The 108,439-nt window shown below is 32.9% G+C and overlaps 12 protein-coding genes, 1 non-coding gene and 3 pseudogenes across 17 annotated transcripts; 3 read left to right on the top strand and 13 right to left on the bottom strand.

The window, feature by feature from the left end:
- The first annotated feature begins 5,567 nt into the window (after positions 1-5,567).
- On the top strand, positions 5,568-7,218 carry LOC18595186 (patatin-like protein 6). Its single transcript, XM_007023018.3, has 2 exons — positions 5,568-6,635; positions 6,728-7,218. Exons 1-2 carry the CDS (start codon positions 5,709-5,711, stop codon positions 7,079-7,081), a joined length of 1,281 nt encoding a protein of 426 aa, XP_007023080.2. The 5' UTR covers positions 5,568-5,708; the 3' UTR covers positions 7,082-7,218.
- Positions 7,219-7,879: 661 nt separating this feature from the next.
- LOC18595185 (uncharacterized) lies at positions 7,880-17,283 on the bottom strand. The gene is made up of 14 exons (XM_018122740.2): positions 17,109-17,283; positions 16,891-16,910; positions 15,924-16,572; positions 14,893-15,077; positions 14,381-14,461; positions 14,268-14,309; positions 14,124-14,168; positions 11,847-11,933; positions 11,335-11,461; positions 11,115-11,195; positions 9,736-9,861; positions 9,378-9,442; positions 8,648-8,753; positions 7,880-8,272 (listed from the first exon to the last, which is right to left on the bottom strand). The coding sequence occupies exons 1-14, from the start codon at positions 17,281-17,283 to the stop codon at positions 8,151-8,153; spliced, it is 1,911 nt and encodes a 636-aa protein (XP_017978229.2). The 3' UTR covers positions 7,880-8,150.
- Positions 17,284-18,750: 1,467 nt separating this feature from the next.
- Positions 18,751-19,553, bottom strand: LOC18595184 (uncharacterized). The gene has a single exon (XM_007023016.3). The coding sequence runs from the start codon at positions 19,519-19,521 to the stop codon at positions 18,865-18,867; it is 657 nt and encodes a 218-aa protein (XP_007023078.2). The 5' UTR covers positions 19,522-19,553; the 3' UTR covers positions 18,751-18,864.
- Positions 19,554-22,886: 3,333 nt separating this feature from the next.
- On the bottom strand, positions 22,887-23,549 carry LOC18595183 (uncharacterized). The gene has a single exon (XM_007023015.3). The coding sequence runs from the start codon at positions 23,547-23,549 to the stop codon at positions 22,896-22,898; it is 654 nt and encodes a 217-aa protein (XP_007023077.2). The 3' UTR covers positions 22,887-22,895.
- A 1,351-nt stretch (positions 23,550-24,900) lies between these two features.
- On the top strand, positions 24,901-27,708 carry LOC18595182 (dihydroceramide fatty acyl 2-hydroxylase FAH1-like). Its single transcript, XM_018122562.2, has 7 exons — positions 24,901-25,084; positions 25,736-25,794; positions 26,148-26,240; positions 26,329-26,525; positions 26,688-26,793; positions 27,012-27,158; positions 27,384-27,708. The coding sequence occupies exons 2-7, from the start codon at positions 25,744-25,746 to the stop codon at positions 27,474-27,476; spliced, it is 687 nt and encodes a 228-aa protein (XP_017978051.1). The 5' UTR covers positions 24,901-25,084; positions 25,736-25,743; the 3' UTR covers positions 27,477-27,708.
- An 888-nt stretch (positions 27,709-28,596) lies between these two features.
- Positions 28,597-36,861, top strand: MEE22 (maternal effect embryo arrest 22). The gene is made up of 10 exons (XM_088807252.1): positions 28,597-28,841; positions 29,018-29,082; positions 29,184-29,298; positions 29,589-31,225; positions 31,920-32,749; positions 32,831-33,454; positions 33,619-33,743; positions 33,867-34,687; positions 35,079-35,191; positions 36,265-36,861. Exons 2-10 carry the CDS (start codon positions 29,020-29,022, stop codon positions 36,560-36,562), a joined length of 4,626 nt encoding a protein of 1,541 aa, XP_088663378.1. The 5' UTR covers positions 28,597-28,841; positions 29,018-29,019; the 3' UTR covers positions 36,563-36,861.
- A 1,211-nt stretch (positions 36,862-38,072) lies between these two features.
- On the bottom strand, positions 38,073-39,674 carry LOC18595180 (berberine bridge enzyme-like 22). The gene has a single exon (XM_018123558.2). The coding sequence runs from the start codon at positions 39,672-39,674 to the stop codon at positions 38,073-38,075; it is 1,602 nt and encodes a 533-aa protein (XP_017979047.1).
- Positions 39,675-40,694: 1,020 nt separating this feature from the next.
- On the bottom strand, positions 40,695-41,735 carry LOC108662405 (mitogen-activated protein kinase kinase kinase 20-like). Its single transcript, XM_018122739.1, has one exon. The coding sequence runs from the start codon at positions 41,733-41,735 to the stop codon at positions 40,695-40,697; it is 1,041 nt and encodes a 346-aa protein (XP_017978228.1).
- Positions 41,736-41,934: 199 nt separating this feature from the next.
- LOC18595179 (mitogen-activated protein kinase kinase kinase 20-like) lies at positions 41,935-44,134 on the bottom strand. Its single transcript, XM_018122738.1, has 2 exons — positions 43,134-44,134; positions 41,935-42,136 (listed from the first exon to the last, which is right to left on the bottom strand). The coding sequence occupies exons 1-2, from the start codon at positions 44,132-44,134 to the stop codon at positions 41,935-41,937; spliced, it is 1,203 nt and encodes a 400-aa protein (XP_017978227.1).
- An 8,753-nt stretch (positions 44,135-52,887) lies between these two features.
- Positions 52,888-53,796, bottom strand: LOC148761959 (uncharacterized). The gene is made up of 2 exons (XM_088807297.1): positions 53,456-53,796; positions 52,888-53,188 (listed from the first exon to the last, which is right to left on the bottom strand). Exons 1-2 carry the CDS (start codon positions 53,794-53,796, stop codon positions 52,888-52,890), a joined length of 642 nt encoding a protein of 213 aa, XP_088663423.1.
- Positions 53,797-61,478: 7,682 nt separating this feature from the next.
- LOC18595177 (berberine bridge enzyme-like Cyn d 4) lies at positions 61,479-67,736 on the bottom strand. 4 transcript variants are annotated; one of them, XM_088807053.1, is made up of 3 exons: positions 67,401-67,736; positions 63,235-63,294; positions 61,479-63,112 (listed from the first exon to the last, which is right to left on the bottom strand). In XM_088807053.1, the coding sequence occupies exons 2-3, from the start codon at positions 63,235-63,237 to the stop codon at positions 61,640-61,642; spliced, it is 1,476 nt and encodes a 491-aa protein (XP_088663179.1). In that variant the 5' UTR covers positions 63,238-63,294; positions 67,401-67,736; the 3' UTR covers positions 61,479-61,639. The 4 variants fall into 4 exon arrangements, with proteins under 4 accessions (XP_088663179.1, XP_088663180.1, XP_017978141.1 ...); XM_088807054.1 differs by having other exon boundaries at positions 63,235-63,283; XM_018122652.2 differs by having other exon boundaries at positions 61,479-63,294.
- On the bottom strand, positions 63,536-63,622 carry TRNAY-GUA (transfer RNA tyrosine (anticodon GUA)). Its single transcript is given in 2 exon segments — positions 63,536-63,571; positions 63,586-63,622. It is a non-coding gene; the product is annotated as a tRNA-Tyr (tRNA).
- A 9,209-nt stretch (positions 67,737-76,945) lies between the features above and the next one.
- On the bottom strand, positions 76,946-77,921 carry LOC18595175 (vacuolar iron transporter homolog 4 pseudogene; annotated as a pseudogene).
- Positions 77,922-87,427: 9,506 nt separating this feature from the next.
- On the bottom strand, positions 87,428-89,319 carry LOC18595174 (monolignol oxidoreductase AtBBE-like 13). The gene has a single exon (XM_018123840.2). It carries the CDS (start codon positions 89,192-89,194, stop codon positions 87,602-87,604), a length of 1,593 nt encoding a protein of 530 aa, XP_017979329.1. The 5' UTR covers positions 89,195-89,319; the 3' UTR covers positions 87,428-87,601.
- A 2,221-nt stretch (positions 89,320-91,540) lies between these two features.
- On the bottom strand, positions 91,541-93,766 carry LOC18595173 (monolignol oxidoreductase AtBBE-like 13; annotated as a pseudogene).
- Positions 93,767-95,835: 2,069 nt separating this feature from the next.
- On the bottom strand, positions 95,836-97,732 carry LOC18595172 (monolignol oxidoreductase AtBBE-like 13 pseudogene; annotated as a pseudogene). Its single transcript, XR_016027212.1, has one exon. The product of XR_016027212.1 is annotated as a monolignol oxidoreductase AtBBE-like 13 pseudogene (transcript).
- Between the last annotated feature and the right edge of the window lie 10,707 nt (positions 97,733-108,439).

The following is a 108,439-nucleotide window of genomic DNA, read 5'->3' as shown; positions in this document are numbered from 1 at the left end:
GTTCTGGGTTTCACTTAATTTTTTGCTAACAAGTCATATAATAATTCGCCTTTGATGGTTTTTTTCATGGAAGAAAATAAAATAATATGTGATTAATTGTTAGTGCTTTTTTTTCTGAAAAAATGCATGTGAAACCATTGTACCCCTAATTTTACATTTTTGTTATTACTTTATAATTTTTTATAAAGTTTGAATTTTTTGTTTCATATAAATTTTTTTGTCAGCCGTTAAAACAAAAAAAAAAGAAAAAAGGAGTATAATTCTTTACTTAAAGTTTTGATCTCTTTTTTTTTTTTTTCAAGCAAAGATAATTACTTTATTAAGTATCATGGAAACCAATACAAGACACAATACAATAGCCTACAGGCACACAAAATATAAATGAAAAACACATTATTTTGACCTAAACATAATCATTATTAATTAAATAATTCAGATAAAATGTCATGATTTGTTAGCATTTTTATTATTAAAAAAAAAGGGAAAAAAAAAAACCCCAATTCTCTTGAACGACAACCATACAGAACGTATTGATAATTAAAGATTTGTTTTGGTCTCTTGTTAAACCCAACTAGCAACCCATCCAATTTTGCATAGAGAAAATAATTTATTTAATGTGTAATTAAATAAATTAAGAAGTATTTTATGGTCTTACTTACATGTATACAACACTACTGACAAGATCAAAATCAGACAACTCATCTCGAAAAGGAACAATAATTAGCACAAATTTAGGTTTAAGATTACCATCACTCAACAACAGTTGACTGTCCACACAATGAGACAAAACCGACCTTTGTTTTTAAAATCATAAACCCCATCTTCTAGTACAAACAAAACAATATTATATACTACGGGTAAACTCTGTTTGTATTTTATTTCTCGATTTAAATTTTTTTCAAATGATATTTTGTGATTTTTTTCTCAATTAGTATTTATGAATAACTTCTGTTTTTACAAAGAATTAGACTGTTAATTTTACCCGATGAAATTATCAAAATATTTTTGATTTAAAATTAATTTATTTGCTCACATTGAAAGAAATTTTTGTGATTTCAAATGCAATTGGTGCATGATTTTCTGTTTAAAGAATATAACTTGAATTTTCATTTCTTCAATTATAAAAAAAAAAAATTAATTTCTTATGAGAATAAGTAAAATAGTTTCTTGAGCAAATATCTACGATTTCGAGAGAGAATTAATTTATTTATTTAACTCGATAAAATTATTAAAATCTTTCGATTCAAAATTAGTTTATTTTTCCACGTTAAAAGATATTTTTATAATTTTACTAAGTAAATTTAACATTTTAATTCGAGAATAGAAATTGTTTACAATATGCTAATTGAAAAAACGATATCCATAGAGTACTAATGGAGAAAAAAAAAACATAGTAGACGGAGTTTACCGTATTATTTAATAATGCTAAACCTAAATGATTAAAGACATTAAAAGACAGGATTACAATAAGCAGAACATGTCTTGTAAGTAAATTAATGGGTAAACTGTTTGGTAATGGAAGAGTGGTCCGACAACGGTGCGTGGCAACAATGTTTGCTTCAATATATCTCACCAACCGCTTCATTTGGCGGTGTCCCTACTCGCCCCTACACAAATATAGCCTGCTGATTCCCTTTTAATTTGCGTTTTTTAGTAAATTTACATTGCACCTCCAACTTTCTATTAAATACCATTTCTTCCCTCAAACTTTAGTTTCTATCAAATATATCCTTTTATATTGTCAATAACTTATTAGTTGATGACATGTGTAATGTTTGGATTTCCGTCTATACCGTTACCTCGGAAGTTTGCATTCAACGTAATGCATACTCAAGTTCAACTTATTCATGGTCGAGATAAGTTCAAGCTTGAATTACTTGAGTAATAAGTTGAGTTGAGTGTGAGTTTTATAATGTTCAACTCGAATAATTATAAATTATATTTTTTTATTTAAATTTGAAATTTAAGTTTTAACTTAAATTCAAATCGAATTTCAACTCTTTATTTAAATCAATGATAATTAGACTTAATCGAGTCGAGTTCAAACAGTTTGATTATTTTTGAAAACGAATTTAAACACACATACACAAAGAAAAAAGACTCAATTGAGCTCAACACTACGTTAGCCCGGGTTGACTCGATGACACCCCTATTACCCGACTCAATTAACGAAAAAATTTGATTATTCTTATAGGAAAAAAAAAAAAAAGACACCGCGAGGATAAGAGTGTAATGCTTGAAATCATAGAGACAAAAAAGATTATATAGAGTAAAATATAGGGATGAGAGATAGAATTAAAGCTATTTGCAGATAGAAAATTGTTGAGGAGCATGAACCTAAGCGTCGGTGGAACTGCCAAGAAGCAGCGACGAAAGTGTTCTCGAAATGTTTAGATCGCCGAGTTTTAGATTTTTCCTTTTTCTCGTTTGCTTTTGGGGCCAATGGATTTTGGGACCCTTCGGCGGGAGTGGGAGTGGGAGTGGGAGTGGGAGTGCGTCTGAGAAAATAAATAAATAAAGAAAAGAAATGGGAGAAGAGAAGATGAGGAATAATGCAGGTGCAAGGAGTAAAGAGTAGGAGGAGGACCACTTCTCATCTGTTATTATTGCATGCTTCAATTAAAGATTTTTTTATCAATTTTTTTTTTTTTTTTTGGGTCCAAAAGAGAATGTTGATTGAATTCTTTCAATTTATTTCTTGCATTTGACCCCAAACTTAACCTACTAGTCTTAAATACCCATTCTTTTGTCTATTATCAAGTTAAAGAATGTGTAGGCTTTTTACTAGATGTGGTTGCTTTTGTATCTTTTTGAGTCTCCAAAGTATTGTTTTTACTTTGTTCAAGTTTTATTTAAAAATAGAAATGTAGAGCACAAATTAGAGAGGGATACAGACTTTACCTCTAAAATTACATGAGAGAGATAAGAAAGTAGTCTTATTTGGAAGTACTACTTCCTTTGCATAAAGTCTATGAAAACATGAACTGCTCCTTTTTAGATGTTTAAATCTAGTATAAGGTAAATTAATTCTTTCTAATTTTAGAATGTCATTCAGCCCACCTTCCACATTGAAGAATACCTTAAGGACCTTGATGTGAATGGCCTTGGTCGGCAAGAAAGTCCACAGTTTAGTTGCCTTTACAATGAATACGAGTGATTCGATATGAAAAATGTTGTACGCATTTTCAAATGGAGGCTAAGGTATATTGAATGTCATATGATCCATCACTCCCATAAAAATACTATTTTTGTTTAATTGAGATTTTTATTTGAATTAAACCGTTAAATTTGCTGTTTTTGCCATGTTAATATCAACTTCTAGGTTTACAACAACAGTGGATTTGTTTATTATTGAAAAGAGTCCGTGTAACAAGAGTGTTATACAATTGAGTTAAAGAGAATGTCACATATCTTTTAGTAGTGAGAGATGGAATGGATCTTCAGTTTATAAGTAAGGCTCGTGACCGTAACATCTATTTATTTATATTATTTTATAATTGAAAAGTGAGTCTTGAGGGTCTAGAAAACGCTACATTTTTTATAATTTCAAACTTTTTTTTGAAAAGATAATTTCATATATCAAAGAAGTTAAATGCAATTTTAAATATAATATGAGGGTTTTTCCCCCTAATTTATTTATGTTATGCTTTTATAATATTGTGAAAGTTTTTGTCTCTAATAATCCTTTTAATTATTTTTAACTAAGCTTTTTATTTATTTAATTACTCTTTCTTAATTATACTCAATTTTTTTTACATTAAATTTGACATAAACAATTTGTTCAAAAATAAAATCACAAACACAGCGTCGGAATCTTTATATAGGAAAACATTAAGATATTTATTAACGTACGTGATAATTTTTAAATATTATTATTACTAGAAATGTACATGGAATGTCTACGGATAATGTTTTAATTTGCACATTGACAAAAAAAAAATCATAAATGTATTCACATTTTTTTTTATAAATCAAAAGCTGGGATATGAATATATCCAAAGACAAAGGAAGAGTCAAAACTATGTTCTTGGCTACAGCTATGAGCTATATTTACATTAAATTAATAATCACATATGATATCTCTATCGTATCGATTTATTGACAACTGGAAAATCGACAATACGAGATATTTATATTAATATTTTATTTATATTTTCGATAATAAGAAAGTGTCGGTACAACCGTACATGGCACCCGCATGCACCATCCGATGATCTTTGCTCAACCAAAAGGTAATGTGAAGATGGAAAAGGAAAATGGGAAAAGCCTTAGACTTTGGGTTAGACCACCACATCTTCCATGGCCCTACTCGGATTTTCTCTTGACCACCACTGCCTTAACTTTGTAGGGTGCAATCCTTTAATATCTCACCTATGCCCATGGGGTAGTCCTTGATCACTTGAAACAAATTTATGGAAAAAAAGAGAATTATCGAAATGATTACTGAATTAAATGTTTTGACGTATGAAATAAGATTTAAATAAAATTTATTGCGTACAATTGTAAGGTTGTTAATTAAAATTTAAGTATAATATTTAAAATAATCTTAAATTATTTAAAAAAATTTAAATAATTTTTTATTTATTTATTATATTTAATTAAATCTTTATACTTTTATTTTGAATTAAATAAGTTTTAATAATTAATAAAATAATTAATTAAAAATTAATTAAAATATCGTTTATCATTTTATATTAAATGACGTTGATTTCAGTGGTGAAAAGGAAGAGGTTTAATAAGCTCTTGTCCTTCAAAAGTTTTAAATTTTTTTAAAATTTAATATTTTAAATATTAAAATTTTAATATAACTATTTTATAAATATTATTTTTATCTTTAAACGTAAAATCTCGACTTCATTTATGATTGACATAATAAATTGATATATTATAATAGATGATAACATAATTACGTGATATTTTTTACTTTATACGTTAATATTAAAGTCACTTGAACATAAAATTTTTAAATTCAACCAGACAAATCTTATCCTCAATAAAAAAGGACTCGAGATTCCGAAATTCGAATTATCAATACCAAAAGGAAAAAGTAAGTCACTTAGATAAGACTTTAATAGTACTAATTGAATGTGGGCGGGAGGGGGAATTGAATGAAACAAAGGAAGAAATAACAGTACTAAAACAAAGGGAGGAAAAAGAGAATAAATTGAACAGAAAAGTAAAAGTAATGGCAAGGAATTGCGGATGTGGGCCGCCGAGTTGTGACCACAGACACAGTCCGAATGCAACGCACAAAATTTTCAATTTAAAATCGGACAGGACTGTAGGCAGTACTCAGAAAACAGAGTAGCAGTACTTGTAATAAAGTAATTTATTAATTTATGGCCGCAAAAACTCGTCCCCTGTCTGCCGATTAATCGTCAGCAATGGCATAAAGAATGTTCCAGGACTGTTCATGAAATGTAATTTAATTTAATAATAATTGCATGCACGAATTCCTAACTCTCTCCTTATCGAATTCACATTTTATTTATTAATTTAATTTACTTTTATTCTTCTGTCTCTATATATACCTTGGCTCTCCAGTCACCTTGTCGTCGCCATCCAATTCCAGTTCCAATTCCAATTCTATTCTCCGTTTTCTGTTCACAATCCCAATCCAACGAAACCCTTTGTTCCTTTCTTGGTTCTGTGATTTGTTATAGCAAGCAGGTTTCGTTTTCCAGCAGAGTGATAGTTTGAGAGACTCAATGGCTCTTTTGAAGGAAGTCGACGACAGCCTCACTAACCAAATCTTCTCCATCCTGGAAAACAGGTTTCTGTTTGGGTACGACAATGTCGACGCCGATGAACCAAAACCCCATCAAAGCATTCAACTCCAAGAAATGAAATCTGGGAAACAAGTGACTGGGAAGGTTAGAATCCTTTCCATCGACAGCGGCAGCTTTTCCGATGGGATATTGGCAGCCCAATCCCTCGTTCGTCTCGAGAACTTTCTTCGTCGGAAATCAGGAAATCCAAATGCCAACGTCGCCCATTATTTCGACGTCGTTGCAGGCTCCGGAGCAGGTGGAGTCCTCGCCGCATTGTTGTTTACTCGCGGTAAAAATGGCTCTCCGATTTTTTCTGCTCACGAAGCTCTTGATTTCCTTGTAAAAAATCGTCGGAAACTTTTTCCGACATCGTCTCAAGGAATATTAGGTCGAATTTTTCGTCCATCAAAGGTGGAGAAACTGCTGAGCAAAACATTCGGGGAGCTCACGTTGAAAGACACGTTGAAGCCAGTTCTGATTCCCTGCTACGATCTCTCCACCCACGCGCCATTCTTGTTTTCCCGCGCTGATGCATTGGAAGTGGACGGCTACGATTTCAAGATGAAGGACGTCTGTTTTGCTACGTCGGCTGATCCGACGGTGGCGGGGGCGGTAGAAATGAGATCGGTGGACCAGAGGACGAAGATCGTTGCCGTTGAAGGCGGGGTGGCGATGAACAACCCAACGGCAGCAGCGATGACACACGTGCTGAACAATAAGCAGGAGTTTCCGTTCTGTAATAGCGTGGAGGATCTCTTGGTGTTGTCTTTGGGGAACGGAGAGTCGGATTTCGGTTCCGGCAATCTTACTCCGCAGCGGCCGAGGAGCTTCCTTAGAATAGCCGGCGAAGGAACTTCTGATATGGTAAGTAATTCCTCTCTAATGATCACTTTTTACAGTTTGCCACTTCTAGTTATCAACTGTGAGGCTAATTCATTCCATTGTTAAACTTACAGGTTGATCAAGCAGTCTCCATGGCATTCGGCGAATACCGAAAGAGCAACTATGTGAGGATCCAGGGAAATGGGTTCGTCCCCAAAAGTAGTGCAACTGGGGAGGCATTGAGCAGCATTGCCAAAGAGATGCTGGCACAGAGAAACGTGGAGTCAGTCCTGTTCCAAGGGAAGAAGATGAGTGAGGTGACCAACTTGGAGAGAATAGAGATGGTCGGCGGTGAGTTGATCAAGGAGCAAGAAAGGAGGAAAACAAGCATCCTGCCGACGGTGGTTTTGAAACAACCGCAAGCATCAGCCTCACCAAGAACATCATCGGCCTCCGCCACCACCGTGTCAACACAATCTTCATGCTGACACTCTCAATTCCCTGTCTTATTCGATATCTCTTTCATAATTTTATGGTAACTTTCATAATTTTACTTACCTTAAAGTTATGAAAAGCAACGTCAAATGAAGACAGAAGATTTTTATTTACGGAATTCAGTCGCTGCCGCTCGAGATAAATTATAAAATTGTCGATGTGCTGTCCGAGCTGAGCTGTAAACTCTAATTATTATTATTATTATTATTGGAGTTTTTTTTTTTTTGTTATTTTTGGAGTGGTTGGTGGGTGGGAAGAGCTTGTATTATTTGTATAGTTAGACAAATTTTTAGTTTGTTGGTGACCGTGTGTATACATGGAGTTAAATAGAATCAAATCAGAAAAGCGGTGTCGTTTTCTTGTTTTGTGTTGTTGGTGTTGGACAAAAACCCACTGCTGTTGTGTGTTAGTATTAGTATCATATTCCAGACACAAAATTTATGGAATGAATGATTAATCATTTTATAATATCTCTGCTATTTTTTTTTTCTTTTTATTTTGTAAAGTTTTGTGGATCTCCGCACAACTACTGTTCTAAAGAAAACTTTCTCTCCAATAGCTTTTCTTTGAGTTCTTCCCGTCGTGCTATACCGTACAGTTTCTCTACACGTTCCCTGACTTGTATCCCTCACCTCTTGCCACATAGTAGACTGCTCCTATCTTTTTTTCTGTCGTGTTTAGTGCATTTCGCTTTACTTGTTACAGCACTTCCTCTTCTTTTATCAGAAGAACCTTTTACATTCAATAATAACATTTCAAACCCAATCACTGTTCTTCTTGGATTGCTGACACATTGGAAAGTTGTTTTAGATAGGAATTTCATGATCTAAGAATCTGGGGAAACACTCAAACGAATCTATGAATTTAAGAGAATCTTTAAAACTTAATGTTTGTTCAGTTTCTTGCACAATTTAAACTAAATTTGAAATCAAAACTCCTTGCCTCCAAAATAAGTGTCCAAATGCATCTTTGATCTTTGTTGTTTTGAATTTCATGCCCCTTTTTCTGTTTTCCAGTCAAGGTTTGCCCTTTTTGCACCAATCAATCTCCATAATATTCATGTTATTTTGGTTGTGAAGCTGCATTAACCTTGGCTGTGCCCCCAAACTCTTCCAGGAGGCGCTCTATCGTCTTCCTTGATGTAACCTTGTCAATCTCAAAGGCCCTCATGTCTTCTCCAAGTTCTGCATGGCCATAAGGAAGAAGTTGGGAAAAAGAGAAAAATAAGCATCAATATTCAATAGATGCAGCTTAAGCTTATTGTGCATGCTCTATCAAAGTACAGCATGCTTAAATCGAATTAGTCTGATATAGGAACAATTGTCTGCTCTGTGTCAAGGTCATGTTATTGTATCGTCTAAAACCAATGAAGCATCATCTTAAAGATATTTCAATTGTGTGTTGTCTGCAAGTAGGTTAGGTTGCTGGTCCACAAATTAAAGACTTCTTAAGGAGATAGAACTAAGAATACGCCAATAGTCTTGTTTATATGTGAGTCATTGTGCTAATAGTCTTGTAAAAATTCATTGGAATAGAGCGTTTTTTGCAGCAAAACTGACCTGGTTGATAAAGAACTTTGAGAGGCAGTTGTGAAGCATTCGAATTGAAGAAGAAAAGTGAGTTCTTCATGACCTCCACAGATTCGGTTGAGACTAGTATTTCTCTCTAGATTAATCAGACATAAGATATAGTTAAGTAAAGCCACTTTCCTCATAATTAAGGATAGAGACTTGCACGAATGAACTCTCAAATCAAGACTTAAAGGGCAACAATAGTAGGCATGAAAAGTATCGGACCCAAGATGTTTCTGCATGTTATCGTTATCATAAAGATTATTTGTACCCTCTAATCTGACAAGAATCCCAACCACCATAAGATCTTGATCAAATATCTGATCACAGCTAAATTTGTAAAGCTAACAACTGTATCTGATCAGTCATTGTATTTTGCTAATGGTAGTATTTGCATACCAGTTCAGTCAGACAAATATCAGCAAATTTCTAGCAAAGTCCATAAGGAGTTAAACCATTGCAGTTCTCAACCAGCAGTCGCATTAACTGATCTGTTGGAAATACTACCTGGCCAATCTAATTAATTAAATACATTATTTGTATGAATATCTTTGGAAGTTGAACTTCTCCAGTAGATCATAATACTCAAAAACATAGCTCACAAATTCTTAACTATAGGTTAAAATTTTCCAATTTCAAGTTATATATTGACAGCTTGCCAATAAAATAACTCTCTAGAAAAAGTTCAATAAATAAATGATTTTACGAGAATCCAAACCTTGAAATTCTTCTGTTGATCATAATAGCCTGAAACAATCATGAGCAGACGAAGTTTCTCCATCTCTGAGATTTCATGGCAAGGATTTAAAAAAAGTTAGAGGTCTTTTCCACACTAAAAACAATGAAGGGAAAATGTAGATGCTTAAATGTTTTTGTTGAAAAAAATCTAAGATGGAATCAACAATGACAGGTTGCTCAGAGGTTTAGTTAAAAGCAAGTTATTAAACGTAGAATCTTGAAGTAAAGATCCTCAAGTTCCCCAAGAGGTAGCAGCCAAGCAGTAAAGACTGTATCAAATATAATGTTCTTGCAACCAAAAATGTAAATTAGTATTGATTTCATATTTAATAACTCACGCTGAAAAAGTCTTATTTCCCGAGTTGAGGCATTGCCATGTGCAAGAAGCTGCTGCAGTGAAATGCCAATAGAACTCATCCCAACATGTGCAACCATTAACCTTGAACCAGCATTGTCTAGCTTGCCTGGTTTAATAACTCCAAATTAGCAAAAAGCAATTAAATGGGTAATACAGGACAAAGCTCCATGTATCCACAAGGAATATATTCTCAAAAAATATTATGTATTTCAAGGAAAAGCCAATCAACAGGTAGAACTAAATTTACATGTATAACTCCATGTGCACTGTAAAAACAAATATGCTTGCATCATGTGAGCAATTAGTATCATTTTAGTGATGACGCATCAACAGATTGGATAAAGTTGACCTCTTTAGAAGCCAAAGGCTAAGGTCATGCGTTCTTCATGAACCAAAAAATTCTTTCAATCCAAGGGAAGTGATCTTGGTAGTTATTCTTTTTCTTTTCTTTTTTGACAGGTGGATTTTAGGAGGATTACCCCCAAATTTTGTGGGATTCGGAGTTTGAAAACCTGCCAGAAGCCACTACTTTTGATTCCAGCCCTCTTTTTAGATTAATTCTCAATTGAATCAAACCCTACTTTATTCCTAATTCCTAAACCCTATCCCAATCTCTACCTCAGCCAGAAACACCAAAATCCCAAAATTTCTTGCCCTAACCCACTATAATCCAAAGTAGATATACTTCCTCAAATTTGTCTACATCATATAATACTTCTTGATAACTTGATATAGCTATTTTAGCCTGGTCCAAAAGACAATTAACATTAAACAAAGACAACAGTTCCAGATACTTTTGATCTTTATACATGATTTTCTTAATCTTTTGATTGTCTTTATCATTCTTAATTCCAAATTCATGAGGGTGTTTGTAGGATTATTTCATTTTTATTTTTTGAAAAAGGGCTTAACAGCTTCTGCAAATGCCTGTTTTTCGTGAGTGGGCCTTTTGCAAGCTATATCATTTGCATGCAAGTACATAGGCAAAACTCTTTTTTTTTTTTTTAAAAAAAAAGAACTTGAAAAATTGAAACCCAAACTTTGCTCAACTAGAAATAAAGCTGAACTTACTTATGCTATCAGTCCTACTAAAGTCCGGTAATCAATTCTCTAATTGCTGGCCATTAAATTGACCTAATCTACCTCATAAAATGAACGCCCTAATATATAATATCTTCTTCCTCAGTAAGGTGAAACTGCTCAGAAGCTTAAGCTTTATGATGACTCCATTAGTGTACCTTTAGAACATTTTCTCACTCTGTACTATTGATACTTAAAACTGTAGCTGGATGCCAAGAGTCTGTACGAAAACTTTGTGGAAAAAATTCAAATAAATTTAGTTAAAGGGCAAGTGCATACCTACTCTTGTCCACTTCTTGAAATCTTTTCCCAAAATATCAGCTACTCCCAGCTCAGAGACATCATATAGTTTATATCGCACTGCAAATCATGAATTGTAGATCCAAATATTAGCCTACAAGAGTAAAGAAGACCTGGAATAGGGAATGGAGTGGAGTAACTTTTTTTTTTTTCAGGGGAGAGTGGGAGTACATGGATAAATTGACAAAAAAGAACTTACATATCTGGTACAGGCCATTGCATCCAAAACGACCAGCACCATTAATCAACAATGTAGCCATGTATTTATCCTTGGAAGTACATTGAGGGCTTGATAAATTTCCAGTGTCTAGCAGGATGCCAGCTAACTGCACAAAAAATTGAAAAGGTAATGTAATTGAATTTTCAGCTGCTCATCATTTGACTTTGCTTCATGACATTTTCATTTTCAGCGCTTAATGTTATTTTAACTTTCACATTTTAGTTTTATTAAAAAGAAACTTAGAAATTAAATATTTACCGCTAATTATGTTAACCAGAAATAATAGGCAACATTTTATTTAACTGCTTGCAAAGTGCAAGTGGATGCTTTATTTATACGTGCTAGTTGCTTTCATAGTAAGTATATCACTCTTGAATCATTTGACACATAAATAGGAAAAGATTAGTTAATAGAATATAGCAAACCATAAAGGCAAAGAGAGGAAAAAGAAGCAAGAATTTTGAAAATTCACGAGTAATAGCAGTAACTACCAAAAGTCGGCTGAATCCTTGTCCTGCCAAAATCTCAGGAGAGGTCATTGCAAACTTTTCAGCAATAAGTGTACAAGGTGAGCACTCCTGCATACATGCATGGGTAAAACAACAAGATCCCCGTGACTATTTCATAACCACAGAATAGATTTAAAAGTTAAGAACAAAGAAAGTTTATATGAATACATATATGACAAATTATAAAAACCAACTTCTTAGGTGTTGTTTTGAGAGGTTTATGTTCTTAAGTTCTGTTTGTCACGCATTCTTTAACATCAACAAAATGTGTTTGATAGTGTGTTTTTGTTTTAAGAAGGAAAAGGATATCACTGGAAACAAGAACTTCTACTGTTTTGCTTTCGAAAATGATATTTCCACCCTTGCACAATTCGAAAGAGACCAAATGATGCTCGAATATGAACAGTTTTATTCTTGTGAATACTTTTCTTGTATAATAATAAATACTCACGTTAAACAAAATATACAATTATATAATAAAACATAATTATAAGAGAAGAGAAAATATACATAATAGGTATTTTCAACCATAATAATTATGTAATTTAAATACAGCATAACAATAAAAAGTGGGTATAGATTAACTAATATGATATAAAAGTTATTTAAACATATAAAAAACCAAAAAGGCAACAGCTACTTATAAATTTTTTAAAGTTACAAAATCAAAATCATATTTTATAAGTTATAGTTAATACAATATGAATGCATGAATGAAAAGTACATTATATTTTTTATAGTTCAAATAATATATTTTATTTATCTTTACAATTATTATATTCTTATCCTCTGTTACTTTTTGTTCCATAAAGCCTGATTTCCTAGATGTATTTCTTTAGTTTTCTACTTTAAAATTTATGAAAAAATTCCATAAAAACTTTGTTATTTAATAACAAAATTTGAAAACAAAGCAAACAATGAGGAAAAAAAAAAAGATGAAAGCAGAAACCTAGTAATGCTAAGAAAAGATTCATTTTTTGCCCTCTTTCATATCTAGCTCTTTTTTAGCATTGTACTACACGAGTTTCAGTTGATGCATGGTTAACATTGGAGATTGGAAAGCACATTCTTGACAAGATGGATTTGGATGACAATATTTTGACCAGGACTGTAAACTGCAATTTATTGACAAAATCCTTCCTGAAGAGAGTTAACCAAGCAAACTATTATAAACTTGGGTGAACTAATTGGATCAATAAGCTCCGATTGGGCCATGCTTTCCATAGCATTCAAGTATAGAAGAATCCTTCCTAGCATTAGTTTTCACATGGAAGGGAAAGGAGAAAAGGAAATATAATCCTTATAACACTTAAGGGAACAATGGACTCAAATGTATAACACTATGAACACCAGGTGCAGGTCTCAATAAATAGTGACAACATGGTGAAACTCCAAAAAAACAAGATCATTATAAATAACAGGTAATATTAACAACATCTTGAATTGGATTTATGTGCAAAAGGTATCTTTATGTTACATCTGTGATAAGGCCTCCTATGAATCAAATATAGCTTGAATGCATGCTATCTCAATGATACTAGAGTAACTATACTAGATATCCTATAAACCCAGCTGCACATTGGCGCCCCTAATGCTAGGTGTTAAAATCTCATTCTCATCAGCTTTAAACTTCTAGAATTGTTACTTCCAAAATAAAAATTAAAAAAAAAATCCAACACTCCATTCATGTATAAATTATGCAACACTTTAAGAATTTTAATTAAATTATAATTCAAAAAGCAGGACAACAATCTAAATATGTCCAGCCATGAGCCAATTCCCAATTCAGAGAAATGATTAATGCACCTCAATCTTTATAAGTGAAAGTTAAAATTGTTCCAATTATTATTGTAAGTAATCTTTACGATTGTTCCACATATCTGAGAATATCATTTGTTCTTTTTTTTTCCTTATGCTTTTGATTTTTTATTTTATGTTTATATCCATTTCTTGACTGGATAAGACCTCAAGAGATCACAGGTACAACAAAGATTCCATCCTAATCAACTTGGCTGGTTTAATAACTAGAAAAGAACTTTGTATTCTGAAGTCTAGTAACAGCTTCTAGTAATTCTCCGTATTCAAAGCCACATCCCAGCAACATCATAATATGACATCACAAAACTCAAGAACATGGGTGTAACAAATCAAGAAAATGAACGAGCATCAATACTTATTCCCAGAAAGTGATCCTGATAAAATATGAATAAGTAATAATTACATTAAAAAAATAACACAATGTAAATTCTCAAGGCATACCTGCCCCACAGTAACTTTCTCAACCCAACGGTACACACGTTCACCCTGTAAATAGAAGTGAAAAGTATATCATTCCATTTTTTTTCAAATTTGCAGGAAACAAAGAAGGCATGAAATGTTAACCAAACTGAGTTGTCTATGTACCTTTGGGCAATTAAAGATTTCGATTACTGATTCTTTTAGTGCCTGTACAAGGAAGCTAAATACATCATTTCTGATGGTCAACAGGTAAAAGTTACTTTTGGAAGAAATGTTACCTCTTGTTTAGTCGGGAGCTTGGAACCATTTAATAGAACTAGCTTAAGACTCCCAAACAAGTCATAATATGATAGATCGATCTGCTCAGGATTTCACCATCAAAAGAAAGAAATTCTCAGTTAAAGCTGACAATTAAACTTTAATCCTATTTTAAAATTTTTACAACTCTAGTCTATAATAGTTAAATTAAATTCTAGGTATGCATGACATGATCTGCAGATGAAAGAATAGAACCATTTACTCAGATATTTAAACTTATGTGTCTAATAGCTGTTAGCACTTGTAAGAAACGTTTGATGCACTCATTTTTGGGCCAGTCATAGGAATAATATAAACTAAATGTGAGATATGATATTTTATCCAACTGAGCAGATTAGATATTGAGAATTAATTAAGCTTAATAAGTTTTTCTAGAAGCCATCAAATTGCATACATAGGGAAAGTAGTTCTCATCAAATTTGAAGACGATAAAACGTTAATGTAGGAGTTTCACAAGTCGAATCTAACATACCTCATTAATAAAGATTAAGGATGACTGATCAATTTGACAAGAATCCAGCAACCATTTTAGTTCAGCATGTGAATTCAGCTCTGTCCTCTTCATGTTGATGACAGGCACAGTGCAGAATTGGTGACTTTCAAGCATTCCATTCAAGTAGAAGGCATACATGATCACCGCTGCAACAGATCCAACATCTGAAAATTGAAAAATATGTAATTAGACTAGTGAGTTCATTATAGACCATTTGCAACCTGGTTGCCAATCATACTTAGAACCCAAGCATCTTTATCATAATAATATTCTTACTTTTCAGTTTCTTTACCGTGACAAAGATTTTATTCTTAAACTTGTAAAATAAGAACTTAAATGGGAAATAAAAGAAGTTATGTAAATTATGGATGCTTTACATATTCTGAAAATTTATAAGGTTTAGGATAAATCTATACTAATGGTTGTATAATCTTGAAAAGTTGGCATCATTTATGAATTAAATGCTGCTTGCAAATTGGCACAATGATAAACCAACTTGCATCTTAAGTTGGTGCTATCTGTGAAAAGAATTTCAGGACATTCACGGCAAGAAGCAGATGAATAGGATTGTGGAAGTCAAATTTTCTACTCATTCCAAGATTTTAAATTTCTTGACACTGTAGAATAATGCCTCCTAATGAATTTGCCAAATATTTTTTTAACATTAATAATAATAACAATAATTCATTAATTAATTCTCAGAGAGACTTGGGATTTTCAAATATGGGTGAAGAATGGAAACCACTATAAAAGCAGTCACAAGAACAATGATGCCAAAGAATGTTTGAGGCCTAAGCTTATGTTACATTATCACCTACTGCTTCATGCACATAATCAAGAATTTGGATTAGGCTTAACAAATCAAACAAGCAGTAAAATTACTTCAATCAGAGTCTTTGGTTAGAAGCAAATAACGTGGAAAAAGTAATAGGCATCAAACAAAGAAATGAGACATTAAGACTCAAGAACTTTGTTTAATTATCGTGATAAGAGCAGACCACAGAGATTACCAGAGACATCTTGCCCAATAACAGTATGAAGGAATCTTCCTGGAACACCAGCATCGACCTTAACCCTTTTTGACTTCAGAAACATATTAAGACTCTTAATGCTTTCACATGATTCTACAATTTCCATTCGTGGTGAGTGTCCATTATAAAATGAAGCTGCAGACTGAGGAAGTGGAATTCTTGACAAGCTTGTTTTTGTTTTGTTAACCGTATATGAATTTTCAATTTCAGGTCTCATCAGAGAAAGTGAAGAATGGTAAGAATCAGCCATTTCAGAGGTCCTGCTGCTGGAGTCCTTGATTGAATCACCTGGATCACCGAAATGAAAGCTTGACTCTGGCTGAATGTTTGGGAATGCAGATGCAGTTGGTTTTACAACATTTGACCAACTCTCATATGACGCTTGGCTTGATGGTTGATGAATAACATCTGAGACTGAGTCATCTAATGGTGATTCCATGGACTTTTCAGAGATATCCAAATCAAGGTTTTCGAGCCTTGAGTTACCAATATCTGATGTAGATTGAGAAATCTTCTGGATATCAAAAATTCCTCCAAACTCTAAGTTAGAAGATTTATCCATTAAAGCACCATCTTTTACTAACAGGCCATTGAAGTAAGGGTTCTCTCGGGTACGAATATATGATTCCTGTGAGCCAAAAGCAAATAATTAAAATTTATAACATAGAAAAAAAATCTACCCTGGAAAAAGCAAAGAGCAGTTAAGGAGATGTTTAAATATTTAATTTCATCCCCCACTGAAGGTCTAAGATTCGTAACATGAAGAGTCTAAGATTAACTTAGGCTCTTCACATGGAGATTGACTCTAATAAATCAAAATTGCTCCATCTCTAATCGTTTTAATTAAAAACTCCAAATCATTAGGTGTACAAATCTCTATATCATGCAAGTAAAAGACCCAAAACTTTTTTGCAATCACTAAGCTAAAACATCATATTATTATCACCGCATGGTATGCTTTAACCTCTAGATCAACATAATCAGGATTCAAACATTTCACAAACAAAAGTAATTAATAATACCAATACAGTTAACTTAAAATGAACAAATGAGCAAAATGCTAAGACCAAATTTAACATAATTATCTTACTTTAACAATTAACAAAAGTAGTAAGAAGCAAAGTCAGTGTAGCGAAGTTGAGTCCAAAAGCAGAGAGAAAGTACCTGAGAAAGTCGTTTGGGAGAGCTCATGGTGAAGAAGAGAAGGAGAAAGAAGAGGAAGGTTGGGAAAGGAGAAGAGGAAGGAGTTTTGAGGAAGCACCGAAAGGGCGGCAGATTCGGAGAGGGGAACAGATTGAGAACACCGTGACATTATCAAATTCTTTGTGAAATCCGCCATTACATTACATGTACAGCTAGTTTGTCTTGAAAACCATCGCTGCTGGCCTGCGCCAAACAAAATTAACTCTTCTTTCCTTGTTTCTTTTGAAATAATACTTACTAAACACGTTGGTTTTCAACCTGAGACAGAGACAGAGACAGAGAAAAACAGAGATTTCCTCTGTTTCTTTCTTCGAGGATTTTATAGGGACGGAGTTTCGCATTAAACCAGGTGTACAACAAACAAAGCCTCTCGGTGGAACCCACCGGCATGCTATAAGAGAAAAAACAAATAAAATTATAGGAAAAATAATTTATATTTGATGCATTATCATAAATTTTGCATATTAATATATAATTATTTCATTAATAAATAAATTTAAAAATTAAAAATTTTTTACAAAAGTTATTTTTGAAAGGTTTACATTTTTATATTTATATATTTATGAAAAGTGATATTTCGTAGTTTACATTAAAATATATTACATTAAAAGATAAAAAGAGAGAAATTATGAACAAAAATTATTTATATTTAGTATATTGTCAATGTAAAAAATTTGTAAACTATCATTTAATCACATAATGTCATTTTAAAAATATGTAAAGTTAAAAGTTTTTAAAAAATAAAATACGTCTTTTTAAAATTATGAATATTTATTTTTGAAAATTCTTAATTTTTTTAATTTTATATATTAATAAGACAATAACATTTTATTCATGAATAGTTTATAAAATTCGTACACTAATTTTGTATCAAATATAAACTCATAAAAATATGAGTAATTTTTTAAATAAAAAATATGACTTATAGAAAATAGATAAAAGGACATTGTAAATTTTTTTAATTTTATAGTATTATAATTACTATTTTCTTACTTTTTTGATAATTTTATTACTTGAATTTATTGCACTTAACTCGTGATATCAAATTTAATTAGGAGCATTTAATTTAATATAAAAGATAAACATTAATAAGTTAATTAATTACATTTATTTTGATTAAGTTAATTGCATTTATTCTCTTTTAAATATCCAATATTATTGTCTTTGATAAGTTACAATTCAATTTGTTTTAAATCAAATTAAGTTTAATTTTTAATTTTAAATATGTTTTCCTTATTTCTTTGTAAGTGTTTATTTCAATAAACATATATCAATTTGCTACTATAATTTACTCTGCATAAAAGTTATCTTTTATTTTTCATTAAATCTTTATTAAGAAGTATTAACAATTTCAAAAAATAAAATATAAATAATAAAAAGTACTATCTAGAAAATTTCTAACCAAAGTGTATTAAGAAACTACTTGAAGAGTTTGAGACTCATCATAAAAATCTTCTTTTAAGTTTTATATCTCGAATTCTCCACCAATTAGTATTGGTGCAATTTTATTTACAGACAATATGAAGAATGGGAGATTCGAACTCTACTTTTTAAGCAGGAAAATAATGTACTAATCAATGAATTAAATGTTCGGGTGCTATAATAAGTTTATTTGTTTCTCCATTGTATATAAAAAATATGTATAAATAAAAAGAAAAAAATCTTAATTCAACTAGAAATAAAATATAAATAAAAAAATCCTAATTCAACTAAATAACTAAGAACGACACAATGGGCAAAGCTTTTTCTTGCATAGCCATGGCAGAATGCAGTGATGATGGAAAACATGAGAGCAAGGCATGCTTGTGGCTTCCGAACCCACCAAGAAATCTTCCAGGCAGATTGTGCAACAACTATTTGGCCTGTCAACCACGACTTTCCTCAGCTTCTCCACCATTAATGCCGCCGTTTCTGATTCTTCTGATTCGTCTTCTTCTTCCTCATCATCATCATGATCCGGGAGTTCATCAACGACAGCCTCGATCTCCACACGCATTCTCAAAACCTTTCGAGTCCTGTACCGTTGGGCCATCGCCATACGGTGAGCGCAGGCCAAGATCTTATCCACCATGAAATCGTGAACGGGAACATCCATGGAGACGAGCATGTCTCTGACAGTGGAGACGTTGTCGTTCTCGTTCATCAAAAGGTCCACCCTCACCTCCTCTGTCTTCTCAAAAACAACACTTTCAGGTTCCGTAAAACAGGGTTCGTGGTCTTCTTCTTCTTCTTCGTCGTCGTCGTCGTCGACGGAAGCCGATATGAACCTAGCCTGGATGTTGATGCTAAACGTAGCACAAGGGAATGACTCATCCTCGGGGGCTTCCCAGTCGACATCCCATACATGGCAACAAGTTTCGAAATCATCCGACATGGTTAATTTCAGAGCAAGTAACAAGAACGGAAAACAGGGAGCGAAACTTTGAGTGGAAGAAGGACTCAATTTGGGCAGGGACCCGCAAAATTTATAGAGGTGGAGGTGAGTGGGTTGTTAAGTCGATGCTGATCGCTTTGTGAAGTAAAAAAGAAAGAGCCCATGCTTGGAATTGGGTTGAAACTGTGGGCTTTATGCAATCCAACTGCGCTGGTGGAATTCTGTCAAGTCTCCTACATCCAGGGAGTAATGGCGAATTCAAGAAAGGGCTTGAAAGTTGAACCCTTCTTGGCGGCTCCTTCATTCTTGCGGTAGCTGCTCTTAATTTGGCTTTTTGGCACAATCTCATTTGTTAAAAAAAATTCTAAAATAAAAGTTTTAATCTTTTGAAAAATAATTTTGTTTTTATTTTTTCCTTTTTTATTCTTTCCTTCTTTCTATTTCAAGTAACCATTTTTTTCTCTTCCACCCACATAATGAATGTGCCGAGTGTAATAATAATAAAACAATCATGGCATAATACTTAAATTTTTTTTAAAATTATTAAAAAAATTGTGAATAAATTTTTATTTTTATTTTTTATACATTGAATTAAACTCGTTTATTTTTATTTTAAATCAAATAGACCTTTATAACTAATAAATTGACTAATTATTATTAGTCAATTTGATATATGTCATTTTTATGAATAGTTATTAATTCACTTAAGGTGTTTGAGGCAAATTTGGTTTGTTCACGTCAATGTTTGTTCCTAAACTGACATTGAATTTGACCTTGATCAAAAAAATTAGATCGACAATTGGCTGGAACTATTAAAGGGGTTACGAGAGAAAACCAAAATGAAAGGAGAGAAAAAAATAAAATTTTTGTATTGATCAAATAAAATTAATGCCATGTAAGTGCGTAATCAAGATCACGCCAATACTACGTTAGCACTGAAATTACATTATTGGTAAAATATCATGTTACTACATTCAACGTCGTATTAGTAAAATGCTAAGTCAACTTAATCAAATGTCATATCAGTTGAAGAATTTTAACATTATTTAGCGATTAGATAATATTGTTAATTTAGAAATGTATAAGCTTTGATTTATACAAATTATTATTCAATGACTAAATTCAATACTTTGATAGAGTATATCGAATAATTGCTTAATTCAAGTGTCACGGATCCTACGTCAGTAAAAGATAAGTGGGTTTTAAGTATATAGACTTGAGTTTTCCTTCATTTATCAAGTACGGTTTTGAATTGAAAATATGAGTTTGTGACAAGTAGTATTAAAGCAAATTCAAATATTCACTGATGTAGAGTTCCATGATAGATACAAAGGTCAATGTAGACTCAAACCAGTATAAGGGTTTCTCTTCTTTATAAGGGTTGAGGTAGACTCATATCAGTGTTAGGGTTTCTCTTCTTTATAAGGGTTGAGGTAGACTCAAATTAGTGGCTAAAGCGCTAACACAATGAGGGCATCCCATAATTGGGTGGAATAAAATGTTACGAATCCCATATTAATAAAAGATAAGGTGAATATTAGTAAGTACATAACCAAGAGCCACTGCATTAAAAGTAGGGATGATGATGCGTATCTTGTTACAAGGTACTTGTAGATACCCGACCCGATTATATAGGGTTAAGATACCCTATAATCAAGTTCGAGTAATAATTTCATTACTTGTATCAGGTTTAGGTACCACCCCTTAAGTACCCAAACTCGATTATGTTTTTTTTTTAATTTTATGTAATTAAAGACAAACTTATGTTGTTAATTAAATTAATTCATGAAATTATGATTATTCATTAACTTGTAATATATTTTAATATATATACTCTATATATTGTGTTAATTTATAAAAAAATATAATTACTATTATATATATACTTTTGGTATATATACTTTAAATATATAAACATATTTACTTTTTATTTTGTATTAACGTTACAAAAATTATAACTTATAAAATTATTAATTATAATATATATATATCTTTGTTCGTATAAATTATAAAATATATATTTAGAAAGAAGTTGTGAGATTATAATAATTTTGGAACCTAATTATTTTTTTAATTTTATGCAATTAATAACAAACTTATATAGTTAATTAAACGTGTAATGTTGTTTAAATTATTGTTTGGATATTGAAAAAAAAAAAAAGAATATTGGTGAGATTATGTGGTATTGAAAAAGCAATGAAAAGAAGTCCTCGGCATTTAAGCGAATTAGAATTCTCCCTCCGATTGGAATATGAAATGATTCGGCATCAATAAGAGATTTTCTAGATGTAAAAATCCAAAGCTAAATATTTGAAATTTGCTTATCGAAACACTCGATATTTCTATCTCAAAACGACTCGTAGTGTGACGATCAAGAAGCTTTGAAAGCTCAAACAGTGAACTTCTTTGAGAGGCTTTATACCAAGGATATCAGCCACTTCTTATATATGTAATTCGTGGTCAATTTTCAAATCTTGATCAGGCTACGATTGATTTATTGTAGAGACCTGTTGATATTATTGAAATATATTCTGACACTCTTTGAAATGAAGTAGCTGAAAAATAATTTATTTTGACTTAATTAATCACATTTATTCAGTTTTAAATATCCAACATTATTGTTTTTAATAAAGAAGTTAGAATTCAATTTATTTTAATTTTTAAATCAAATTAAGTTTTATTTTTAATTTTAAATATATTTTCTCTATTTCTTCCTAAGTGTTTATTTCAATAAAAATATATCAAGGAGCAATATCCAAAAGAAAATTCAAATAAATTTTTATACTTTTATTACATTCAATCAAGTTTTTATATTTTTATTTCAAACCAAATAAATCTTTATATTTTTATTTTGAGCAGAATAAACTCTTATAATTAATAATTAACTTAATCAAATTTTTTTGTCATTTTATGTCACGTAATGCTGATATAACATACTAAAATATCTTGATTGATAATGATATAACATATTGATATATCATATTTGATGTTGATATAATATGTTAATTGAATATGATAACATGATCATGTGATATTTTTTATCTTCCACATCAATGTCACGTGAATATGAAATGATAAGTTTTATTTTATTTAATAATAATTAATTAATCATTAATCATAAAGATTTATTTAACTTAATATAAAAAGATAAGGGTTTGATTAAATGTAATTAAAAAATAAAATTTTATTTAAATTTTCTTAAATAATTTAAGAGTTTATTTAAACACTATGCCATATATCAATTTGCTACCCTAATTTACTCTTCATAAAAATTATCTTTCATTTTTTATTAAATCTTTATCAAGAAATATTAACAATTTCAAGAAATAAAATACAAAGAAAAAAGAAAAAAAAATCCTAATTCAACTAAATAACTAAGAACGACACAATGGGCAAAGCTTTTTCTTGCATAGCCATGGCAGAATGCAGTGATGATGGAAAACATGAGAGCAAGGCATGCTTGTGGCTTCCGAACCCACCAAGAAATCTTCCAGGCAGATTGTGCAACAACTATTTGGCCTGTCAACCACGACTTTCCTCAGCTTCTCCACCATTAATGCCGCCGTTTCCGATTCTTCTGATTCGTCTTCTTCATCATCATCATCATCATGATCCGGGAGTTCATCGACGACAGCCTCGATCTCCACAAGCATTCTCAATACCTTTCGAGTCCTGTACCGTTGAGCCATTGCCATACGATGAGCGCAGGCCAAGATCTTATCCACCATGAAATCGTGAACGGGAACATCCATGGAGACGAGCATGTCCCTCACGGTGGAGACGTTGTCGTTCTCGTTCATCAAACGGTCGACCCTCACCTCCTCTGTCATTTCAAAGACAACACTTTCAGGTTCCGTAAAACAGGGTTCGTGGTCTTCTTCTTCTTCTCCTTCTTCGTCATCGACGGAAGCCGATGTGAACCTGGCCTGAATGTTGATGCTAAACGTAGCACAAGGGAATGACTCATCCTCGGGGGCCTCCCAGTCGACATCCCATACATGGCAACAGGTTTCGAAATCGTCTGACATGTTAATTTCAGAGCAAGTAACCAGAACGGAAAGCAGGGAGCAAAACTTTGAGTGCAAGAAGAACTCAATTTGAACAGTGACCTGCAAAATTTATAGACCTGGAGGTTAGTCGGTGGTCATCACTTTGTGAACTACAAATTTTAATTTGTTAAAAAAAATTAATTTTTTTGAAAATTAAAAAAACAAAATTTATAAAAATAAAAGTAAAAAATTTTATGAGTACATTTTAATATTTTGATTTTTTTTCTTTTCTTTTCCTTCGTGCAATTTTAAATATAATTATCATGACAAAATATTTAAAAAATATCTTTAAATTAATTAAAAATTTTTAAATAATTTTTTATTACATTAAATTAAATTATACAATTTTATTTTAAATTAAATAAACATTTATAATTGACAAATTAATTAATTATTATTATTTAAAATAAAATTTGTCATTTTTTATACTAACTTGACATTGATGTATAAATAGTTATTAATCTTGTTCAGGCGCTAGAGGCAAAATCGATTTGTTCAGGCTATTTTTCTCGCTATACTGACATTAAATCCGACCTCAATCGACAAAATAGGATTGGCAATTGCTTGGATTCAACCATAAAGACGGGGATAAGGAGACAGAACAAAAAATGAGAGGAGAGAAAATATAAAATAAAACAAAATTATTATATAGGTCAAATCATGTCGATGTCGTGTATTATATTAATACTTGCAGTACATTATTAGTAAAACGACGTATTATCGTATTCATCATTACATCAAATAAGATGTCGAATCAACTAAATCGAGTGTTACGTTAACATACGTAATAAAAGAATTTTAATTTTGTTAATAATTATATTAATATTATTAATTTTAAAAAATAAAAAATTTTATAAATTATTATGCAATGACTAGATAGAGTATAAGTAGTAATTGCTTAATTCAACCACTAAGCTAAAAAATAAGAGAAAGGAAAGTGGCTAACCACATACTCAACTCTTTGGGCGTTGCCTGGCAGTTGGCCTAAAGTCCAAAGGCCGAAGGCCTATTGGCCTAGGGACAGACAGAGTCCGAATCTTTTCAACACTTCAGCTCAACCAATCTGCTCTCGCCACATCATCCAAAAGCCGCACTCACACTCTTTGGTTTCGTGAGATAAACATGCACCGCAGATTTCCCCGCCCCTCCCCCCACCCATGAGCTTGCCAAGCTGGATAGTGAAAGTGCCAGGCTGGCAACCGTTAGAAATATAGAATCCAACGTGAGGATCTGCTGGCCTTGATTCTTATGATACCTAGAAATTTTTTTTAAATTAACGGCTGAGATCTTCTCCCACGCTTCCCCACGATTTATACCCCCAAATCTCCTCTACCTTTTTTTTTCCCTTTTTATTCCAGTCTCCTCTTTGGTTCACTGCTCCAAAACAAAACCAAAAAAACCACAGCAGAAAGCTCCAAAAAACCACCTTAACACTGTTGCTCTTGTCCCTGTGGTGCTCTTTTTCATTGAGAAGCTTCGTGGGTTTGGCTTAGATCCAACCCACATTGTCTTGGGTTGGTACTTTTTTTCTTTTTTTTTTCTGCTTTTTTCATTAGCTTAATTTTCAGTTTTGGTTTTTGGGTTTTGATGTTCGCATCTCTAGATCTGAGGTAAGTTGTGTTTTTTTTTCCTTCTGAATTATGGGTTTTCATTGATGGTTTGTTAAGTACATTGTGTGTGTTCTGCTGTTTGGGTGCTGAGAAAATCTGGGTACTGGAAAGATAGTTGAATCTAGGATTCATTAATTGTCTGGAAGTGATTGGTTTACTACATTGTGAGTTGCTTTTTTTCTTTTCTGCTGCAATTTTCTGTTTGATGGCTGGGAAAGGATGCAAGGTGGAAAACAGTATTAATTTTTTTTAAATTACTATTTTCTTTGGTTTTTTAAGAATTTGAATATTTACCTTAATTAGTGGGAATCTGATTCCGGCGTTTAATTCACGATTGGCAACACGTGTTTGGAAATTGGAATTCTGGGATTGTGGATTTCAGCTTGACTATAACTAATGGGAAGAATATGTTCCATGGAATGAACTTTTGGAATGATGTAACATTTTTGATAGACTGAGATTGGTAGAATTTTATGTCTATTTTTTTAATCAATTCTTTCTATCACAATTTAATAATTAACTAATCCTTTGCTGAACCGAATTTTCTTTATGCAGTTGCCAAGATGGTTGCACAGGAATTCACTGTTGATTTGAATAAACCACTTGTCTTCCAGGTATATTGTAATTGGTTTTCAATTCTCTTGTTGAGTTTCTTACATAATTATAAGAGTGTGAGATATTGATCTGTTATTGAATTTTTTATTGTTTAGTAGTTCCTGTATTCCTGTTGTTTATTTCCTCAAGTTGATTTCTTGGTAGTGTCAATTACGCTACACTTCTTTGCAACTTCTTGTTCTGTTTCATTCCTTTGACTTTCTTTGGCTACTTGGTTTTGCTTCAAATCTTGTCAAAGCTATTTAAATCCTCTTCAGTAATCTTAGGCAATGGGGAAATCACCTTGAGAAAATTGGGGGTAGCGATTTCTAACTCCAATTACAGATTTTGACTGTTTGAGGGACTATGACAGGTTGGTCACCTTGGAGAAACTTATCAGGAGTGGGTTCACCAGCCTATTGTAAGCAAGGAAGGTCCTCGATTTTTTGAGAGTGACTTTTGGGAGGTATCAACAAAAATTTTGAAATATTTTAATTAAGCTTTACTCTGGCAAGTTTTTGTAAGAACAAATTGACTTGTTTTACTTGAAACAGTTCTTGACCCGCACAGTCTGGTGGGCAATTCCAGCCATATGGCTGCCAGTTGTATGCTGGTGCATCTCAATGTCTATACGTATGGGGCATCCACTTCCCCAAATAGCTTTAATGGTCGGTTTTGGTATTTTTGTGTGGACATTTCTGGAATACACTTTGCACCGTTTCCTTTTCCACATTGAAACAAAGAGTTACTGGTTAGTTCTTTCTTTCCTGGGCCCATGACTTTTGTACACATACAGACACATAATTTATCCATATCTTACTTTTGTATTATGACTTTTAATCAATTTTCTATGTATGTGAGCAGTCAGTTTATGCTAGAATGGTTTACTAATTCATTGAGAACTTTGGTGTAGGGGAAACACTGTTCATTATCTTCTTCATGGCTGCCACCATAAGCACCCTATGGATGGCCTACGGCTTGTTTTCCCTCCTGCTGCAACTGCTGTACTATGCATACCAGTATGTATTTTTTGCTTCAAAACTTGTTCCTTTGTATATTACATGATGCTTGTTAAGTCTCTATTCAAGTAGATGATTTCAGGCACTGTCTTCTAAAATCGTTTGAAACCTCAAAGCTGTGAATTGTAAAAGTTCGGATCATAGGTGTTTTGTTGCATTTATAAGTCATGTATTTTTGAATTATTGTAATGCCTTACTTCTTGCTGTCTCTTTACCAGTTTTGGAACCTGGTTAAGCTTTTAGCCACTCCCTCTACTACTCCTGCTTTATTCGGAGGTGGTTTGCTTGGGTATGTAATGTATGATGTCACCCATTACTACCTGCACCATGGTCAGCCCACCAAACATGTTGCTAAAAGCCTTAAGGTAAGATGCATGTGCTTTAACTAGTTGCAGGTAACATTTCTTGCTAGTTTAACAGTGCAATAACCTAGAGTAGGTATTCACTAAAAATTTTCAGTCCCACTGACTTAAAAGCAGATTTTAAACCTCATGAAAGTAATAGCAGCGGGATATCTACACCTCAAACGTTCCTTGCAAAGCAGACTTGTCCGGGTGTTCTGACTCTTGAGTTAACCATGTTTATTGCAGAAATATCACTTGAACCATCACTTCAGGATTCAAAATAAGGGCTTTGGGATCACTTCAGCGTTTTGGGACAGAGTTTTCCGAACCCTTCCTTAAACGAAAGCAGCTGAGAAGACTAGATAATTTAGTTGCCAACCCATCAGGCCCAGCGTTTAAACATTCTTTCTTGTGCTTCTATTTGTTTTGTAGTATGTGCCGCTAGATGAAGTATTGTGGGGTTAGCATCTAATGGATGGTCTCCTATCTATACCTTGAGTTGTTTGTGTAAATGAATTATGTTCCCATTGTTTATTTGGTTATGGAGCTTCCAAAAAAAGTTCTTCATTTCTATGTCACTTTGAATTGGCATGGTCATTACTTGGGTGAAAGAGAAAAAAAAATAATAATCATATGCATTTTACAGAAAAAATTGGAGAGAAAAAATTGATGATTTTTTCAATCAATTCACCTAATTGAGTTAATTTCACGTAATTTATAACATCAACAAAAGTCAAGCACTTACAGAAGTATAGCTATAGAATTAATTAATTAATGAAATTCTCTTTACCTTACAAGCTAATGCACTGTGTGAACACATCAAAATGGTCCAAAGTCAAGATGGAAGGATTATGAATTATGATCAGATATCTTGTATTACATGACTTTGTTAAGTTGGATTAGAGTATTCTATAATCAAGTTTAAATAGATTTTGAGTAATAAAATTACTACTCATCATGAGTTTGGATAGGTATCAGGTAATAATTTTAGGATATTTACTACTTCAACTTGATTATAGATAATATTCTTTATGTTAAATTTTTACTTGTAATTAATATAATATTTATTAAAATTTAGTAATTATATAAACTACGAGTTTAAATTTTATTTTTTATGATTTAATTTTATTTATTAATATAATTTTTATCAATACTAAATATAAAAGTTGATTTTAAATTTATTCTTATTTTGGATTCAAGTTTGGGTTTTTAGAGAGTATTTAAATATTAGATTTTGATTTTTTATCAGATTCGGATAATATATATGGATAGTTGATTTTAATAGGATTCAAACTTAAGTAACTCAAACCTAATTTTCGTGAAAATAAAAGTTATTCACAATTTATTAATTAAAAAATATTTATTCAATATTAATAAAAAAATGCTAAAAAAAAAATCACAAAAGCAATTTAAATGAAAATGTAGTTCAGCATTTTAAACGCTATCGGGTTAGATCCAACCGACTCCGAGACTTGTTTCTCAGTCGGTTGACCCGCGAACGTATTCTCTTCAGTCTCGCTCTCTTTCCCTGGTTACTAAAGTTTGACGTCTAGGGTTTATTTGCCACTCTTCTCTCTCCCTAATCGAGGTTTAGGGTTTATCTTTTCTTCCCTTTTCTTTTTTTCTTTTAAAGCATTTTTTGTTTTGCACCATTTGGTTTAGAACATGTGAGGCGCCATTCTCAGAATATTAAATTTAACACAGGTAAGTTTTTTTTTAAAATTAATTTCTATTGCTAGTTTCACGCTCCTGTGCTGCTTGTTTCCTGGGAATTTACCCCAGAAAAGAAAAGATTAGTCAGGAAAATTAAGAATGGTTTCGTTTATGAATTCTGATTATTCTAAATGATTCCTTATTTTGAGTTCTGGTTGCGTTTGCAGCAATGGCGGCGGATGTTCCAGACGCTCCAGAGGAGGATGTCCAAGTCTCACCCTGCTGTCAAGTGGTAAGCTTTTCCATTTAGTGAAGGACGTTTTGCTATATTTCCATCCTTTTCCTTTCCTTTACTCTCCTCTCTCTTAATTTTTTTTTTGTTCTCTTTTCCAGTGGAAAAACAAATATTCAAAGGCAGAAAAGGGGCGAATTTGTCTAAAGCAGGCAGTACGTCTATTGGAAAAAGGATGTGATGATATTCAAGCCCAGAATCTGACTCTCAAGAAAGGTACAAATAATGCAACTGTAGCTTCTTTTCGTTCGTTTCTTGTGTTTGGTTAGAGTTTGAAATTTATATCCATCAGTTAATGTATGATTTGTAAGAAGTTGGAAGCGTTTTGTAGAAACATATGTCAGAGGAATAGAATTAAAACTATTGCATGCATTAAAAAAGGTGTGCTTCATACATTTAGAGGGGTCTTTTTTCGTCTATTGTGAATTTGTTTATGTTGTACAGATGTTCGATTTGAGTTGGCCTGCAATTTTTGTTCCCCTAATCTGTAACTTTGCACTTTGCAGCATACGAGGAAGAACAAGCACGAGCAAAAGTGGAGAAAGAGGGCAGAGAAAAAGAATCGGCTTTAAGAGTTTCGTTAGAGAATGAGTTATGTGCTCTAAAGTCTGAGATATCTAACTTAAAGCAAAAAGGAGTTTCTGATGCTGAAGATAAAACTGATGAAATGAAGCTTCTTAAAGCTATAGTTTCTGACAGGGAGAAAGAAATCAACTGGCTCAAGGAGCTTGTTGAGAACGAGAAGAAGAGGGCAGATTTGGAAAAGAAGAATGCTGCAGCAGAGAAGAGGAAAGCTGCTGAAGCATCAAAAGATGCAGAAACTGAGAAGGGTAAGGGTAGTGAAGAACGGAGGCTTGCTGATATTGAACGAAAGAAGGCTGAAGATTATAGGACACAATTAGAGGCATTAAGAAAAGAAGTTAATGAAGCAAAATCTAAGTTGGTTTCTGAGAAGTCAAAGTTTGATAAGGCAACTAAGCAGCTACAAGAAGAGAAAAAGAAGACAGTTGAACAAAGAAAACGTGCTGATTTGTATATGGCTAAAGCAGAGGAGCAAAGGAAGATTGCAGAAGAAACTATGAAGAAAGCGGCTGAAGCAAGAAAACGTGCTGATTTGGAGATGGCTCAAGCAGAGGAGCAAAGGAAGATTGCAGAAGAAACTAAGAAGAAGGCTGTTGAAGCAAGAAAACATGCAGATATGGAGATGGCTAAAGTGGAGGAGAAAAGGAAGCTTGCAGAAGAAACTAAGAAGAAGGCTGTTGAAGAAAGAAAACATGCAGATATGGAGATAGCTAAAGCAGAGGAGCAAAGGAAGCTCGCAGAAGAAACTAAGAAGAAGGCTGTTGAAGAAAGAAAACGTGCTAATTTGGAGGTGGCTAACGTAGGGGAGCAAAAGAAGATTGCAGAAGCCACTAAGGAGGCTGTTGAAGAAAAGTTGCATGCTGACAATTTGTTCAAACAGCTGGAAGAGGCTAGAAGGAGGAACGGAGAACTAGAAAAGAAGCTACATGAACTTTCTGGCTCAAGAAATTTGGTGGATGGTCCTTTTGACCAACCAGATAGAAAAACAAGTGCTGAAGCTGCAACAAAAAAGACAGCAGAATTAGAGGTTTTGATGAAAGATGCAGATAAATCAAAGGCAGTTTCCAAGTTGTTGCATTCTGAGGAGGTTGAGAAAGAGAAGGCTATCTTTGAGGGAAAACGAGCAGATTTAGAGATGAGGAAAGCGGAAAAGAAAAGAAAGCTTGTGGAAGAGAATACTAAGAAGGCTATAGAAGAAAAACTCCGTGCTGATCATCTATTGAAGCAGTTGGAAGATGCTAGGCTGAAGATTGATGAATTGAAGAAGCAGATGAATGAACTCTCGTCCTCTAGAAAAACGGTTGATGCTTTGGTTTTTTCATCTGACAAAGGCATTAGTGCTGAAGTAGCAAAAGTAAAGCTTTTGAAAAAACAACTGAAATTTGAAAAACAACGAGTAAAGCATGCCAAAGATGTGGCTAAGTTGGAAAAGAGTCGTAGCAATCTTTTGCAACAAAAAGTAGGTTGCATGAAGCTTGAGTTAGTTCAGTTTATAAACCGCTTTGATGCACTGGATAAATGTTTCTCAACCCCTACCGAAGGTATAGATGACATGGAAAAGGTTAGTTTCTCACTTTGTATTCATACCTCTTTTTTTTTGGTTTTTCGCTTTTTGTCATTGTTCTTCCTTGAAATTTCAATTGTTTTGCTCATTGATGATTATAGTGATGTAATTCATTTTTGAAAAATAGGATACAGGTTTTGGCGTTTGATACTATACTTTGCTACTGGTTGATTTTTCTCAGACTGAAGGTTACGTGATGGCTCTTTAGTGTTATTGAACTGGTGGGTAGAGGATAAGTTTGCTTTCAATCCTACTTTAATTTGTGGGCAGTTTATAATGTATTTGCACATGATGGATATGGTTTATGATTCTGTGAAATTCCCTTTTAACTGCTTGGTAATTTTCCCAACCAGGCAAAAACAAAAAAAAGAGGAAAAGGAAAAATTCCAAAAGAAAGGATGGGTGAAGAGAGAGGAGGAAGTGAGGGAGAGAGAGAGAGAAGAGGGGTGGGGGCAGAGAGAGAGAGAGCCTTCCTCCTCCTAATGATTATGTGTAAACTTTTCTTATGATAATTTTTTAAAAATAATTTAAATATTCTCTGTGCCTCATCTTAGTTTTAGGAGTTCATTTCATTTGCAATGCATAAGGTTGTTTGCTAAAAATGTACAGCTTTTTGGTCTTTTTCTTTATTATTAATTCTGCTGAGATTCTGATCATGGTTGTATATGGGATTGTTTGATATTCTTTGCAGGCTGGAGACTTCTCAAGTATGCAATGGTTGAAGGTAAAAGAAAATTTACGGAGTTTAAATTTCTGTCAAACATGTCTTCAAACTGAAAATCAACTTCTGAAGACTATGTGCATGGATACAACTCCGTCCAATCCTCTTGGGGAAACATTTCAACATGATGCACATTTGCTTCCTATACAAGGAGGGAACTGTGCTGAATCCATCACAGGTATTAATTCTAAATTGGAGTCTCTGCTTGGAGGCTCTAATCGAAAAATGTTACAGAGTTCTGCAATAAATTCCAGTACAGCATCTTTTTCTGATAGACAGTTGGTGGGCTCACAGGAAAGGGGTGCTTTTTCTGTTACCACATCAGCAAAACTGGGGGAAGAGATCTTAAATGTAGAACAAACTGTTTCGGGTATATCTGGTGAAGTTACAAAAAATAGGTGCAATGAAAATGTTGCTGTGGTTGCTGAAAATAGTGTTAGAAGTCCTCTTCCTGTTGATCCTCTAGGAAGAGTTAATGGCTGTGGTAAGAAGAGAAAGAGGATACTTAATGCTGTCGAGTCTATTGAACTTCTGTGCTTTGAGAGTAAAAAGTTGCATCTGCAGCTGGAGGACAAGCTGTCTGCTTTGCATGGCGTGGTAAGAGGACAAATGGACAAACCCACAGAAGAAGCTAAACTTCTGAGATCTAACCTGCAAGATATTGCATATGCTGTGCATGATAGGTCTCATAAGAAGAGAAAAACATCTCATGAAAAGACAGTGGCTATGCAGCAATCTTGTGATGGTCTGCAGTTGACACAGATGCAAAATAGCCTTGAACCTTTGGAAGATGCAAATGTATTCAGACCAGCTTCTCAACCTGCCAATAACTTGATGAATTCAACCAAGGTTTCTGGAGAGGCCATATGTGATCCTCATACAATTGACCCTAAAATTATGGTTGGTTTTAAGGAAGTAGTGAACGGAAACTATATGAAATTGCTGGACTTGGACGATGCTGTGGAGGAGGAATGCTATAGGATGGCAGCAGATATGCCTGTATCCCCTACTCTTCCTGAGATTGAATTTCCAGGCGTTGAAACATTTGAGGTGGATCAATTTACACATACACATGATGAGAATTGTGAAGGATTTTCTCATGAGGATGAAAATGTTGCATCTTCTGACAGTTTTGATGTTATTAACATGGAGAAAGGTTCTAATAAGTTGCCATGTAATAGGGCGGACACTTCACTTAAAGTATTGCAACATGAAAATGAGTGTTCTCATGGTACCATTGACATTCCAAGGAGTAATGAGAATGGTATTTGCAGTACTATGCCAGCAGGAAGAGCCTGTTTAAGCCATCCCCAGAACTCTGGAGTCTTTGAAAGAATTCCAAAATACTGTGTTGTGTTCTCTGACATCAAGGATGCTAGCAGTATCTCTAGAATTTTTTTCGCCACTAAAAGTTGTATGGCTCAATGCTCTTTGCCTGCTCAGACTGAGTTTGTCGTGCATAGAATTTTACATGCTCTTAAGCTGGAAGAAAATCTTTTAGCCAAGTAAGTGTTCTATTTTCGTCAAGATATGCTATAATGTCTGCTGTTGAGGACTGTCTATGAGTTCTTTACCTCTGATTAGTTCATTCTGATACTCTGCTTCAATTCCAATATCTGTCATTTTAGTTGAGCTTTTCTTTCTAAAATTTCATGAATTCTTGTTTCAGGGAGAAGGTTTGTGTATTTTTCTCGCTGGTTCTTCTCAACTTGTGTACAGCTACTTCAGGGAAGTGCTCTCTGATCAGGGATCTCATCCCCTGCTTACATTTGTTTGCTGAGCACATAAATGCAGGTACTTTCAAACTTTTATTTATGTCTTGGTTTTCATTGCGTTTGTAATATCTGTATCAGCTCTTGTAATTTTATTATATAGTTGTTTCAGCTTTGAGTTTATTTAACTGTTCTTTTGGTGCAGTGATGTCTGATGCTGAGCCAAGAAGTGTAGTGGCTGAATTATGTTTGGATGAACTGCTTAGTGTAATTGAGGATTTTCTTATAGAGGGGAGATTTTTGTTGTATACTGATTTGTCTTCTGAGTCTTCTAGTGAATGTGATTCAAGAATTCATGTCACTGTTGATGGTTCGGATGTAATATTGTTACATGAAGCAGCTTCAGCTGACCTGTTGGTAGCAGGTAGCATTATATTGGGTTCTATATGTGCAGCTGCTGACCGTACTGGCTTTATGTGTGAGGCTGTTTATAACATTTTCCGGATGCATAGATATGACATCTCGGTGGCTCTGCTTGTTCTTCATGTGTTTGCTTATGTGGGTGGTGATAAAATTTTCACCTCAAAAAAGTATAGTTTGACAATGACTGTGTTGAAATCGATAGTCGTGTTCCTTGAAAGAGAACATGCACCGGTGGCTACAGTAACTCTTTCATTGGTGGCTGAGGTTCAAGCTGAGTGCCATGCATGTGTTGGATGCCCATTTTCGAAGGATGTGCTTTCTGTAGATATTGTTGTCTCGTTACTCTTTGAAAAGCTTCAGAATTATGTGCAGTCAGGAATTATGCATCAAGAAGTGACAGCAAATTTGTCAAATTCAAATGTCATGTCCATTCAGGATAAAACTGAACAAAACTTGGGTTGTGTCGTTGATATGAATTGTGATGTATCATGCTGTTTAGACAAATACAGCGTGCCTGGTAAACAGTCAGGATCATTTGTCGCTGGAACTTTGTGTCACATTAGTGATGTCTTATCGTTGATAGAGCTTCTTGCATGCAATATGGTATGTGCTCGAACTATTATGTTTGTTGTGAGTGGTACTCTTTCAGTAGCTTTTGATACAACTAATACTTTTTACCTTTTGTTTTTTGAAAGAAAAAATGCAGAAAAGAAAAAGGAGCAAAAAGTAGTGTTTGGCTTTGACTTTCTCTTTTTAACAGAAGCAAAATTTTTGAATTTTTATACTGAAAAAATTCTTAAAAGTTTTCATCCTTTAGTTCTATTATAAATGATTTTTGTACTGTTTTAAATATATATATATTTTTAAAGTAAAAGCCAAAAGGGAAATGCCAAATATTTGGTTTTGGATTTTAGCTTTATAGTAGTGAAATTGTTTGTTCTTTTGTACTGAGATTTGAAACCTGACTTTTTTTTTAATGTTTTGTTGAATGCAGAGCTGGGTCTGGACATGCGAGAAAATCATTGCCCAGCTGTTGAGTATGTTGGAATCACCTGGTCTTGAGAACCTCACGCTTGCTATTATTATTCTTCTCGGTCAACTTGGGAGGTATTCTTTTGTTTAATTTTGTCTGGTTTTATATGTTTTAACTTTTCTGGTCTTTGATGTAGTCATTATTGTTTTTGCCATGATGAAATCTTAATGTTGTAATTTTGGTTGGGAGCACCATTTATCCTGTTATATTTGGTTGAAACTCAATTTAAGAAAAAGGAAGTTTAAATTACTGATTTGGTCCCTGTAGTTATCAAATTATGGGGATTATTCTCTCTTCTTTTATTTCGAGTATTTTGTTCCTCCTATTTTATTAAATGTGGATTTTGGTTGCTCCTTCAATAGTCACGGTAAAATTAGTGACATAGACTGTTAAATTTATGTCATGACTATTTTTGGACTGGCATGGCAAGTTATGATATTTTTTTGACTATTTCTTTTCAATTCTGTTTTATCAGATTTATTTGTTATTTATTTTTCATAAATATTTTGTTTTAATTTTTTATTCTAAAAAGTAGTCACGTTAGCCAAAAAATGATAAAAGCAACTTCCTGCATTGTTGTTTAGACAATCATTGTTATAATTTTTGACTATTTTTTGTTTTAATTTTTTCCAATGCATTGTTGTCATCCTGCTAAAGCAACTGGCTGCAGGCATAAGATTATCATCTGCTATTTTGTCAAAAACTAATGGGGAAAGAAAGAAAAAAGTCCTTGGGTTTTATACTGTTTTGTGATTTGAAAACGTCAATTGCTGAAATAATTAGCTGACAAACTGGTATGGATATTAAATTTGAGTAACCTGCTACCTTGTGAAGGTGTACATGAGGATTTGCGTTTAGAAGAAATCATAAATTGATTAGTATATCTTAGATTCCACTGAGTCTTACACTTCAGTTAAAGTGGAAAAGGTGTATGGTAGGGATTGGCTTTGCTTGAATTCATCTGTCTAACTTGTAGTACTGGTAGCTACATGACATGGCATGGGTGAATTGTTATGAGATTCTTGTTTCATGCGAGAGCATGTCATAGTTATGAGGGACCTACTAATATTAACATACAGCAAAGAAAATTCATAGTTTTTCAGAAGTCTCACATAGCTTTAACATTAAAATGATGTCTTTTTTTCAGGCTTGGAGTTGATGCTGTTGGATATGAAGATAAAGAGGTTGAAAACTTGAGGGTTAAGCTGTCTGCTTTTCTGTTTCGGGAGACTACTATTAGAGCAGGTCTTCCTATCCAGCTTGCGACTGTTAGTGCTTTGCTTGGGCTTATATCCCTTGATATTGAGAAAGTTATTCAGAAGAATGTTACGCTTCCAGTCATGTCAGGTCAATTTGTTCATGCAGATCTTATAAGAAACTGGTTTCCTTTGTTGACTGAAGAGCAACGAGCAATGTCTATTAGACTCTTCCAGTCTGTTGACTGAGATAGTTGCATCATCAGCTTGCTGTGAAATTCGAGTTGCAATATTTTTAAATTAGGATACATGTAAGGAATTTTGGTAGAGCTTTATCATATGAGCAATTAAAAGTAGTTTCTCCAGACTGGTAGGTTTTGGGACATGAACACCTTTTTGTTTCCGTTTCATGTTACCCCAGTCTGTGACTGCATAGTGTTGGGGCACAACTGTATCCTATTGCTGTTGTCTGTACAAACATTAATTTTTTATATTATTTTGATTTGTTCAAAGAAATTATGGAAATTCAAACTTTCCAACTTGAATTTCGTTTTTGTTGCTTATGGCTTTTCGTCTTTGCAATTTTTTCTTTTGGAAGTTTTTCCATTATAATTGCAGTTCCAGAGCACTGTGAAGTTCAGGTTAGCATTAGATGATCCCTGTCCTCTGCTGAACAGGAGTTGGCCATATCTTCCTAGGGAGAAAGGCCCTTTGGCTATGATTGAAGAATAGGAGTTGGCCCTGTGCCATTTGTTTTTGGTTGATGGGGAAAGATACTTCAGTCTCCCAAACAGATATTGGCGAGTTCACAGTACAGAATGTTTAAAGCTGTAAGTCTTCACTTCCATCTCTTTTTTCTCCTTTTTACTGTTTTCTTAAATATATATATATCAACACCAAACAATTTTTTCATTGCTGGATAATGTTCTGGCATCTATAGAATAATTAGAATGGCTAAACCCATGTGAAGGCCATTATAAGAAACAAGAAAGATTGATAGGACAATTAAGATGATCACATATTGCCTTGAGTAGTCGCCTAGTCAATGGCTTGAGGTCCTATAGTTTGCTTTTGATGCTTTTCCTGCCCCTAACTTTACTGCTATTCTAATTTTAGATAAAAATTGTTAGCAATTTAAGGCTATTTTCTTTGTTAAGGTTTTTTGATAATTGAGCTAACAAGAATAGCTTAAGTGCTATTATTTATGTACATAAGTAAAATGTAACTTACCTGCTTTTTATCATCCATCTAGAGCAAGCTTTTTCTTTGATTTCTCAATTTTTTTCCTTGTTTTAAAATCACAAAAGAAGTGTTTCAATTATGAATGGTAGTAGCAATAAAATAGTAGAAACTTATTAAATGGCATGGGAAAAGTTTATCAGTTAAATGATTGCTTCTCGCCATATTTCATACTTTGGAGGAATGGAGATAATACATAAAAAAAACCCCCCCAACGTTTTTGTATTGGGAAAAATCTCATTGGAAATGGAAGTGATAAGCAGCAAAAACTTATTAACACAATGCGATGACTCTTTATCTGCTCCTTGTATCCTTTTATATTTAGCAGTCCACAGAGACTGGTTCCTGAAATTTTCTCGTTTGAAGCTGTGACATTCTCTTTGGTAACCAAAGAAAACAAGAAACTTGAAATCCTGGGAAATTTTCATCATTGTGTTGAAGAAATCGTGTCTTGGTTAGAACTTAGAAACTCTAATTGATATAGAGGGACAGTACTAGAGAGAGTTTCAGAAACATTTATTTATTTGTACTTCTTTTTCCCAGGTGTGGGAAGAGGTGGAATGCTCTGTTCATTTCTAAAAAAATTGTGTGGATCTGTCATGCTTTTCACCCTTGCCAGTCTCTTGAAGTTACCCTTGAAGTACTTTTTGCCCCATTCACTTGCCTCTGCATAGCTTGTGCTGCCCTGGCTGTTGGTTCCCAAGTCCAGATCCCTGTAGTTAAGATAGGCAGCCCTTGGACCTTTTGAAACATATGGGCTCATGTATTCATATAACATCCTGATCCAGTGTATATGCTTGTGGGAAGCCTTAACATCGTTGACTTGCCATTTCACTATGTACTGTATATTGTACAAATTCTCCTTTCTGTGGGGAAAAGGTACTGAAGATACGGGAATTGTATTCGTCTTTCCACCAAAGGGATCCATTATCATGAAAACCATCTCTTCAGCCAAAAACATCTTCCATATTCCTTCTAGTCCTTCTTCAGGTATTGGTTCCCTAACAAAATCTGATTTCGCCTTAAAACTGCTCTTATATGGTTGAGTTTTGTCTAACAGGACCTCTAGGGGCTGCCCTTGCTGGAATCCTGCAAAATAGAGGGTGGATTCAACCCAACTCATTTGAATGCAGTCCTCAGCCAGCAATCCAAGCTCAGGGAAGCTTTCATTCATAAATGGTATAAGTCTGTCAATTTCTCCAAGAAATAGTGAGTTGAAAGAAGCTTGGATGGTTTTGTTATTTCTGTGGCCACTTCCTTGGACATCTTGAATGATGACCCTGATGAACAGATCTTCAGGTAATTTATCAGCAATGTATTGCCACCTATGCACCAGCTTTGTGGCACCTTGTTCTATTGTTTTTGAAATGGTAAAAGCTGTCACTGTCTGTGGAACTCGAACAAGCCTGATTTTCCAAGAAAGTATGATCCCGAAGCTTGCACCGCCACCTCCTCTAATTGCCCAAAACAGGTTCTCACCCATGGCTTTTCTGTCCAAAATTCGTCCATTGACATCCATCAAGTAAGCATCTAGGACATTATCTGCTGCAAGGCCATACTTCCTCATCAAGTTCCCTAAACCACCTCCACTGAAGTGTCCACCAACCCCCACAGTAGGGCAGAGTCCAGCAGGGAATGCATGGATGCTACTTTTCTTGCCTATGGCATAGTAAAGCTCGCCAAGAGTCGCCCCAGACTGAACCCAAACGGTTTCTTCCTCAACATTGATTTCTATTGCTCGAAGGTTGGTAAGATCAATGATGATAAATGGGGTCTTGCATGAGTATGATAGGCCTTCATAGTCATGGCCACCACTTCGGACCCTGATTTGCAAACCAAGCTTTTTGCTACAAACAAGGGCTGCTTGGATTTCAGACTCATGGAAGGGTGTGATTATGAGAAGAGGTGTTGAGGTTGAGGAATTCAACCATCTCATGTTTTGTAAAGTAGACTGCAAAATAGATGAATATAAAGGGGAATCTGAGGTGAAGATGATTTCGAAGCTTCGAGTGTAGTCTCTAAACTGGGTTGACATACACCGTGTAAAATCACCATGGATTGAATCTGAAATAGCCTGCGAAATGAAGAGGGATAGCAGAGACACTAGAATTCTGTGCTTCATTTCTCTTTATCTCTTGAATCCAGGCTTTCACCTGATGAGTTTTAAGTATATATTTGAACTGCACATTCTTAGATAAAGTGGAGCGTTTCAGCAGCAGTCCTGGCTCTAAGGTCGGCTTGTCGCCTCATGCAGAATTTTATGGTAACATCAAATAGAAGAATGGCGATCATTCCAATCTTGAAGGTGAAGAATATCCATTAAATTAACTCTCTTGTCCTTTTTATCTCAGTCGGCAACCAATGTCATCACTAGCATTTTTTTACGTAATTAATTTAGCAGGCACAATTTCTCATTTGTAGTTCAATCAACATTTTTTTGAATCCATTAACAAAAGGCAGGAGTCCTAACTACTACTGAAGAAATTTTTTTTTTGCTCAGCTACTACTGAAGAATTCTTGATATGATTTATTTTGTTATTATTAACGGTGATATTCGAAATTTATCCTAACTCGAGATGAGTATTAAAACGTGTACTCGAATTTGTTTTAAATTTGAGTATAAAATATCTAAATCTTATGTTATGGGTTGGATAATTGTATTCAAATTTGTCTTAAATTTGAGTATAAAATCTCTAAATCTTATGTTATGGGTAGGATATTGATGAATATAGTCTGTTGACATCTTTGGTTTTTGTTCTAACATGCACTACCGTTAGAATGCTAATGTCAGATGTTTATTTTGTCGCAAAACAAAAGTAATCAGCACAGATTTTTATCCAACAACAAAAAAGCTTAATTAAAGGGATGTGCATGGGGAATATCTATATGAAAATATAAACTTTTAGAAATGTGTACAAATGCCCATTACTCAATTGGATTGAAAAATTAATTAAGCATTTCAAGTACAAAGATTAATGACTATGGATATAGAAAATACCATGTCATGTCAAGAACATTTGATAAGAAAAGTCCAGAGAAGATAAACAAAATAAAACAATGGAAGGATACCAGGATTGCTGTAATAGCAAGTTCTTTACAAATATAAACAAGAAGAAGAAAGAAGGGTAAATCTCTACTGTATTCACAACTTTGAGGTCTCATGTTGATTCCTTTGCATGCACCAGACGCCCAACTTCATATCCGTAACTTGTTTTATTAGCTGCATCCTGAACAAGTCGTCTAGAATTTTTCTTGTTCCACTTGGGAACAACTCGTAACCTCTTGGAGAGTGGAATGCTTCTGCCTCCTGAAAATTTACTGAAGCAAGGGATGGGTTGCATTGCAGGAAACCTGTTACAGGCAGAGAAAAGGTGTGCTCTGGGAGAAGATAAGGGTGGCTTAACAGCATACTAGCTGTCCACCTTTCGTTGGGATCCCTAGCGAAACACTTCATTAAGAAATTCTTGCCCATACTCGACATGTTTTCTGGGATGTTGGGTGATTCTCCCCTCAAAAGCTTGTCCCTCAAATCCTTGAGATCACGAAAAGCCAATGGCAATTTACCAGTAAGCATCTCAACCATTATGCAACCGAGTGACCATATATCCAATGCGCCAGTGATGTATCCGATGATAGATTCAGGAGACATGTAAGGAGCAGTACCTCGAAAACCATATTCCCAATCATTTGTATCTTTTACCCCATACTTTCTAACTAACCCAAAGTCGGCAATCTTTAAAGTATCTAAAGCAGTACCATCTTGAGAAGGGAAAACCAGAATATTCCCTGGTTTGAGATCAGAATGGATGTATCCTTTTCTGTGAATATCGACGAGCCCTTCAAGTATCATCCGTGCATAGTACTTAGCATGTCGTTCTGGTATTTTGCCACCGTACTCCTTCATCAAATCCAACAGACATCCTCCTGAAGCATATTCAAGAAACAGGTTGAAAACCTTTCTTTGACGTTCTACACTCGTGAAACCACCAAAGCATCGAACGATATTGGGGCAACCAATAAACTGTTGAAGGATTTCCTGTTCCTTGTGAAGAGAAGAAGCCATTTCCTCATCAGCAGATTTTACAGCATATAACTGACAAGTTGGAATACTTGTTTTCAGCAAATATACGACACCATACGTTCCCTTTCCAAGAACCCTAATCCTCACTCCTTTCACCTCCATTCTCTCTTAATTAACTTGAAGAACTGATGCTGCTATTAGAACATTCATATTTATATATGTATGATTGGAACTTATTGAGCTAAAAGTTGGTTTTTTAGTTCATAGAGAACAAGGATTTAGTTGCTTTCTCTTCAAGTTATAAATTTGATTCAATTTTTTTTTTTTTAAAAAAAGCTATATATTTGATTCAAGTAGAGGACTATTGATACATGAAAACTACTACTTTGTCAGGGTCAACGTATCCAGGGGTATCGGCAACCACAGTGTAGACATGACTGTCACCTTCAAGAGTGAAAGCCTTGGATAACCGAAAATCAGATAGTTTTGCATGCAAGCTTTCAGTTAACAAGATGTTGCTGCACTTCACATTTCTGTGGATTGTAGGTGCAAATACTCCAGTCCTGCATTTCATTTTTTGTTTATTATTAATTAGCATTAATCATTCCCAAATAAAATAGGAAAATCAGAGAAAAAAAAATTAGGCAAATATGCATGCCAATTAACCTTGTGCTGCTTCCAGGACTACATATGCCAAGTCTTCCTGACCCTAATTTTACTGCTTTTTTATTTTTTTGATAATAATTAATAGCTTTAAATTGATCGAGAGCAATTTAAGGCTGTTATCTTTGTTAAGGTTTTTGATAATTGAGCTAACAAGAATAGCTTTACTGCTATTATTTATATACATAAGTAAAATGTAACTTACCTGCTTTTTATCATCCATCTAGAGCAAGCTTTTTCTTTGATTTCTCTTTTTGTTCCCCTTGTTTTACAATTGTCAAAATGCTGAGATAATATGTTTATTTTGTCACAAAACAAAAGTAGCATTTGAATTAGAGCATGCGCTTGATACAAGTAAACTATTGGGAACAAGAAGTTATTGGTTCATCTCTTTCCCTCTTGTTAATTAAATACAAGCAAAAGAAACCTCGAAATTCCTTTCTTTTTTGACACAAAGGAAGTCCCAAGAGAAACTAAACACTGCCAGCCTTGCTCAAAGCCTTGCTTGTCTTCTTCAAGCAAGTTCAAATCCTCATAAATTAATACAGATTTTGATCCAACAATTTAAAAGCTTGATTAAAGGGTTGAGAATGGGGAATATCTCTATGGAAAATATAAACCTTCAGCAACGTGTACAATTGGCCATTACTCAATTAGATTGAAAATTAAGCATTTCAAGTACAAAGATTAATGACTATGGATATAGAAAATACCATGTCATGTCAAGAACATTTGATAAGAAAGGTCCAGAGAAGATAAACAAAATAAACAAATGGAAGGATACTAGGATTGCTTTAATGGCAAGTTCTTTACAAATATAAACAAGAAGAAGAAAGAAGGGTAACTCTCTACTGTATTCTCAACTTTGAGGTCTCATGTTGATTCTTTTGCATGCACCAGACGCCCAACTTCATATCCGTAACTTGTTTTATTAGCTGCATCCTGAACAAGTCGTCTAAAATTTTTCTTGTTCCACTTGGAAACAACTCGTAACCTTTTGGAGAGTGGAATGCTTCTGCCACTTGAAAATTTATTGAAGCAAGGGATGGGTTGCATTGCAGGAAACCTGTTACAGGCAGAGAAAAGGTGTGCTCTGGGAGAAGATAAGGGTGGCTTAACAGCATACTAGCTGTCCACCTTTCGTTGGGATCCCTAGCGAAACACTTAATTAAGAAATTCTTGCCCATACTCGACATGTTTGCTGGGATGTTGGGTGATTCTCCCCTCAAAAGCTTGTCCCTCAAATCCTTCAGATTACGGAAAGCCAATGGCAATTTACCAGTAAGCATCTCAACCATTATGCAACCGAGTGACCATATATCCAATGCACCAGTGATGTATCCGATGATAGATTCAGGAGACATGTAAGGAGCAGTACCTCGAAAACCATATTCCCAATCATTTGTATCTTTTACCCCATACTTTTTAACTAACCCAAAGTCGGCGATCTTTAGAGTATCTAAACTAATCCCATCTTGAGAAGGGAAAACCAGAATATTCCGTGGCTTGAGATCAGAATGGATGTATCCTTTTCGGTGAATATCGACGAGCCCTTCAAGTATCATCCGTGCATAGAACTTAGCATGTCGTTCTGGTATTTTCCCACCGTACTCCTTCATCAAATCCGCAAGACATCCTCGTGAAGCATATTCAAGAAACAGGTTGAAAATCTTCCTTCCACATTCTACACTCGTGAAACCACCAAAACATCGAACGATATTGGGGCAACCACTAAACTGTTGAAGGATTTCCTGTTCCTTGTGAAGGGTAGAAGCCATTTCCTCATCAGCAGATTTTACTGCATATAACTGAGAAGTAGGAATATTTGTTTTCAGCAAATATACGACACCATACGTTCCCTTTCCAAGAACCCTAATCCTCACTCCTTTCACCTCCATTCTCTCTTAATTAACTTGAAGAACTGATGCTGCTATTAGAATATTCATATATATATATATATGATCGGAACTTCTTGAGCTAAAAGTTGGTTTTCTAGTTCATACAGGACAAGGATTTTGTTGCTTTCTCTTTAAGTTATAAATTTGATTCAAACTTCAAAAAAAAAAAAAAAAGGTTATATATTTGATTCAAGTAGAGGACTACTGATACATGAAAACTACTACTTTGTCAGGGTCAACGGATCCAGGGGTACCAGCAACCACAGTATAGACATGGCTGTCACCTTCAAGTGTGAAAGCCTTTTAGAACCCAAAATCAGATAGTTTTGCACGCGAGCTTTCAGTTAACAAGATGTTGCTGCGCTTCATATTTCTGTGGATCATAGGTGCAATTACTCCAATCCTGCATTTAATTTTTTGTTTATTATTAATTAACATTCATTCCCACGTAAATTAGGAAAAACAGAGAAAAAAAATTAGGCAAACATGCAGGCCAATTAACCTTGTACTGCTTCGAGGACTATATATGCCAAGTCTTCCTTCCCAATTCAAAACACCTCTACTGCTATCTACATCCATTAAAAGCTAATTTTTGTTTTTTTTCTTTTTCATTTTTATTTATTGTTTTGAAAATTAAGTATCATTTCAAAATCAAAAGCTTTTTCATTTCCGTTTAAATGTAATAAAAGAAAAATAACCATGTTTAGGGTTGAAGATTTTAGTCACCGAACCTAATAATTATTGAATTAACTTAATTAAGAGTTTGTGCTTAATGGTTAATGCATCATATCAATGAAAAAATTTATTTGGGCGTCTCATCAGACATAAACCTTTTTAAGTGAATGAGTTGGAGTATGAAAGGCTTATGTCTTAATCTTACCTTTGAGATGCCTTGCTAAGTTTTCTTGGGCGATTTACCCATAGATTAGCTCCATGTTAATGCCATCACCGCAATACCCAATAAGTGCTGTCAAGTTTCTATGATTAACTCTCAGTAGAAGTTCCACCTATAACCCAAAACCCAAATCTTAATAAGTTTTATTTATCCAAATGAGGTATTAATTAATGTGATGTATAAGTTACTATTTGATCAATGTCATACCTCTGCATGAAACTGCTTATGCCGTTGAACTGATGATGGAGAAAGCATCTTCACCACCACTTGAGTGTCATCTAAATAGTAGTGAAAAACTGTTCCAAATCCTCCTTTATCAAGAACTGTTTTGAGATTGTTTGTTATCCTTTGGATCTGAGCATGAGTGAACTGTAAGACTTTTCGATGAATCCTGTAATTGGTGTGTTTTGCTGGAGTCAATTTCAAACTTCTCCGTTGATGAAACTGAAATGAATTCAACACAATTATGCCTATGGAGAAAATCTTGGTGCATAGTAGAAAAGTTTAATGTTCTTAATTTGGATCCACAAATTTTGTTATGGTGGTCATTCCCAGTATTCACAAGACAAACATACAAATACCTAGATTGAAGAAGATGAATAATTTTGCTGACCATAGCATCCTCTCCATTTTCTAATGTCACTGTATCCCACAAATTAGGTCCTATATCTATATGAATATCAAATTGTGGTATTACATTTTTTCAGCATAGTTTCCATACATGAAACCTGCTCTGATTAAGTACTTCTCCCCCGTTTTTGAGGGTCAGGTTTTAACAATCCAGTACCTCTGCTATACATCTGCTCTAAATTCTGGTAATATTCTCTTACTTGAGCCAGTTTGGATGTATGTTGCATTTGAAATATAATTTATGTTTGTTCTGGAATCAGTATAGCTCGAATCCTCTGACAACCCACAATCTAACTAAATCAAAATTTGAAAAGGAAATTAAGGCAGAAAGTATTTAAATTTTTACTAATTTCGTAATGAAATTAAATTCATCATACGGTTGTTTATACCAATTTGAGTGACCAAACTTGATTGATCTTCGGCATGGATTAGAAATGCAAGAGCCAAGCTGATAATTAGTGAGTGAAAGAGGAAATATCTTGATATCTTCATAATGAAAATCATTTTCTCATTGAGGGAAGAAACAAATAGCATCTTAGTTAAGCAGTACAATTACGTACATTGCCATAGAGTAACATATTGAATTAAAGCAAAAAACACTAGGCCAATTGTGAAAATAAATACATTTGGAAACTCTCGATTCCTCCGAAGGTTCAATGCTTTCTTCGGCTTGCTATTCTTGATTCGATCCCTACCAAACACTTTTTCTTATCTTGAGGAGTTCACTTTGACAAGGAACAATCTCGCTGTTTATGGTGTGATTTTGAAGTGGAAACCTGCTCACATATTGTCATATCATGCAAATTCAATTGGAAGGTTTGGTGCCTTGTTCTCCGATGGTGGAAGGTTTTTTGTGTTACTTCTAACACTTTTTCATCCTTCATCCAAATGTGGGCCGGCTACGTTTTCATGGGTACCTTATGGAAACATTAGATGACTGTTTGCGACACAACATTCTGGTCTCTATGGCTTACGTGAAATAAGACAATGTTCTCTAACGAGATTTGGGATGGTTGGGAAATTCTTTTTCTCATTAAAACACGCTCACTCCATTGGATTTGAACATCTGAGGGTACCGACTTCATTGACAACTTGGGTTAGTGGACAGAACCGAGCATCCTATCTGCCAAAAGGCTTCCTCTCCACTCACGTCTAAAAGTATCGTGGCAGCTCCTAGGGATGGAGACCTTAAGTTTAATGTTAACGGTTCTGCCAGAGGTAAACCCAGACAAACATAAACAGAATATTCTCTGTTTTGAGACCACAATGGATGTATCCTTTTTGGTGAATATCGCTGAGCCCTTCAAGTATCATCCATGCATAGTACTTAACGTGTCGTTCTGGTATTTTGCCGCTGTTCTCCATCAAATCCAACAAACATCCTCCTGAAGCATATTCAAGAAACAGGTTGAAAATCTTTCTTTCACATTCTACACTAGTGAAACCACCAAAGCACCGAACAATATTTGGGCAACCAATAAAATGTTGAAGGATTTCCTGTTCCTTGTGAAGAGAAGACGCCATTTCCTCATCAGCAGATTTTACAGCATATAACTGAGAAGTAGGAACACTTGTTTTTAGCAAATATACGATGCTGCGATTTGAAGAGATTTAACAATGAATGAAAAAATAAAATAGGAAACACAAGAAAGAAAATTTGGAAAACAATTGGAGAGCACAAAATAGAGGCTCACTCACTTTTCATCTATTCTTCTTCATTTATATACATTATAATTAACAAGAAATAACGGAGAGATTAGTAATCGTAGAAAGCATCAAAGAAAAAGAATGAAAATGGTTGGCTGTGCACTGAAATCCATGTATTGGTTTCAGTGCTAGGCAACGGCTACAACCAAAACAAAAAACACTTGGCTTAACAGCCATATAAACATCAAAACAACACACTCAAGTAGTGTTTTAATAAGGTAAAGTGAAAAACGACATAGGCTACAATCGTATTGCATAAACAGTAAACTAACTTAAGTGATACGACATTCAATCTTGGTGTATCAGTTGCTGAAGTGAAGAAACGTCACCGTACTGCTCATCCCTCTTCTTCTTCTTCCTTCTTCATCCTCTAAACCTTCTTGCCAAGTATGCTTCTTAAATTTTCAAAGTTGTGATCATCTTCCAACAGACCTCTTTAATCACGAATCTGGTAAACGCCCGTACATGACCTTAGGAATTCAAATCTGTCTCTACTCAAACCCTTGGTCAAAATATTAGCAAATTGCTGATCAGTTGGACGGTAATGAATAATAATCTCATTGTCTTTTACAGCCTCTCTAAGAGCATGATATTTAACCCTGATGTGCTTGGTACGACCATGCTGAACAGGGTTCTTTGCAATAACTATGGCTGATTTTTTGTCAACATTATGCATAATACCTTTAGTTTGCGGAAACCCCAAGTCTACTAATATCTTCCTAAGCCACTGGATATGATTTGCAACAACTGAAATAGCAATATACTCAGCTTTAGCTGAGCATTGAGCTACCACTTCCTGCTTTTTCGAATTCTAGGAAAACATGCCACTATCAAAAGAAAAACAAAATCCTCTAGTGTTCTTTGAGTCATCTAGTGACCTTGCCTAGTCACTGTCTATATATCCTTAAAGTTCCCCATTATCTGACTTGTAGTACTTGATTCCATAGTTCACTGTACCTTTGACATATCTCAACACCCTCTTAGCTGCTCTAAAGTGAATTTCAGATGGTGGCTGTATGAATCTCGATAACAAGCTAGCTGAAAACATTATGTCACGCCTAGTAGCTGCTAGATACAGTAGAGACCCTATCATACTCCTAGAAACCTGACCATTTGCCTTATCTGCACCATCTTTCTTAATCAATTTATCCCCCACAACTAATGGTGTATAAACTAGTTTACAGGACTCCATCTTGAACTTCTTCAATAAGTCTTTGTCACACTTAGCTTGGTGAACAATAACTTGCTCATCAATTCGGATAATTTCCATACCAAGAAAGCAACTCATGAGCCCCAAGTCAATCATTTCAAAATCTGTCATCATCTGAGCTTTGAATTTCTCTAAATATTCTACATCAGGCCCTGTTATCAGAAGATCATCCACATATACAACTACTATAAGTGTGACTGAGCTATCAGACTTCTTTACATATAGTGTAGGTTCTATCATACTTCTAATTAAACCTCGAGTTCTGAAATAGACATTTAATCTTTCATACCAGGCCCTAGGTGCTTGCTTTAGTCCATATAGTGCTTTAATAAGCTTACAACCTTACCTTCAACTCCTTGCTTTACATAGCCTTTTGGTTGCTTGATGTAAATGTCTTCAGTTAAAATTCCATTTAGAAAAGCAGATTTCACATCCAGGTGATTGATTCTCTAACCTTCTCTTGCTGCTAATGCTGCCAACAACCTTATAATGTCATGATGTACAACAAGAGAAAATGTTTCAAAGTAATATGTTCCATAGATTTGTGCATAGCCCTTTACCTCTAATCTAGCTTTGAATTTATTTACAGAACCATCAGGATCAAGCTTGGTTCTGTAGATCCATTTTACTTTAATCACAAGATGATCACTTGGTCCGTCAACTGGGCACCAAGTTCCATTTTTCTCAATCATGTTTAACTCAGCATTTATTACTTCCCTCAAGTTTTTATCTGCACTTGCCTCTCTATAGCTAACAAGATCTGTAATTGCTACATTGCATCTGCTATATATATATATATATATCCTAAAGGGTTTTAGTACATCTAATAGCTAAAGATTCATCTTCAATATCTGTCTCACCATTAGACTCACCTTGCATTTGATCTAAAGTCAGCTCCAAGCCACCAGGACATTCAACTACAGCTTTATCCCAGTTTAACTTTGAGTTCTCATCACACTTTATGTCTCTACTAAACATAACCTTCTTGCTTTCCACATTGTACAACTTATACCCTTTAGTAACATCACTATACTCAATCATTATAGTTGCAACACTCTTCTCATCCAGCTTGGATATATTTTCATCTGGTACTTTAGCATAGCAAATAGAGCTAAACATTTTCAAATGAGATACTGAGTGCTTTCTTTCAAACCAACATTCTGTCATAACATGCGGGTCTGGGAACCCGACCACCAGACGTTGGCAAAAATAACGTGGTTTAGGAGTCGCCACCAATCATCTTTTATCTAGGTGCGATTGGACACCTATTAACCCGATTCTAATCAACGAAGTCCTAAATTAATTTTAGGTTCATCGAAAGAACGAGAACTGATCCATGTTTTTTTTTTTTTAGAGATGGGTTCGGGAGTGTGGTTATGCACAGAGAAGGGTTAGCATCTCCGTGGCGCCCGTTCCTTGAATGGTACCATTTAATCTTAAGTTATCCTATTATTGCCTACTTTCGATTTAATTCCCGCTTATTAATTGATTTTTTTATTAAATTGACTAATCGAGTCTTTTATTCGGTTTTACGTATGCACATGATGTAAGCGTAAAATGATGTCGTGGCTTGTTTATTTTAAATAATGGGGTTGGCAGTCTTTTATTAAAAAATTATTCGGAGACTATCCCAACGCTTTGGTGAAGTCTCGAAATTTTTCTCACCTAGAGATATCCTCGAAAGAACTCGTCTCTATAAGCTCCTCGGGGAAATCCCATCATCGGAACTCCCGCACCATTTGCAAGATAAATGTGGCATGCTATGACAGGATAAAATGATGATGTCTACATGCACGCGTTTATTGACTTACGTGGTTCATAATTCATCCAATTATGTACTTAATAATTTATCACCTTATTTATACATTTATCACTATTTATTATTTTTTTGTGGATTATTTGTTTATTTTATTTTTTTTGTTTTCTATTTAGATCCATGTCCTTTAATTAACGTTTTTGATTAATATTTTACTTGATTATATAGCTCATCAAATAAACAATTAATTAATCTATTTTTTAACGATTAAATTAACTCTATTTAGTAGTATTTATTTAAGCTGATTAACTAATTATATTCATTTAAGTTTAAATGCAACATTATGTAAATTTATTTTTTTACGACGATAATTTGACTTAACGGGTATTGAAGTTTAGAGTTCGGATTTATCCCGACGCTTCGGTGAAAATTCGTCTCGAACTTCGCACTAAAAAAAAAATCCCACTTAAAAGAGGCAACTCTTTACCTTTCTTAAGTGGAATTTCTCAAATAATCATTTCATTTTTCTTTTTTATTCTTCTCATTTATTTATTACTATTACTATATATATATTTTTTAAAAAAACTAAATCCATTATGAATTTTCTTGCTATCTATTTACTTATTATATATATATATATATATATATATATATTCTTCTAAACTATGCATCTTTACTATTATTTTTTATTACTACTATCATTATTTTTTTTTGATTTTTCTAGCATTTAAAGAAGCATTCATAATATATATATATATATATATATATATATATATGTATATATATAAATAACTTTTCCTAATATGGTTTAAATCATAACAACAAAAAAATGTAATTTATTTAACAAAATGGGCTAACCCAAAATCAATTGAAATAAGCCCAAACCAAAGAGAAGGGTTATACCTTTCTGGGCTCAGATTAGCCCAGCTCAATGGCCCGTAGAAGCCAAAATCTGCTACACCCAATCTGCTTCCCGAGGTTCAGAAGGCAGAATTCAAAACGCACCGTTTGGTGCTTGTAGAGCCACTTGAAACGACACCGTTTAGGCCTTGACCTTTTAATTCCCCCACTCCACTACTAAAACGGCAACATTTTGCTCTCCTCTGTTGAGTATAAAAGCTTTTTTTTTTTCTTCCTTATTTTCACCTTCTTCATTCTTTCTCTAGTCGGTCACCCTCTCCCTTCTCTTTAAAATTTTCTTTTTCTCTATCTCTTCTTTTTGGTTTCTTTCTCTCTTCAACTTTCCCTATGGCCTGCAGATCCCTCTCTTTCCCTCTCCTTTGGCTTTCTCTTCTCTATTCCCCTTTCTTTTTCAAATCTGACCAACCGGTGGCAGCCCCACCTTCACTGTCATCGGATCTGGCATCGGTACTATTTTCACCTTTTTTTCTCTCCCCCTTTAAGCTAACGGCTTCCCAAACCTTTTGTGCGCCGTTCAGATCCGGCACCACTCACCCCCTATCTCTCCTTCCCTTGCTGAATAGATCCATACTCCCTGGGTCTCTCAAATTTTCGTTTCTTTTTTTTTTTGTATTTTTTTGTTGTGATATCTTATTTTCTGTTGATTGTGGCTGTTTCTGGCTGATAGAGATTTTAGGGTTTTTTGTTTTGAAAATGTTTTTTTTTTCTCTCACCTCATTTTTTTTTGCAGGTGGTTAATCCTTAAAAGCTGAGTTGTCCAAAAATTTAGACAACCCGGCAAAGGGGTTCTGGCACTAAGGAGTTGGTAGCCAGAGCCCCATCACTCATGGTGGTTGGGGAAGGGATGGCTGGGCATACGCCCGACCATTCCTCTTTTTTTTTATTTTTAATTTTATTTTATATTTTATTATTATTTTTATTTTAGAGGTGTCTACACATTCAAAAGGAGTTTTCTTATCTAAAGTTCTAGTCTGAGTTTTGTTTAGAATGTAATTAGTTGTGTTAATAACTTTTTCCCAAAAAATCTTTGAAAGATTCTTCTGAAATAGGAGTCACTAAGCCATTTCCATGAGAGTTCGATTCTTCCTTTCAGCAATTCCATTATGTTGAGGAGAATATGTAATTGTCAACTGATGTATGATCCTTAGCTTAGACAAGCAAGCTTCAAATTCAGCTGAGGTAAACTCTGTATCATTATCACTTCTCAAAGTTTTAATGGTTGACTCAGCTTGATTTTCAATAGTGTTTCTAAACTTCACAAAGTTACTAGGGGCTTTTGTTTTGAACTTAAAAAAGTAAATCCAACAAAATCTAATCCAATCATCAATGAACAGAAGATAGTACTTACTGCCCCCAAGTGAACTAGTCTTCATAGGACTTCCTAAGTTTGTATGAACCAGCTGAAGCTTCCCAGTTACTCTCCATTTTCTCTCATATGGAAAGGGTAGTCGACATTGCTCACCATATTGACAAATAATGCATATCATATCAAGTTTTGTAATCTTACGTAAACCTTCAACCAGCTCTTTAGTTGCCATGACTTGCAGAGAGTTATAGTTTATGTGCCCTAACCTTCTGTGCCACAGCTTAGAGTCAGGTGTTGCATTGAACAAGGTCTTTTGATCTGTAAGCTTCTAGTCAATGAGGTAACACTTGTTCCTCATCTCCATTGTTAATATTTCCTCACCCTTAAGATTAAAGATAGTACAATATTTATCTTTAAACAAGAGAGCATAGTGGTTTTCAGTCAGCTGCCCAACACTCAACAAATTCTGACTTGCATCAAGAATAAAGTAAACACCAAGAATATACTTGTTGCCATCTTGAGTCTCCACAACAATTGTTCCTATGCCTAAAATCTTCATAAAAGATCCATCACCAATCTCAACTCTAGCTTTGTAGCTTCTGTTGATAGTTGTGAATTGTTCTATATCCCTTATCAGATGATTAGAGCAAGCATTGTCTATTAACTACACATTCTTCTTAGCTGATCTCCATACTTTTTGAACCATAAATAGTACTTCATCAGTATTTTCACTTTGCTCAGCAACTGTAGCTTTTTCATCCACATGAGTCCCTTTGTTTTTACATACTTTTTCAACATGACCAAGCTGATTACAGGACCTACATTTGACATTAGGTCTACACTAGCAATACTGAGGTGAATGAGTAGTTTTTATACAACGAGAGCATGGTGGATACTTAGTTTTTTGTTTTTCAGTCTTATCATCCACTGTTTTCTTCCCCTTCTCCTTCCTATCAGGTTCATTTTTCTTTAAACTGTTGCCTCCAAGCTTTAGATTCTTGGTTTTGGCAACCAAGGCACTATTAATGACACTCTTCTGTTTGAATGTTTTTCTTTGTTCAAAAGTTTCTAAGGCATTCACTAGTTCTTTCAGAGTAATCTTCTCCATGTCCTTAGAATCCTTTAGTGAGGAAACTTTATATTCATATTTCTTTGGAAGACTAACAAGCATCTTTTGAACTAATATTTCCTCAATCATAACTTTTCCTAGTAGTCTCAATTGGTTCACTAAGGCCATCATTTTACCAAAAATCTCCTCGATAGATTCATTCCATTGTTAACATTTCAAATTGTCTAAACAGATTTAGTGTTTGAATCTGCCTAGTCCTATCACTACCAAAAATTTCATCTCTCAAGTGTTCCCATACATCTTTTATATTATCTAAATGCATAATCTTACTCAAAATCTCATTAGAAATAGTAGATTGTAAACATGATAAGGCTTTATACCTCTTGGCTTTGTCTTATTCAAACTATTGAATCTGAGCTAAGGTGGGATTGGCATGCCTCTGAACTGGCTCCTCTCCAATCTCCACAACTTCCCAGCTACTAAAGGCCTTGAGGTACGACTTCATCTTCACTGACAAAATTGCATAGTTTCACTAGTGAACATTATTGGAGTAGCAACATTGAAACCTTATGAAGCCATTAATAGATTTTGCAGAGAAAGATTAAGTAATATTCAGCTAATAGAGGAAGAAGATAAAGCAAACAATCCCTTAAGATCACTAATATCTCTTTGATGACATGTTGTGATTTGAAGAGATTTAAAAATGAATGAATAAGTAAAATAGGAAGAACAAGGAAGAAAATCTGGAAAATAATTGGAGAGCACAAAACAGAGGATCACCCACTTTTCATCTATTATTCTTCATTTATATACATTGTAATTAACAAGAAATAATCGAGAGATTAGCATCCGTAGAAAGCATCAAAGAAAGAGAATGAAAATGGTTGGCTATGCACTGATATCCATGTATTGGTTTCAATGCCAAGCAACAGCTACAACCAAAACAGAAAACACCTAGCTTAACAACCATATAAACATCAAAATGACACACTCAAGTAGTGTTTTAACAAGGTAAAGTGAAAAACGACATAGGCTACAGTCATATTGCATAAACAGTAAACTAACTTAAGTGATACGACATCCAATCTTGACGTATCAACTGTTGAAGTGAAGAAACGTCACCGTACTGTTCATCCCTCTTCTTCTTCTTCCTTCTTCATCCTCTGAACCTTCCCATCAAGTCTGCTTCTTAAATTTCCAAAGTTGTGATCATCTTCCAACATACGACACCATACGATCCCTTTCCAAGAACCCTAATTAATCCTCACTCCTTTCACCTCCATTCTCTCTTAATTAACTTGAAGAACTGATGCTGCTATTAGAATGTTCATATATATATATATATATATATATATATATATAGTATAAGGATTTAGTTGCTTTCTCATTAAGTTATACTAGGATGGTACCCGTAGCTATGCTACGAAAAAGATTACAGAAAATATTGATTATGTTAGAGTTGATTTCAATTTGGTACCTTTAAAAGAGTTTGTAGAGAAAACAGTATTGTATTAGTCAACTGCATGAATGTCCAGTTTTTACTGATGGAGGAAAAAATAAACTGGTATTAATTAAAAATAACTATTTGGTCTGGTTTCAATTACCGAAAACTTGCACCTACATATATGATTATAAAACAGTAGAATATTAAGAAATGAGAGAGTATATAACATGTACTATTGATAGATTAAGATAAACAGTTGTACAATATAAGGTAACCATATAATATAAAGATCTTATAAATATAAAATAGTTATTAATTTATAATAATATATCTTTTATATATAAAATGAATGGCTAAGATTGTCAAATTTAATTGATTTATTTGTTCAATGATGACTATGTGCTATGTATATTAAGAAATGAATAAATCTTTTTGATTCTTTTATTTTGTTCGATGAATTGGATGAATATTTATTAGAATTTAAATATTTATGTATAAAAAAGATGTCTAAATACTATGGATTCAGGTTCATGCAGAATAAGAGGATATAAACAAAAAATAATATTAAATTGTAATTGATAAATATTAAATAAATCTATATTTTAAATATTAAAAATTAAAAATTATTGTTTTCAAGTATTTTTTTACTAAAATAAATAAAAATAAAAAACCCTTCAAATGTAAAAAAAACAACGCAACTTTGACATAAGGTGTAAAAAAATTAATTTAATTGAGAATGACAACCAATTGACCTAATTAGTTATCTTATTTAAAACAGAATTTATTCAAAAAAGACGATAATCCTATCAAAGATTATTAGATGTATAATAAACTATTAAGAAATGAGAAAATATATAACCTATACTATTAATAGATTAAAATAAACAGTTGTAGAATATAAGGTAACAGTTTAATGTAAAGATCATATCAATATAAAATAGTTAGTAATTGGTAGTATTATATATTTTTTTATATAAAATGAATGGCTAAAAGTTATCAAATTCAATTTATTTATTTATTCAATGATGACTGTATGTCATGTATATTGAGAAATGAGTAGATTTTTTTGACTTTTTTATTTTATTCAATGAATTGGATGGATGTTTATTAGAATTTAAACATTCATGTACAAAAAAAATGTCTATATACTATAGATTCAAGTTGATGTAGAATAAGAGAATATAGACGAAAAATAATATTAAATTGTAATTAATAAATATTAAATGATTCTATCTTATAAACATTAAAAGTTAAAAATTATTGTTTTCAAATATTTTTTACTAAAATAAATAAAAGTAAAAAAAAAAAACCTTCAAATGTCTAAAGCAATGTAGTTTTGACATAAGATGTAAAAAAATTAATTTAATTAAGAATGACAAATGTCAATTAATTGACCCAATCAATTATCCTACTTTTATATAATGAATTGGATGGATATTTATTGAAATTTAAACATTTAAGTATAAAAGAGATATTTAATGTAAAGATCCTATCAATATAAAATAGTTAGTAATTGGTAGTGTTATATATTTTTTTTTATATAAAATGAATGGCTAAAAGTTATCAAATCAATTTATTTATTTATTCAATGATGACTGTGAAATACCCCATACTTTGATATAGTGATAAATAAAGTTGATCGAATGCAAATTGAGGTCAATTAAAATGTTTAGAAGTGATAAAAGACGAAAAGAGTAGTTTAGGATAAAATATTTCGCAAGTGAGAAAATAATAATAATTTTATCGGAGGAGAATTTGTGAGATAAAAGGCGATTTGGAAGTCAAGTGAGGCATAATAAGGTATTTTGGGTACCAAGGAGACAAGATAAAATTTTTAGAATAAAATAATATTTTATTAATAAAATAATATTAAAATATTAATATTTAGTCGGATGTCGAAATCAATCAAGAAGAAGGATCATATGGTGGATCCAAGTGGGGGAGAAGATGACAAGCCCTACTCTACAGAAATATTTGTCATGACATACATGTGGTGGATAGCATGTTTACATGCTAAGAGAGTCTTGAAAAATTTACAAAAGTCGGTATTGTACCTAGACGTACAACAAAGTTGATTTAAATCTCGAACTAGATCAAATAGAGAATTTATGATGAAATTAAGAATTTTAAAGTCCCAGAATGGGTTAATATGGTGATTCGGAGTTCGAGGATCAATTTGAAGTCAAACCGAAATTTTTGCTATCTAGGGGTAAAATGGTCATTTGCCACCTAGGGACAAAATGGGAATTTTTAGAAAATATTTTTGGCCCCATTTGACTTATTGGAGTAAGATTTGAGGTTTAGAAGTGAAAAATTTTAATTTCGGTATAATTTGGAGTAAAAGAGTAAAATGGTAATTTTGCCACTTGAAATAAAAAATTTAATTTTTGAAAGGATTTTGATCAAATTTAATTATTTGGAGTGTGAAATGAGTATGAGGAGTGCAAATTATGCATTATGGCAAATTTTCAATTTTTGGGGCAAAAATGTAATTTTTGAAAAGTTCAGGGGCAAAAGTGTAATTTTGAAGAATTTGCTCCACCAAAACTTTGGAAAAATCTGGAAATTTCACTTAAGACTTGGATAAGTCAAAGGGAATGCATGGTGGAAAAAGTAGGACAAATGGATGGCTAGAAAAAAAAATGAATTAATAAAATATTTAAAATATGAATAAAATAATATTATTTCATTAAACAATAAAAAAGGCATAAAAAAATCAGCCCACCCATTCTTCTTCTTCAACATTCGGCCAAGCAAGAAACAAGAGAGAGAAAGGAGAAAATAAAACCCTAGCTAAGAAATTTAAAGGGAAAATAGGTGGAAATTCAAAAATCAAGTGAAAAAAGGTAACATTTCTTAAATTTGTCTTGTGCTTTACGTTTCCCATGCATTTTCCATCATTTTTCATGGTTGAATCATGTGATTTGAGGATGATTTGAATTCTGGTCATATGGGTTTAGAGAGAGAAAGTTGTTAGATAAATTTGATTTTGAGCTATGTTAGTGTTTAGTGTTAGTTTAGCATGTTTATGAGTAAAACAACAAGAAAAATATTTATCTTCTCCATGAATTTCCCTAGGCCGAATCTAGCCAATGGTATGTGAGGATGAGGTTGACTTTATTTTAAGAGAATTGGGTGGAAAAATGATGAATTATGAGGTTGGAAATTAAATGGGAATTTTCGGTGCAATAAATTGAAATTTTTACCCACTTGGGGTAAAAGCGTAATTTATAGTCCGGACTGATAAATTGGACCAAATTCACAGTCATTGAGGTATTGTGGATATAATTGGATAATTGAAACTGAAATGGATGGAATTGGAGTCGAATTAGGGATTTTAGGAATTTACACCGTGTATAGGCGAGTTAGGTCGGACACCGCAATTAAGCGATTGTCTAGACATTTCAAATCCTATCTAGTGCATACGCATGGATAAGAGCCTGAAATAATTTATGATAAATTGACACAATTTACTGAATTTTGTGTCATGGATTATGGATAGGTGGTGAGTCAATTGTTTCGGGTAAGAGACTGCACCCGAGGGCGGAAGATAGGAGTATTTCTACTCCTAATACTGTGAGTAAACTTATTATCGTCTTAATTATCTAGAGTAGTTTTATACAATTGTGTGATTTTATAAAAAAATGAGTTTAAATGGTAAATTGCTATGTTTTAAGAGAAATTGTGATTTTATAAAATGATTTTATAAATTTTCTGAAAAATCGAATATTGGTTTTGAAAATAGAGTAATTGGAGACTGCCTGCTTGTGTTGTAAATTTATGGTTTTAAATTGAATGGCTTATGACAATATATGAGCATGAATGGCTAAATTGATTTTGGTGTCAGAATTATTTGTATTGTGTATTCAGCCTTGAGAGGCTAGATTGTGATAAATTGCCATGCCATGCTAGAATGAATTTTATTGAATTGGTGGAGTATATATTGATTATTTACTGCAGAGGGGGTTCCGTGGACCAGCCTATTAGAGGGGCACGGTAAACTCTATTATATTATTACCTCGAACGGAGAGGCGCGTAGGGTATCTCCTAGGGTAAAGCTTAGGGTTCACTTCACGCTAAACCACCACGTGAAGGGGAACTCAGCCAACGCCAAGGAACGACTGTATTTTTCTCAAACTAAAAATATATTTTAAGTGTATATGAAATTTTAACAGCCTTGGCAGACTCGGTTGGATGCCCTGCGCAAGGTATCACTGAGTATGAATTTTGGCACGAGCCAAAGTTTTAAGAAATTCATAAGCCAAGTTGATTACTCGATTTATATGGATTGATTTTATTTGGTTGAAATGAACTGAAAGGTAATGAAATTACAGTATGATGACTTGTTTTAATTGTCTCCATTTACTCGACTTTAGATACTTTTGATGGTATCTGTTTACTCACTGGGATTATAAAATCTCACCCCTTCTTCCTATACATTTTTCAAGCTCAGGACAGTTTGTAGATAGTCGAGTAGGACGAGAACTAAGCTCGAAACTGCATTATAAAAAGTAAGAGTTCACAGTCTTACATCCTCTTGGTCAATTGGAGCCCACGTGTCAGTGCAGATCAAAACTTATATTTTGGTTATTTGTATTTCTATTCATACAATTTTTATTTTACTTTCATGTGCGAAAAATTATTTACGAATATTTCTATAAAAATTTATTTTATGAGAAAATAGAATATCTTATTTATTATTTTTGAATAGTACTAGTTGTCAACAATTTGCTTTCAAATGAACATTTTAGATACTTAATTGTTTTTAAATCATTAAATATATATTTTCTGCTTATCTACTACATTTTTAGCAAGTTTTGAGATTTTTGACGAAAAATTACGAAAATACCCCTGTGAGCCAAAAAATAATATTTTATTGTTCTTATTTGAAAATGACTTATGATTTTTTTGAAATACGAGATTTAATAATTGTTGCTCACCGGGGAGATGCGGAAGTTGATGCTAAGCCTTGCGAGGTTTCAATCGGCATTCGAGGTGAAGAATGTCTGTCGAGGCCTCGCGGCGGTTGTCACGGGCCCGATGGGGAGTTCTAGGTCGTGACAGACTGTGTGTCATGTATATTGAGAAATGAGTAGATTTTTTTGACTTTTTTATTTTGTTCAATGAATTGGATGGATGTTTATTAGAATTTAAACATTCATGTACAAAAAAAATGTCTATATACTATAGATTCAGGTTGATGCAGAATAAGAGAATATAGACAAAAAATAAAATAAAATTATAATTAATAAATATTAAATGAATCTATCTTATAAACATTAAAAGTTAGAAATTATTGTTTTCAAATATTTTTTACTAAAATAAATAAAAGTAAAAAAAAAAAAAACCTTCAAATGTCTAAAGCAATGTAGTTTTGACATAAGGTGTAAAAAAATTAATTTAATTAAGAATGACAAATGTCAATTAATTGACCCAATCAATTATCCTACTTTTATATAATGAATTGGATGGATATTTATTGAAATTTAAACATTTAAGTATAAAAGAGATATTTAATGTAAAGATCCTATCAATATAAAATAGTTAGTAATTGGTAGTATTATATATTTTTTTTATATAAAATGAATGGCTAAAAGTTATCAAATCAATTTATTTATTTATTCAATGATGACTGTGTGTCATGTATATTGAGAAATGAGTAGATCTTTTTGACTTTTTTATTTTGTTCAATGAATTGGATGAATGTTTATTAGAATTTAAACATTCATGTACAAAAAAAAAGTCTATATACTATAGATTCAGGTTGATGCAGAATAAGAGAATATAGACAAAAAATAAAATAAAATTATAATTAATAAATATTAAATGAATCTATCTTATAAACATTAAAAGTTAGAAATTATTGTTTTCAAATATTTTTTACTAAAATAAATAAAAGTAAAAAAAAAAAACTTTCAAATGTCCAAAGCAATGTAGTTTTGACATAAGGTGTAAAAAAATTAATTTAATTAAGAATGACAAATGTCAATTAATTGACCCAATCAATTATCCTACTTTTATATAATGAATTGGATGGATATTTATTGAAATTTAAACATTTAAGTATAAAAGAGATATCTATATACTATAGATTCAGGAACATGCAGAATAAGAGAATATAAATAAAAAATAATATTAAATTGTAATTGATAAATATTTAATAAATCTATCTTCTAAGTAATAAAAGTTAAAAATTATTGTTTTTAAGTATTTTTTATTAAAATAAATAAAAGTAAAAAAACAAAAAAAAAACCATTCAAATGTCCAAAATAACTTATTTTTGACATAAGGTGTAAAAAAAATTAATTTAATAGAAAACGAAAAGTCAGAAAAATAAAAATAGTTCTAATTGAATGACACTTGTCGTTCAATTGAATACTCAATTGAAAACAATTGAAAGAAATTGAAACATCCTACTTTTATATATATTATAGATATTTGATTCAAATTTCAAAAAACAAAGTTTATATTTGATTCAACTTTTTTTCTAAAAAAAAAAGTTACACATTTTATTCAAGTAGAGCGTGAGACTGATACAAGAAATCTACTGAAAGAAGAAAATATTGATTAAAAACCCGAATAAGGAGGAATGCTTTGTTCATTCCGGAAGAAGTTTCCAGGATCGACAGCATGTTTGACACGTGCTAATCGCTCAAAGTTGTTCTTGAAGTACTTTTCTCCCCAGACTTTTGACCTCAAATAGCTTGGACTCCCATATTTGTTATTGATTCCTAGGCTGAGATCTCTGTAGTTGAGATATGCAGCTCTTGGGTTCTGGGAAACATAAGGTTCCATGAAATTATAAAGCTTGTTAATCCAGTCTGTACGTTTCGTCTCTACATCAGGTCCTCCTTCTTTCCAGTTGGTGAAGTATTGTATATTGTACAAGGTTCCTGCTCTATGAGGGAATGGGGTTGCATCCTGTGGTATTTCGTCCATTTTCCCACCGTAAGGATCCCAAATCATTATACCGGCTTCCCCTTCTTGCATCACGTTCCATATTGCTTTAAGCCCACGTTTTGTAATTGGTTTGTTCACAAAATCTGATTTAGCTATGAAAAAGCTCTGCAGATTGTTCTTCCTGTCCGTCAGGACATCGACGTTTTTGCCTTTTGCGAACCCCCTATCCAAGAATAGAACGGATTCTATCCAACTTAGTTCCTTGCAGTGCTCTTCTTGCAAGTGTAGACCCAACTCAGGAAATTTCTCGTCGATCAAAGGAAACAGTTGATGAAGTGGTCCAAGATACAAAGAATTGAAGATCGCTCTGACTGTTGTTCTACCATCAGATTCCTTCCCCACTGTCAAGAGAATCCTTATAAACAGATCTTCAGGTAACCTGGTTGCAATCTGTTGCCACCTATGAATCAGCGAAGTTGCTCCTTGCTGCAGGGTTATGGGGACGTTGAAAGCAGTAACTTTAGGAGGGACAGGAACCAGCTTGACCTTCCATTCCACAATGACTCCAAAACTTGCAGCACCACCTCCTCTGATAGCCCAAAACAGGTTCTCACCCATCGCCCTTCTGTCGAGAATGTTACCATCCGCGTTAACCAGGATGGCATCAACTATATTATCGGCTGCAAGACCAAATTTCCTCATCAGGGTACCTTGTCCCCCTCCACTTAAATGGCCGCCAACTCCAATGCTAGAACAAATCCCAGCTGGGAATCCTAAAGTCTGACTGCGGTTGGCAATCTGGTAATAGAGTTCACCCAGTGTAGCACCAGCTCCAACCCAAGCAGTTTTACTTTTCAGGTCGACTGTCACTTTCCGAAGATAGAAAAGATCAATGAGAACAAATGGGGTGTTTGCTTTATAAGAGAGCCCCTCATAGTCATGGCCGCCGCTCCGAATCCTGACCTGTAGGCCATGATATTTGCTGCAAAGAACTGCAGCTCGGAGATGATCAGCACAGCGCGGTGTAATGATGTACCGAGGTCTTTGCCCAACGGAGGAATTGAACCTTAAGTTTTGGATAGATGATTGGAGAATAGGTAAATATTCAGGAGAATGTGCACTGTGTAACAAGTCGTGAACCTGAGTAAGAAATGGAGAATGGAAAGCTATGCATTGGTAGAAGGCTCCATAGAATAGCAGGTCTGGTGACGCAGAAGATACGAAGAACAAAATTGGAAATATGGTACAAACAAGAAGCTGACCATCAAGTCTCATCTTTGACATTGCTCCCCAAATATCTTTGTCATATTCCTGTTATATACCTTGATGAACATAATTTCAAATGCGAGTAAACAGGAGGCTATTAATTTCAAGAACGGAGAAACTGCTGGTAAATTAAAGAATGATATAAATGTGGAGAAGAGGGTATAAACCTTAACCAAGTCATTTTCATAACTTCTTTTCTGCAGCAGTTAATTAATAATGTTAATGTTATTTCTCCAGGCTGTTACATGTAGAAATTGATTAATGAGCGTGATGAATGAAAGAAGTGAAAAAAAGGCTTCCGACCTGCCGGATTCGAACCAGCGACCTAAGGATTAGCTGCTTAACTACTACAGTCCTCCGCTCTGCCAACTGAGCTAAGGTCGGTTACATCAAAATTTAATTTCAGTCCTATTACTGATATTAATATTTATTAATATTTGTAAATTGTTATTTTAGTAAAAGAAAACATTCTAAAAGAACCGGACTAATTGGTATGATTGTTCTATTATTGTGTTATTTCAAATTTTGGGTTACATTAAATCTATGTCTTTTTTTTTTTGGATTTAATTGTGACATTGCAAATAGAGTTATTTTGAATTGAGTTGTTTCAAATTCAAGTTATTGCTTAATTTATTAAAGAATTAGAGTCATTTTCATTGTAGGGTAATATATTTTTGTGTAAACAAGGTTTTGTTTCAATGACATGGAATAGATCCTAAAAGTTTTAACTATTTCATATTCAAGGTTCACTTGTGTGAGTTTTATCCGATTTTAGATATGTGGTGTCGAGTTCAGGTTTGAAAATACCTAAAGTGACCCATTCCATAGACAAATATATAGTCAGCTCAATTTAACTAACCTGTTTCTTATTCTTTTAAGTTTATTATTGTTATTAATATTATTAGGCATACCAATCTTACTTTCCAATAAAATTAGAATAGATTATTCTTGGACTATTTTTTTACCAGGCCAAACATTACATAGGATATCATTTTGAATAATTGATAAAGGTTTTAAAATTATATTTGACAATGCATACCAAAAATTGGTGAATACAAGTTTAATTATTTAATTTGAAAGACGATTAAGCATTGAACTTAAGAAGTTAGAATTATTTTAAAAAAATTTCCACTTTTAAATAATTTTCTTTTGTAATTACTAGTATCTTATACCTATTCAAAACTTTATATTTAATATGCTCTATAATTATTTTTTAGAATAAGATATGGAGATGCAGTATTGATAATTTTTTAAGCATTTATTCTAAATTTAAGTTGTATGCCATTTACAAATTGCTACCAATATCGGGTCATTTTGGATTTGTTGAATCATCTTAAATATTTTATTTTCGGCTGGAAATATCTTAGACGTTCGATTAGTTTTGTTTTCAAATAATTTTACGCTTTAATTATATTCGTTCAAATTAACTACATACCATGTATTATCTCAACATATTTTGGATTAAGGTTAAATTTGATTTGTAATGGATTAGGTTATAACAAATATCACCACTTCTATAATAAGTTTATAGATCGAATAACTAATATTCATAGATAATGAAAATATATAAAATATAATTTTATATGTATATCTCTTTATATGGATGTATATATGTATATAGGTATAAGATTATAAAACACAATGTTTTCAAGCTTAAGGTTAATTTCTATCATTTTGCTTATTTTATTTTTATCCCTCCTTTATTTGTTTGCCAAATGGTATACCCTTCTTTTTCTTTTTAATTTCTTTGACATGACATTGTCGGTGGTTTTGGTCTCAAATCTTTTGGAATTTAATGAGGGGTGGGCAGGACACATAAATGTAAGTGTATTGTTTTTAGTTGCCTTGTTGGGGTCCTTCGATAATATTGGAGCTAGTTACAGATATTTCCAGAGCGGGCCAAGGTTCCCATACATTAATGCCAAAGGTTTACGTCCCATCCATTTGCCATAGCTAGCAAAAGATCTGTAGATATTTCTAACCTGGTAGATATTCCAAACCTGATTACAAAATTCATAACCATTCAAATTCAGGTAAAATCTAAAAATCCCTCTCATAACATTTCAAAATGATATTTTAATTTCTCTTTTTTTAAAATAATGTTTTTGGTTTCTTGACTAATAGCACTTCATTAAAAAAAATTAAACCTAATACTATATAAATATTTTAAGACGTAAAATCCCCTTATATTGTTTTTTAAATTTAAGCCTATTCTCTTTTCAAAGAAACTCTGCTTTTTCTTCTCTCAAAAACTTTAAGTGACTACTTAGGTGTTTTCAGGTTGTCTCGAGACTTAAAATCAACTTTTAGAAGAGCTCTTTTTACAGTGATGGTGTTGACCAACAAACTGCAAGTCAATGGGCTGATTTAATTAGTTGCCAACATGGTTCCCTTCCTACTTTTTACCTCGGCCTTCCCCTAGGAGCCCCTGTTGGCTCTACTAATATTTGGCAGTTATAGTAAAATGCAAGTTTGAGAACCTAACCTCTAGACGTGAAAAACTTAAGAGTCGTTATTAATCTTTTTGATTTTGATGCGATTAGTCACTTATTATTATTTTTTTATTTGACGGAATCCTAAATTGATTGTAGGTATGTCTAAAGAACAATAAACTAGTCTGTCAATTTTTAGAGTTGAGTTTGAGAGTACGATTATGCACAAAGAAAGATTAGCATCATCGTGACACCCATTTCATAAATGGTATCATTTAATCATATGTTATCCTATTATAGCCTAAACTATTGATTTTATTCTTCTGTTTTCCTAATTATTGTTTATTTACTTTATTTTTTATTTTGTTAGCAAATTAAATATTTTATTAGATTTTACGAATGTGATGTGCACATGATGCAATTCTGAAATTCATGGCATAAAATCCAGATAATGTCAAACGAAAATCTTTTATTGAGGATATTTCTCGAGTTCACCCATCATACTAGTAGGATCTAGAGATATTTTCTCACCTAAAGAAATACCTGAGAAACTTGCCTTCGCAAGTTTGATGAGTACATCCCATCATTGGGGTAATCGTTTGTAAGTAAAAATAATATTTTTAGTAAATGCAAACCTATTACGAGTAGAGGTTTTTTATTAAAGATATTCTTCGAGCCCATCCCATCATATTGGTGGGATTCGGAGGTATCTTTTCATCTAGAGAATTTTTTGAAGAAACTCACCTTCGCAAGCTCTCTTCGAAAGGCCCATCATCAGGGTTTTGACTTGTGCACACAATACGTCTATATGTCATGACATTTAACAATGCAATGATGATGTGTAATGTGCCTATAAATTTCAATATTCATTTCTTAATCTTCCTACAACTCTTTTATTATCTCTTTGAAATTTCTCTTTTTTTTTTATTGTTTATCTTTGTATATATATATGTATCATAAAATAATATTTTATGTTTATTATTTTCATCCAACTATATTTTATTTTATTATATAAATTTTTTATACTTAAGTATTTATCTATTTTGCGATATATATTGTCCTATTACCCAAGTGTTATTTTTTAACCAAATATTTATTTCATAATTATTATTATTTATATATATTTTTTATAACTCAACTTCTTTCTTACATTTTCATTAACCTATCCTATTTTCTTTTTGACTAACTATTCTATTAATTTATATATATTTTATTATTATTGTTATTTTTATCGAGACTCAAAATTTAAATCCTCCTATCATACTGGTAGGGTCTTAATCAAAATCTCTAACTTAGAAAAGTTCATTTGGAATTGTGACTTTTCGCATTCCGAAAGAACATTCCATCATCGACATAACCCAGACAATATTTTCCCTATATTACTATTTTTAAAAAAAAAACGTCAATAACCTACTTTTGAGCATCAACATTATATATCTTTTTTGCATTATTAATTCTAGATATTATTTGTTTTTTATTGAGCTATATACTTATTTTTATATTATTTGTTTTTTATTGAGCTATATACTTATTTTTACTTTTCATATACCTATATCGTTTTCATATACTAATCTATTTTCCATTATTATTATATATTTTGTTTTGTCAAAGTAAATTTATTCCTACATTCAATACAAACTAAAATTACGAGTAAAATAAGTTGAAATAACATATAAGCAACCAAAAAAAAAACCCAACAAAATAAAATGAAATGGCCCAAGAAATCTCACCTTGTTTGGGCTCACATTAAGCCTCAATTTTCTGGACTTGGTGAAGGTCTAAAAATGGAGGGAAGTGGCTCTAAAAGGTGGCTTTGGAGCTGGTTTCAAGAAATTTGATGAAAAAGAGGTTTAACTATGGCTTGTAGCAACAGAAAAATAAAGTGTTTTGGCAGCAAATATGGAGTTTTTCATCAACAAAAATGTAAAGTTTTGAGAGGTTATGAAAAAGAAAGAGAATAAATTTAAATTTGGAATTCAAATGATGCTTTAATGGTGGAATCAAGGAAAGAGAACAAGAGAAATGGAGTAAGAAGAAATATAGAGGTGAACGGTTGATTCTTGTGGCTGGAGAGCTCCCTTGAGCTGATGAGGAAAAAGATTTTTATACTTAGAGAGTAGCTTAGGTTGCATATTTGACCATATTACCCTTAATGTCTTATTCATTATTTTCATTTTTGATTTTTCCTTTTACTTTTTTTCTTTTATTTTTTCATTCATTTTTTCATCCTTTGATTTTTTTTATTTTTAATTAATTTATTTAATTTATATATATATTTAAAAAATAAGTGTCTACAGCTACCCCTCTTTACACGTTTTTGAAAATCAGGGATCGTGCAAGAACATAGACACCTTGCTTTAACCAAATTGAAAAAGCTCCTTATTTGAAGGCTTCACAACTTTAAAGAAAATTAAGAACTCCTTTCATGAAAGCTCCACAATTTTAAAGAAAATAAATGATTACCCAGAGGTCTTGGAGATGTATCTAGAGATTTTGAAGATGTACTGGGAGGTTTTGAAAATGTACTCGGAGGTTTTATAAGAAAAAGTTGCTCTTAATCTCTAAATGAGATTACGTAACTTTAAAAAAATATTAATGCTAGTTACCCAAAGGTGTCATAAGACTGTACCTAGAGGTTTTAGAAAATGTAACTAGAGATTTTAGAGATGTACTTGAAGGTTTTAAAAGAAAGGTTGCTCACTATCTCAAAATAAGGCTATGTAGCTTTAAACAAATATTAATGCTAATTACCTCGAGGTGTCATAAGAATGTACCTAGAAGTTTTGAAAATATACTTGGAGGTTTTAGAAAATATACCCAAAGATTTTGGAGATGTACCCGGAGGTTTTAAAAGAAAAGGTTGCTCCTTATCTTAAAATGAAGCTACGTAACTTTAAAAAAATATTAATACTAATTACCTAGAGGTTTTACAAGAATGTACCCAGAGGTTTTATTGATGTACTCGGAGGTTTGGAGATGTACTCGGAGGTTTTAAAAGAAAAGGTTGTTTCTTATCTCAAAATGAGGCTGCATAACTTTAAAGAAATATTAATGCTAATTATTTGAAATTTTTCAGAATGGTTCTCAAATTAATCATAGCTTGATGTCTTTGCATGATTCTTGAGTTGGATGGGCTTTTGCCTTTCCAAATGCATAGAAAATATGTGTGAATGTTGATTATTGCTTGAAAATTTTCAACCTCATTGTTGCATGGTCATGTACATGTATGCATGATTTTATGACAGGAGGAAAATTACTTTCATATCATCATTTCATTTCAGTGTATTCCTCTATCAAAAGCCATTCTTCCTATTTTTGTAAACTCTTATATGATTTTTGTGTAGTTGCTAACTATTTTATCATGAAAAGACCTTCTTGCTAGTCTTGTCATATCATTCCTAATTCTTGAAATCATTTCCTGAAGATGAATATCACAAAGGAATCGTGTATCAATTCAAATTTGATTTCAATTGTTCCATGCTCCCTAATCCTTGAGAAATGATCCATAAAAATGCTTGTCTCATTATTTAAAACTCTTGATCTTCATATTATGATAACAAAAGTTTCTTTACAGAAATGAAGAACTCTCTCCTTTTCGAAACATATTTTCCTTTTGCTTTCCAAAACATTGAACTATGACAAAATGCCACCAAAATTCCCCCAAAAAACTATTTTTAATGACAAAAGATAGTTAAGTTTTGGGAACAAAAATGACTCAATTCAATACTTTTGTAACATGTGATATTTTAATCTCTTGAAAAATTGATGATTACTACTTGAAAGGACTTTAGATGACAATTTGGTCTTTCAAATGGATTGGGTGGTATAACACATTAAGGTTTTGCTCATCAAGAAGGATTTCACCACTTCATGATAAAAGAAGAGGAGTTGAAGTTTTTTTGTCTAAGCTCACAAATGAAGAGTGATTTAGAATCAAATTTTGCAAAAAGATTCTTTTCAAATCGTAAACAAATTTGGCACTTTCTCAGTCTCATGATGTGTGACAAGATCATAAATGTCAAGACCAGTTATCAAGGGCTTAATATTACAGAAAGCTATTTTGAAAGAGATAGGTTCAAGATTCAGTATAGATTTTTCTAATAGATCTTGAATCTTTAATGGTGATTGAGAGTCTTAAATACTTAAAAAGTGTCTAACGCATCCTAGTTGCCATGAAATGGTCTTTCACTAGTGCTTCTTGTTATCGCCTCAATCAGAATCATGAGTGACTTCATAAGCTCATTTTCGCTTTAGACTGCCTTTTCGGGTTTTCATCCTAAAGGTTTATCTTTTTTTTTTCTTTTTTCTCTCTTTTTTTTTTTTATTGATTGTTCCATCATGCACTTGAAAAATTCAAACTTGGTCCAAAATGACTCGAGGGATTCAAAAGGAAAATTTTGGCGAAGAAAATAAGTCATGGTCTTATTTTCTATATGATGATTTCTTTTTATAAGAAAACTCTTCAATGTAAGTATCCACACTTGATCAAAATGGACTTTTTCAAGTACTTAATATAGGCTATGATCAAGGGTTCTGAAAAAAAATGGATATAAAGGCCCAACACATGTATTTAAAGGTGATTAAACTAAGGACCATTTATTGTCATGTAAAGGACTTTTTTAAGACATTTGTCCTTTTTCATAGCATACTTTTTCCATCATTTCCTTTTTATGCTTTTTCTTTCTTTTTTTTTTTCATTGCAATTTTCATTTTGATGGATTGGATTTAAAATTTTCAAGAACTCAAATTCGCATCTACCTTGACAATATATAGTGTGTTTATTTTTCCTTTAGAATGAATCTTCTATCATCTATGCTTCTAAAAAAAATTTTCCTACATAATTGCCCCATAGTGTAGGAGGTGATCCTTTGTTAAGGTGAATTTTAGTGAAAATTCAATAGGTTCAAAGGGGTGGCAAATGGATAATTTCTCATTTGCTAAAGGAAAATGAAATAGGGCCATTTATCTTTTCAACTATAGGTTTTTTCTTTTTTTATAATTGGGGGAGGGGGGATTCGAACTTTACTTTTTAGGCAGGGGGATCATGCATCAACCTATGAGCCAAATGCTCAAGTGCATCCTCTCAACTATAGTTACTTATATTGAAGAGCAATTCTTAGAAAGGAAGAAATTAAAATCAAAAGTTGATTTTTCATGTTTTTCCTCTTTTGAAACCATTTAAGTATTTCAAGTGCATAATGTCACTGTCAACTTTCCTTGCCATTCTCTCACTTTCTTATTTCTTTTCTTTATTTTTTTTTTTGCTTCTTCACAACTCCAGATTGAATTAGCTTTTCCAAAATGGAAGGACTCATTGAGAATGTCTTTCCTTAATTAGCCACTCAAATGAAGGTTTAAGGGACAATTCTTCACAACAAAGATAGAAGCCTTCAAAGATCTAATATCAAAATACCTTATCATAATTAACTCTTTATAACAAGAAATACCTTTGCTAAATGAGAGAGGAAAAAGGGCTACTTTTCAAGCCATGGTGTCTTTGAGGTATTAGGTAATCTTGATTTTTTGGTCATCATGCCCCAAAATAAGAATGAAGAAAAGCTTTAGACATTGAGTCCAAGGTTCACATTTGGTATCCAAATTGAAAGAATTTGAGATGTTTTGACATATTTGAGACTTTAGCATAGTCTTGACATTTATTAACCTAACACAATCGAAGTCTTTATAAGAGTACCTAATTTGCTTTATTTTTAAAAAAAAGAATGTTGCAAAACAACCAATTATAACATTGGTCATTGCCTAGACAAAGATCATTGTCCTTTGGTATCACATGACAAGGTTTATGAACTTTTGAAACTTTGCTTCCTTTTGAACTCAAGTTCTTGAATAGCTTTTATTTGAGTGGTTTTGGGTTCCAAAGTGTTTAGAGAAATGGTTCAAGAATGTTGGCAAGGACAAGTTCGTTCCAAACAGTAACTATCAATTCTTTCGAGAACATGTGCACACTTTATTGCCAAAACCCTTTTCCCCTCGTGACTTTTCTATCAATTTTTTATGATCTTGAAAATATGTTATGAAAACATTTATTAAATCAATTGTATCCCATCATTTTGCAAATTAAACCTAAATCTTCAAAAATTTTAACCCAACAAAAACATTAAAGCTTCAATTACAACTTCTGAAGTTTATATTCCTTAACAAAATCCTACTCATGCCATGCACATGGATACAAAATTAAAAACTTCAAATCATCCACTTTTCTGGCAAGCAATTTGTTTGGGACTTGAGGCTTTTCTTCAACTTCCCAACAAGAGCTTAATCTATGGGAAAGCCAATTTCTAATGTTCCATAAGCTCAAAAGTCAAAGTGCCATCCTTGATGAGATTTTCAATTTTCTCCTTAAATTACCTACACTTTTCCATTGAATATCTAATTGCCCCCATGTGATAGTCACATTTAGCATTAGGCCCTTAAGTTGAATACTCTAATTCTTTTTGTTGGCAAGTTTTAGTCACTAACACCCCTCATGTAGATCACTTGAAGATGATTTGGTCGAGACTGACATCTTACAAAATAAAGGTTTTTTTGCTAGCAGCTTGTGAAAAGCCACTTGGCAATTCGATACACTCTTGCAAAAAGAGGCATTATTAGCAACAATGTAGCCATTTGCCTCCAATATAGAAGTGAGCTTGATATGATACAACACTTATTCTTCTCTTGTGGAAAATCTTGGCTTATTTGGCAACTTTGGTGTGCTTTGTGGAATGTTGATTGGGTTTCACCTAATAACACACTTAATTGTTTCCTTAGCTAGTTTGGTTTTGCTAACAATTTAAAAAATGGTGCGATTTGGAAAATAGGTTGGTATGCTATTGTGTTAGCTATTTGGATAGCTAGGAATGTAGTCGTTTTTTGGGGCAAAGAATGGGATGGCTGCTTAATTTTTGAGCTCACTAAAATTAGAATTGCCTAGTGGATTAATGTGAAATGGCCTCACCTTAACCCATCTATAAGTGATCTTGTGAAATCGCCCAATGGTGATCTTGTTCTTAGTAAAAACAAAAGTGTCAACAGAGTTGAAACTTGGTCTAAGCCTCAAATTGGGGTCCTCAAATATAACACTGACAATGCTTCAAGTGGCTACCCAAGTGACTTTGGAATTTGCGGCATATTGCGTAATGAAATATAGTCAATCTTGCCATAGTTTCCAAACTTGTTGGGTCGCATATGCCAACCGTGCTGAACTCTTTGTGATTAAAGCGGCAGCCCTGATTTATGTAGCTTCAAGGTGGAATTCTTTTCACTCTTTCTTGATAAAGACTAACTCGAAGAATGTGGTTTGGTAGACCAAAAAGCCCTTTAAAGTTTATGTTGACTCCATTTATTTTTGATGATAACAAAACATTCCTCATTCATTGATATCTAACCATATTATTTAAATGTGCAGAAAATAGCTTAAATGTCTTAATATAATTAATATTTGAAATTAAGCTAAGAAGCCTGTTGAGTTGAAATATCAGTTGATTAGTTGAACAAGCAAAGAAGAAAGGATATAACGAAAACAAATTAGTTTTAACCGATTAACAAGAGGCTTCAATCAACAAAAGCAACACTGGGCGTTATTCCAAAGACTAGCAAGAAAGTTTTAATTGGTTAACACAAGATTTAATCAGTTAAGAGGGCACTAGATGCAAAATAGAAGGTTATTAATCGATTAACCAAAGGGGTAATAGATTAAATGTCAAACTTGAAGTACCTAAATGCGCCAAAATTCAAATTCAAAAAAATGTTAACTGTTGAAAGACACCAAAATAAAGGATTTCAAATTTGAAAATATTTTAATTAGTTGAATATGAAGGAAGAGAAGCCTTAATCAATTAAAGGGAAGACTAACTAATTAAAGGAACATTGATGAAAAATGCCATTTGAAGCCATTTGAAAACAAAAAATTCTTAATCGATTAAAACCACATTTAACCGGTTAACACAGTGAAGTAGACTACTAGACAGAAAAGCTTTAATTGATTAAAGCTCACTTTAATTGATTAAAGAGCCACTGTTAGCAAATTTGAATTTAACTGCTAGAAGATAAAATAATTGTTAGTTCTGTCCCAAAGCTATTTCAAATGACTAGAATCTATCATCTAAGTATTTAAAAGATATCAAATGGTCAGAAATGGAAGAGAAGCTATCAAGAGTGATTTTGACCTTAGAAATCCTAAACAGCTTTTCTTTGGAAGTGTATTTTACTTTTACTCTTTGTAAACTTGTTTGAGTTTAAGCTTGTACACATAAGATTAGCTAAGTGGTCATTGCACTTCATCTTTTTCTTAAGTTTTGATTAATTAGAGTGTGCAAGACACTTTAAGAGATTGTTGTAAGGGTTTAGACCTTGAATTAGAAGTTCATCTTATAAAAGCTTGGTGGCAGTAGTTAATTCCACTAGTTTAGTGAAGTTGGGTTCAAATCTTTAGTTGAGAAATGAAGGTAATGGATGTAGGTCAAAGGAACTGAACTGCTGTAAATACTTGTGTTTGGTCTACTTTTCTTTACTCTCTCTTGGTGCATTTTAACCTTAACAAATCTTAAACTCTCCTACTCAACATCTCAAAATTTTTCAAAAGATTTTCAAACTTAAGAACTTCCTTCAAAAATATTTTTGGTGCTATTCACCCCCCTTTTAACATTTCTTTGAGACCAACAGTTTCGTAGAAGCTTAGACCGTTAATCATGCAAATCCTCAAGACTCTCAACTCAGTTGGTTGTTGGAACATCATGCACATTACTAGATCGGCTAATGACAAAGCTGACTGCCTAGCTAAAGATGTGTCACTCATTCGAAACTTTCTCTAGATCAATGACAATGCCTAGTGCCCCCTTTGGCTTGGTCTTGTTTCTGCTTCCTGAGGTGGTCCTTTGTGTTTTGTGATCAATTTTTACCTACATATTTTCTTGTTATGGCTGTCCGTAAGTTGGATGTAAGTATTTTTGCTTCTTTTGATTGGAATGTAGCTATATCTTTTGTACAGGACTATTTGTTCATTTTTGGCCAACTGGCCTTCAAGTTAAGGCAACTTGTGGTTTCCATGGAGGAAGTGGTATTCTCTTTGTTAACTAATGGACCCCTTTTTTTCTCCTTTTGAATGATATAATTTCTTCATAATTTTCTTTTAAAAAAGTATTAATTGATTCATTGATTAACCAGATTAGATCGATTAGTTTGGCCGATAATTAAATTAATTAAAATTTTTGGTCTCATAGGTCGTACTGCACTCAAGTTCAATTTTCTTAGTTTCATTTTTTGATGTTTATTACAAGATAAATAAAATTAACTTATGAAATTTGAATAACATCATAAGCCTAATAACATCAAAATGTTCCCAACAAACATGATTGAAAATTTTAAAATGTTCCAACAAAGACAAGCAAAGAAATTGTTCCAACTTCCAACAACTAGCTAGAAATATTAAAAAGTTCCAACAAGAAAACAGCTTCAAAAGAAAATAAGGCCTTATACTGTATGGGCTTAATTATGTATAATAGACATCGTTGGGTTGGATTGGTAAACCCTAAAGGATGATCACATATGGACTATACTTACTTATGTGCTCATATTCTTAAACCGGTTTATTCAATCGATCGACGAAATGGATCGAATAAATTAACTTAACTACACTTAAATTTCAATTTATCAAAAAGTTGAATTAACTGAACCTTTTTAACTGAATTTATTGGATTAATTTGATTAATTCAATTTTAATAAAAAATTACTCACTCCTAATCAATTGAGTCCAGTCCGGCCTATGACACTTCTAATTATAATACATTTAGTAAATTAAATATATATGCAAGAAAGAAGAAAGGAATAGGTCTAGAGGAGTGCCTCTATGAGTTGTACATGGTTAGGACTTTATTTATGAAATAAAAAGTTACTAAAAGAATTATTTTTCGTTTTGATATATATATGGGTGCGTGTATATATATATATATATATATATATATATAGAGAGAGAGAGAGAGAGAGAGAGAGAGTATTTATTATCACATGCGTAGCATTCAGATTCAATTGTAGTACCAAAATTGTAAGGAAATTATAATACCAAAACTCCTTATAATTGAAGAAAAATATGGAAGGAAATTGCTTTCAAACTCAAAATATCTTTGCTAGACATAAGAAAAAAAAGTTAAATTATGCAATTAGTCTTTATATTTTATAAAAAATGTGAATTTAGTCCCGGTACTTTTTTAATTTATCAATTTCAATTCAAACTCTGACACGGTACCGTTAAATTTTTATTATTAAATATGCTGACGAGGCATTTGCTGACATGGCTACCAATGAACAAAACACCCACCCCACTCCTTTCAATTCATAAATTGGCTTCTCAAAACAAATGGAAAAAATTGAGAGGAACCTTATGAACACTTGTTATAACACTGAAACATCCCTTTTTTTTTCTTTCGAAATTTCTGTTTTGTAATTGGTCAATTCGAGTGGAAAAGAAAAGATTGAGTAAAATTTGCAAAAATTATGAAGACAAAATTTAACTGTGTTAGGGTTTAGATTGAAATTCATAAATTGAAAAAATAATACAAAAACTCAATTTACACAAATTATTATATAAGAGATTAAATTCATATTTTTTAAAAGTAGAAGGATTGATTGTATAATATAATCAAAAAAAAATAAGAAGAGGTAAAGAAGGATAAGCTCTTATCATTGACGAAAAGAAAGTAACATAAAATTTAGAAGAAAATTAGTTTACTAAACATACCCAATGTTTCTCTCCTATACTTACACGCAACGATGAAATAAAAAGAAAATAGACACATTTTGTAGCATCCCTATAGTGCTTTGATTATTGTTAGAATTGGAATCAGTTTTATCTATAACTACTTTAAAGTTGAATCTATAACCAAAATTGTCAAAAGAGAGAAAAATAAGAAAAATCAAATATGAATTGTTACTTAGCTACTTAGTACAATGTTAGTTACTAAATTAATGAATTAATTGAATACAAATTGTTACTTAATTAGTTACTTAGTACTTTATTAATTAAATAATGTAAAAAATTAATATAAAGACTTAATTAATTACTTTGGTAATTACTTGAAAAGAAAATGGAGACATTTTGTTGTATCTTCATAATGCTTTGATTATTGTTAGAATTGGAACCAGTTTCATCCATAACTGCTTCAAAATTGGATCTGAAAATACAAAGATGAAATATGATAAACTTAGAAATAAGTTTCATAATTTTATAAATTACATTCACTTTGCTCTTTGATTGAAACATGCATGGCATGAACGCCAGAAATGGAAGATGTAGGAATGTTTTTTTATTTTGAAAGATGATTTTATCAGCACTAAGTCTCCATGCCAGTCAAAGTCTTTATCTAATTGATGGAGGCTTTTATTGGCATTAGGCTTGTGCAGTACAAATTCTATCACAACTGATTCATTAATAGCTTCAATTAACGTGTGCTTATTTAGCATTGCACCAAGGGTAAATTTTACACTGAATTTCACCCCAAATTACTAGGCGTATTGCAATTAACAGTTTTCATGTTTGATGGTAGGAAATAGGAATCAAGCAGCATTAGCCAAGCACATCACAGTCCAGCAGTGCCAACCAACTTGGTTAGGCCAAAAGTAATAGCCATAGCCATCCACCCTCCAATCAGGACCCTGAAGCTGGAACTCACCACAGGAGTCCTCCCAATCACAGCTCCTGTCGCACCAAACACCGCCAGGGCCAAGCTAGCCACTGCAGCTACCACCGCCAGCCTCACCTTCTTCTGCCTTATGAAAGCAGCTGCTAGCAGCGGCACCACTGCACCAATCGAGAAGGCTAAGGCTGATGCTATAGCAGCCTGGCCCGGATTAGGCAGCTTCTCCCTCTCAGTCTCTTGCTCATAGTCTCCACTACTTTCCCGTTTCCTTCTCTCCCTTTTCATTTGGGCTACCTCTATGTCTCTTTGAGTGTATACAGAGACAAATTCTCCTATTGCCATGCTACAAGCTCCAGCAACCAAGCCTGCGAAACCAGCAACCAGCATGGCTTTGATGTCATCCTTAACAGCTCCAACACCCATCATTAATGATGCAACAGAAACTAGCCCATCATTTGCTCCTAGCACAGCTGCTAAAAGCCACTGTGCCCTCTGAGAGTAGTCAAACTCATCCTCAGCAGTTGGAACTTGGATTTGGTTTTTCTGAGCATCATTAGCCACATGAATGGACATATCTAGGTTGCTAAGTGATGGGCGCTCACAAGTTCTAAGGGCAGCCATTGTTGGAGAGAAATCAAAGAGGATGAATACAAAGGCCAAAAGATATAAAAAAACACAAAAAAAACAAGATATGCTTGCGGAAGACACACGCTCATCACTATAAGTATAGGGTATTTATAGAGAAGGATTTCCAATTCTGGGGTAATGTTAATATCTCCATTAAAGGAGAACTAGCAAGAAAGGAAAAGAATATAAAGTAATTGAGCATGTAAGATTTCCTAGTTACCAAAGCAAATCAAATAGTTTGCTGCTTGAAATGAATGTATGACAAGCATGGATTTAAGTGCTAGAAAAAAAATATTTTGGAAAACAAATGAAAATTAAATATAGCAAGTGAAGTTAGTAAGAAGTCTGATGCGTGGTATCACTGTCTTTAAGAATAATTTCCATCCCTTCGAAGTACAAGACTTGATACTAAAAGACTGTAGCGATTATCCTCCAAGATTCAACAGCGTTCCTTACAGTTTGCACAAACTAGTAAGGGGTAGCGGGGAAGGAAAAGAGGTAGAGAAAATGCGCAAAGAACAAAAAAAAAGAAACACAAGGCTTGGTGTGTATTGTGAATGAGGTAGGGAGGTTGTATTTAGGTAAAAAATGAAATGAATGTTACACCAAATGAGGTGAACGTTGTAACAAATCAGGGAGTTGAGAAAAACCTGGTTAGCATGTATACTCAGTCAAGTGTATACTGCAGCTTAATACACTACCCATAAAGGATATGAAAATCATTAAGAGTTTAAATCAACTTCTCTTGCATTGTAATTTTGCACAATTCACACACCATAGAAGGGACAATAATTTTAATAATACATTAATTTATCAACAAATAACTTGTTATTACCCATATGAACCTAATTCATGAGATCTCCAATCACAGAGGTTGGGTTACCATTACTTGTTGACTTCCTCAATTGGCTTAAGTCCCATTCCCCTCGATGTAGCATTAATTAATTTCTTCTCAGGGGTTTAGTCAAAGGATCGACCAAATTCAGCTCCGACTTCACATAATTAATGGATATAATTCCATCTCTAAACAGTTGCTTTACTACATCATGTCTCAAACAAATGTGTCCATTTTTACTATTGAAAATTTATTCTTTGCAATGGCTATTACTGCTTGGCAATCGCAATGTATAGACACAGAAAGTGTTGGTTTCATTCCCAACGGAATATCTACTAAGAGGTTTCTTAACCACTCAGCCTCATTGCCAGCCAACTCTAAAGCTATAAATTCTGACTTCATTATAGATTTAGCAATTATTGTTTGTTTGGTTGATTTCCAAGTTATAGCACCCCCACCAAGGGTGAATACATAACGACTCATGGATTTTGTCTCATTTGAATATGAGATTCAATTAGCATCACTGTATCTTTCTAATACAGTGAAAAATCCATTATATAAAATACCATAATTTATAGTACCTTTCAAATATTTCATCACTCAGTTCAAGGCAATCCAATTATCTCGATTAGGACTTTGTGTATATCTGCTCAGTTTACACACAACATAAGCTATATCTGGTCTAGTATAATTCATCAAATGCATCAGACTCTCAATAATCTGTGCATACTCAGACTTAGCTACACTATCACCTCTATTTTGCTTAATTGGATATTACTATCATAAGGAGTACTCATAGGTGTGACATCAAAATGTCCAAACTTTTTAAGTAGCCTTTCAACATAATACTCTTGTGTTAGAATTAAGCTACTATCACATCTTATGATTTTAATACCCAAAATAACATTAGCTTCTCCTAAATCTTTCACATCAAATTTAGAAGCCAAGAAACATTTTGTTTTATTGACCACATCAATGGATGTACCAAAATAAGCATATCATCAACATATAAGCTAATAATCACATATTCACTATCAATAATTTTTGTGTACACACATTTATCAACTCCAACAATAGAAAATCCATTACTAATAAGAGTTTGATCAAATTTCTCATGCCATTGTTTTGGTACTTGTTTCAAGCCATATAATGATTTAATCAATTTACAAACTTTGTTTTCTTGACTAGGAAGAACAAATCCCTTGGGTTGTGCCATATAAATTTCTTCTTCTAAATCACCATTTAAAAAAGTGGTTTTAACATCCATTTGATGAACAACAAATTTGCAAATTGAAACTAAAGCAAATAAAACACAAATAGATGAAATTCTTGTTACTGGAGTAAAAGTATCAAAATAATCAATATTTTGTTTTTGAATAAAACCCTTTGCTCTTTTACTGCATTGTGCTGCATGATGTCCTAGGTTTCTACAAACAAAACAACTACCTTTCTTTTTGAAGGTGGGATAAAGAGCTTTGGGTTTATGATTAGGTTTATGAAGGTACCTCAGTTGACGTTGGGTTCTGCCTTGTACCAGATTGGCTTTAGTTGCAACTTCTATAGCTAAAGGCCTTAATCTCTTTTCAAGTTGTTGGTTCCAAATAAGTGAGCTAGAGGGGGTGAATAGCACTTTTTGGCTCTCACTAAACTTGATTTCTAATTTGGGGCAATCTGAAGGTCAATGATGAGAAATTTGATGCAAGATGATGGAATGATTTAAGAAAGAACGAAAATGAAAAATAAAATAGATCAGACAATACACAAAGATTTATAGTGGTTCGATTAAAGACCTACATCCATTACCTTGATTGTTCAACCAAGGATTTTCCTAACTAAATTACTATAAACGGTGGAATTCCCAAGGTTCCACCAAGTTTTTACAATGGCTTTTCACACGCTCAGTCATAACCTTTAACAGTGGTTTTTTTGAGTTCAATCAAAACCCAAAACTAACTTTTCTTGGACTGACTTAGAACCTATACACCTAATCAAGCTAACCAAGCTTGAATAATCCACTTAGAGTGACTCGCACACTCTAAATAATCAAGGAGAAAAAAAATAAAGGAGTACCTATAATCATAAACCTCATCTGAATGGTACAAGATGAAGTGCTTAACTTTATTATAAGGATTGGAATGAAGTGCAAAAAGTATGCAGAAAGTTTTTTTTTATTTTTGAGTTCTTTTTTATCTTGGAAGCATTTTATGTTGTTCTTAGTCATTGGGGAGGGTATTTATACTTCAAAAACCAACTCTGATGGATGTTTGACAATTTCTAACCTTTGGGAAATAGTTTGGAGTCAGTTCTAGCCGTTAATCTGTCTTCTAGTATTCAAATTCAAATATTAAGAAAGAATGCTCTTAGTCGACTAACTATGCTTCTTAGTCAATTAAGTTATCTTTGTCTCTGAACCCAGTTTCTGGTAATAAGCTCTTAGTCGACTGACTATACTTCTTAGTCGATTAAGTCGTTTCTATCTCTGAACCGACCATTTTCATTTTTTAGTTTAGTTGACTAACTCTCTTGATTATCCGACTAAGAGACATTTGTTTTGTGGCTCAATTGTAGCTCCTCATTCTTATGAGTCTTGATATTTGCTTTTTAGTAATTAATTTATTAATGACATACATTTTTGTCCTGTACGTTCAAGTAGTAAAGTTAGACATAAATGAGTTGGAATGTTTTATTATCATCAAAAACTAATGGAGCCAACACAAGTTGTGTCTTCAATGATGATGTGCACAATCAAGTCTACCTGTGACAACTACTTTTCTTTGTGCTTTAGTTGTTGCTTGTATCCATTCCAAGATTCTGGCTGCTTCTCAATTAGCAACCCAACAACGAACTCTTCTTGCAACTTGATATTTTCAGCCTTCAAATCATCCATCAACTTGTGATATTCATTGATCTGACTCTTGATGTCTTTGTTATCTGTCATCTTTTAGTGATAGAAGTTACCAATCACAAACTTTTATTTCCCAACATTTTCAGCGATGTATTTGGCAATCATTGACTCCCATATTTGCTTTGCTTCTTTGTAGGGACTGTATACATCTAACAGTTCATCAGAACGTGTGTTAATGATCGTATGCCTGAGTACCTTATTTGCGTGCATCCATGATTCCAGCATCTTGACATCATCTGGCTTGGAATCAATTAGCGCAAAAGCCAACCCATGAGCATCAAGGATTGAAAAAAAATCCTTTCTTGCCATCTTTTGAAGTTTCTGCCATAAAAAATCTCAATTTTGAAAATATTTGAAAATAGTTTGGCTCATGAAACTGAAGGCATAGGAGGAACGGTCAACGAAATGGCAACTATGGTGGAACAATTGACAGTGGTGGTGATAGTAGGAACAGAGGCAATAGTAGGAACAATGGCAGCAACATTATTAACGTGGGAATCCATTATCCTTAAGATTGTTAGAAAAAAATTTTTGAAAAACAAATGAAAATAAAATATAGCAAGTAAAGACAGTAAGAAGTCTGAGGCATGGTATCACTATTCTTAAAGATAATTTTCGCTCCTTTAGAGTACAAGACTTGGTGCCAAATGACTATAACAGTTATCCTCCAAGATTCAATAGACTCTTCCTTATAGTTTGCACAAACTAGTAAGGGATAACAAGAGCAGCAGCAATGGGGAAGGAAAGAAGGCAAAGAAAATAAGCAGAGAACAGAAAAAAGGAGATGAAAGGCTTGGTGTGTATTGTGAATAAGGTAGGGAGGTTGTATTTAAAGGTAGAAAATGAAGTGAACCTTGCACCAAATAAGGTGAATGTTGAAACAAATCAGGGAGTTGAGAAAAACTTAGTCAGCATGTATACTAAGTCAAGTAGACATTACTGCAAATCAAGAGCATGGTAGACTTTGAGTCTAATTCAATCAAAGGCTGAGAAAGTAGAGTTAAGAAAAACCTAGTCAGCATGTATACTAAGTCAAGTAGACGTTACTGCAAATCAATAGCATGGTAGAGTTTGAGTCTAATTTAATTAAAGGTTGAAAAAGCTTAAAAAAATTAAAGTCAAGGTACAAAAATTCACTTAAGCCTAGCTCACATGTATACTCGCATGCAAAGAGTGAAATTTGAATTTTCCAAAGACCTAACTTAATCTTATGTGCACATGGGTCAACTCCTTTTACATCTTTGCAACAAGTCTATAGTGGATTTACTTATTTAAAGCACTCACATCTTTATGTACCTTAGCAATGTGGAATGTTTGAACTTTATAAAATACACTATTTTGTCAACATTAAGTGATAGAACACTGCAGCAACAAAGTTTCTTTCAGTGGTACATTGCATTGAAACACAGAATGGATTGCTGAATAGGTGAGAATTGGGCAAAGAGAGTTTACAAGGGGAAAAAATAGATAGAATATCGAAAGAGAGCAGGCATTCCACAAGAAAGGAAAAAGTTAAATTGTTAGAAAAACTTGAGAGTGCGCCTTCTACACGAAGACCGCCAATAAAATCTTCTCCACGCCATTAAAAAAACCTGAATGCATTGCAGAGAGAGTGCGCTGTCCACACGAAAGCAGTGCCTTGGCTTTGTGCTAGTGTTTTCATGCATATGCAGTTGCTTTTGTTTATCAAATATTGTTGGGTGTGAATCTAGTTTAAAGACCTAGAACACTTAGACACAAGTCTTGGGCAGTTTCTCTTTTCAGGCATTGCCTTTTCCGTGATTCCATATCAATGTCCTTTCACAATCTAAGGTAGATAGGTGTAGAGATTGGGCAAACGGAAATGATAATTTCTCTTTTTATTTTTTCTCTAACATTCACCAATTTTTTTGTATTTTTATTAATTTAAAAACATAAATAAAGTTTCAGTTCAAGATAAAATAATTCGAAAAAAAAACCTTGATACAAAACGTGTAAAAGAAAAGAGAAACATTAGATTACATTTTTTGCATAAAAATCTATAAGAGCTTAGATGTACAAAACAACGCACAAATGATCAATTAATCATCGAATGACACGGTTTTTTTATATACCCAATCACCAACACGCATAGAACATATTTAATCGATCAACTTTCATTTTTAGTAACACATCTACAAATGATTAACTTTTCTATAAATCTACTTATATATGATTTCACTAACTATTTTTTGCAACGCAAATCCACGCCCATATTTACTAATGCAATGATAATTTCTCTTGCTAGCCAATGCCGCGGCATTAGTCATTAGGTTATTATAACATCCTTGTTTATCAACCTTCTCTTCCTAATGCAAACCATAGGCTTAGAATTATTTACTGCAACACCAGTTAATATGAATTTCGAGATCGATTTACAGATGCCTACTTCACGAACGTCCAAAGATATGCTTCGTATCCATTTCATCTATGGAGCAGCCACTAGAGTTGTCCACAAACTTTCGCACTCCAAGAGTTCTTGGTGGATACCTTGCGCAAGTACAAGTATATAATACTTATGATAAATATAATAAACATCAATAGGTTTTACAATTCATTTTAAAGGTTTTGTAGTATTATTTAGGTTAATCTTTCTAAAGCCAAGTTCACTAATGAGGGAATTTTTTTTGTTTTTATAGCAAATGTTATAATGGTCCATTGGACAAATGGTCAAATGGTCCTTTGGGCAGGTTCCAATTCCATTGTTCCTTTCAATTGCTGGGTTTTTACTATTTTATGAGTGACATCTACTTGAGCCCACTAGCCCATAAGACTTGGGCTACTAGATGCAAGCCTACCTAGATTAGGCCTATTTTGAAGCATGTTTTAGTAGGGAAATTTTTGGGTTTGTTGTTATCTATTAAATTAATTATAAAAAAACCCATCTTTCATAGGAAAAATAAAACAATTCTGACTGTGTGACTTTCTTTTTAAAAAAATTGAATTCAACCAAAGTGTTTTATAGTCAAAGTAGCATTTCATGTTGTGCTTGCTTTAAAGTAACATGCATATAGAATATCAATTTACATGTCTAATGATATATAGTGTTGATGTAAAAGGAAAAGATAGACTCTTCTAAGTTGTCATTGATTTTATTTCTAAAGTTGTAATGCAATAATTTATATGTCTACTGAGTAGATGTATGCAGGACAACACGTGACCCAACAACTCATGATTGCACGAATCATTAAGCAAAAGCGAGATATGCTACGTACTTTAGAACCCTAATCCAGTTGATCCAAAGTGGAATCCTAAAGGTTAGGTTTATCCTAAAAAGGATAAGAAGCTTTGATTCTTCTCCTATCTTGTATCAAAATCTTCAAATCAAATTTTTTGGTAATGATGAGACTTGTGGCCTTAACCCCTATGATCCATTCCCAATTCCAACTTTAGTAACCAAGTGGAGAATTTAAAATTTACCTTAAATGACATAAACTTCGAATCTGATTAAAGTCCATACTTGTAAGAGCTAAGGATGATACATCTGTGTTTGCATAATACTTAATTAATTAAATTAAGTTTTGTTTAATTGATATTTTTATTACTTGATTTTTAATTTAAAAATAATTGTTATAAAACAAAATTAAAAGGTAAACAGCAAAACCATAATGGATTAAGTAATGGACAAATAATAAAATATAATTAGTTTATGTAGAAGTAGAATCATATAATTTGTTATGTAAAAATCACATATTTAACGTAAAATTCTTCAAAAATATATATTTAATTTTGTAGTGATATGCATTTTTTTTTACTTTCGAAAACAAAAACAATTAACAAAACATCAACCAAACAAAATTTAATACAACTCACATACTTATCTTTCGTTTTTTATCTAATATAAAAATATCTTTCAATTTAGGTCAATTAGTCACTTAATTAACCTTTTCAATTTTTTTATTTTACTTATATATATATATATTTCTTAGCTTTTACCTTTACAGCATGTTTGGTTGGGGTTGGAATAGTCAGTTTAACACTTTAATTGGTTGAAATTAACGACCATTCCTTGAAATACCATTAAGGGAGATGGGGAATAGTCAATATCAAGGCCACCTTGATATTGGTTATTCCAAGGAGGTAAGGAATACGGTAAAAAAAAATTAATCAATAAAAATGCCCTCTATTAACTTTAAGAATTACTATACTATATAAAATGTAATTTATTCATTTTTTACAATTTCTTTCTTTCTCTATCCAATTGACTCTCTCCTTTTTTCACTAAATTAAAATGAATTTAAAATTAAAAAAAAGAAAAAAAATTAAAAAGAATTTAAAATAAAAAGGTTTTACGTTTTAATTATAAATTATAAAAAAGTTAATATTTAAAATTTTAAAAATTAAATTAAAATTTTACTTATAAATTTTTTATATTTTTTAATATTTTAAAAATCAAGAATAAATAAAATAATAGTATTAATTTTTAATTATAAATGATTAATATTTTGTAAAATAAAATAAATAATCATATTTAAATTTAAATAACAATTTATTAATATTTTTAATTAAAATATTAAGGTAATAAATATTTTAATTTAAAAATGAAATATTATAATAAAAAAGAAAGTAAATAAAATACAAAAGAAAAAATCAAAATGAATATAAAATAAAAGGGTTTAAGCTTTAATTATAAATTATAAAGATTTAATATTTTAAACTTACGTATTAAATTAAAATTTTGATTAGAAATTTTTATATTTTCATATTTTAAAAATATAGAATAAAATAAAATAATTAAATTAATGTTTTAATTATAAATTAATAATATGTTAAATGAAATATAAATTATTAATATTTTAAATTAAAATAAATAATCATATTAATATTTAAATAACAATTTATTAATATTTTAAATAAATTATTAAAATAATAAAATATTTTAATTGAAAAATAAATATTATAATAAATGATATTTTTATCTTTTATCATATATTTCTTAATTATTTTTAAAATCATTCTTACCAATAAAATATTAAAATAACTTATAATAATAATTCGTATTATATTCAATTCTAATAAATCAAATTATTTATCTTTTATTATATTCTTATAGAATAATTATTTATTCTCACTCTATTTTTTTTAATCAAATACACTTTTAATGTGAGAAAAGTGACACTTTTTTTATTGAATAGTGAGAAAGTGACACTTCTTTTATGAATAGGGAGAAAGTGACAATTCATCATGTACTTTTTTAGTTGATCCAATTATCATTTAATGTGAGTGAGATCCTAATTATTTAATCTTAGCTTATTGTTCTAAGGTTTTTTATTTGATGTTAGCATGCCTTTTGTATGATAAGATTTAAGTTGATCTCTCTGATGAAAACAAAGAGATGTCAAAGAAGCAGCATATATATATATATATATATATATATATATATATTTGTCCTATTCTTGTCTTTGGGTTTTTTTTAAAGTGTTTGCAATTATATTTTATGATGCTAAATTATTTTTTTATACTAATATTAGTATTATGAAATGAGAAGAATGACATATTTAGTTCGAAAAGAAGAAAATTGTCATTTTAGAACTGACATGAGATGTCATGACTCATGGATGCAGCGTGAGGTTAGGTATAGTCTCGGGAACGGCAAGGAGATAGATAATGGAAATAAAGTTGAGGTGACTTGAACCTGAATTTGTCCAGAGAAATCAACACACTCACGCAACAATCATAGGCGAAATTTCCTCCCATTTTAGTTGAAAACTTTGTTGCTAACATTATTAGAGGTGAAGAAGATAGACCAAAATAAGAACAAAATTGTATATTTAGTTCGAAAGATAATTAATACATCTAGATCCTAAATAATTTAACATGTCTTTATTCCTGCTTTTGGGAAAGCAGTAAACAGGGTGTTGGGATTGATCAGCTCTCTGTAAGAAGCATCCAACCTCCCTAAGACAATCTCTAGGCTTAGACCAGGGCAGGTGGAATGCTCTGCTCATGCCTGAAAAAGTTGTCAGGATCAACTTTGCTTTTCACTTTCACCAACCTGTCGAAGTTGCCCTTGAAATACTTAGTTCCCCAAACTCTGGCCTGACTGAGGCTAGTGTTGGTCTTGTCGTTGATTCCTAGATCAAGGTCCCTGTAATTGACATATGCAGCCCTGGGAGATGTGGGAACATAAGCCGCCATGTAATCGTACAGCCCTCTAATCCAGTCCGTGTGCTTTGTGGTGGCGTCCTGACTTCCCTCGTACCATGAGGTCACGTACTGGATTTTGAATAAGTTACCTTTCCTGTGGGGAAAAGCGATGGCAGATTCTGAAATGTTGGCCATCATTCCACCGTAAGGGTTCCATATCATCAACGGAGAGTCTTCTTGCAATAACCTTTTCCATAGCCCCTCGAGACCAGTTTCAGGTATGGGTCGTTGCACAAAGTCTGATTTGGCTTTGAAATAGTTCTTGAATAATGACTTTCCTTGTTGTAGAACCTCTGGGGGTGTATCACTCGGGTAGCCAGCAATGTAAAGCACGGATTTGATCCAGCTTGTTTCAATACAGTCTTTCCGCGTCAAACCCAATTCCGGGAAGCTTTGGTTCATTACTTGGAGGAGCCTGTCAGCATCGCCAAGAAACAGGGCATTGTAGGCTGTTGTCACTGTTCTCTCACCTTTCTGGCCCGCTTTTGTCACTTGAATGATGACCCTAATGAAGAGATCCTCGTCAAGCTTGTCTGCAACTTGTTGCCATCTGTAAAGGATCTTTGTGGCGCCTTGTTCCAAGGTCTTTGGAACAGTGAAAACAGTGACAGTTTCTGGAACAGGAACCAACTTTATCTTCCACGCGAGGATGATTCCAAAGCTTGCTCCTCCGCCTCCTCGAATCGCCCAAAAATGATCTTCGCCCATGGCTGCTCGGTCAAGAACTTTGCCATTAGCATCGACAATTCGAGCATCAAGGACATTGTCAGCACCAAGGCCATACTTTCGCATCATGGAACCATATGCACCTCCAGTTATGTGTCCACCAATGCCTAGGCTTGAGCAAAGACCAGCAGGGAAGCCATGAGTCTTGCTTGTCTCAGAAATTCTGAAATAAACTTCACCAATTGTAGCACCAGCTTGAACCCAAGCAGTGTTGTCATCGATATCGACGTTGACGGAACGAAGCCTGGCAAGGTCTAACATAATGAAAGGTGTCTCAATTTCAGATGCATACGAGAGGCCCTCATAGTCATGGCCTCCGCTGCGGAATCTCAGGTGAATTCCAAGCTTTTTTGCACAAATGACAGCAGCCTGGACATGAGATTCATTCAAAGGTGTGAAGATAAATTGGGGCTTTGGTACTGAAGGCTCCAAGTACCTGAGGTTTTGGGCAGTGGAATTTAGGACAGAAGTGAAAGAAGAGTTGTTTTGGGCACAAACAGCAGAGATTGGAATGACTTGCTCAGAATTGTCATCAAGGCATTGGATAAAGTTGTCTTGAATCGAAGCTGAAGTTGCCCATGAAGCTGAAAGCAGGACTAAAAGTAGTGGAAGAATGGAAATGCTTGAAAGGGCCATTCTTTCACTTACTCTTGTTTTCCTTTGTTTCACTCTTCATGAATTTGTGAGCTTCTGAGCCTACTCTTATAGTGGAGCAATGGTAGGCTTTGATCAACCAAAACGTGTGATTGAGCTAATCCTTGCGTCATGACAGGGTCACAAGTCTGCTTATAACCACCCGCGGTTAATTTCCTACCCTTTTTTTCAGTTTTCTTTTAACCTCCCAGGGGAGTATTTTACCCAGGCACAGGAACATTAACCATTTAATTTGCAAAACGTTCCTTGTTCTGTGCACACTTATATATGCTGTAGAAGAAATCAAGCCCTAATGAGAAAACAAAGTCTCTCATAATTGCAGAATTTGCTAATCATAAAAATGAAGAAAATGTGAGAGAAATAGCAACCTCCCTACCTTAGTCCATTCTCCATTGATAAATTTCCATTCTGACGACTCAGACATTCCTGCTCTGATACTTCCGTTCATTTCCTTTCACATTCTTTTCTTTTATTTGGTTTTATAACCGACCAGTGAACCCAAAAATACCTAACACTAGATATGAATTTAAGGCCCCGATATGAGCAGCACATGCTATACAAGACCATCGTGTCCCTTGTGTGGCACTATTTTCTATTATTTTTGTTCTTCTCTCTTTTCTTCCCTATATGTCCAAGGCACCCATCTGTCTTCTGTCAAAATTGTCTTTTTTTTTCCAATTTTTTCTGAACAAAGAACATGGAAGAATACCATTCCTAGCCACTTTAACGTGTAAGCTCCACTCACAAAAGAACAAGAAAAAAGGGGTGTAAACGCCAGACGTGCCAAAGATTTAGATGGAAAAAGGATGAATTAGAACTTTAACTGCTTTTAATGTTAGTAAAGTGAGACAGGAATGAGAATAAGAAGATTGTAAAAGATCATGGGTTATGGAGTTCTTATATAATAAAGCATTAAACTATCCATTGGAGCTAAAGTTAGACAAGAACGAGGCAGTCATTAATACTTTTTTTTTTTTTTTTGTGAATCTTGTGGAAAGAAGTTATCAAAGAGGTGTTATGTTCACTTTTGTTTGATATCTTTGATAAATTCAAAGTAATTTGAACATATAAACATAAAGTATAATATTATCCTTAAAATATTTTAAATTATTTAAAAAATTTAAATAAATTTTTATTTTTTTATTATGTTTAATGAAGTTTTTGTATTTTTATTTTAAGTCAAATAAACTCTTATGAATAACAATTTACTATATGTCGTTAGTCAAACGTCACTTGTCATTTTATATTCATGTGTTGCTTACATAAAAGGTGAAAAAATGACACTGACTATATCTTCATGTCATATTGACATACTACGTTATTATTCATTATAACATATTAATATCACATAATATAAAATAATAAATAATATTTAAATTCATGACAATTAATCAACTGTCAGTAAAATGAGATTGAAAAGATTAAGGAATAAAAAACAAAGTATAAAACTATCCATAAAAACTAAAGTTAAAAGAAGAAAGAGGCTGTCATTGATACTTTTTCTTTGTTGACTTTTAAAGAAAGTAGTTATTAGATCGGTGATAATTTCACATTTGTTAAATTAAAAATATCTAAAACATATAAATATAATAAGAGTCACTTTATTTATTATTAATCGATTTTAAATTTGATGTTTGTCCAAAAAATTCAACATAATATTAGAGTAGGAATTACCCTCATTTGTGGAGCCCTCGGTCAACCTACTCTTCGTTAATTTATACTATGTGATAGGCCTGTGGTGCTAACACGTGAGGAAAGTATTAAAATAATGATGGTTTAAAATTTATTAAATTGAGAATATCATGAGCATATAAGTATAACAAGTAGCACTTAACCTATTGTTAATAAATTTTAAGGTGGATATTCGGCTTAAAAGTTCAACACAAATAACCTTACTTTCCTTGTTTAACTGACATTCTAGATGTAAATTGGGTTTCAATGGAACAAGAAATTGGGGTATGAACAGGGGCTATGGTCTATGTGGTGAAGGTGGAAGAAAATTTTCCAAAAAGCTGTTTTATTTAATTTTCCTTCTCAATTAGTAAATTTAATTTCCTAGTAATTAAATTATTATTTCTTGATTGTTTGAATAAAATATTGAATCAAATTTGCTTTTCGTCAAATTTGGAATCAATTAAATTAAATAAAAATAAAAATTGAGTGAATTGATGAAGAAAATCTGGAAATGAAAGCAGAATGATAAAATGAAGCATTAGATTAATAGAGTATTGCATTTATTTGGGAAGGCTTGGCCTTCCACCATAGTTAGTATTGTAGGAAACAGGAAATTGATGCAAATTTTCACAGAAACGAACAAAACGTCACCGTTCCGGTCAAGTTACAAGCCTTGAAGATGATAACATATGCAATAATATTGAACAAATCCTTTTTTTTTTTTTCTGCTTTGAAGACCAAGCAAGTCAAAGCTTGAGTTAAACTGCCCATACTTCACTGTTTTGTTATTCGAGAGCTTCTTGCTGTCTTTGCTAATGTCAGGAAGTATGGCTAAGCTGTGTTTAGTGGTTGATTGAGTCTTGCAGTGTGTAAGCTTAACCTATATATATATATATATTAATGAATGAAGAAATTGAGTGCATGGATAGCCATTATTATGCTGCATATTTTCTTCTTTCTTTACCAGTTAGTTCTTGTTCTTCTGTTTTCTTATTCTTGTTCTGCTGATGGTCTTAAATGCTCATTTGCTAACTTATTTATTGATGTTTTATGCCCCAAACAACAATCTGGTATTATTGCGCAACTTGCCTTGGCTAAAATCTAGCTGCAAGTGGAAGAGGTGGAATGCTCTGCTCTTGCCTGAAAAAGTTATCTGGATCAACCTTGGCTTTCACCTTCACCAATCTGTTGAAGTTGTCCTTGAAATATCTGGCTCCCCAAGCACTAGCCTGGATGAAGCTTGTGTTTTTTCTTTTTGTTTTTAAATACCTTATATATAGATGAATTTAATGTATGTTTAGGGATGATAATGAGTACTTTATAATTTTTTTTATAATTGAGGGAGGGAGATTCGAACTCTACTCTGTCTAATACACCAACTAACGAGCCAAATGTTCAGGTGCGGATGAAGCTTGTGTTGATATTCTTGTTCATGCCCAGGTCTAGATCCCTGTAATTAACGTATGCAGCTCTGGGAAACATTGAAACGTAAGGAGCCATGTAACTGTGTAGCCTCCGAATCCAATCCATATGCTTGGACGCACTCTTATCCCCAACTTGCCATGCAGTCAAGTACTGGATCATGAATTTGTTACCGTTTCGGTGAGGGAAAGGAATTTCGGATTCAGAAATCGTGCCCATCAGTCCACCGTAAGGATTCCATATCGTCAGCGGGTTGTCTTCCTCCATCAGTCTTTTCCATAGCCCCTCAAGCGCTGTTCCTGGTATAGCTTCTTTCACGAAGTCTGATTTGGCTAAATAGACCTTGAATGAAGACTTACCCTGAAGTAGAGTTTCAGGAGGTGTGATAGTCGGGTAGCCAGCAATGTAAAGCACGGATTTGATCCAGCTTGTTTCAATACAGTCTTTCCGTGTCAAGCCCAATTCAGGGAAGCTTTGTCCCATTACTTGGAGAAGCCCTTCAGCATCATCAAAAAACAGAGCATTGTAGGATGTTGTGACTGTTTTCCCACCGTTTTTGCCAGCGTTTGCCCCTTGAATGATGACTCTAATGAAAAGATCCTCGTCAAGCTTATCTGCAACTTGTTGCCATCTATACAGGATCTTTGTAGCACCTTGCTCTAGAGACTTGGTGACAGTGAAAACCGTGACAGTTTCTGGGACTGGAACCAGCTTTATTTTCCATTGAAGGATAATGCCAAAACTCGCTTCTCCGCCTCCTCTAATAGCCCAGAAAAGATCTTCGCCCATGGCTGCTCGGTCAAGAACTCTTCCACGAACAGCAACGATTCGGGCATCAATGACGTTATCAGCACCAAGGCCATATTTCTCATCATGGTACCATATGCACCTCCCGTGATGTGTCCCCCAATGCCTAGGCTAGTGCAAAGACCAGCAGGGAAGCCATGAGTCTTGCTTTTTTAAGAAATTCTATAATAAACTTCACCAATAGTGGCACCAGCTTCAACACAAGCAGTGTTGTCATCGATATCGACGTTGATGGATCGGAGCCTGGCAAGGTCTACCATAATGAAAGGCGTCTCAATTTTAGATGCATACGAGAGGCCCTCATAGTCATGGCCTCCGCTGCGAAATTTTAGGTGAATTCCGAGCTTTTTTGCACAAATGACCGCAGCTTGGACATGAGATTCTATCAAAGGTGTGAAGATAAATTGGGGCTTTGGCACTGAAGGCTCTAAGTACCTGAGGTTTTGGGCAGTGGAGTTTAGGACAGAAGTTAATGAAGAGTTGTTTTGGGCGCAAACGGCAGAGGTTGGAATGAAATGCTCAGAATTGTCATCAAGGCATTGGATAAAGTTTTCCTGAATCGAAGTAGAAGTTGCCCATGAAGCTGAAAGCAGGACTAAAAGTAGTGAAAGAATAGAAGTGCTTGGAAATGCCATTCTTCCACTTTAACTCTTGTTTTTCTTTTTCTAAGCTACTCTTATGGAGGAGCTATGGTATGCTTCGATCAACCAAAACGTGTGATTGAGCTAATCCGAGCGTCATGACAGGGTCAAAACTGTGCTTATGACTACCCACTATTAATTTCTTAACCTTTTTTCTGTGGTTATTTTAACCTCCCAGGGGAGTATTTCACCTAGGCAAAGAACATTTAACTATTTAATTTGAAAAATGTTGCTTGCTTTTTTCCATTATTTGTCCACACTTACATATGTTCTAGAAGAAATTAAGCATAATTGAGAAAGCAAAATCTCTAATAATTGTAGAATCTGGTAATCATAGAGATGAAGAAAAATGTGACAAAGAAATAGCAACCTCCCTACCCTAGTCCTTGCTCCATTATACTAAAAAATATCAATTCTGATGTCTCAGACATTCCTGCTCTGGTACTTCCATACATTTCCTTTCACATGCTTGTTTTTTTTTTTTGGTTTTATATCCGACCAGACAATGAGAAAATATCTAACATTGGATATGAATATAAGGCCCTGATATGAGCAGCAGATGCCATCTAAGACCATCCTTTCCCTTATGTTTACCTATTTTCTCTAAATCACCCATCTGTCTCTGTCAAAATTGTCTCATTTGCAATTTTTTCTGAACAAAGAACATGTCAAAAATACCATTCCTAGCCATTTTTAAGTGCAAGGTCCACTCACAAAAGAAAGAGAAAAGGGTGTGTAAACGCCAGAAGTGTCAAAGATTTAGATAGAAAACGATGAATATAAAGCATTGGTCCACTCACCAGCTCAAGTGGAAGCAACGCCAATGTGAGTAAAGTGGCAGTCAATAAGAAGAAGATTATAAAAGATCATGACTTAAGGAATAAGAATATAATAAAGCATTAAACTATCCACAGAAACTAAGGTTAGAGAAGAAAGAGGCAGCCAATAATAATTTTTCCTTTTTCATTTTTGTGATTATCATCGGAAGAAGTTATTAAAAGGGTAATAGTTTCAACTCTGATAAATTAAGAGTATTCTTAGCACATAAATTAAAAAAAATATCACTTTATTTATTGTCAATTGATTTTAAATTGGATGCATCTCATATAAATTTAACATGGTATCCGAGTGTGCTTATTTCTCGTCCATTAATTTATGACATGTGATAGATTCATAGTTTCTATATGCAAGGAAGAGTGTTAAAATGGTGATAATCTCATATCTATTAATTTGAGAGTATTCAAAGTATATTATTATATTAAAGACCATTTTACTTATTATTAATTGATTTTAATTAAATATTCATTTTAAAAATTCAACAGAAAAAATTTTACTTTCCGTATTTAATTGACATTCTAGATGTAAGAATATAATAAAGCATGGAAAAAAAGAGACGGTCATTAATACTCTTTTTTTTGTGTGATTCTTATCGAAAATTAGTTATTAAAGTGGTGATAGTTTCACGTATATTAAACTGAGAGGATTTGAAATATATAAATACAATAAAAGTCACTTGACATATTGCCATTGGTTTTAGATTGGATGCGTGTTCAAAATATTCAACTTGATATTAGAGTAGGAGTTGTGCTCATTCGTTGACCTCTCTGATGATTCTCTCTTCGTTGATTTATAAATGATATGATAGGTCTGTAATCTTTACATATGATGAAAGAACTAAAATAATGATAATTTTATATATGCTAAATTGACAGTATCGTGAGTATATAAATATAACAAGTACCACTCTCCACCTATTGCTAATTAATTTTAAGTTAGATACTCAACTTTTAAATATTCGACAAAAGTAATTTTGCATTCCTTGTTTAACTAACTTTCTAGATGTAAATTGGGTTTCAATGGAACAAGAATTTGGGTATGAACAGTGGCTATGGTCTATTTGGTGAAGTAGGTGGAAGAAAAACTACCAAAAGGCTATTTTATATTATTTTCTTTCTCAATTAATAAATGTCCGATTCCTAGTAATTAAATTATAATTCAAGAAGGTGGCTATGGCCTCCCATCATAGTTAGTATTGTAGGAAACAGGAAATTGATGGTACCAAAAATGGCAAAGAGATAATTAAAGCGCTCGCCAAGACAATCATGGATTAAATTTACACAGAAAAGAACCAAGACGTCACTGTTCTAGTCTAGCTACAAGCCTTAAAGATGATAACATATGTAGTGTGTACTAGTATTGAACAATCCTTATTTCTTTTTCTTTTCAGACAAAAGCAATATTTGTAGTACAAATCAAGGATTAAAGTGAAATTGAAGCCATCTGGTATTATTGCCCAACTTGCCTTGGCTAAAATCTAGCTTCAACTGGTAGAGGTGGGATGCTCTGCTCATGCCTAAAGAAGTTATCTGGGTCAACTTTGGTTTTCACCTTCACCAATTTGTTGAAGTTGTCCTTGAAATATCTGACTCCCCAAACACTAGCCTGGATGAAGCTTGTGTTGATATTCTTGTTCATGCCAAGATCAAGATCCCTGTAATTCACGTATGCACCTCTTGGAAACCTTGAAACGTAAGGAGCCATGTAATTGTGTAGCCTCCGAATCCAATCCATATGCTTGGACGCATTCTTATCCCCATCTTGCCATAGAGTCAAGTACTGGATCATGAACTTGTTACCTTTACGGTGAGGGAAAGCAATTTCGGATTCAGAAATCTTGCCCATCATTCCACCGTAAGGATTCCATATCGTCAGCGGGTTGTCTTCCTCCAGCAGTCTTTTCCATAGCCCCTCGAGCGCTGTTTCTGGTATAGCTTCTTTCACGAAGTCTGATTTGGCTTTAAAGTAGTTCTTGAATAAAGACTTACCCTGAAGTAGAACTTCAGGGGGTGTGTTACTCGGGAAGCCAGCAATGTAAAGCACGGATTTGATCCAGCTTGTTTCGATACAGTCTTTCCTTGTCAAGCCCAATTCAGGGAAGCTTTGTCTCATTACTTGGAGGAGCCTCTCAGCATCACCAAGAAACAGAGCATTGTAGGATGTTGTGACTGTTTTCCCACCGCTGTTGCCAGGGTTTGCCCCTTGAATGATGACTCTAATGAAAAGATCCTCATCAAGCTCGTCTGCAACTTGTTGCCATTTATACAGGATCTTTGTAGCACCTTGTTCTAAAGACTTGGTGACAGTGAAAACCGTGACAGTTTCTGGGACTGGAACCAACTTTATCTTCCAAGCAAGGATGATTCCAAAGCTCGCTCCTCCGCCTCCTCTAATAGCCCAGTAAAGATCTTCGCTCATGGCTGCTCGATCAAGAACTCTTCCACTAGCATCAACGATTCGGGCGTCAACGACATTATCAGCACCAAGGCCATATTTTCTCATTATGGTACCATATGCACCTCCCGTGATGTGTCCCCCAATGCCTAGGCTAGTGCAAAGACCAGCAGGGAAGCCATGAGTCTTGCTTTTTTCAGAAATTCTATAATAAACTTCACCAGTAGTGGCTCCAGCTTCAACCCAAGCGCTGTTGTCCTCAATGTCAACTTTAATTGACCGCAGCCTGGAAAGGTCAACTATAATGAAAGGTGATTCGATTTCGGATACATAAGAAAGTCCTTCATAGTCATGGCCTCCACTCCGAACTCTGAGGTGAATCCCAAGTTCCTTCGAGCAAATGACAGCAGCTTGGACGTGGGATTCATACAATGGCGTGATGATAAACTCCGGCTTTGGCATTGACGGCACCAAGTACCTGAGGTTTTGGGCTGTCGATTGCAGGACAGAGGTAAATGAAGCATTTTTTGGGGTGAAAAAAGCAGTGGAGAGGGGGATGTCAAACTCAGAATTGGCATCGAAACATTGGAGAAATTGTTCTTGAATCTGAGTTGAAGTTGGCCTTTTACACTTGGAGCAGAAGGAAGCTGTTCCTGAACTCGAAGATGATAGCAGAAATAAAACTATTAAAAGAATGGGAATGCGAGGAAACGCCATTGGTTTTTTCTCGTCTTTGTTCCTTTTGCTTCTGCTCAAGGATATGAGCCTTCGATTAACTCTTATAGATGAGGAACCGTATGTTGTAATCCCGCCAAGCGTGTAATTGAGCTAATCCTAACGTCATAATCAATTTCTGGTGAAAAAACAATGGCCAGCACCAATTACTCGTGTAATTTATATATATATATATAAATAAATATGAAATAATCTGGCCTACTGCAAATCTATGCGTAAAGGCTCAAAAAACAGACGCGGCTAGGCTAAGACACTGCTACTTTTCTAATTTTCTTTGAGTCAACTATATCTATCTTTTACGACTTGAATTAGACCTGGGAGGGTCGAAGTTCACTATTTACTCAACAGGAAATCCAAGTCAACCTTGGGTCCATGGAAGTTTTGAGTCTATATTGTTTTATCCTCCACCTTTACTTTCTTCATCCCACCCGATACACAAAGCCAAAAGGGGTGGAGCTGATGAGAGCTTTATTCCATGTCCATGGTCACTTTCTCTTGTTTCCTGTTTTGCCAGATTTTTTTTTTGATAAAGGTCTAGTCATCATGTATATCCGGTACATAAATCCAAACAAATAGATGGAGACAGAAAATAATAAGATTTATAATGTACAATAATCTTTGTTGCACATTGCAGAGACTGTATAGAACTTGCTAAAAATCAAAGACTGCCTGACTTGGATGTAAGTAGTCTTAGGGACAAGAAAAAGAAATGGCAACCTCCTCCGTGGCCCATCACTCTGTTAAATTTCAATTATATATGGTGATGCAATATTATTGTTCGGAAAATATATTTACACACACGTTTACGAAAACACACACACATATATATATATATATATATATATATATATCATAATTTTCAAAATTTAATTTTAAAAAATAATTTTACCAAAAGTTCGATCTAACCACCTCATGTTAATAATTCCAATATCAATACTTGTTGTCGCATGTTTGTCATAGGCATCTTATGCACGTAATCACCCCTATGCATTTAAGGTCAATTAAATTCAAATAATCAAGGTGAAATGATTAATATAAATCAATCATTATTTACTAATATCACCTTCATTAATCAATGTCAAAAGTCACTAGTTAATTAACATGTTTTTTTGTTGATTATATCATATTCAAATTTGATAGATCATGAGTTAAATATATTTATGTAATTATTAAAAATTTTTTATGAACTTATAATTATTTAATTTCTTATACTTTAACTTTATTATAAGTAATTAACACACATGAAATTTCATTCAAATCTTTGTCACCGACATAGTTTAAAAAAAAATTATTTTAAAAAATTGGAAATAAAAAAAAAAAGATGATGCTAACTATGGGACCTCATGTTCTTCATCATTAGATTTATGAAAGAAATATTTCAATAATTTATCAACACTGTAGACACTTTGATAAGGGAAAGCTTTAGCTAGCCTTTTATGTATAAAATGCGATGACCCATCAAAAGAAGCAAAGGGGCAAAAAGGAAAATGATGGGCAATGTGGCTTTAATTTGTTGATAATAGACAAAGGAAGACGTGACTCATAGATAATGACTGCCATGGGCTGATGGAAGACCATTTTTGCCTTGTTTTACACAACCTTTGTTTCTTTTAAAGCCATTGTCAATCTCGACAGTTCTTTTGCCCATCTTACTTATAAAATAACTATTCCCATCCTTATACAGTCTCTTTACGAGAATTAAAGACAATATTTAGTCATTAAGCATGGCTCATTTGGTATTTTTTGGGGTCTAAAGGCAATTTAGAATTGATAATGATGGGTCTATGCAAGATTCTATAGTAATTCTTTTATTATGGATGCATGGGAAAATAAATAAAATAAAATTATATATTTCTATGTGAGTTATGCTCAACGTCTAGCTGACCTAATATTCTCTTATTAATTTTTCCAATAAAAAACTTTTATTTTCTTTCTTTTTTGACTAATGATAATATAGTTTGATGAGACCCATACTTAAAACCCTTTAAAATCCTAAACCATAAGGTTGACAAGTAGCTAGATATAAATTAAATTACTATTTTATACCCTGTGCCATAATTTGGTATTAAAAAATTATCACTTATTTATTCAATTATTATACTGATGTGTTAATTTATTCGAAAATACTAGAGCTTAGGTAGCTAATTTTTTAAAGATACACTTAAGATTCCTTATTGATTTATTCTAACGTTTATTAATAAAAAATAAACCATTCGTTTGATATTCTTATCTTAGCAATATTGAACGCCATTTTTTTTCTTTGTCGAGTGTAGTTTCCAAAAATTAATATATTATCATATTTAATTGAGAAATTTTAGCTATTAAAAATTTCTTAAAAAAATAAGTCAGTACAATTTATGTGTATCGTAAATTCAATCATTTGATGGATTTTCTTATAAATATGACTTTTTAATATCTTGTTGGTATGATGCTTTTCAGGGATCCTTTTAGTGGTAGTGTTTCAATTTTATTAAGTGATATTATAAAAATTTCATTATCACACACTATTTTGACATAAATGTATTTTTTTTATTTTCTTCTTAAAAAAATATATTATTATCTAATTAAAATACTTGAAAAACATAAATGAGAATTTTATTTAAGTTTTTCCCATGACTTATTACAACTATAAACAAGTTTTCGACTCACATCTTTTTTTTTTCTCAAATTATCCTTAAAAGAAAAATAAAACGATCGAAATCAAAACTACAATTGTTAATTAAATTAACAAAGATGTTATGTCAAATGTTTCAGAAGAAGTAGATAAAATATTATAATCTCACATCCTGCAAATAGAGAGAATTTAAAAATTTTATAAACGTAAACACTAAGCACCTTAATCAACGCGGTAACTATTTTAGAAAGAATATAGTAACCCCTGACATAGACATGAAACTAATATCAATTATATATTATGAAAACAAATAATATAAATAATTTGCATAGAGAAAAAGGGTGGGCAAGATTAAGTCCATCATTGTTTCAAAGTGGAACTTAAAAAATTATATGATTCCCACATGATCATGATCTACCCTTTTGGCCATTGGCCATCCCTGTCAAACTCCTTCCAACATTTCAGCACAGTATGTTAGTCCAAGCAGCGACCATCTAATGGCGCCGGTTACTGCGCACACCCCAAAAGTATCTGCTGCCCAAATCTGCGCCACGAAGAACAAAGCTTCATATTCAACACTCAAGACTCAAAAAGAGTAAAATCTAACCTCTTAGAGTGCAACATGATCACCAAAATTCAACTGGAACTCCACCTACCCCATTGCATAATTTGCTTTGAAATTGTCCTCTAGTGGACCATTTAATACTCCACAAGTTCTCGTACCACTTTCCAGAAAAATCACTGGTCAATCCCTTCCCCAATGGACTCTTGATTATAATCCTGTGTGTATCTGCAATCCTTTGGAAAGTCGACCCTTTCGGTGTGCATCAATTCAACTCTGACTATCATTGTATCGATATTGCCAGAAGGACTTTTGAGTTTCAATCTTTTCTTTTAAATTTTGTGGCCTTCAGTTTGGATAACGATAAACCAAATTGACTCGGTGGGTGGTTACTGAGTATAGATTCTTTTCCCATTCCCACAGCAAATTGTAGATACTGCTAATATTTCATGCCGAGTATGATCACACTGATGATTTCTGGGTGCACTTCAAAAAAATCTTTTGTATCTGGGACTTTAGTGTTTTAAGATTTCTCGAAATGGCAATTTGGTATCTCAAAAGTTTTTTTTTTTTTAAAATGAAAATATTTGAGACAATGTTTTAAAAAACCTTTGAACTATTCAAAAATTTTAATAACTATTTATGTTTTTATTTTTTTCTTAGTAATTTATATTTTTGTTACGTTTAATTAAATTTTTATATTTTTAGTTTTAAACAAAGCTACTTAAGATTAATAACATGTGGTGCTGATATAAAAAATAGAAATGACACATAGTCATATTGTCATGTTACATCACCATCTATTTTGACATGTCAATATGTCATATTAATGTTAAGTGACATAAAAAAGATGAATGATGTATTTCGACTAACGATATCTAGTTAACCATTAATTATAAAAATTTATTTGATTTAAAACAAAAATATATAAATTTAATTAAACTTAATAAAAGAATAATAACTTATTTAAATAATTTTAAAAAAATTTTATATATTATATCAAAATTTAATTGGTGAGAAAGATATTCCTGTATTTGATATACTACATTTACGGAAACAAACCTTTACCATGGTTATCACAATTATCACAAATCTTGAGAATGTCATTCTTTTACACAAAAATGGTAAGGTGAAATTAACTTTCACGTTGTGAAAATGTAAAAATAATTTTTTGAGGCAAAATTACTCTTCGAGCTCTTTTCGCTCTTCATATCTCAAGTCGAGTCAAATTTGAGTATAGATTTTGAAAGTCCAAACTTGACCCAATTAAATTATTTTATTAATAAATAATATATAATTATTTATTGAAAATAAAACCCACCCCGGAGATTCCATTCCAAATAGAAAATAACAAAGATTGCCAGTGAAGATCACACTAAATAAGTGGTAGTACATCATATATCTTGCACCCTGATCTTCATTCTTCAATCACATAACATATCATTTAAATTAAAACAAATCAGTTAAATGAAGAATGAAGTACGACACCTTTAGAATCTTAAGTTATCCACTAATGATGATTTACAATAATCTTTATTATCTCATACGGATTTCCCAACAAAAATAAATGTATCAAGAATTCATTATCAGTATATTTTTTTTAAAAATAATGTTTTAACTATTCTTAACTAGTATTTATAAGCACTCGTTATCACAAATCAATGTAATTCGTTAATGTTATCTTTGTTTATTGTAGTTGCATAAATTAATTTGAGCACATGTTTCATCTTTAATTTTTGGATTTTGGTTTGCTATATTAATGTAAATTAATGGTTGGTCAAAAATATTAAAGGAGAATACAATCAAAAAGTCCGTTTTGGGTGTGACGCCGGGGCGTTGTAAAGGCACCTGGGCGTTATGAATACAAATCGTGGCGAGATTGAAAACCCCACTAAGGTGAATCACTAATCTTGGCAAGTTTGAAAACCCCACTAAGGTGAAAAATAATCAAAATCCCACTTTGGTTGGCTAAGCCAAAGATATTAAAACCTCTTACTCTTTAAAAGAACTTAGAGAAATAAATACTCATACTTAAAAAAATATTATTTATTAACTCTCAATTTTGAATGAATCATAACTAAGCATAAGGGTCCTATTTATAGTATTATAGGCCCAAATCCTAATAAAACTCTACTCTTAATTATCTAATATAATTAGAATAATTAATAAGAGATTTAAATAAAATAGGTGTTCTATTCCTAAATAGAACATGACTATCCTAATTAAATACTAATTCTTAAAAGTATTAAAATAAAAATAAGAAAAGAATCCTAATTTAAATAAAATAAAAAAAATAAATCTTAAATCAACTAAATTAGTAAAAACTAAATTTAATAAAATACAATCCTTGACGCTTCTGCGTTAGGGTGCTTTGCATTTATAACATTCAATCTTTTTAATAAATGCTTGCATCCATCACAATTCATTGAATGCCTTTGGGATAGGAACCCATTTTGTCAATTTGACCATGTAACTCACTTTCATATTTATTGTAGACAGCTCTATTTTGTTTCGGATAATTTAAGGCAATTTTGTAATAATCTTGTGAACTAAATTAATATTAAATAATACTTTAAAAATTTATCATATTAACGATCAACTATTATTATATATTTAATATGAAATATTATTTCACCTAACAATTTAATAAACACTGGTGACCAAAATCCTAAAACGATAAAGAAGATCAAGGTGGAGCCGAGAATTGTTGTCGGTGGAGTCAATAAAATAGTATTGTTTTCTTTGTTTAGAGTATTTTTCTACTTAATGAAATATTGAAGAAAATTATTTAAAATATAATTCAAATTTCAAATATAAATATCTTTTTACAATTTATCCATAATAAAATTTTGTTCTCAATAGTTTCATCAATAGCGCTACGTCAATTTTCTGAGTAAATTGCTTTTTTTTTCTTCGGTAAAAGATTGCATTTGTTCTATCAAATGACTAACTATATATGAAAAATATATTACATATAGCACAGCAAACAAATAAATCGATTTTATAGTTGATAAAAATTTCAACATAAAATCAAATTAAATTCATATATAATAAGTATGACGGCAGTAAAGTGGAAAGTGAGAATTTCGACAAATAACAAACTAAAATTTTTAATCTTTATAACGTTATAAATGTGATTAACAAAAGATCACTATAAATACATGCTAAAAAAGTTTTTAATATAATATTTAAAAAATTTTATGGACTATTCAAGAAAGTTCAAATAATTTTTTTTTATTTTGAGTTAAATAAACTCTTTTGATTAATAGTTAATTAACTGTCGTTAATTAAAATATTTTTTTGAAATTATTATTAATCAAAATATTATTTGTTATTTCATATCACGTGATGTTGATGTGATACACGGACATATCATAATGGATAAATGATATAGTATACTGATGTGATATAATAACATGATTATATAATATGTCATTTAGACATAAAATAATAATTGATATTTTAATTAATAGTAATTAATTATCCATTAATCATATTTTGATTCAAAACAAAAAATATATAGATTTAATTGAACGTAAAAAAATTATTTAATATTTTTTAAATAATTAAAAAATCTTTTTCAAATATAATGTCAAAGTTTTTAAACTCAGAAGTTAAACTGATACTCTTAATGACCCCACTCATAATAAACATGAATTTTTTTATTATAATATCTAAAGTATTCATTTTCAAAAGTTAATTGACCCCACTCAACAACGACGTCAGATATGGTTGCCTCGTGACTGAGGAAGCCAAAACGTCTCATCGTGGGGATGAAAGGCAAAAATATTTGAACTTGGTCGTGTAGTTGGAAGTTCAACCCCCTCTCCCTCCCCCTAGAAGAGACAGATAGTTGGGTGGGCCATGGAACCCTTGAAAGGGAAGTTTAGAATTTTGGGTAGTAATAATTTTTTTACTCTTTTCATTGAAATTATTTCTAAATTAAATTCATCAAATCGATCATGAGGCAAAGGAAAGTAAAGGAGAGTGAATCTGTGAAGTTAAGTATTGTGATTGATGAAGGAAATCCCGTGACTTAATTAGTAGTCACACTCATATGATATGACACTTTAGGCAGCATGTGATTCAATTCACGCCATATGCTTTGTATTTGAAGTTTAATATCTAAGACTTCTACCCAAGCTTAGCAAATTAAACTCTCTCAAAATTGGAAGCCACCAAAGCGTTTGAAGAAATTTTTTTCTCGAACAAGTCTATTTATTAATAAAAAAATTATGAGTTGAAAGCACCTTCTTTAAAAGAATCGTAACACATTTAAATAATTTTTACCATTAAACACAGAGATATAATGAGTCAAATCAATTTTTATATTTGAAAATAATGTAATAAAATAATTAGTTTGAATTTCACTTGTTCCAGTAACATAATCAAGAAGGAAGTGAAAGTACGATGGCTAATTACTCTAAAATCTTTAAATCTAATCAATCCTTTCTTTTCTTGATATTAATAGCACCTATTTGGTCTAGTTCTCTAGAATTTGAATCTTATTAGCATACTTATTACATTAAAATATTAATTTCAACAGATGATAAAATCAATGAGCTTGCACCTGTTTGCAAACCCTAATATCGGTTTCCTGGTGGGAGGGAATACATTTACTACGACAAATTTGACCTACAAAGAACACGAAAACCCAACAGCCAATTGATCTCATGGCACATCTAAAAGGCATTGTTTACTTGAAGAAATTATTTTCCTCACTCCATATTTGCCAAAGCTTTCCCCAGTTGCAGGAGAGCCCCACTTGTACGCCAAGCAATAGTAAAATTATTGCCTCCAATGAATTTGGTAACCTTAAATTATATCCACAATATTAATGCTTAGGTTCCCAAGTTATAGAATGCTTTAATTCTGTGATTGGCCCATTGAAAACTACCTTATTATTTGCTTTGAAGGTATCCAAAACAACCATCCCAGTCTTTCTTCAAGTACAAACAACACATGGAAAATTTCGGCCTTAAGGTCAGTGAGGTTGGCCTGGTAGGTAACTCAGGCCCAAACTTTATTATTATCTTAGTTATAAATGGGTATTGTTATTTTGTAATGACCGGAGAACAAATTTGTATTTTTTATGAACCAGACGTGACATAAATGTATGGAAAAGAAAATAGGGTTCTTCCAATAAGTTGTTTTAGGACTTATTTCACTACAAATACTTACGGTCATGTTTAGACTTTTGCTATCAATTCCTATTTCTAGAGTCATGATAAGATTTTGGCTCAACTGTATAATTAAGTGCTTCATATGAATCTGAGAATTTGATTAGCAATGGTTTTATGGTCTGAAAGGCACAAGCCATAGGCCCAGCAACTCCAAGACAATCCTTTCCTATCAAGTGAATCATTGGAAAGGGAGGCTCATCAAACTTAGATAAATCAAAAGGAAGGTGATTCATATTTCGGAGCAACCCAATAATATAAGCCAATGACATTTTATGCAGTAACCAGAATTTGACAGAGAAGTTATGGTAAATGTCTTAAATCTTGTGATCTTGTAATGATTGAAGGAAGAATTCCACATCTTTCACTTAAAAAAGAAAAATCCAAAAACCACTTTCTTAGAAAATCTTGAAACAAGTCTTTCAACAGGATCATGAATTGGACTGATAGTCTATATATGCCAGCAAAAAGGATAATCCCTCATCTTGCACTGCAAATTACATAGTTGATCCCTTGGGAACATACTAAGAGAAAATAACATTGGCCTAGGTACGTTTTATGCAAGTTCGTCTCTTTTTCTCTTATCTCCTTCCCCTTTCTTCTTTCACCATGCGTATAAATTACAGCCATATAGTGAGTGTAACCACAACCACAATAAACCTTGAGTCAAACACCAAAAATTTAAAAAAGAAAGAATTCTTCTTGCTTGATTAGCAAAACTTAAGCCATATTTTCTATCAACCTCATTAAATTAAGGATAATTAAAAATCACCGAGAATCTTGTTTGAGAACTTTTATCAAGAGGAGGCCTTAACTGTTATTTTCTTTGTAGTTCCCATAGAGTTCCAGTTTATGATCCCTTCTTACCCTCATAGCTCACATTAATTCTTCCATATTATTAAGAACAAACTTGGTGCTTTCCCTCTTCAAGGCATGTGTTTTTTTACCATCAATCCACTGAAACAGCGCAAAATACCTTATGCTAACTGATGTACCACATAAGAAATTCACAAGTAAAGATTCTTGCGGATTTCCTCTGAGGAAGCGCTCGTTAGGATTGGTTTGGAAGCGGGAATTGAAGGATTAGTGCGGTTTCGTGAAAAGGGGGAAGCAGGTCCTTCCTTTTGATAAAAGAGTTTCTTAAACTACTTTCTTGTACTTGGATTCCATAAGATAAAAGAGTTTTTCTTGACACAATTGCTGCATAACAGATCGTTAGAAGAACCTTAAATATCAGGACAATGTTTTCAAAGACTGTACTCTGATATGCTTCGCAGTCCGTTGATTGAAGAGAACAAGTAAAAGACAGAATAAGTCGCTGCATATCATTGGATATGCTTTCTTCAACATGATTGAGATTCATCCTAATGAAGTAAGGGCTTGTAAGTAAATCGTTCCAAGATTTGGAAAGGCATCGAAAACGCGCTATAGATTTTAGTGGAAGTCTAGCCATTATCTCAATGATTACATCGTCAGGAAGTAGTACAATTTTCTTCTCCTTCTTCATCGCTGGTGCCATTCTCTGCTTCTCAACAGACTGCAATTGCAACTTGCCTGTAAGGCCTTGGATAGCGGGTTCAGCTTCTTGTGATTTTGTTTTCTTTGGAGAGAAGATTTGTTATTATACATTCACATGCTTATGCTGTAGAAGCTTAGGAATCCTAAATGTTAGCACAACTTGGATTTCTTTGGAGTCCAACTCAACTAAGCTTCTTTTCAATTTTATTTTTTCTTTTTCTATGTTAATATAATTATACAAATTATATAGTTAGAATTATACTACAATATTATTAGTTATTTAGGCTATGAATAGAATGGACTTTCATACTACAAAATTTCTCTTTTTGCAACATCTTAAATTTCTATTACAATATACTTATTCAGGTTTCAACTTAAGTGAAAATTTCAACATTAAAAAATTAAACATAGAAATTTTAAATTGTTGTAAAAGTGTTTAGTACATTGTTAAAAACTAATTATTGATCATAATTCTATTAATTTTTTTTAAATAACGATGTTTGATTTTAATAAGATATATATTAAAGTAGTTCTTTTAAGTTAATAAATATATATTATTTTGATTTAACTTTAAAATGAGATCATATTTTGAAGTTTTTTTTGGCCTAACGTCGAACATATATTGATTCCTATGTTCAAGACACAAGGTTACAAGCTTCCTTCAAAGCAGAACAGATAAGAAAGCCAAAAATAGAAAATCTTACGGGTTCTCATGGCAGCTAAACAGTGAGAATATGGAGAGAAACCCCTGTCCACACACCAGTACAAACTGAAATACCTTGATAAGAACAATCCCTCACAATGAGTTACTGACAGCTAAGCACCCAATTTAAAGAACATAAA

Source organism: Theobroma cacao, chromosome 6 (assembly GCF_053813885.1).
Source record: "Theobroma cacao isolate CCN51 chromosome 6, ASM5381388v1, whole genome shotgun sequence".
Lineage (NCBI taxonomy): Eukaryota > Viridiplantae > Streptophyta > Magnoliopsida > Malvales > Malvaceae > Theobroma > Theobroma cacao.
The sequence above is the reverse complement of the archived record's forward strand: the minus strand, read 5'-3'. Positions and strand labels throughout refer to the sequence as shown.

Coding starts and splice junctions, on each gene's coding strand:
- LOC18595186 (XM_007023018.3), top strand. CDS start 5,709: ATGGCTCTTTTGAAGGAAGTCGACGACAGCCTCACTAACCAAATCTTC. Junction 6,636..6,727: donor GCGAAGGAACTTCTGATATG/GTAAGTAATTCC, acceptor TTAAACTTACAG/GTTGATCAAGCAGTCTCCAT.
- LOC18595185 (XM_018122740.2), bottom strand. CDS start 17,283: ATGGCGGATTTCACAAAGAATTTGATAATGTCACGGTGTTCTCAATCT. Junction 11,934..14,123: donor AGAAAGTTACTGTGGGGCAG/GTATGCCTTGAG, acceptor GCATGTATGCAG/GAGTGCTCACCTTGTACACT. Junction 11,462..11,846: donor AAGGATTCAGCCGACTTTTG/GTAGTTACTGCT, acceptor TTTTTTGTGCAG/TTAGCTGGCATCCTGCTAGA.
- LOC18595184 (XM_007023016.3), bottom strand. CDS start 19,521: ATGTCGGATGATTTCGAAACTTGTTGCCATGTATGGGATGTCGACTGG.
- LOC18595183 (XM_007023015.3), bottom strand. CDS start 23,549: ATGTCAGACGATTTCGAAACCTGTTGCCATGTATGGGATGTCGACTGG.
- LOC18595182 (XM_018122562.2), top strand. CDS start 25,744: ATGGTTGCACAGGAATTCACTGTTGATTTGAATAAACCACTTGTCTTC. Junction 25,795..26,147: donor ATAAACCACTTGTCTTCCAG/GTATATTGTAAT, acceptor GGACTATGACAG/GTTGGTCACCTTGGAGAAAC. Junction 26,794..27,011: donor CTGCTGTACTATGCATACCA/GTATGTATTTTT, acceptor TCTCTTTACCAG/TTTTGGAACCTGGTTAAGCT.
- MEE22 (XM_088807252.1), top strand. CDS start 29,020: ATGGCGGCGGATGTTCCAGACGCTCCAGAGGAGGATGTCCAAGTCTCA. Junction 29,299..29,588: donor GAATCTGACTCTCAAGAAAG/GTACAAATAATG, acceptor TGCACTTTGCAG/CATACGAGGAAGAACAAGCA. Junction 33,744..33,866: donor TGCTGAGCACATAAATGCAG/GTACTTTCAAAC, acceptor CTTTTGGTGCAG/TGATGTCTGATGCTGAGCCA.
- LOC18595180 (XM_018123558.2), bottom strand. CDS start 39,674: ATGAAGCACAGAATTCTAGTGTCTCTGCTATCCCTCTTCATTTCGCAG.
- LOC108662405 (XM_018122739.1), bottom strand. CDS start 41,735: ATGGAGGTGAAAGGAGTGAGGATTAGGGTTCTTGGAAAGGGAACGTAT.
- LOC18595179 (XM_018122738.1), bottom strand. CDS start 44,134: ATGGAGGTGAAAGGAGTGAGGATTAGGGTTCTTGGAAAGGGAACGTAT. Junction 42,137..43,133: donor GATATGAAGTTGGGCGTCTG/GTGCATGCAAAA, acceptor AATGAAATGCAG/GACTGGAGTATTTGCACCTA.
- LOC148761959 (XM_088807297.1), bottom strand. CDS start 53,796: ATGGCCTTAGTGAACCAATTGAGACTACTAGGAAAAGTTATGATTGAG. Junction 53,189..53,455: donor ACTGAAAAACAAAAAACTAA/GTATCCACCATG, acceptor TCATCTGATAAG/GGATATAGAACAATTCACAA.
- LOC18595177 (XM_018122652.2), bottom strand. CDS start 63,256: ATGTCAAAGATGAGACTTGATGGTCAGCTTCTTGTTTGTACCATATTT.
- LOC18595174 (XM_018123840.2), bottom strand. CDS start 89,194: ATGGCCCTTTCAAGCATTTCCATTCTTCCACTACTTTTAGTCCTGCTT.